This window comes from Phyllobates terribilis, unplaced genomic scaffold, assembly GCF_046119375.1.
Source record: "Phyllobates terribilis strain yellow unplaced genomic scaffold, ASM4611937v1 Scaffold_1__5_contigs__length_1240528914, whole genome shotgun sequence".
Taxonomy (NCBI): domain Eukaryota; kingdom Metazoa; phylum Chordata; class Amphibia; order Anura; family Dendrobatidae; genus Phyllobates; species Phyllobates terribilis.
The window spans coordinates 219,438,025-219,582,203 of record NW_027362761.1 but is presented as its reverse complement, the minus strand read 5'-3'; the positions used below and the strand labels follow the sequence as shown (position 1 = coordinate 219,582,203).

The 144,179-nt window shown below is 44.0% G+C and overlaps 6 pseudogenes; 4 read left to right on the top strand and 2 right to left on the bottom strand.

The window, feature by feature from the left end:
• Positions 1-60,351: 60,351 nt before the first annotated feature.
• On the bottom strand, positions 60,352-62,271 carry LOC141204307 (E3 ubiquitin-protein ligase TRIM36 pseudogene; annotated as a pseudogene).
• Positions 62,272-62,617: 346 nt separating this feature from the next.
• LOC141166427 (E3 ubiquitin-protein ligase TRIM36 pseudogene) lies at positions 62,618-64,630 on the top strand (annotated as a pseudogene).
• A 6,974-nt stretch (positions 64,631-71,604) lies between these two features.
• On the top strand, positions 71,605-73,255 carry LOC141166418 (E3 ubiquitin-protein ligase TRIM36 pseudogene; annotated as a pseudogene).
• Positions 73,256-84,526: 11,271 nt separating this feature from the next.
• On the top strand, positions 84,527-100,315 carry LOC141202786 (E3 ubiquitin-protein ligase TRIM36 pseudogene; annotated as a pseudogene).
• Positions 100,316-114,309: 13,994 nt separating this feature from the next.
• LOC141166403 (E3 ubiquitin-protein ligase TRIM36 pseudogene) lies at positions 114,310-116,322 on the bottom strand (annotated as a pseudogene).
• A 496-nt stretch (positions 116,323-116,818) lies between these two features.
• LOC141166411 (E3 ubiquitin-protein ligase TRIM36 pseudogene) lies at positions 116,819-118,848 on the top strand (annotated as a pseudogene).
• Positions 118,849-144,179: the final 25,331 nt, after the last annotated feature.

Sequence of the window (144,179 nt, the reverse complement as noted above, 5' to 3'; positions counted from 1 at the left end):
AAGGCCCTTGTTGCGGAACTGTTAAAAAAATTCCTATCTGAAAACACTGGCGGCATAGGTCATAGTTCGTTGGACAGCTAAGGACTAGAGGTGAGAGAGACACAACTCCAATCCAGCAGAGCCAGGTTAAAACTGTCAAAGTTCTGGGAGAATTTTTTCAGCCCCTCCCATTGCACAAGCCCTGAGGCGCGGGGTACTCTCACAAGGAGTGCAAAGTTTGGGAAGATGCTGAGGGAGTACCTTGCCGACCGTACCAACATCCTCAGTGATTCCTCTGTGCCTTATAATTATTGAGTATCCAAGGTGGTTACGTGGAATGAACTGGCTCTCTACACCTTGGAGGTCCTGGCCTGCCCTACTGCCAACGTTTTATCAAAGCGGGTTTTTAGTGGAGTTATAACTAATAAGCGCATCCGCCTGTCAACTGAAAATGCTGACAGGCTGACTCTTATAAAAATGAACAAGGGCTGGATTGGGCCAGACTTCTCAACACCATACCGTGGTACCATAGTATACTGGAAATATGCCAGGCTGGTAGGAGGCTCAAAGAGATATCAGCCACAATAATAACATTACCAAAAACCGTCAGGCAGCCGGACATCCCACAAAATTTTAGACCCATATCCTTATTACTGTAAATACCAACCTTAAGATCTATGCCAAATGCCTAGCAGCACGCCTAGCCCCTATTCTCCCATCATTAATATCATTAGATCAGACTGGCTTTATAAAAGGTAGATAAGTGGCGCATAACACAAGGAGGGTCATAGACTTGATTGATATCATAAACAATAGAAGGGCTCCGGCGGTCCTGGTGGCTTTGGATGCCGAGAAGGAGTTTGACCGGGTTAACTGGTCGTTCGCCTTCTCGGTGTTGGGTCGAATGGGGTTCGGGGGCTCAATACTAAATGCAATTAAAGCCCTTTACTCCACACCCTCAGCAAGAGTTTATGTTAATGGCATGTTATTGGAAGATTTTTTAATAACAAACTAAATAAGACAGGGATGCCCCCTCTCTCCCCTGGAGTTTGTGCTCACTATTGAACCTTTGGCACAGGCCATTAGGCAAAATGAAAGAATAAAGGAGATGGAGATTTCTGGAAGTTTACATTATATGCTGATGACGTGATTTTAACCTTAGCGGAGCCTGAGATTTCCCTTTGGGAAGCCGTAGAGACAATCAAACATTTCGCCGTTCAAACATCCCGGTTGAGGTTCTATTACATCTACAAAAATAATGTTCCTATTGATTGGCGTCAGGACCAAATTACATATTTAGGAACGTCAATAACTACAGTATATCTACATCAACCTTATATAAATCAAATTATTTTCCTTTATTACAGACTCTAGAATCTGGCCTAAATAAAATAAGCCAATATGAGGTTTCATGGGTGGGACGTGTTGCGGCCTTTCAGATGTTCTCACTACCCAAATTATTATACATGTTTCACACTGTTCCAATTTCCCTCCCAAAAACTTTTTTCCACCGTGTACGCAGAATCGTAAACACTTTTGTGTGGAGGAACAAAAGACCTTGCTTATCTAAGCACCTCATGAAAAAACCTAAGAAATTTCGGGGGCTCAACCTCCCTAATAGTGATAAGTGAGCAATAAAATGCTTGGGTACTCGTTACTCGGGTCGAGCAAATTGGAATACTCGGCTGCTTGACCCGAGCAAATAGTCCAATGTAAGTCTATGGGAAACTCAAGCATTTTTCAGGCTGCTTCCCCCAGCAGTCTGCAGAGGGTCTAAAAATTGCCCAAATCAATAGGAACAGTGCTCAAATGACATGGGAACAGCATGGGGAAGACCACTGGAAGCATTTCTGATTCCCATGTCACTGCTGTCAACAACGTTGTCAAAGGTATTATGCCACTTTTACGGACTCACAATAAAACATACAAAAACAAATCCAAAATGGATTTTCCTGAGAAATATGTTAAGGAACATCCTTTCCAGGGTAATGACTTGTGTATAAGGCAAAATAAATACCAATACCAAATATACTCCTCCACACCTTGGGCTATGTTCACACGTAGAGTTTTTGATGCATTGTTTTACTTTTGCATTGCTTTCAACCAAGATAAATGCATTCACTGGGAAATGTCATTTTAACATTTTACAACCTTATCTGGCCATGTGGTGTGTGACACATCATCTGACACATGCATACAGTGCTGAAAAGACATGGGAACAGCATGGAGATGACCCCTTGAAGCATCTCTGACTCCCAGGTCACTGCCTAAAAGTGTGCCCATCATAATTGATCCTTGGCGCATGCGAAGATACCTCCTGCCATGCACCTGTCATTGCAGACTTGCAACAATCACCGTCCACGTCCTTGTCTCAGTGCAGCGTTCAGTTGTCCCTACCCCATTCCTTGGAATGCAAGCGCAAATATGCATCCAGCCACACACCCACCCACAGGCTGAAATACTATAATGCTAAATTTTTGACAGCTGCTTACACTTGAAATGTGGCCTTTTAGGCTCGTGGAGGCCGAAGCTGTCCACAATCTTATGGCGGCGGCGACCGGGTATACATACTTGGTCCCCAGCCGCCACTATTTGTCCCGGTATCGTCTCCGCCTTCCACAAGCATGGGTCCCACAACATTACAAGTGTCCTCCCCAGTGAACTTACTGGGAAAGACCGCCTACCCACAAACATGTGGTCAGGTGAATGTGGCCAGGGATGGTACGGAGCCAGTCCACAGCTTTTTTTGCTGAGTTATATTTCACCACAGCCATATTCTTTATCTTGGTGAAAGGACTTGGGAAGCCATATCTACTCCATCTGTCATTTCTCCCAGGAAGTCCTCTAAAGCTGCTTGCACTTGTAATGTGACTTTTTAAGCTCATTGAGGCGGAAGCTTTTCACAACCTCATGCTGGCGACGGCCGGGTGTCAATACTCGGTCCCCAGCTGCCACTATTTGTCCCGGTATCGTCTCCGCCTTCCACAAGCACGCATCCCACAACATTACCCTACGCTAAAGATTTTATTTTGGTGTATCCATATAAATGACCCACCCTGTACATTCTATTCCCTCCAATGGCAGAGTAATTGCCTCACATATTCTTCTAGCCACAAAAATAGCAATGACAAGATATTGGAAATCCCCAGGTATTCCTGCCAATGAAGAGATAATACAATTGATAAATAAAACGTGTGCGTTTGAAAAAATGATAGCACACAAAAATAATAAGTTACAAGTTTTCAATGTTAATTGGAAGGTTTGGTTGAATCATCCAGAAAATATTGTTCTAATTCAATAGTAGTCATTAATGTATGTAATACTTGAAATTTGTTGAAACTAGCCCTGTATGTTATATCTTTTTTTGTTTTCTGTAGGTTTAATTCTTATGTAGACTTTAATGTTTAGACTGACAAAGGATTGTATACACTGTTTATTGTTATTTTCTTAAAACCAAACAAAAAGATATAGTTTAAAAAAGAGAAAATGATGGTCTCTTATGTAGCCTACACAATTATTGGGCTTCACAGTAGTACCAAGAAGGTAGTGACAGAGGCTTTCAGCCACACCCCAGATGCCATTGTAAGCCATTATTACTGACATCAGCATTTAAATGAATATATAGTATATATCACTGGTTAATACTATTACATGCAGATGCCTCTGTGCACATTTTCGATGTACAGTCATGGTCATGAGCACCAAAGGGGCTTCATATTTTCAATGATCGGAAAAGAGAGTGATAGAGTGCATTGACACCAAATAAAATGCACAAACACCATAGAAGTATTAATAACCATTTTATTTAATAGAATTTGAAAAACTTTTGAAAGTACTTTTGAAGTATTGCAATTTATATATGCAGCTCTAACTATTGAAATATTTAGTACCATGGCACATAGGAAAAAATATATAATTCTCTTTATAGGGGCTCGTTCAGACAAGTGTGTGCTGTGCTGTTCATGTTAAAATCATATAGCACACAGACCAATTTTATTTATTTTTTTACTCACTTATATAGCACCATTAATTCCACAGCTCTTTACATACATCAGCATCACTATCCCCAATGCAGCTCACATTCTAGATTTCCTATCAGTATGTCTTTGGAGTGTGGGAGTAAACCCATGGAAATATGGGGAGAACATACAAACTTCTTGCAAATGTTGTTCTTATTGGGATTTGAAACCAGGACCCCAGCGCTGCAAGACTTTAGTGCAAACCACTGAGCCACTGTGCTGTTCTTAGTAAATATGACTATCCACACAGTTTTTTTACACTGACTGAGTGCCCATGTGGAAGATATTACAGCATATTTAATGGTACATTGCTATTATAGTATCAACTTAGGAAACTGTATTTGGAACTGAAAAATTAGAAAAAGTAGATGCCATATGAGTGTCATACGGATGAAAAAAATACATACAGATGGCAAATGGATGGAATACAGATGACAATTCGGATGAACATCTTAATTTTATTTTTGTTGAAAATTGGACAATTTTTAGTGTTCAAATGAATCTGACATAAGCCACATGCAGAACATGGTTTTTTTTAATCACTACAAGGCCACGGCCCCACTATCAGTATTTGGTCAGTATTCGGTCAGTATTTTTTCTCAGGAGTGGGAGACAAAATCAGGAGTGGGTGATAAATACACAATTGGTGACTTGTTTCTATTATACCTTTTCTCTGATTGTTCCTCATCTGGTTTTGGCTCCCACTCCTGAGAAAAAATACTGACCGAATACTGACCAAACACTGATAGTGGGGCCTTGGCCTAAAAATAATTCAGGGATACATGTTCCATCAGTTTTAAATCTCTTAAAATTTATTATTACCTAATTAACAAACATTTGAAATTGTATACTGATTTGACCCGTTAATGCAATATCACATGCATGTACATGATTCCATCCCCCGATCATGTGTGGAAAGGGTTCAGGAGCTGAGATCTTTCCACTCACGTCTGATGCCAGTTATAGTAAATAGCCATCATCTACATCTAACAGATCCAGCCGGAGAGGAGCTTGAGATATGGCAATTAACCATTTAAACACCATTGTCATTCTCTGACAGCGACATTTAAATAGAATGTGTTCTGCTCAAGTTTACCTGCTTTCATATGCGCCCCATGACACAATTGCAGAAAGCTGATGGGCTACCATCCTCTCAAGCTCACCTATATGCTGAGGTTCAAAGGAGACCAAGAGTTACACTATATGAACTATGTACTGCAATACTGCATCATTGCAGTAAATAGTAACAGTGATCAGATGATCACAGGTCCAAATCCCCTTAGGGAACTAATGTAAAATAAAAGAAAAACAAATTTTTTAAAAATATAAAAAATGTAAAACAATATAGAAATTGACATTACCCCTCTTAACTTCCATTGAAAATAAAGAATAAACATATTTTGTATTACTGAGACATAAAAGTCTGATCTATCAAAATCTAAAATTAATTAACCTGATCAGAAAAAGAACACAAAAATCAAAATGCTGGAAATGTGTTTTTTTTTCACTATTGATCCTTAAAAGATGCAATAAAAACAGATCAAAACGTTGTATAGAGCCAAAAATAGCATCAATAAAACCGTAAGCTCGTAACAAAAAAAAACTAAGCCAAAAGCCCACTCAATTGATGTAAAAACAAAAAGGTTATGGGTTTCGGAATATGGCGACACAAATCTAAATGTTTTTTTTTACAAATTTCTGATTTTTTTTTTCCACTTAATGAAAAAAAATTGATACAAGTTTGCTATTATCATAATTTTATTGACCTGGGGAATCACGATTTAGAGTATTTTTTTTTTTCCACAGAATGTACGCTGTAGAAACAAAATCCCCAAAACCATGGCAGAATTACGTTTTTTCCCAATACCACCACGCTTGGAATTTTTTCCCCTTTTTCAGTACATTGAATAATAAAATGAATGCGTCGTTCAAACTACAACTCGTCCCACACAAAAAACAAGCCATCATACAATTATGAGGATAGAAAAATAAAAATGGTATTGTTATTCGAAGAAGAGTAGGGGAAAAAAACCTAAGATGAAAATTGGCTGTGGATTTAATTGGTTAATACAGGTAACTATTTAGGTATGATACGGGGGATGAGGAACATATCATGGGTAGAGGTAAGAATAGATTCAATGAAATTTCAACAAATTCTTGATCCAAACATAACACCATATCTAAAAAAGATGAAGTTGAAAAGAGGATGGCTTCTACAAATGGATAATGATCCTAAACATGTCAAACTCTAAAATACATTACAAGGCCACCAACTATCATGGGTCTCTAATAGTATGGGTCTTCTCATATGAGCCAATGGGATCACTGCAGTAAGTTTAGTTATACATCTGCTTAAGATGTTGCCTTAGTATGTGCTTTAGTTGTGACAGACAACTACATGTATGTCTTAAGTGGTAGTCTTAAGTAGATAAAATCTGCGTGACAGCGTGGAAAATCAGGGATGTTCGCAAGCGGAGACGTTTTTTTGGCGCGAACAAGTCAGAAGTCCGAACACGAACCCGAATTTGAAGTGCCGAACAAATTCTCTCAACACTAGTCTTAAGTTACAATGTAATAATAGATTACATATCACACCCCGTTCCACAAAAAGGTAAAATATAAGATGTATCACAGAGTGTATTTAATAGATATTTACCCCAAGAATCACAGCACTCATACTGTAGTATAAAATGATGGAAGTCTTATTATAGAAGCAAAGCTGCAATTTAAATGCCCAACATTTTTTCACTTTACGATTTCCCAGTCAAAACATAATTGGTTCCATAAGTCATGCTAAATAAACCAACTCTAGACACCAGAGTGTTTAACTAGAGTTTGTCAAAGATTGTGCATATATATTAAAATCTAGTTACTTTCCTCTGTCTCAGATTGTAAAACTATGGTCTATTTGCTGTTTCTTTCTAAAACCACCTATATAACAAGGATAGAGTAGTAAAACACAAAATCATGAAAATATATTAGCCTGTTTAAAAATATATTCAGTACTGACAGGATACTTGATTCATAATAGAGGTGACTAAAATATTACCCCATAATGTAGAAGGCTATTATCTCAACAGACTAAGGGTCCAGATGGAATTAGAAAACAAATCTAACTATCAAATATGGCCATCAGTGTAAAGGATTTATCATGTATAAGTGCTGCTATTTCATTTCTTTCTGCCTTAATCCTTCATTTTGATGACTTTTTCCCTATTTCCCTGTTGTTCTTGCCTTGAATAAAATTTATAGAAAACATAATCAGGCATGCAACAGCCAGTGCTGTGGAAATATTTTTTTCACATGTTTTTACTAGACTTTCTGTTGTGGATCATTATGGCGTGCAAAGCACTCAGTGTTTAAGTAGCTATAAATGACAAAATTCATTATCCAAACAATTTAAATGAAAATATAGCTTTGTTATTCAGGGTCAATATCAAATCACAGCGATGCTTTAAATTTAATGTTTTAACTTGAGTAGACAGAACACTTTTACATTCCCCTAGATTGAAGGAATAAAGCGAAATTCCCTTGGAGTATTGTATCTTTATTCAAGTTATTTGGTGAAACAAATAAGGTATTATAAACACCACTGATGAGAAAATAGAATGACCCTCTGGTCATAATAACTTACTTGACAATTTGCATTCAAATAGGTGTACTAATATTAGCATTTGGCTTTCTCGGTTTTACCGGTATTCGGTAAGCAAGGTGTATGGTGCATTTAAAAATGTAGCATTAGAAATAATAAAGGTGCAAACAACGAGAATAGATGCTCACTGGCAGCTCATTTCATTGAAAAGTGCTCCTTTGTCAAGGCTCACATTATAACAAAGATGGAAAATTCCATAGTTTATGCAAAGATTTACAATATGTCAAGGCCATTGAGGGTTATTTCTAATGCATGAAACTCCAATTCCAATATAATGCAGCAAAATAGAACAAGAAGATTGTTTTTGTATTCTTTGACAAGTAGTTGCTTTTATAACGCTTCTCTAAACTGTTAGCTTTCACAAGGTAGATCCATAAAGTGGCAATAGTCATGCATGTTTAAAAGCATCCAGGAATTCAGAATATATAAGATGTAATATCTTCATAGAAAAATAACTGAAAAAAACAGCGGACAAATATTAACACAACTGGTATACAGAACAAGATAATGATCCATGATGGTAACCATTTCAGAGGGAAAACCATATCCATTTCATGTGGTTAAGTGCACTAAATATTTTAACTTAGAAGGAATATCACAGCTACACTGTCTCTCCATATATATGTTTATTACTTGTAGAAAGACAATCTGGCTCCTTAGATGGCACTGCCAGACAGTTGATTTTGCTTAAAAACTTACTAAGCGCTACTTATTTCTGATGGGAAATGTAGCATTAGGCTACACAATTTAATTCACATTATATGTACTATATGTACATATGTAATACATGAATGGATTAGATCCAAATGAGAAGATGATCCCTTCTTTCGAAAAGGGGATCATTTTCTCTTTGACTTCTATTTAACCTCAAAAATAAATACAAATATATAGAAGTTTAAAAGAGCCATCGTGCCCCAATTCAAAAATAAAGAAATTTAAAACATAAAAAAGTAAACATAATGGTTTAAAGATTGGTCGTGTCATGTCCATAACACTGTGGCCTACAGAAATACAAAATTAATTAAACCATAAGCTAGACACCATAAAGTAAGAAAATCCAAATGACAACAGTGCCATTTTTCAGTTTCCACATTTCTGACAAAAAAAAAATGCAATAAGAAAATGAACAAATATGTATCCCAAAATTCTATTAATAAAAATCACAGGTCATCACTTTACAAACAGGCCTCACACCGGTCTATCGATGGAAGAATAGAAAAAGTCAAAAGTCTCAAAAAATGACGGCACAAAATGTATTTTTGCAAAGTTCTGATGTTTTGTAAACTACTAAAGCATAAAAAAACTTGAAAGTTTGGTATGCTGTAATAAAACTGACCTGAAAAATCACATGGCCTACTCATTTTTACCACACAATGAATGCCTTAAAAAAACAAAACGCAATAAAAATGGCAGAATTGTAGGGTTTTTTTTTACTATTCACCCCACTTGGAGTTTTTTCCTGTTCTTTGGTTCATTATATGGTAAAATGAATGGTGTCATTCAAAGCTACAACTTGCTATGTAAAAACAAAAATAATCAAAAAAGCATTAATAATGCACTGGAAAAAAGTACATGCATCTTACCAAGATTTGCAATGCAATAATTGGTCACAAAACTTTTAAAGGTAAAACAATTTTATTTTACACATTTCACCTGTAAAAAAAATACAATGATATAATTGCAAAACTGATGTAACAGCACAGTTGCATTGAATGAATAAACTTTTACCCAGTTAATAATTTAATTCAATCTAATACATCAGATATCCACAATTCTAAAAATTAGAAAAAGAGAACCAAACAAAAGAAATAGGTTAAAATTTCTCTACAATTTTCAAATGAAATAGTATAAGCATAGTATGGATTTAATAAGCATTAAATGATCTTTATGCACATCTTTTTTAGGGGTTATATTATCCTTATGACAAGTTCCCTTTAAAATTTTGGAATGGCCAAATCAAATTCTTGACTTCAATCTTAAAGAAATGTGGAAGGATATAAAGTGAGCAGTTCATGGGAGAAAACCTACCAACAAAACAAAGTAGAAGCTGTTTTATAGGGAAGAATGGGCTAAAACTCTTTCAAGCCAATGTGCAGAAACATTTAGATGTAGTTATTACTGCAAAAGGGATTAGCATCAGATACTGAGAGCACAGGTTCACATACAGTACTTTTGCTACTTACAGACGTGATATTGGATAATTTTCCTCATTTAAAAATTGATAGCGTCTAATATTTTTTTCTGGAACTATGAGGAAAATTGGGACTAGGAAGGCACCAAATATACTGGATTATTTAAATATACAGACAATGTTGTACAGAATTATACAAAATTAATTTTTATTGTTCCAAAAACATTAAACACCATGATAAAAAACATGATTAAAAACATACAAGACAAAGACACAACAAAGAATGAAGACAAAAAAATCAAAAAAATCCCCCCCAAGAGAAAGGGAGAATAAACAAATCTATCCTATATAATATATAATAAATTTTGTGCAGAGACAGTACAATTCAATAAATACAATGCACAATTTCAATATCCCTAAAATAAGAATAAGATGGTTTAGATGAGGTTATTGATAAAGAATCATGAAAGAATATATAGAGCTAGACTCAATCTTAATCCAATATCATATAAATATTATCATCATGTACTATGATAGTATAGAGATTGAGAAAAGTGTCAATAATAAAGCTGCACAAAGTAAAAGGAAGGATATAAATAACCTACGCGTTACGCCAAGTGATATGGCTTCATTAGGGGTAATATTTTTTTCTCATTTGTTTAAATTGGTTCACTTCATCTACTTTAGGATTTGGGTGAAAATCTGATGTAGTTTAAGGTCAAATTATGCAGCTATCTGGAAAATGCTGAACAGTTCATAAACTTTCAATCACCACCTTACACTGGGTACTGCCAGGGAATATAAGGACTGCAAGAGCTGTGGAAGAGGGGACCAAATCAATTCACAAGGATGTCCCTAAATTAAAGAAGCACTCTAATCAACATTTTTATCCTCTTACTATATTATAGTCATCATGTAATATAGCACTGTGTACTTACAATTGCTGATTTTGCCTTTATACCCAGTTAATTTTTCTCTTTTACATTAGGTCTATTGCTTCACGTGATTAAAAACTGACTAGCTGAATCCTTTGCAAACTCTATGTAGAAGCAGAAAGTAAATTTTACCTGTAAGACTCATCAGTCACTGCAAAAGTCTCTGGCAGGGAGGAGGAGCGAAGGAGCTGGGTCAGGCGTTGAAGAGAAGAATGATAAATGCAGGGACAAGAGACTTACTGTTTTTACATAGAGTAGAGAAAAGAGAAGAATTAACTGAGTAGAAAGGCAAAATGAGCAATTGTAAGTACACAATGCTATATAATATGAAATATAAAATAAACATTTCCCATTGAATCTTTCCTAAGGCTCTATGTTATGATCTTCCTTTCTTCCCCCTACACAATGTTCCAATGGACATAGTTGTACTCTAGCTTAATTATAACCAGAATGTTCCCCCATAGGACATCATAGTGCATCTTCATTAGTATACTATTAAAGAAGCCCTCCTCTTGAATCATTGAATCATTTCCTCCAGAAGGAAACATTACCATTCTTTATTATCCTCTTTAAAGCACAGTGTGCTTGCTGGAATAAGCTGCCGGAAGCTACAAGCAGACCTTCTGCAGAACATCTTGTAGCGTCTCAACTTGTTTTTAGTTGGCTAACAATAATGTTCCTACAATACAACATGAATAATTCCTCTGGCTAAAATAATACTGGAAAAATACACTTATTTTATTGAAGTAGATTAACTTCACATGCAAGCTATTTAACAACCTTTAATTCTATTTATACATTTTAAAAATTATTTCTGCATACATGCAATATTCATATACTGCAGAAACTTAAACTGTCATACTGTGTATGTGTCTGAGGATAATATGTTATAGTTTTTTACTTTTTTATTTTAAAGTGAATGTGTTTTTGCTAAGTAATTTGAAGAATGCATGAGATAGGTGTTAAAACCCTGAATTCACCAATGTGTCACTTATTAGTCTGTGCTGTTGTTTACTTACAATGACGGTTTTATCACTAGGAGTTATCACTGCTTGGACTACAGCAATTACAGCAGCATGTGAAACCTCGTCCGAACGCGCTCCCTCCTGTGATAAGCAGCTCACTATCAATAGACAATGTACACAGAAAGCTGTGGTGTAGGCGAAGTTAGCTTTCTGAGCTCTGCTACATGATACACCGGAGAGCTTTGATTGTGTCACAACTGCTGCAGCAAGTAAATTAAGTGATACGTCGTTGGAATCAGGGTCTCTTTTTCTATATTATGCTCCTCTCAGATGAGGTAGCAAAAACCTGGTGATAGATTTCCTTTAAATGTATTTTTTTTATTTTTGGGGGAGATGTTTTGCCAAATAATAATCTGTGTTTAAAAATAGCAAATCTTGCACCTATCACAATGTCTAGTTGGGCTATTTTAGACTGTGACTTCATACAATTTAAGGAGATGCATATGTATATTAGTAGCAATAGACTGACTCAGCAACTTTAATTTGTATTGAAGCATCCAATGAAAGAGTGCCATGGTCATTGTGAAGGAAGGGGGAGCACAGGGAACAGTGACATCAGTAATTGTGAATGATTTCTGTGTTATCAGTTGTATATAGATATGTTACCTCCAATTGTAATCTAACTTCTAAGTATAATGAGCCTGAGCATTAGAAGATGCCAGACGACTGGCCAGGTAGTGATGAAAAGCAGAGAGGCCGAAGAGGTGAACAGTGAGATTAGCCTAGTGATGTTTTTATAATTTTAACAACTTGATGGTATACAACTCTGCATGGAAGCAAAGTACAACTAATCCACATTTTGACAATTTAAGAGATTTGTAAAATTCGAGTAGAATTAAATTTGACTTCAATTCATTTGCTCATTTCTTATCATAGCGAATTATAAAAAAATTGTGGCTAGAATCATACAAAACGCTTGTAAGAAATGTCTACTGACTGTTTACAAATTGCAGAAGATTGCATCAGTCACAGAAGGCTGACATGACCACTAACAATTACGTGACATTCCCTATAATACCATCATAGCTTGTATCAACCCCTTTCTGACATGGGGAGTACTAATACGTATCTGTGCCCTGGGCCTATTGGACCAGATACGTATACGGACCAGAGACAATGTAGGAATGATCGCCTCCTGGTGTCAGCTGATTGTCACAGCTGACACCCATTGCTATGTGCTAGGAGCGGTCCAGATATGGTCACTAGTGTTGAGTGCAAGTGCTCGCTACTTGAGTTTGCATTGGGTGCTGGGTGGGTGCTGGGTTATGCATTGAGTATCGCGAGTGCTTGAGTGACATCCTCGAATCTCGGCCCCATATGATTCGCTGTCAAAAAAACCTCATGGGGATTGCCTGCCATGCACAAGCAATCCCCACATGATTTTTTAGGGTGTCTAACAACCGTGAAACATGCGGGGTGGGGACTCAAACATGTCACTCAGGCACTGACGATACGTGGTGCATGCCTGAGTACCCGATGTAAACTCAAGTAGCAAACACTTGCACTCAAGACTGATGACAATTTCTTCAATATGATGACCTAATGTTATCAATTTCTGTGTCGTACCTCTGGGTTCAAAATGTTCACTCTACCCCTTGATAAAATCCTAGAGGGGTCTAGTTTCCAAAATCGGGTAACTTGTGGGGAATTTCCACTCTTTAGGTGCATCAGGGGCTCTCCAAACGAGACATGGCGTCCGCACTCAATTCCATCCAATTTTGCGTTCAAAAAGTCACACAGTGCTCCTTCCTTTCTGAGCCCTGCCGTGCGCCCAAACAGTATATTTTCCCCACATATGGGGTATCAGCGTACTCACGAGAAATTGCACAAGTTTTTTGGATCCATTTTTTCCTCTTACCATTGTGAAAATAAAAAATGTGGGGCTAAAACATAATTTTTGTGGAAAAAGTTTGATTTTTTAATTTTCATGACTCCATGTTATAAACTTCTGTGAAGCACTTAGGGGTTCAAGGAGCTCACCACACATCTTGATAAGTTCCCTGAGGGGTCTAGTTTCCAAAATAGTGTCACTTGTTGGGGGTTTCCACTGTTTAGGCACATCAGGGGTTCTCCAAACGCAACATGGCGTCCGCTAATTATTCAAGCAAACGTTACAGTCAAAAAGCCAAATGGCGCTCCTACCTTTCCGAGCACTGCTGTGCACCCAAAAAATGGTTTGCCCCCACATATGAAGTATTGGCACGCTCAGGAGATATTGCACAACAAATTTTGTGGTTCATTTTTTCCTGTTACCCTTGCAAAATAAAAAAAATTTGGATATAAAGTAACATTTTTGTGAAAAAAGTTAAATGTTCATTCTTTCTTCCACATTCCAAAAATTCCTGTGAAGCACCTGAAGGGTTAGTAAACTTCTTGAATGTGGTTTTGAGCACCTTGAGGGGTGCAGTTTTTAGAATGGTGTCTCTTTTGGGTATTTTCTTTCATAAAGGTCCCTCAAAGTCACTTCAAATGTGACGTGGTCCCTAAAAAAATGATTTTGTAAATTTTGTTGGAAAAATTAGAAATCGATGGTCAACTTTTAACCCTTATAGCTTCCTAACAAAAAAAAAATGTTGATTCCAAAATTGTGCTGATGTAAGTAGACATGTGGTAAATGTTATTTATTCACTATTTTGTGTGACATATCTCTCTGATTTAAGGGCATGAAAATTCAAAGTTTGAAAATTGTGAAATTTTCACCAAATTTCCGATTTTTTCACAAATGAACGCAAGTCATATCAAAGACATTTTACCACTATCATGAAGTACAATATGTCATGAAAAAACAGTCTCAGAATCAGTGGGATTTGTTGAAGCATTTCAGAGTTATTATTTCATAAAGTGACAGTGGTCAGAATTGTAAAAATTGGCCTGGTCATTAACGTGCAAACCACCCTCGGGGGTAAAGGGGTTAAAGACTTGGCAGGGAATGAAGCAATCATGTTTGGATGTTACTATTTAGAATAGTGAGAGGATGTCAGAGCTCACAAATCAGCATTAGAGATAAGAAGAGAAAGACCAAAAGTGTTGGATAAATACTCCAGAACATATTGGTTTATACAACTACTGTACTGAAGATGAGTGTAGTAGTCTGCAATAAATACTTGTATTCAATTCATAAGGAGAGAAAGAGAGAGAGAGAGTGGTATAGCTGACATTTTTCCTTCTGCATTTGAATTACAATTACACTTGTTTTTTGTTTCATAATGCACTAGAAAGCAGCAGCAAGATAGCACAATATTTGTTAGGCCTCGACCCCACTTTCAGTATTTGGTCAGGATTAAGTCAGCATTTTTTCTCAGGAGTGGGAGCCAAAACCATGTGAAGAACAATCAGAGAAAAGGTATAATAGAAACAAGTGCACCAATTCTGCATTTATCACCCACTCCTGAGAAAAAATACTGACCAAATACTGACCATGGCCTTACAGAGAAACAAATCTGAAATTTGTGTTAGACAGAGTGCTGGCTAGTTACAAATGACTGCACTTTGTTTTTGTATTTCTTCTGCAATCCTTTTTGTAAAGAGTTTTTTTTTACAAAAGAACATGCCTCAAAATGCAGACATTTGACCACAAATATCTACCTAACAAATTGTGTGTCAAAAGCAAAACATTTTTACATTTTTCTAGTCAAATATAACACTTGTTCATTCAATCTGCTAAGAATTCTAATCACATAATTTTTGGGGAAAAGGTTAAATTGTGTTAAAAACAAAAGTTTTAAATATAAATGTTTAAAAAATGTAGACATTTAGCTGTACATGTCTGTTTTTGCACACCTATTCTATTAGTCCAATATCACAATCATACAGACTTCACCTACTGTATAATGCATCCTCCTGCCACATCTTGCTTTCTATACATATATCTTCGTACCTAGCATTTTTTATGTCATGCTTTTTGGCAAGGGTTGAATATTCATGGTTGGCAAACTAGTCCAAAGTTATTTATACTGCTTTACAAAATGTATGCTAAAAGAAAAAGTGACAATGTAACTTACAGGATAGCGTAAAAGTAAAAAACAAAAACATACCACTGCTAAGAATGCACTAGAAGCACTTCCACCACCACAGGCACCAGACAACCGGGCAGTACTGATAAGTACAAGTCACAATTAGCCTTTGGTAAGTGTATTAGTGGGAAGAAAGCAGAAGGTATTATGGAATAGATGTCACATCACTCATCTTAGTCACAGCAGGAAGCTTTTACATCTGACAGTGACACAGTCAGTTTGAATCAGTGCTCCGTAAAGATTGGTCTGTCTGATCACAAATGATAAACAGGGGTAGACCATGTCTGTACATAAACTGTCAAACGGATTTCAAAGGTTTCTGTGAATTTAACCTTAGTGTGTATCTAAGATAAGGAAATTAACAGCCTGCCCCATTGGTAATGGGGTGTGATAGTTATAATGGTAATCTCTGTGAAAACATAGGGGAATACTGTTTGCTAGTAATGCATATTGGCTGGCTTGCTGATTTATAAAATGGTTAAAACTTCAAAAATAAAATTTTTTCAAAGGAGTAACTGTTTTATTCTATGATCTGTTCACTGCTTGCAAAAAAAGTCTGCCTTCTTTAAGTTTTATATTGTTGACATCTTTGTCACAAATTTTTAACTTTTGATGGGTAATAAATAATAAACTGTGTGTCTTGAAAGTTTGGTAGTAAAGATATTTCTGGACTGTGAGAATCAATAGGATAGCAGGTAACAAGGACATGAAAATTATAGAACTGTGACAAAGGAGAAAAGAAATCAAGGCTACAATTTGTATCTATTGTTGCAGAATCCAATTATGACAGTGAAAAGAGAACAAATAAAGTGCAGTCTTGCTGTGATCTTAAAATTCTTATGTCAAGCAAATAGAGATTTATATCTGTAATATAAGTGAAGGAAATAATTTGTAAATTACACATAGCTCATGTTATTTTAGAAACTCTAGTTACCAAGTTTCCAAAGAGGTTAAACAATTGGACAGTTTTCACTTCTTCTTCTCCCTGTATGATATTGACTAGTGATGAGCGAGCACTAAAATGCTCGGGTGCTCGATGCTCGGGTCGAGCACATTGGAATACTCGAGTGCTTGACCCGAGCAACGAGCCCAATGTAAGTTTATGGGAAGCTCAAGCATTTTTCAGGCAGCTCCCCCCGGCGGACTGCAGAGGGCCTAAAAATTGCCCAAATCGATGGGAACAGTGTTCAAATGACATGGGGACAGCATGGGGAAGACCCCTGGAAACATTTCTGACTCTCAGGTCACTTCTGTCAACAACGTTGTCAGAGGTATTACGCCACTTTTACGAACTCACAATAAAACATAATAAAACAAAACCAAAATGGATTTTCCTGGGAAATATGTTAAGGAACATCCCTTCCAGGGTAATGACTTGTATATAAAGCAAAATAAATAACCAAAACCAAAAATGCTCCTCCACACCTTGGGCTATGTTCGCATGTAGCGTTTTTGATGCATTTTTTCACTTTTGCATTGCTTTCAACCGTGACAAATGCATTTACCAAGAAATGTCAATTTAACATTTTACAACCTTATCTGGCCATGTGGTGTGTGAGATACCATCAGACACATTGTGTTTCATTTATGAAGGAGGGACTCTGAAAGTCACAAAGCCTATTTTTATTGGCCCATCAGGCGGCCTTTACTATTCTTAAAGAGCCAGCAGTCGGCCATCACTATTCTTAGAGAGCCATCAGCCGGCTATGTTTTATGGTTCCTATTACTAAAGAGTGGGTCTCCTATACTGTTATTGCGTATGCAGTGAGTGGCAGGGCTGCCCAAAATTTGGACGCACCCCAATACCCTTTTGAAGAGACTTAGAGGAGGGCCTCCTGAAAACAATGTTCCCATTATTAGGAAATGGGTCTCCCATTGTGTTTGCCTATACAGTGAATGCAAGGGTTGCCAAAAATTTGGAGGCACTCCAATGCCCCTTGGAAGAGACGTAGAGGGCCTCATGAAAAAATGTTCCCATTATTAGGAAGTGGGTCTCCCATAGTGCTGACCTATGGAGTGAATGCAAGGCTTGCCAAAAATTTGGAGGCACTTCAATGCCCCTTGGAAGAGACATGGAGGTCAGAGGGCCTCCTCAAAACAATGTTCCCATTATTAGCAAGTGGGTCTCCCATTGTGTTTGCCTATGCAGTGAATGCAAGGGCTGCCAAAAATTGGGAGGCACTCCAATGCCCCTTGGAAGAGACATAAAGGAGCGCCTCATAAAAAAATGTTCCTATTAGAAAGGAGCGGACCTCCTATACTTGTAATGCCCATGCACTAAGTGTATGGACTGGAAAACATTTACCCCTGGGGGGTATACATGAAAATACTGTAAAAAATTTTTTTTTTACGGGCATCATAAACACCCTTTTAAAAAATTATGTGGGTGTTGTGACGCGACCCCTGGGACATCTTCCTTTTTGAGGGGAATACCCGGCACCGGATCAGATGGGGGGTTGTAGTCTCCGAGCGGCTGTGACCCGGTCCCGTGCCCAGGGCGTCAAGCTCAGTGTGATGTGGCAGTTCTACAGATGTTACTAAAGTTCTTTTGTGTCGACTACGCCACCCGTTGTGATGCGGTCACTGTGGCCGCCGCTGCAGCAGGGTCCGCTGAGGCTGATGGTGGGTGCGCAGCTTGGTGAGATAACCCCCAACGGGAGGGGTATAGCCTCAGAGGGGACAGGCGCAGAGGATGGGGGTTGTGGTGGTGTAGTGCAGACGGCAGTGAAGACAGAGTCGGGTTGTGCAGTTAAGGGTGTTTACTTACTGCAGATGTTGTACCGGTCACTCCAGCTGCTAGTGACCACCCGAGCCGTGCTGCGTCCACCAGGTCCTGGATCCAGCCAACCCCCAAACAAGTCCGGAGCGTGGCCCTGAGCTCTCCCTCTGTCCTTTCTTCAGCTGTCCCCACCAGTGATCCACCTAGGTCCAGCTCCCTCGGGCCTTCTGTTGGGACACCCTTGGCCCTGGGTTCCCTGACCCTTCATGTGGTGTGCCTTCGGGGTGAATGTGGTGGGTGACCGTGGCAGACACTGCCCACGGTCTCCGGTCTCTGGCTGGGGATTGTTTTTACCCCCACCAGTTTGGGTTCCGGTACCCTTTTGCTGACTCCTCACCCGGTGCTCTGATTTGGGTTCTTGGGTCCCTTCTCTTCTGTGCTCTGGGTCTTTCTCTTTTCTCCTCTCTCACTCTGGGTCTTGGTCTTTCTTCTCTCCTCTCCTAACTTGTTTTCTGCAGCTGATCCTCTCTGCATCTGACTCTCTGCGTCTGACCCTGATTCTAGTTGGTGCCCACCTTATATATCCCTCTATGTGTGAGCTCAGGTGACTAGCACCCAATGAGCTCCTAACTTTACCCAGGCTGCTCCCCCTATCTGCCCCTACACTACTTGGGATGTACCACCCCCCTCCCACTCCAGCCAGGAACAGACTCGGTCGTACCTGCACATTTCTAAGTGGGAGTACCGTCGGCCTGTTCCTCGGAAATGGGATGTGTGTAGTGCATGCAGCTTACCGAGCTCAGATCCACACTCCATCCTTACCCGGGAGTGGAATATCACACCTCTGGGTTGAGGTGCAATACCCCTGTAGCAGCCGAATCCTCAGGGTGCTACATTCCCCCCTGGTAAATCACAGCACGTCCTCGGGCTGTAAAGACAAAAACACCAAAACATACAAAATTTTTCATATAAACATAATAAAACATATAAAACATTATATATATAAAACTTTTCATGTAAACATTCTCGTCGTCTCTTGTTTCAGGTTCCTCCTCCGGACACTGTGCAACGTGTGTCCGGGAAAAGTGCGACAGTCTCTTAGAAAAACTGGTTTTCCTATAAAACCGGTAGGGGGCGCTTTAGGACGCGCAACTATATACAGGGGAAGTTGGCCGCTCTCAGTCCTCGGCCAGGTAGAGGGAAGGGAATGGCTGCTCACAGTCCTCAGCCTGTGGGATGAAGGGGTTAACGGGTAAACAGTTCACTCAGCTGGTCCCAACGGGGACTATATATAAGTATCAACAGTTTCTTTGGTACCCGGTCGGGTAACTATTTACATCACTGCTCTGCCGCACTCAACGGCGTCTTCCTCCTGCTCTTTGCTTGTAGCTGGTGGTAACTTCAGACCCGTCCGGCCATGTGAGCTGGCTGAACAAGTCCTCCCCCAGGTGTGGCACCCTTGGTTTTACGGGCGCGGGCGCGGTGGTGGTGGCGCCCGGGTTGCCCAGGCCTTGCGGCCAGGCCTGGGGCACCTGGAAGGTGAAGGGCACCGTTAATACGGCGGCGCCCTGGGCTACCTGGCCTTGCGACCAGGCCGGAGGCTCCGCAGAGGTTGGGGGCGCTGTTGGTGTTGCGACGCCCGGGAATTCTAGGCCCTGCGACCAGGCTGGTGGTACTTCCTGCTTGGTCACACTCGGGGTCGAGGCGTGTGACGTCACAGGGGTCGCGGCGGCGGCTTCCGGTTGGGGCCTAGTCTGCGTCGGTGACATGGCGTTTTCGGGCACAGCAGGGGGACTTTCGGGCTCTGCGACGGGGAGCTGGGGCAGGTAAGCGGTGTCACGGCTTGGGGTATAGGCGTCCCCTTTACCTGCCTCCATGCGTTCGGCTCCCTTCTCGGCGCCGTCTCCGGCCTTGGGTCCTCCCGCGCCATCCTCAGAGGCGGTCTCCTTCCTCATCTCGGCTGGCGTGCTCCGGGTCTTGGTTTCAGCTTGCGTCTTGGTTTCAGCTTGCTGGGCCATCTCCCGGCTCCATTCCGCCAATATCTCGCGCTGTACCCGGGCCATCCTCCGTGCGAGGCCCTCCAGGGCAGTCTGTGCACACTCCCGGTCTCGGGGGAGCTGCGCTAAGATCTCCGCTAGACCTAGCGGGGTTGTGGACTCTAGCAGGCTCCTGACCATCGGGTCGGTGCTGCTCTGCTCTTCTTCCGGCAGGCTCCTGGCCAGCGGGCCGGTGCTGCTCTGCCCTCCTTCCTCGGTCTCTAGCAGACTCCTGGCCAGCGGGCCGGTGCTGTTCTGCTTTCTCTCCATCTCCGGGTGAGTTCCTCCGCTACTCCTCGTTAGACCTCTTGCCTCCGGGTGCGCTCGCTCTAGACTGCTCCAAGCGACACCCATCTTTTCTCTTCTCTTTCGTCTCCTCCCACCTCGAGGGCGGTCCCGGGGCAACTCGGTGACTGTCAGCTCCAGGGGGAGTTCTTTCACGCTGACAGACACCTCCAGCATCACAGTCTCTGTTGGTGGGGGCGGTTTCCACTTTTGGCGCCATTTTCTGTCCTGGCCCACGATGGGAGGTGGCCTCTTGCCCTCCTTTGGCACGCCCATAATGGCGTCTGCTGCTCTTCCAAGGCGGGAAATCTGCGGTTTTGGCGGGAAGCGTCGCCCAGTGGCGGGAAACTCTGCAGATGGCGGGAACAAGTTGGAAATGGCGGACAATCGGCGGGAAACGACTGGTGATGGAGTCCGATGGCGTGGACCCTCCGGAACCGGCGGGAGACTTCTTTCTGAGGTAAACTTGCACTTTTCTTCAGGCACGCAGTACCCGGGTGTTGCGGGCACGTAATCCTGCCGACTGCGCCAAAGTTGACGCGCCCCCTGGGACATATTCCTTTTTGAGGGGAATACCCGGCACCGGATCAGATGGGGGGTTGTAGTCTCCGAGCGGCTGTGACCCGGTCCCGTGCCCAGGGCGTCAAGCTCAGTGTGATGTGGCAGTTCTACAGATGTTACTAAAGTTCTTTTGTGTCGACTACGCCACCCGTTGTGATGCGGTCACTGTGGCCGCCGCTGCAGCAGGGTCCGCTGAGGCTGATGGTGGGTGCGCAGCTTGGTGAGATAACCCCCAACGGGAGGGGTATAGCCTCAGAGGGGACAGGCGCAGAGGATGGGGGTTGTGGTGGTGTAGTGCAGACGGCAGTGAAGACAGAGTCGGGTTGTGCAGTTAAGGGTGTTTACTTACTGCAGATGTTGTACCGGTCACTCCAGCTGCTAGTGACCACCCGAGCCGTGCTGCGTCCACCAGGTCCTGGATCCAGCCAACCCCCAAACAAGTCCGGAGCGTGGCCCTGAGCTCTCCCTCTGTCCTTTCTTCAGCCGTCCCCACCAGTGATCCACCTAGGTCCAGCTCCCTCGGGCCTTCTGTTGGGACACCCTTGGCCCTGGGTTCCCTGACCCTTCATGTGGTGTGCCTTCGGGGTGAATGTGGTGGGTGACCGTGGCAGACACTGCCCACGGTCTCCGGTCTCTGGCTGGGGATTGTTTTTACCCCCACCAGTTTGGGTTCCGGTACCCTTTTGCTGACTCCTCACCCGGTGCTCTGATTTGGGTTCTTGGGTCCCTTCTCTTCTGTGCTCTGGGTCTTTCTCTTTTCTCCTCTCTCACTCTGGGTCTTGGTCTTTCTTCTCTCCTCTCCTAACTTGTTTTCTGCAGCTGATCCTCTCTGCATCTGACTCTCTGCGTCTGACCCTGATTCTAGTTGGTGCCCACCTTATATATCCCTCTATGTGTGAGCTCAGGTGACTAGCACCCAATGAGCTCCTAACTTTACCCAGGCTGCTCCCCCTATCTGCCCCTACACTACTTGGGATGTACCACCCCCCTCCCACTCCAGCCAGGAACAGACTCGGTCGTACCTGCACATTTCTAAGTGGGAGTACCGTCGGCCTGTTCCTCGGAAATGGGATGTGTGTAGTGCATGCAGCCTACCGAGCTCAGATCCACACTCCATCCTTACCCGGGAGTGGAATATCACACCTCTGGGTTGAGGTGCAATACCCCTGTAGCAGCCGAATCCTCAGGGTGCTACAGTTGCATCACGGACCATGGTCACCCTGGTGATATGGTGGTGGAGGGTGAGGAGAAGGGGGAGGACAAGAGCAAATAGCCAAAATCAGGAAGCATATACCCATGTCTGGGTGTGTAAAGATGCATGGGAATACACCTCCCAAGAAAAGACACTGGATTTAAGTTTATGTTACGCTGCTATTATTCGGTGGTGTTGAGAAGTCTGGCCCAATCCAGCCCTTGTTCATTTTTATAAGAGTCAGCCTGTCAGCATTTTCACTTGACATGCGGATGCGCTTATCAGTTATAACCTGACCAGGACGTTAGTACGGTCGGCAAGGTACTCCCTCAGCATCTTCCCAAACTTTGCACTCTTTGTGAGAGTACCCTGCACCTCAAGGCTTGTGCGATGGGAGGGGCTGAGAAAATTCTCCCAGAACTTTGACAGTGTTCCCCTGCCTCTGCTGGATTGAAGTTGTGTCTCTCTCGCCTGTATTCCTTGGTTGTCCAACGAAGTGTGACCTCTGCCGCCAGCATTTTCAGATGGGAATTTTTTTAATAGTTCCGCAACAAGGGCCTTCTGGTACAGCCCCATTTTTGTACACCTGTCCGCGTCAGGAATAAGAGATATAAAGTTCTCCTTGTAGCATGGGTCTAGAAGTGTCACCAACCAGTAATGACTGTCACCCAAAATATTGAGAACGTGAGGGTTACGGGAAAGGCAGCGTAACATAAACTCAGCCATGCGTGCCAGACTACTAACAGGCAAGACTTCCATGTCCTCACCAAGAGGATGACTGACCATGCTCTCCTCCTCCTCTCTGTCCTCTGGCCATCCACGCTGAACAGACGGTATGACAGCTGTGCTGGTAGTACCGTCTATAGCGCATGCATCTAGCTCCTGTTCTTCCTCCTCCTCCTCTTCCTCATTGTCACCCAATTCACGTTGGGATGAGATGAGGCTGGGCTGTGTGTAATCACCCTGTATGGTTCCTTGCTCCATCTCATCATGCTCCGCCTGCAATGCATACTCTTTGATTGTGAGCAGAGAGCGTTTCAAAAGACAGAGAAGTGGGATGGTGGAGCTAATTATGGCGCCATCGCCGCTCACCATCTTGGTGGAGTCTTCAAAGTTTTGGAGGATGGTACATATGTCTGACATCCATGTCCACTCCTGAGGTCTTATGTGTAAAGTCTGAACTAAATACCGACGGCCTTGTTGACACCGGTACTCAACAACTGCTCACAAATTCTTCCCAACATCTGCAGTGTAGAGTTCCAACACGTGGGGACATCACAAACCAGTCTGTGAGCCGGAAGCTGCAAACGCTGCTGAAGCACGGCAAGGGCAGCGGAATCTGTAGGTGACTTTCCAAAATGGGCACACAGGCAGCATACTTTAACAAGCAGATCCGGCAGCTCCGGATAGGATTTGAGAAACCGCTGAACCACGAGGTTAAGCACATGGGCCAGGCATGGTACTTGTGTTAGTTCGCCTAGCCTCAGAGCCGCCATCAGGTTTTGGCCATTGTCACACATGACCATGCCTGGCTGTAGGCTCAGCTGTGTGATCCAGAGATCTGTCTGCTCTTTCAGATCTGTCCAGACCTCTTCAGCAGTGTGCGGTTTGTCACCTAAGCATATCAGCTTCAGCACAGCCTGTTGCAGTTTGGCCGAGGCAGTCCTGCAGTGCTTCTAGCTTGTCACTGATGTGGTCATTTCGGAGATGGAGGCTGAAGGAGGAGGCTGAGGAGGCCGAGGAGGATGAGGTGCAGGAGCTGTAGACCTTGGGGGCAACCCTGATTGACCTAGGGCCTACAATCCTTGGCGTCGGGAGGATGTGTTCCGTCCCAATGTCCGACTGGGTCCCGGCTTCCACTATGTTAACCCAGAATGCGGTCAGCGAGATGTACCATCCCTACCAACAAGCACTTGTCCACGTGTCCGTGGTTAGGTGGACTTTCCCGGTGACTGCATTGTTGAGGGCACGGCTAATGTTTCGGGACACGTGCTTGTGTAATGCGGGGATGGCACACTGGGAGAAATAGTGGCGGCTGGGGACCGAGTACCGAGGGACGGCCGCCACCATCAAGTTGTGGAATGCTTCATGAGCCTACAAGGCAACATTTCGAGTGCAAACAGTGGTGAAATGTGAGAATTTAGTAGTGTGGCCTGGGGGGCGTTGGCTGTGTATTTGCGCTTGCCTTCCAAGGACTGGGGTATGGACAACTGAACGCTGCGCTGGAACAAGGACATAGACGTGCTTCCTGATGCTGCTACTTGAGAGTGTGCAATGACAGGTGCAGGGCAGGAGGCATCTTCGCATGCACCATGGACAGGGGATTGGCTGGCATGCACAACAGCAGAAGCAATGGTGCCACCCGCAGACACTGCTCCTGGACCCTGGGGTTCGGCCCACAAAGTCGGGTGCTTTGCTGCCATGTGCCTGATCATGCTGGTGGTGGTCACGCTGGTCGTTTTGCCACCCCTGCTGATGCTGGCCTGGCAGTTGGTGCAAATGGCCTTTTTGAGGTTATCGGCAGAGTCTTTAAGAAACAACCAGACTCGGGAAAACCTAACAGTTGTACTGGAAACTTCCTTCATGTTGGTGTTACCGGGAACGGTTGCCTGCCTTCTGTCTGCGGCCACCACACTGCTTCTTCCTGTCTGGTAGGGTGTAGTGTTGAGCCACCCCCGTAGTGTTCGGGTTCGGTTCGTCGAACGGTTCGTCGAACACCGTTAAAACCAATGGCAGGCAAACGAAAACACATAGAAACACATAGAAAACACATAGAAAACACCTTCAAAGGTGTCCAAAAGCTGACAAACTGCTCAGAAGACACAACTAACACATGGAAAAGTGACAAGTACATATAGTCATGTGAAAAGAAAAGAGGTGGAGGAGTAAAAGGAGGAGGAGACACAGGTATAGGCATGTCATGCCCTTCTAAAATCAAGAAAGGCTGGAGTAAAAATCTAAAATCAGCCTACCAACACAGACGTTATGACAAGAAAATTAAAAAAATATATATCTTTAGGTAGAATGGCGGTTTCATTCAGAACAATTTCCTTACAAGACGTAGTGGTATCCCCACTGGGATTCGTGCCAAAAACGGAACCCAATACATTCGCACTAATCCACCATTTGTCATATCCAAGGGGCAGGTCAGTAAACAACAACATCGACGCGGAACCAAGTACAGTAGTATATACTGTACCTCCTTTGACAAGGCAATCAGGCGGGTCAATAAGTTGGGAAGGGGCACCCTAATGGCCAAAACAGACATTGAGGGGGCGTTCCGGTTACTTACTACCTGTGCCTCCGAATAGTGTCCGCCTATTGGGCTGCTTCTGAGAAGGAGTATACTATATAGATCGCTGTTTGCACATGGGGTGCTCCATATCCTGCTCACTATTTGAGGCGTTTAGTTGCTTCCTCGAATGGGTCATCATGGACGTTTCTAAGGGGGCACATATTATCCATTACCTCAACGACTTCTTATGCCTGGGCCCAAATGATTCGCCATTGTGAATACACGTGGTAATCCACCTGTGAGGAGAGAGCTGGAGGGAGAGCGGACACCACAGAGCCGAGGGGTTAGATGGAGAACGGAAGAAGGAAAGAGGGCGAGGGAGGTAAGGGAGTACGGTGGAAGGCCGACCTGAGTAGTGTTGAGCCACCCCCGTAGTGTTCGAGTTCGGTTCGGTTCGTCGAACACCCGTGTGTTCGTCGAACTGTTCGTCGAACACCTTCGAACACCGTTAAAAACAATGGCAGGCAAACAAAAACACATAGAAACACATAGAAAACACCTTCAAAGGTGTCCAAAAGCTGACAAACTGCTCAGAAGACATAACTAACACATGGAAAAGTGACAAGTACATATAGTCATGTGAAAATAAAAGAGGTGGAGGAGTAAAAGGAGGGGGAGACACAGATATAGGCATGTCATGCCCTTCTAAAATCCAAAAAGTGAGAAGCCGACACGGCCAGTCCGCTCCTGCCCGTGCCACCTCCGTGTCGCCGGGTTTGTGCCAGAGGCGCGGTGAACCCTGACGGCCAGCCCCCCTCTCCCAATACTGGTGCCTGTCCGCTGGTGGGTCGAGCGAGCCCCCCTGTGGTGGAGGCAGCTCTAAGCTTTTTAATTTAAATTGTCTCTCTAATTTGAATGAATACACTTTAAATCCATTTACAAGGATCTATTGGAGGGCAAGTCTCATGCCAGCAGCCGCGTAATTCCAGCTCCAGTAGCGTCCACTAAAGCTGCTGCAGTTAAAAAGCTTTTATAAGGATCGAGCTCGGCTGTCCACCGCAAGGCATCCTAATGCCAGTCCCAGCCCCTATGCCTTGGGGTGCCTCCTGATGCTCTTCACTAAGTATCCCATGGTCCCGAATCATTTCCTTTGAAAAAATTAAGTGTCTAAACTACAGGTGGTGTAGCTTGCTTAACAGCCGGGATAATCCGCTGACTAGCAGACACTGCTACTAGGCACAAAGTATTTCCTGGGCTAGATGCAGTTAAAAATTTGTAATTAGATACTCTCGTTGGATGCTGAGAAAGCATTCCATAGAGTCTCCTGGCACGCCATATATGATTCTCTTAAAAAGCTTGGGGTAGGGGTCTAGGGGACCCTTTTATAGCCAAAATCACGGCCCTGTATCGCAATACGTCACCTAGGCTGAAGATAAATGGAACTGTAGCACCCTGAGGGCTCGGTTGCTACAGACGTATTGCACCTCACCCAGAGGTGTGATATCTCACTCTCAGGTAAGGATGGAGTGTGGATCAGGACCCGACACCTGCATGCATTACACCACATTGCCGTGGGGCAGGGCGACCAATATGCCCCTGAGATGGGCACGACAGTCCCTGTCCCTGGCTGGAGTGGGGGGAGGGAACACTGAGGAAGGGGAACCCTGTAGTGCAGGAGCAGGGAGGAAGCAGTTCCTGGGTGCATTGAGAAGGGAGTATAAAAGGTGGGCACTATCTTAGTTCAGTGCAGAGAAGTCTGAGCAGAAGTGGCAGGGAGCAGGGGCTCTGCATGAGCTCTGCTCCGGAGGCGGGCCTAGTAACAGAGGCCCAGGCCTGGAAGAGGGAGAAGGAAGGAAGAGGAGCGGAGAAGGCTCCAGGAACGAGGAATGAAGGGATCCCAGGGGTGCGGACGGGCGAGTCGCCACCGCACGCCCGAATCCACCTGCGTGGAGGGGTCAGGCCAAAGGGGGAGACCGGTCCCCGAACTAGTGGAGGCAGGAAACGACCCTCAGCTAGAAACCGGAGGCTCTGACATTTTATGTGGCGCAGCCCCTCGCTACACCCGCTAGGAAGGCACCACATAGGGTCAGGGAAACTGGCGCCAAGTTTACCAAGAGGAGGCCCGAGGCAGCCGGACAGAAGTGTTGGTAAGAAAGGCCAGACAAAGGACACACAAAGGGGGTCCTGTGAAGTGCTCCAAAGTTATCTGGGAGTTGTCTGAGCCCCTCACCTGGTGAGCACAGTACGACGTGGGCAGCCGTTACCTGCAGACGTGGTCTGGATAATAAGAACTGTGAGTAAAGGCCCTGGACTGCATCACTGACTCCGTGTCGTTACTGCTGCTGCCCTGCACCATCACCCCCATCCTCCGCATGCACTGCCCTGAGGCTATACTCCTCCCGTGGGGAGTTATGCTACGCTCTGCTGCACCCACAACACCAGCCTCAGTGGTCTGCCCTGGAGCGGCGGTTCACTCTGACCGCAATCCACGGGTGTCGTAGTCGGACATTTAAACATCAAAACCACATAAATAGTTCCGCCACTGGTTTGACCGCCCTGAGCCACGGAACCGGGTTGCCGCCACGGAGACTACAACCACCAGCATCCACCAAAAAGGGTCCGGCTCCGGGTGTCCCAAGGCCCAGGGGGCGCGTCAGAACATTTTCATCACCTTTCACAATCACCAATGGGACAAGGCAGGGATGTTCTCTGTCCCCTCTCTTATACATCCTAGTGACGGAGCACCTGCTCTCATCAATTCGCCATAACCCCAATATTAGGTGGATTGAGGTGGGAGGCACCGAGTACAAGTGCTCTCCATTTGCTGATGATGTCCTAGTATATATCACTCAATCACATATATCCATCCCTGCTGTTATGGCTGAAATAGATCACTTTGTTACATGGTCAAATTTTAAAATCAATGCAGCGAAGTCTGAGGCCCTCGATGTTTCCCTCCCCAAATCCATATAGGATTCCATCCAGTCCAACTTTCCCTTTGCCTGTCCCTCACAGGGTATCAAATACTTAGGAATTCCTATTCATAGAGACCTCTCCCATCTATGTTATCTTAATTTTGGGCCCTTTATTGAACAACTCCATACAGACCACGGTTGGCAAGTTAGAACTGTAAGATTCACTACGTGAACCGCTGGTGTTTTGTGGAAAAGCACATGTACACTGCGTTCCAAATTATTATGCAAAAAGTGTTTAGGAGTGATAAGGGAAGAATTTGTTTGTTTGTCAGTTAAACTCATTGATGGTGATGTGTGTCAGGGCTCTTTATATCACTGTAAGCAATTGCAGACACCTGTGCTAATTAGTTTGGCAGGTGTGTCCAATGAAAGGCAAGACTACTTAAGAAGGCTCTCTCACATTATTAAACAGCCTACATTTTCTGCCAAAATGGGAAAGAAAAAGGATGTGTCGGCTGCTGAGAAGCAACAAATTGTGGAGTGTTTAGGTCAAGGCATGACTACAATCAACATTGTGCGATGATCAGGATGAAGTGTCTTGGCAATCAAGAAGTATGTAGCTGATTCACAGTACACACGTGTGCGTGCTGATAAGTGCAAATTGAGGACTCTTTCCTACAGGCAATTACGTCAGGTTGAAAGAGCAGCGGCCAAAAAGCCTTGTCATAGCAGCAGACAAGTTTTTGAAGCTGCTTGTGCCTCCAACGTCCCCCGAACAACAAGATGCAGGGTCCTTCAGAGGTTTGCAGCTGTGCATACGCCATCCTGTCGACCTCCTCTATCCACTTCACACAAGCAGAAACGTCTCCAGTGGGCCAAACATTACATGAAGACTGATTTCAAAACAGTTTTGTTCACGGATGAGTGCCGTGCAGCGCTCGATGGTCCAGATGGATGGAGTGGAGGATGGCTGGTTGATGGACACCCCACGCAAACACGGCTACAGCGCCAACAAGGAGGAGGTGGAGTAATGTTTTGGGCTGGAATCATGGGGAGAGAGATTGTCGGCCCCTTTAGGATCCCTGAAGGCGCTAAAGATGAACTCCATAATGTATGTGGATTTTCTCAAACAGCACTTCCTGCCATGGTTCAAGAAGAAGAACCGTGTATTTCACAGCAAGATCATTTTTCTGCATGATAATGCACCATCTCATGCTGCACATAAAACATCTGCATCTCTGGCTGATATGGGCATAAAAGGGGACAAACTTATGGTGTGACCCCCATGCTCCCCTGACCTCTACCCCATTCAGAACCTTTGGAGCATCATTAAAAGGAGTGTCTATGATGGCGGGAGGCAGTTCACATCTAAGCAACAGCTCTGGGAGGGTATTCTGTCCTCATGCAAAACAATTGAAGCAGAAACCATCCAAAACCTGACAAATTCAATGGACGAGAGAGTTCAGAAGCTCCTTTCGAACAAGGGGTCCTATGTGAAAATGTAACATCACCTAGAATAAAGTTTTGAGTTGAAAACTGTTTGATTTCAGTTTCTAACAACCTGCTAATGCTTATAATTTGAAAAATGACCATTTTTTTGGTCTTTATTAAAATGAAAAGGTTGATCGAAAAGTTTGGGGGATCTAAGAGTGTGGCAACCCAGTAGTCATGATTACTTCGAATTCTGACAATATGAGGGTCATGCTGCAGGTAGTGCAGCAAGAAGGCACTTATGTGTCTTGCGCATCTCGGAGCCCCAAAATTATTTTCTGGGCTAGATGCAGCTAAAAATTATTTTAAATTTTAAATCTGGTGAAGCTTTAGTATAGATGGCCTAATAGGATCAGTGCTGCACACTGCTACAAAGCCAAATTATTTTCCAGTCAAGATACAGATAAACATGATTAGTAATTTGAAAGCTTAAAACGGTTGGTAGGGTGATTTTAACCAATCATCAAGCTTTTACTCTCCCCAGGATGACACAGGGGTAGAAAAGTCGTTTCGGATCCATGATTTGTTCATCTTTATGAACGTGAGTCTGTCTACATTATCAGTGGAGAGCCGCGTGCGCTTATCTGTCAGCACACCACCAGCAGCGCTGAACACACGTTCAGACAGAACGCTGGCTGCGGGGCATGACAAGATCTCCAAGGCGTAAGTGGCTAGCTCCGGCCATTTATCCAGATTGGAAGCCCAAAAAGAGCAGGGGTCCAGTGACACAGTCGTGGCTTCAATGTTTACTTGGAGATACTCCTGTACCATCGTCTCTAGGCGTTGACTATGTGTCAGACTTCTTGTCTCCTGTGGCCTTGCAAAGGATGGGCTAAAAAAGTGGTGAAATGATTCCGCAAAATTGATGTTACCAGCAGATACTGTGGTTCTGTTACGGTTTGAGTGCTGAACACTTGACGGTCCCACGGTTGGCAAGTTGGAACTGTGAGATTCACTACGTGCACCACTGGTATTTTGTGGAAAAGCACATGTAAGATTCTGCAACAGTCTCTGCTGATACTCCTGCATGCGTGCATCCCTTTCTATGGCAGGAATAATTTCTGCAAATTTACTTTTGTACCGGGGATCTAACAGTGTGGCAACCCAGGAGTCAGGATTATTTCTAATTCTCACAATTCGAGGGTCATGTTGCAGGTACTGCAGCAAGAAGGCACTCATGTGTGTTGCGCATCCAGGAGCACCAAGTCCCTGTTGTGTTGGTGGCGAGGTAACAATCATGCTTCCTTCCTCTGTCCTCTCCCCCCAACCTCGCACAACAGAAATGTGATCAAGGTCTCCCTCATCTGATGAGTCTTCCATCAGTTCGTCCTCCACTTCTTCCTGGGCTCCTGCACCTTCCTCACTAGTTTGGCTGCTACCATGCGCCCTGGTAAAACCATCTCCCCCACCCTCACATGCCTGCCGCCTTGGTGCTGCCGACCGTCTGGACCTTGCAGATGTTAGCCCTTCCGCATACAACTCCTCCTCCTCTACTTCCTCCACCTCCTCTTGTGCCACCACCTGACTCCGAATTCTGTTTAACATGTGCTCCAGCATGTAAATCACCGGAATAGTCATGCTGATAATGGCATCGTCAGCACTAAACATCTTCGTCGCCATTTCAAAACTGTGCAGAAGGGTGCATAGGTCCCTGATCTGAGACCACTCCTCCAGCGTGATTTGCCCCACCTCTGAATCTCGTTGGCCCAGGCTATACGTCAGAACGTATTGCACCAGGGCTTGTCGGTGCTGCCACAGTCGCTGCAACATGTGCAGAGTTGAATTCCACCGGGTAGGCACATCGCATTTTGCCGGTGAAGTGGCAGGCCCAACGACTTCTGTAGAGATGTAAGTCGCTGAGCTGCGGGATGCGAACGGCGGAAGTGAGCACACAGCGACCGTGCCCTCTGCAGAAGGCCATCTAGTCTGGGATAGTGGGCTAAAAATTGCTGGACAACCAGGTTCAACACGTGAGCCATACAAGGCACGTGTGTGACATTGCCCCGGCGAAGGGCCGCACCCAGGTTTGCAGCATTGTCGCACACGGCCTTCCCTGGTTTCAGGTCCAGTGGAGACAACCATTCATGAAATTGGTTCTCCAGAGCTGACCACAACTCCTCAGCTGTGTGACTCACATTTCCCAGACATTTCAATGTAAAAACCGCCTGATGACATTGAGCCCTACTGCCAGCATAGTAAGGAGGTGTGCAGGATCCCTTCTGCGCAGTTAGAAAGCTTGTGGCATGACCAGACAGGCTTTGGGTGCAGGTGGAAGACCGAGAGGAGGTTGAGGAGGCAGAAGCAGTGGAGGAACTTTGACATAAAGAGGATTGACGCACAACTCGTGGGGACGGCAAGACTTGGACAGCAGCCCCTTGTCCTGCTGTCACCATAGTTACCCAGTGCCCAGTCAGCGACATGTAACGCCCCTGTCCATGCCTACTCGTCCAAGTGTCTGTGGTGAAATGCACCCTGTCACACACAGAGTTTCTCAAAGAAGCGGTGATGTTGTGTGCGACATGCTGGTGGAGCACAGGCACACCTTTCTTTGAGAAGTAGTGCCGACTGGGCATCTGGTACTGGGGCACTGCGACGGACATAAGGTCTCGAAAATCCTCTGTGTCCACCAGGCGGAAAGGCAGCATTTCTGTAGCCAAGAGCTTGCAGATGGTGAAATTCAACCTCTTAGCTTTCTCATGGCTAGGAGGAAATGGTCTTTTACTTGTCCACATCTGAGGGACCGAGGGCTGGCTATTGTGCTTAGACGGGGTTGATAAGGGTGTCCCCGGCAAACTGCCGGTCTGTGAGGAAGATGCAGGCGGACATGTTAGGTTGCCTTGATCCAAAGGTGGTGCTATCGATGTCGGACAGCGCTCAACACCAGCTGGTGTTCCCACCTCCAAAGAAAATGATGACCTGCCAATCACGCTGGCTGTTGCGGGTAAAGAGGTGGCAGGTCTGCGCCCCAAAACAGGTGTGACTGCTGTCCCCCCAGTCACAGAGGATGAAGAGGCCGCGGATGCACAAGATATGGCAGACGGTGGTTGGCCCGGCCGGCTAGGCCGCATTGTAGCACACTGAGCTTCCCACTGCAACTTATGCTTCATGTCCATGTGCCGGTTCATGCATGAAGTACTCAAACTATGTATTTTTTGGCCTCTACTTAGCTTTTGCTGACAAATGTTACAGATAACACGAGTTGGGTCATCTTTATCGATCTGAAAAAATGCCCAGTCTATGCAAGGCTTAGCACCCATGCGACCTGAAGAGCCACCACGACTTGTGGTGAGAGGCAGAGTTGTGTTTGAGGATGCAGTTGTTGACGTGCTTCCAGTACTACGTCTCTGTCCAGGAAGGCGCAACCTGACCTCGTCGTCACTAGCATCTTCCTCCACCTCCTCTGCTGACCTCATCTCTTGGCTGACTGTGGGTTGACAGTAAGTGGGATCTCCAACCTCATCATCATCACCCTGTGTGTTATCACACCCGTCGTCCTCAGAGCCAACCTGTTCCTGCCCTGACAAAAAACTAAAGTTGTCGCTCCAATCAGGTATTTGAGTCTTATCATCGTCTTCCTCATTGTCTCCACCAACAGGAGTTACAGTTTGGGAATGAGTGTCTACATTATGGTCAGAACCTTCTGCGTCTGGTCCTGGATCCGACTCATAAAGATTCTGGGCATCAGTGCAGATCATTTCCTCGTCTGGATTCACAGAAGCGCTGGAGTCGACCTCTGATTCCCAGGCTATAGTATGAGTAAACAGCTCTGCAGACTCAACCATCTGTTCTACCTCATACTCAGACGGGCAGCTGGAGATTTGGGAGCTGTGAGGAAGCAAGTGCAATTTGGGTGACACCTTTGAGGACTGGAGTATTTGTGATGTTGAAGTTGATGTGGAGGAGAGCCCACTTAAAGGAGCACTTGATATCCGTTGAAGCACCTGCTGTTTTTGTGCCTCATCTGGAATTTGTAGCGACTGGCGTGGCCGTAAGAAAGGGATCTTATCACATTGTCCGCTAAAAGAAGTAGACATTTTAGTTTGGCTGGAAGATGGTCTTTCTTCTGCAGATGTTACTGTTGCTTTAACACCTACCCCACGGACACAACCTTTTTTCCCCTTCCCAACACGCCTATTCCCCTTTCCACCAGCAGCAGGCCTTTTTCCACTCATTTTGGTGGTTAACTAATTCACAACTCTGGAGTTGTTTGCACAAAAAAACAATGGATGGTAACCGAGCAGAGCTGAGTGGCCAAACTGTGGTATTAGGCCAAAACTATTGGCTGGGTTAGATGCAGAAAAAAATTATATTCAATTTGCAACCTGATGGAGGTCAGTATAGATGGACTAATACAACAAGTCCCACACACAACTAGAAGCCCAATATTTTTTCAGAGGTAGATGCAGAAAAAAATATATTCAGTTTGCAACCTGATGGAGGTCAGTATAGGTGGACTAATAGAACAAGTCCCACACACTGCTAGAAGGCCAAATATTTTTTCAGAGCTAGATGCAGAAAAAAATTATATTCAGTTTGCAACCTGATGGAGGTCAGTATAGATGGATTAATAGAACAAGACCCACACACAGCTAGAAGCCCAATATTTTTTCAGAGGTAGATGCAGAAAAAATATATTCAGTTTGCAACCTGATGGAGGTCAGTATAGATGGACTAATACAACAAGTCCCACACACAGCTAGAAGCCCAATATTTTTTCAGAGGTAGATGCAGAAAAAAATATATTCAGTTTGCAACCTGATGGAGGTCAGTATAGATGGACTAATAGAACAAGTCCCACACACTGCTAGAAGGCCAAATATTTTTTCAGAGCTAGATGCAGAAAAAAATTATATTCAGTTTGCAACCTGATGGAGGTCAGTATAGATGGATTAATAGAACAAGACCCACACACAGCTAGAAGCCCAATATTTTTTCAGAGCTAGATGCAGAAAAAAATTATATTCAGTTTGCAACCTGATGGAGGTCAGTATAGATGGATTAATAGAACAAGACCCACACACAGCTAGAAGCCCAATATTTTTTCAGAGCTAGATGCAGAAAAAAATTATATTCAGTTTGCAACCTGATGGAGGTCAGTATAGATGGATTAATAGAACAAGACCCACACACAGCTAGAAGCCCAATATTTTTTCAGAGGTAGATGCAGAAAAAAATATATTCAGTTTGCAACCTGATGGAGGTCAGTATAGATGGACTAATACAACAAGTCCCACACACAGCTAGAAGCCCAATATTTTTTCAGAGGTAGATGCAGAAAAAAATATATTCAGTTTGCAACCTGATGGAGGTCAGTATAGGTGGACTAATAGAACAAGTCCCACACACTGCTAGAAGGCCAAATATTTTTTCAGAGCTAGATGCAGAAAAAAATTATATTCAGTTTGCAACCTGATGGAGGTCAGTATAGATGGATTAATAGAACAAGACCCACACACAGCTAGAAGCCCAATATTTTTTCAGAGCTAGATGCAGAAAAAAATTATATTCAGTTTGCAACCTGATGGAGGTCAGTATAGATGGATTAATAGAACAAGACCCACACACAGCTAGAAGCCCAATATTTTTTCAGAGCTAGATGCAGAAAAAAATTATATTCAGTTTGCAACCTGATGGAGGTCAGTATAGATGGATTAATAGAACAAGACCCACACACAGCTAGAAGCCCAATATTTTTTCAGAGCTAGATGCAGAAAAAAATTATATTCAGTTTGCAACCTGATGGAGGTCAGTATAGATGGATTAATAGAACAAGACCCACACACAGCTAGAAGCCCAATATTTTTTCAGAGGTAGATGCAGAAAAAAATATATTCAGTTTGCAACCTGATGGAGGTCAGTATAGATGGACTAATACAACAAGTCCCACACACAGCTAGAAGCACAATATTTTTTCAGAGGTAGATGCAGAAAAAAATATATTCAGTTTGCAACCTGATGGAGGTCAGTATAGGTGGACTAATAGAACAAGTTCCACACACTGCTAGAAGGCCAAATATTTTTTCAGAGCTAGATGCAGAAAAAAATTCTATTCAGTTTGCAACCTGATGGAGGTCAGTATAGATCGATTAATAGAACAAGACCCACACACAGCTAGAAGCCCAATATTTTTTCAGAGCTAGATGCAGAAAAAAATTATATTCAGTTTGCAACCTGATGGAGGTCAGTATAGATGGATTAATAGAACAAGACCCACACACAGCTAGAAGCCCAATATTTTTTCAGAGCTAGATGCAGAAAAAAATTATATTCAGTTTGCAACCTGATGGAGGTCAGTATAGATGGATTAATAGAACAAGACCCACACACAGCTAGAAGCCCAATATTTTTTCAGAGCTAGATGCAGAAAAAAATTAGATTCAGTTTGCAACCTGATGGAGGTCAGTATAGATGGACTAATAGAATGATGCTATGCCCAAAAGATTTTACTTCACTAGGTGCAGTAAAAAAATTGGTATTCTATACACAGGTGGTATATCTTGCAACACAGATAGGTTACTCCACTGACTAACACACTCTGCAATAGGCCAAAAAGGATTAGCTTTGCTAGATTCAGCCAAATGCTGTGAAAAAAACTTGCACAGCACTGGCACAGACCTGCCTGGCAAAAACTGATAGGAACTGATGTAACCTAGTCCTGAAAAGGACTCCAATTACAATTAGTCTTTACTCCCACAACCTATCTATTTAAGAGCACAGACCTGCCTGATAAAAGTCGTAGGAAATGCTGTAACCTAGTCCTTAAAAGGACTGCAATCACAACTATTCCCTACTCCCAAGCTATCTGTATATTTGTGCGAAAATTGGCTTGAAATTAACAAGGTATAGCGCACACAGCAACAGCGGTGCCGTCTAACACGCAGCTTTAGCAGTGAGAAAATGGTGGCGACGGGGAAAATGGCTTGGTCTTATAGGGCAAGGACATGTGACATACACTGCCAATGACACATGCCCTTGCTTGTGTGAAAAAAAGCACTTCGCTTCGTGTGTGCGCTGCTGATAGGCTGACAGATTGCACCTCCCCACTGTAAATGCGGGAAAGAGAAAAAAAAATGGAGATCTTCATTGTTCCTGCAGAGATCCATCCCCTGCCCCTCCCCCCACCCCGCTGTACACTCAAACTGCGTATTAACATTAATTTTCATCATTACTGAGAAAAAATCCAGTTATGATTTTGGTGCACGAACAGTTATCGAACAACCTCGAACAGCCGAATTTTTCTCAAATTGTTCGTGTTCGCCGAACGGCTCGAACACCGCCCAAAACAGCTCGAATTTGAGATTGGCGAACAGTTCGAGTAGAACAACGCTCATCTCTAGACCTGAGCTCCCCCACGTTCCTGCTGGGCGGGGAACAGCCCTGGGAAGAAAAGCCGCTTGCGCATCCCTTTAAGGTTACGGGCGCGAGCGGGCAGAGGGACTACGCTGGAGTGCGAAGCCGACATGGCCAGGCCGTTCCTGCCCATGTGACCTCTGTGTCACCGGGTTTGTGCCAGAGCCGCAGTGGACCCTGATGGCCAGCCCCCCTCTCCCAATACTGGTGCCTGTCTGATGGTGGGTCGAGACCCCCCGCGGTGGAGGCAGGTCTAAGCTCTGTAATTTAAATTGGCTCTGTAATTTGAATGAGTACACTTTAAATCCTTTTACAAGGATCTATTAGAGGGCAAGTCTGCTGCCAGCAGCCACGGTAGCAGGAAGAGGCGGAGCCTGCCGTGTGCGTGTTGAGAGAGCTCCTGGGAAGGGAGTTTTTTTTTTCCATCTGGGACTTTTTGTCTGCCCCCTTCCCAGGAAAGCAGGCTTGCGTGGGGACTGGCCTCTGGGGCTGGGCCCCCGGCTCCCACCTCCCGGTCCATGCCGGCGGGGGGTGGGAGGAACACCACTTCGGCTAAGGCAGCAAGATCTGGCCAAGCACCTGGCGAGGGGTCTAGCATGAGGACCCGGCTGAGGAGGAACTCTGAGGCCATGACCGCGGCGGCTCCTTCCCCCAGAGGTAGGTCGAGTGCAAGCAGAGGTGCTGCGGAGGTGCCCCCTGATTGGGGCACCAAGGTGGCAAAGGAGGCTACCATTAGCTATATCACCCGTGTCCACGAGCACCTCTGTGAGTATGAGGAAGCCTCAAAAAAGCTAAAATCCCTCTGGGTGGAGTTGAGAGCAGCTCAGGGGAGGTCCGAGAGGGCCTCCAGCAGCAAGAAGCCTGAGCTGTCCGCCGCGGTCCGGAAGATCAAGAGGGCCATCCATGAATTGGAGGATCGGAGATGTACCATCTTGGCAGGCAGCTGACCCTTTAAGGAGAAGCTCAAGAATGAGGACCGGTTCAGAGCCATGACCGGTGGGGTTCTGGAGGGGTCTCAGAGCCCCAGTCAGGTGGTGGAGGACATGGAGGAAGAGGAGGTATGCACTGAGGAGGTCGCGCCCTACCCACTGTCTGGTGGCCTGGTAAGTGATCTCCAGGCGTCGCATAGCGGGATAGCCCCCCAGCAGATGGCTCTCCCGTCTGATTCCAGCCCTTCAGAGGGCAGCGGGAGCGAGGGGGAGGATGAGGAGGAGGGGAGTAGTAGTGAGGGGGGCTGCCTCATCATGAAGCAGATCCAGCAGGTCGAGTCCCCATTTCGTTTTGGTCAGCTAACATTCGGGGATGAGATCTGCGAGGATGAGGGGAAGAAGAGGAAGGCAAAGAAAAGGAAGAAGAAAACTCCGGTCGCACATAAGTTTGTGTATGTCTCCCTCCCTGGGGCCCCCCTGTCCCGTTGTGTGACACCCGCTACCCACCCCGGCACGGGCCCTGTTGTGGGTCCGCAGCAAGGAAGCAGGGAGAATTTAGGCCATGGCACGCAGAGCGCGGCCTCTGTTGGTAATAATGGAGGCAGTGGGGCGGATGTGTCTGACATGGAGCATGGCGCGGAGGGCGGCCCATCGGTGGTTAACATCAGTGGTTGTGCTCAGGCTGGACCCCCTGTGAAAGGGGGGTCTGGTCTGGCACCCGGTGCGCCTGCGGTGTGTGTGGGGTCGTGGGAGCATCTGCCGCTGCCCCTAGCACTGCTGGCGGCGCACCGACAGCCGGGGCCGCATCTTCGGCGGCGCGTGCTGGGGTGTCTGAGTCCCTCACACACGGATCCGCTAAAACTGGATCGCTTTTGGGGGCCCAGGTACCTGCTAAGCTCAAGGGCGCGGGGCCTGCGGCTCCGGCAGAGCCGGCTCATAAAAAGGTGGGGTCTGCTCCCCTGGCGGGGTAGGCGGCAAGGTCGAGGCCCCCTGCGCAGGGGCCCAGTAATGGGTCTGCGTGGGGGGCTCCGCCGCCAGTGGATGCCGAGGGGGAGTGGCCTAACCTAGGGCCGGCCGCCGGAGCCAGGCTCTTTGCAGTCAAAGGTGTGACGCTGGGGGGTGCTGAGCCCCTGGGAGCTGGTGCCGCAAGTCCAGCGGCCCCCGTGAGTAGACCCAGTTCCGGGTCAGCTTCGGGGGCTCCGGCGCGGCCGGCTTCAGGGGGCATGGCCTCCCTGGCATCTGCTGTACCAGTGGGTGTGGCCTCAGAGGACCTCTCTGCACCTTCGGGTGCAGGGGGCGTGACCTCGATGGCAAGCCCCGCCCCGCGGGTGTGGCTTTGCCTCAAAAGGGGCGGAGCTTATCACCAATGGCGTGGCCAGCTGGGAGCAGTGGTGCCACAGCTGCAGCGGAAAGCAGCCAAGAATGTGCCTGTCGGTCGGAGTCCCCTGCGTCTGGGGGTTTACCTGGGGCAGGGGCTCCGGCTGTGCAGGTGTCAGGAGAAGCAGGGCTGGTCGGAGTTACTCCTGTTTCACTTCCCATCTCACTTCCTGTGGGTGGAACAGGAGGCTCTGCCAGTGATGCAGGAACTGTGCTGCTAAAGCCTTGTAGCGTCGTTCTTAAAGGGCCAGTAGCACCTGGCAAGCAGAACCCCCCGGCAGGGAAGGTACCTCAAATTGGAGGTAAAGCCTCACAAAAACAGAAACATTGTGACAACAGTGTACATGGGAGTGGGAGTGGGGTGAATGTTGATGTGGATGGTGTGGGGATGGATGTGTCTGCGGCTGGGGATACGAGTGGTGGTATGTCTGTGGCAGGGGGAGAGAGTGGAGTGGCTGGTGGTAGTGGGGGGCTTGGGGAGGGGGCTGGTCCATCTGCCCCCCCCCGGCTGCGAGCCCCCGGTCTTTTGCGGGAGTGGTAGCCGGGGCCTCGGGGCTTTCTCGGGGGGCTTCCTCACCTCTGGACCTCAGGGACGGTGACTTGCGACGCCGTTTCTTGGAGGCCCTCAAAAAGGGAGAGCGGACGATCGAGGTAGAGGGAAGAGAGGTGGACCTGGCCTTTTGGCTGGATAGACATGGCCTGGCCGCCTTCCAAGATAAAAGGGAGGGGGAGACGGTATGGTCCCTCCCGACAGCCGGGCAGGGGGTGGCAGGAGGAATGTGGTCCATCTTCGGTGGAGGGGCAGTGAAGCGTGCCCTCCGAGAGCAAGGGTCGTGGAGCTCCTCCTGAAGATGGACTTCAGGGCGACCGACATCTTTGCCCTAATCCATCCTTTTGGTACCTCCATCTTCGACATCAGTTTTGTTCAGCCAGAGGGCCTAGAGCTTTTCTGGTCGAATTTTGAACTGGTGAAGGAGGAGCCCGGCTGGCGAGACTTTACCGTACAGACGGTGTCTCGCCAAAATGGTATTAAGAGAGTGACAGTTCTGACCAACAACGAGTCAGTCTCTGGAGAGGATATAATGACATGGCGGTCCCGTTATGGTGAGGTCACGGACGTCCCAGAAAAGAACAGGGACAAGTTTGGCATTTGGTCAGGGGGCTGGACCTTCATGGTGAAGTTGAAGGTCTCAGGCGGTACTGTCACCCACATCCCCTCCTCAGCATTCCTGGGGAGGGACAGGATTCTGGTCTTCTACCAGGGGCAACCGAAGGTCTGCCACAGGTGCGGTGATCCCCGCCACTTCAGCGCGGGCTGCAAGGTGCAGAAATGTGCCTTATGTGGCGGGGTAGGTCACCTTGCCGCGGCCTGTGGTGACATTAGGTGTCACCTGTGTGGTGATCTAGGTCACCCGTGTAGCCGCTGCCCCAGCTCCTTTTCTAATACCATCTCTGGTCAGGCAGGGGAGAGCTGTGGGGTGGTCCCTGGAAGTCCATCCTCTGCTGGAGCCGGAGGTGGGGGCAGGAGAGGAGCTGAGGGGCCAGTGAGGGATGGCGAGGCCGGTACATCCGCCCATCAATGGCAGCAGGTGAGGCACCGTGGGGGTAGAGGGCAGGATAAGCCTCAGGCAACTGGGGTGATGACTATCCCCTCCCTAGAAGTGGCATCCGGAGCTCCTGAGGCCCTGGGGGAAGAGGCGGTGAGCGAGGAGATAAGGAGGATGGAGAGGGAGGAGGTGGCTGCTCCCAGGGACTCCTCCCAGTACGAAAGTCTGGACGAGGAGGTGGTGGAGCAGCCTAAAAGATCAGGTGACAGTAAGACTGGTAAGAGTCGGAGGAGGAGGAGCAGGAAAGGGGCAAAAACATCTAAGGCCCCCCCAGGCCGCTAAGGTGCCGACGGAAGGGCTCACCGGCTCCCCTCTGATCCCCCTCTCCAACCGGTTCCAAACCCTTGACGACTCTGCTGGGTCGGAGGTAGAGGGTGAGGGACCGGCAGTAAAAGCTGGGGTGCCTTCAGGGAACGGCGGGGTCCTTCCCCCGGGGGACTCAGTTTCCCCTGGGGAGGGACTGCCCCGGGGTCCGGAGGTGAGGAACCCGTTACGGGGAAGGAGGTGTCCGGAGAGATGGATACCTCTGTATCACTTAAGAGGAGGGGAAACTCTGGCTCCTCCTCGGATGGTGAAGGGAAGAAATCTGGGGGTACGGTAAAGAAGAAGGCCATCTAACTCAATCACCCATGATGGCAGAACCTACCCCGTTGACTCTGGCATTGATTAATGTTGCCAGTATTAAGTCAGATGCGGCTAGATTCACGGCCTTTGTTTTTTTCACCCGAGTTGAGGCTGATATTTTATTTTTGCAGGAGACCAGACTAACGGACATGGGGGCCATTTACAAGGCACGGAGGGAGTGGAGGTGCGGGCCCTCATACTGGTCTCTTGCGGCCGAGCCGTATAGCGGGGAAGCGGTCCTTTTTAAGGCCGCTTCGGTGGAATGCAGACGGGTGATTGAGGTAGAAATGGGGAGGTGCTTGGTCCTTGACGTCTTCATGAGGGGACAAGAGCTCCGGCTCATTAATATCTATGGCCCACAGTCTAAGTGGGACCGTAAATGTCTCTTCCTGAAAATCAAGCCCTATCTTTTTACGAGCCGGCAGGTGGTCTTCGGTGGGGACTTTAACACTGTAATTAGGTCCCGTGATAGGGGAGGCACCGGTGACCAGCTGGCTTATGATAGTATAGCCCTGAATAGTATAATGAGTGAAGCTCGCCTGGTGGATGTCCACATCCGGCACACCTCAGGTCACGGGGGATTCACCTTTTATAGGGGTAGTAGTAGGTCCAGGATTGATAGTTTTTTTTTAAAGGAGGAGGCCGTCTCTACTGCAGTGTCCGCTGTTGAGGTGGAATTCTCCGACCACTGTTTAATTTTCTTTTCCTTGAATGTTACAGAGACCCCCTGGATGGGGAGAGGCCTATGGAAGCTGAATTCGTCCCTGTTGGAAGAAGCAGAGGTGAGACTATCCTTTGAGGAGTTTCTTCAGAGCCAGGTACCTCTCTTGGGTCTCTGTAGCAGTAAGTCTGAGTGGTGGGAGATCTTCAAAAGAAGGGTCGCAAGGTTCTTCCGTCAGCTCTCGAGCCTCAGAGGCCTGAACAGGTACCACCTGTATCAGGATCTGGGGAGGAAACTTGAGCAGCTCGTCTCGACTGGAGGGGACCGTGAGGAAATCTACAGGGTGAAGGCCTTGCTCAAGAGGTGTCAGCATGATAGGCACACGTCCTTGGTTTTTGAGAGGGATTTCGGGAAGTACCGCTCGCCCGACCCCTACAGGAACTGCAGGATGTCAGTGAATTGCAAAGTGGTAACGGGACTGATCGACAGTACGGGATCCCTGAACAGATCCAAATCAGGGATCCTGGAGGTGGTCAGATCCTGCTACTCACACCTCTTGGGGAGGAGGGATCCTGATCGGGATGAAATGTCGGCTTTCCTGGCTGAAGCCATCCCTGAGCCAGGGGATGACCCCTCTCTTCATGTTTTGACAGAGGTGATCAGGGAAGAGGAAGTGAGACAGGCCATTTATGGGCTCCGGCCCAAGAAATCGCCTGGTCCAGATGGCTTAATATCCGAGTTTTTCAGGACGTTTAGGGACTCTTTGGTGCCCCCCATGACTGAGGTCTTTAATGAATGTCTCTCCTCGGACATTCTGCCTGGTTCAATGAGGAAGTCTGCCCTGATTATTCTGTCAAAGGGTAAAGACTCGTCCCGTATTGAGAATTGGCGTCCCATAGCGCTTCTCAATACGGACCGAAAGGTTCTGGCAAAGGTGCTTTTTAATCGGTTGGTGAAGTTTGCGCCTCGGCTCCTTTCGGGGTCCAGCACTGCTCCGTTTCAGGCCGCAGTACTTTTAGTGCTGTGCTCGGTGTCCGAGAGGCAATGGAGCAGAGTAGGGCAGGTCACTGGAAGGGGTACTTGCTGTCTTTAGACCAGGCGAAGGCCTTTGACCGGGTTAACCATGAGTACCTCTGGTCCGTCCTTCTGAGGTACGGTCTGCTCGGGCGGTTTGTTGATTGGTTAAGAGTGTTATACAATGAGGCAGAGACTTTTCCGCTTGTGAATGGTTGGGTTGGACACCCTTTTGAGGTGAAGTCTGATGTCCGCCAGGGCTGTCCTCTGAGACCACTGTTATACGTGTTCGCGATTGACCCCTTTCTAAGGAGGGTGGAGCGCGGACCATTCGTGGGAGTCGGGATGGACCGGACGGAGTCAGAGGCCACCTTGAGGGTAGTGGCGTACGCCGATGATGTTTCCCCTTTTGTATCCTCGAGAGAGGAGGCGGATCGGGTCATATCTGAGGTTGAGCGCATCCGGGTCCATGATCAACCGGGATAAGTGTGAGAGTCTCTGGCTGGGAGGGGGAGATCCAAGTTTTGATCTCCCGGACACCCTTCCAGGGCCTCAGGCCAGAGCACAAATTCTAGGCATCAGTTGCGGCCCAGGGGATTATCCCCAGCAAACTTGGGAGGGCAGACTGAAGATTGCCGCCCAGAAGGTGGATCAGTGGAAGGGCTGGTCCTTGACCCTGAGGGAAAGGGTTAGCTTGGCAAAGGGGAATTTGCTCCCTTTACTAATATACCTGGGCAGCGTTTGCATCTTGCCAGAGCCTCTTTGGACATGGGTCTACAGCCTGTTCTTCCAGCTATTGTGGGGGAATAGGCTGAACCTAATCAAGAGGGAGGTCACGTACCGCACGAGGAGACTAGGAGGGTTGGGTATGGTCAACCCAGTGGTGTTTTTAGTAAACCCCTTTCTTAAGGCTAACATCGCCAACCTCTGGTTAGGGAGGGCTCCTCCGTGGGTATTCTCCTGTAGGGGGTGGTTTCGGCCTTTCTTCCAGGAATGGGAGACGGGAGGGCAGGTGAAGGACCTGCGAACGCCTCATGGGCATCTTACGGCTTACGCTACCCCAGTTCTGAAGGTGATCCGCCGGTGGGGTCTGGGAGTGTGGGAGATCAGGACCTTGTCGAGAAAATTACTTGACAATAGGGTTCTGTTGACCCACTTCCAGAAGCCTCTGGCGCTCAAGGATTGCCCAAGCTGGGATCTGGAGGTGGGGCTCGGGCTTTTGAACTCAAAACGGATCCCCGTGAGGTTTTGGGACTTGGCTCGGTGCTGCTTTCATGGGAGACTGTATGTGAGGGACAACCTGAAGCACAGGAACTCTGATGACCGGAATTGTCCCCACGAGGAGTGTGGCGGCATGCTTGAAAGCATGGAGCACTTCCGGCTTCAGTGTCCCTTTAATACAGAGGTCTACAGCAGGGTGGGTGCTTCCATTGGCTGGCCTCGGCTGGCAAGCCTTTCCTATGCGGAGTGGGCATATTGGGCATTCAGGTCCCTTGGTGGTCGAGATCGGGGTATGGTTTTCTTAGTTAGCTTAGTGACTAGGTTTTACACGTGGAACGCATGGTGTTTAGTGTCCACCCAGCAGAAAGCCCTCCCCAGGGAGGAGGTGATTAGGAACATCCTGGGTGACCTGGTGAAGGTGCGCTCGCTGGAGTACGAGAGGCTGGGTGCAGGGAGTGCCTCCCTTCTATGAAGGGGGTTCTCATTTATTGTGCCCTAGGGATAGTTAGGGTCCTGTGTGCTTGTTTATAGGGTGAGTTTAGTCCTTTTTATATTTATTTGTAGGGACAGATAGATGTGTAGGGACAGGGAGGGACAGATAGGGATAGTCTTTAGGGTCAGGCAGTTAGTATTAGGTTGGTAGTGAAGGCCAGTGAGGGACAGGTAGTGATAGGTAGAGAAAGATTGGTTGGGTGGTAGGGACAGATTTTTCTTTTCTTTGTTAGAGAGGGTCAGGGTGTTGTGAAGTAGGTCAGGGTGAGAGCCTCTGCAGTTTCCAGTTTCCCGGTGGTGGGCTGTTACCCTCACTTTGTAGCTTTTTGTTTTCGGTATTTGAACCCGTATATAGGGCTTGCAAGCACCAAACTTGGGTCTGATTCTGATTCATGATAATGTAATAGGTGTTGTTATAAGATGCTGTAAAGTTGTGTATATTATTTTGTATGTTATGGTTATCATGTATATTATTCTTGTATGTATGTGTATTATGAAGTGTGTGGAGGGTTTAGTTTAGGTTGGGTGGGGGGGCTTCAGGGAGGAGGGGTTTTGGGGCTCGGTGGAGGGGGGTGTGGTATCATGGACATCCTGAAGTGGATGAAAAGGCAAAAGGACCTGTTTTTTTTCCGGGCCACAAACTCTAGTGGGACCCTTGTGTGATGTGATAAGGCCACAAACTCTCGTGGGACCTTGGGTGTCGGGTGTGGGTATTTAGTTCAGGTTTTATTATATTTAAAAAAAAAAAGGAAAAAATGTGTAAAAAAAAAAATAAAAATGTTTTTTGTGTGCAGTGTTTTTTCGGCCAAGAGGCCTACTGTTCTCTTTTTTGGCAGTGGGCCAGGTTTTTTGTTCTCTTTTTTGGGGTTTGGCATGAGTGCATAAGAGTGAATGTGTGTATGTTAGGAAGGGGTAAAGGAAAAAAAAGGGAAAAAAAGGACAAAGAGGAGGGTCAAGGCCTTTCCTTGCTGAGGGGGGTTTTTTGGACATTTTTCGTGCTAAAAAATTGCTGGACTTTGTGTTTTGGGTTTTGTTGGGGTTCCCTTGGGGTTTTGTTTATTGGGGCTTATATTTGTATGTTGTTGTTTTTGTGGTGTTTTGTACTTTTATATAAAATAAGAGTTCCAGCTCCAGCAGCGTCCACTAAAGCTGCTGCAGCTAAAAAGCTTTTATAAGGATCGAGCTTGGTGGTCCTCTGCAAGGCATGCTACCGCCAGTCCCAGCCCCTTTGCCTTGGGGCGCCTCCCCGATTCTCTTGACTGAGTGTCCCGGGGGCCTGAAGCATTTCCTTTGAAAAAATTAAGTGTCCAAAGCACAGGTGGTGTAGCTTGCTTAATAGCTGGGCTACTCCGCTGACTAGCAGACATTGCTACTAGGCCCAAAGTATTGCCTGGGCTAGATGCAGTTAAAAATTAGAATTAGATACACAGGCGGTGTAGCTTCCTTCACAGGTGGGTTACTCCGCTGACTACGAGACACTGCTACTATGCCCAAAAGGATTTACTGGCAAATGCAGTTAAAAATTGTTATTAGATACACAGGTGGTGTTGCTTGCTTCAGTTGGGCTACTCCACTGACTACTGGACACTGCTACTAGGCCCAAAAGGATTTCCTGGGTTAGATGCAGTAAAAAATTAGAATTAGATACACAGGTGGTGTAGCTTCCTTCACAGGTGGGCAACTCTGCTGACTACCAGACCTTGCTACTAGGCCCAAAAAGATCTCCTGGGTTAGATGCAGTAAAAACTTAGAATTAGATACACAGGCGGTGTAGCTTCCTTCACAGTTGGGCTACTCCGCTGACTACGAGACACTGCTACTAGGCCCAAAAAGATTTCCTGGGTTAGATGCAGTAAAAAATTAGAATTAGATACACAGGCGGTTTAGCTTCCTTCACAGGTGGGCAACTCCGCTGACTATGAGATACTGCTACTACGCCCAAAAGGATTTACAGGGTTAAATGCAGTAAAAAATTGTTATTAGATACACAGGTGGTGTAGCTTGCTTCAGATGGGCTACTCCACTGACTACCAGACATTGCTACAGGCCCAAAAGGATTGGCTGGCTTAGATGCAGTAAAAAATTGGTATTAGATACACAGGTGGTGTAGCTTGCAACACAGATAGGCTACTCCAATGAGTAACAGACACTGCTACAGGCCCAAAAGGATTGGCTGAGCTACATTTTGCCAAATGCTGTGAAAAACACTTGCACAGCACTGGCACAGACCTGCCTGGCAAAAAGTGCTATGAACTGCTGTAACCTAGCCCTCAAAAGGGCTGCAATTAGAACTAGTCCCTACTCCCTAAACCTATCTCTCTATGTAACTGGAAATTCGCTCGCAATTCACACAGTTAAACTGTATAGCGCCCACAGCAGCAGCGGCTGGGTCTTATAGGGCAAGGACATGTGACATACACAGCCAATGACACATGCCCTTGCTTGTGTGAAAAAAAAGCACTTCGATGCAAGTGTGCGCTGCTGATAGGCTGACAGACTGCACTGCCCAACTGTAAATGCGGGAAAGAAAAAAAAATGGAGATCGGCAATATTTCTGCAGAGATCCATCCCCTGCCCCTTCCCCCGCCCACTCTACACTGAAACTGTGTATTAACATTGATTAACTGTAGTGATGAGCGAGCACTAAAATGCTCGGGTGCTCGAGGCTCGGGTCGAGCACATTGGAATACTCGGGTGCTCGACCCGAGCAACGAGCTCAATGTAAGTCTATGGGAAACTCAAGCATTTTTCTGGCGGTCCCCTCCGGCGGTCTGCAGAAGGTCAAAAATTGCCCAAATCGATGGGAACAGTGCTCAATTAAACGTTAGGCAGGCAGAATATATAGGCAGACAGGCAGGCAGGGTATATAGGAGGGTGCATGAAAAACATAGCAGGGCACTTGGAACACACTAGTGCCCTCCGATTTTCATGCATTCTTCTCTTTAAAAATGCTGGCCGGCAATTCAGCAGCGGCATACACCGGTACCCGACAATTTAGAACAGAAAGAATAAAGCATCACACATAGATTTTATAGATAAAAACATGTCAGTCACATACAGGGTGGTCCAAAAGTAGGTGGACAGAAAGTGTAATAAGGCTATGAAGGTTATGAAACAGTCACAGGAGATAAGTATCTCGAAATTCTAATGAATCAAGTTGTTCCCCAGTTACAGCAACAGCCTAATTCAAATGACCTGTATTTCCAACAAGATGGGGCCCGTCCACATTATTCAAGAGTAGTCCGCGAGTATCTTGATGAAACATTTCCTAATAAATGGATTGGCCGAAGAGGCCCACTTGATTGGCCGGCACGTTCACCAGACTTAACCCCAATGGATTTTTTCTTTTGGGGAGTACTCAAGGACAAAGTTTATAGTCGAAAACCAAAAAGTGTCAGTGATTTGAAAAATTACATAAGAGATGCATTTCAAGAAATTAATACCCAAAGAGACTTGTGTAAAAAAGTTTGTCGAAGCATAAGAGGCAAACTTCAAAGCTGTGCAAATTGCAATGGAAAGCAGTTTGAGCACCTGCGTTGATAAAATTTAAGGGCTTTTGCATTATTGTTCAGAATAAAATTTAATTGTCAATGTTATGCTTGTGTTAGTAAATATAATTTTATATATAAATCAAAATAAATGTTATTATTTTCTGTCCACCTACTTTTGGACCACCCTGTATATAATAAGTACAGTGACAGTGTTGGTTACTGTACTTGTCATTTAGTGTTAAAATAAAGGATTTATTTAAAAAAATAAGAGTGTTTTCTTTCACCCGTCTCTTTAAAAAAGCCAGCCGGCAATTCATCATCGGTACCCGACAATTTAGAACAGAAAGAATAGAGCATCACACATAGATTAGATAGATAGAAACATGTCAGTCACATATATAATAAGTACAGTTCCCCGAAATTTTAGTCTCTAGCGGAGGTTAAGCAGATGGTTGGGGCAGATGTTTGAAGCCTGGGAAGGGGGTAATACCCACGGAGCTTCCCAGGCTACTAATATCAGCTGAATACCTAGCCTTTACTAGCTATTAAAATGGGGGACCCCCCCAAAAAAAATTACGTGGGGTTCCCCCCTATTTTAATAGCTAGCAAAGGCTAGGCAGACAGCTGGGGGTTGATATTAATAGCCCAGGAAGGGTGCCATGAATATTGGCCCCCTCCCAGGGTAGAAACACCAGCCGTCAGCCGCCCCAGAAATGGCGCATCCATAGGATGTGCCAATTCTGGCACTTAGCCTCGCTCTTCCCACTGCCCTGTAGCGGTGGCAGTGGGGTAATAGGGTTGGGGTTGATGTCAGCTTATAATGCCAGCTGACATCAAGCCCAGGTTAGTAATGGAGAGGCGTCTATAAGACATCCCCATTACTAACCCCATAGTCAAAGTTAATAAAAACACAAACACCCAGAATAAAGTCCTTTAATTGAAATAAAGACAAAATCCTCTAATGTTCTAAATTAAACCCTACTTACCGTCACGCCCATTCGAGCTGAAGCCAACGATCTCCTGCAATAAAAATAAAATAATAAACCAACCTCATCCTTACCTTTCCATGGTTCCCAGGACAGCTTCAGCTGTGCTACATTGACATGACAGGCTGGAGCGCAGCAGAATGCTGCCATCCAGCTTGCCATGCCGCAGACACTGAGAAGCTCCTCAGTGAAGCTCCTCAGTGTCTGGCTGTGACGGCATCCAGATGAACTCAGCTCACCTCATGCACGTCAATGACAGTGTGGGAGAATTCTCATGCGCTCACCGCTTGAGCAGGAGAATTCTCCCACGCTGGGATTACATTGAGATGACAGGCTGGATCGCAGCAGAGCACTACCATCCAGCTTGTCATCCTTCAGAGACACTGCAGAGCGCTTGCTGATTTATCGACTATTACTGCCCCTTCCATGCTTGCGCTCTGCAGTGTCTCTGAAGGATGACAAGCTTGATGGTAGCGCTCTGCTGCGATCCAGCCTGTCATCTCAATGCCATCCCAGCGTGGGAGAATTTTCCTGCTCAAGTGGTGACGTCATTTGCCGGCACCGCATGCGCAGGAGAATTCTCCCACGCTGTCAGTGACGTGCATGAGGTGAGCTGAGTTCATTGGACATGAACTCGGCTCATCTGGATGCCGTCACAGCCAGACACTGAGGAGCTTCACTGAGGGGTTTCTCAGTGTCTGCGGCATGGGAAGCTGGATGGCAGCGTTGGGTCCCCATAATTCTAGTCTGTAGAGGAGGTTAAGCAGATAGCTGGGGCAGATGTTTTAAGCCTGGGAAGGGGGTAATGCCCACGGAGCTTCCCAGGCTATTAATATCCACCCCCAGCTGAATACCTAGCCTTTACTGGCTATTAAAATGGGGGACCCAAAAAAAAATAACAAGGGGTCCCCCTATTTTAATAGCTAGCAAAGGCTAGGCAGACAGCTGGGGGCTGATATTAATAGCCCAGGAAGGGTGCCATGAATATTGGCCCCCACCCAGGCTAGAAACACCAGCCCTCAGCCGCCCCGGAAATGACGCATCCACAGGATGTGCCAATTCTGGCACTTAGCCTCGCTTTTCCCACAGCCCTGTAGCAGTGGCAGTGGGGTAATAGGGCTGGGGTTGATGCCTGCTTATAATGCTAGCTGACATCAAGCCCGGGTTAGTAATGGGGAGGCATCTATAAGACGCCTCCATCACTAACCCCATAGTGAAAGTGAAAAAAAAAACACCAACACCCAGAATAAAATCTTTTAATTTAAATAAACACACAATACTTTAATATTCTAAAATAAACTCTACTTACCATATCGCCCAATCCAGCTGAAGCCAATGTCTACTGCAATAAAAGTAAAATAATTAACCAACCTCATCCTTACCTTTCCATGGTTCCCACGATGGCTCCAGCTCTGCTACATTGAGATGGCAGGCTGGATCGTAGCAGAACGCTGCTATCCAGCTTGTCATCCTTAAGAGACACTGCAGAGCACAGGAATGCCTGTGCTCCACAGTGTCTCGCTGAGACGGCATCCAGTTGAGCCGAGTTCATGTCCAATGTCAGTGACGTGCATGAGGTGAGTCGAGTTCATCTGGATGCCGTCACATCGAGACACTGTGGATGCCTGCGCTATGCAGTGTCTCTGAAGGTTGACAAGCTGGATAGCAGCGTTCTGCTATGATCCAGCCTGCCATCTACTCTGGTGGGCCCTGGCTTCTCCTTCAGGAGAGTTCATAGTGCTGAGGTGAGGCCATGATAATGATAGAGACCACCAACTGCTTAGTTTTCTGTTACTAGGAATGCAAGCGGAAGTATGCAGCCAGCCACCCACCCGCACACCCACAGGCCGCAATACTAAACTGCCAGATTTCTGGGCAGCTGCTTGCACTTGAAATGTGGCCTTTTAGGCTTGTGGAGGCGGAAGCTGTCCACAATCTTATGGCGGCGGTGACCGGGTATCCATACTCGGTTCCCAGCCGCCACTATTTTTCCCGGTATCGTCTCCACCTTCCACAAGCACGGGTCCCACAAGATTACCCATGCCCTTCCCAGTGCACTTCCTGGGAAGGACCACCTAACCACAAACACGTGGACAGGTGAATGAGGCCAGGGACAGTGCGGAGCCAGTCCACAGCTTTTTTTGTTGAGTTGTATTTCACCACAGCCATATTCTTTAGCTTGGTGAAAGGACTTGGGAAACCATATCTACCCAGCTGTCATTTCTCCCAGGAAGTCCTCTAAAGCTGCTTTCACTTTAAATGTGGCCTTTAAGGCTCGTGAAGGCTGAAGCTTTTCATAACCTAATGCCGGCGGCGGCCGGGTGTACATACTCGGTCCCCAGCCGCCACTATTTCTCTCGGTATTGTCTCCGCCTTCCACAAGCACGGGTCCCTCAACATTACCCGTGCCCTTCCCAGTGCACTTACTGGGAAAGACCGCCTAACCACAAACACGTGGATAGGTGAATGTGGCCAGGGATGGTACGGAGTCAGTCCACAGCTTTTTTTACGGAGTTGTATTTTGCTCGGTGAAAGGACTGTTATAGAGGGAAACCGTATCTACTCTGGGTGTCATTTCTCCAAGGAAGTCCTCTAATGCAGCTTGTTGCAGAAGCAATGGCAGACCGTCCAACATCAACTCACACTTGTCGGTGGTGTTTTGACACACAAACATCTTTCTTTGCGCATTTAATTTCATGACTACAGAGTTGGGCCATGGCCTGATCTGCAATGTGGTTTGAGATAAAACATGCATAAGCACGTCCGATCCACATTATAAAAGCAGCCGCAGAGTGTCCGGGAACCTTCTCCCACAATTTTCTTAGCCAGGACTGCTTCTGGGCAGGGTTCGTCGGTCCCACCAGAGAATCCTCTGGTGTGCCCTGGCTTCAACTTCAGGGGAGTTCATGATAGCGCTAACTTTGCAGCTGCTATGGGGCTCTTGAGCGGGGGAGAAAGGTTAGCCCTCAGTATCAAATCCTCTGGTGGGCACAATCTTTTTCAATCTGAAACAGCTTCTCAGTGGGAGTTGTATTTCACCACAGCCATATTCTTTAGCTCGGTGAAAGGACTGGCATAGAGGGAAACCGTATCTACTCCGGCTGTCATTTCTCCGTCACCAGGTTCCGCCCATTGTCACACACCTCACATGCCTGGCAGTATGTTCAGCGGTGAGAGCCACAGATCAGGCAGCTGTGTTACAGCTTTCAACAACTCTGCAGCGCTGGGCGGTTTGTCACCTAAGCATTAAGCATGTTATCTTCAGCACAGCCTGTTGCCACTTGGCCAAGGCAGTGCTGTCAACTTGTGACTGATGTGGTCATTTCGGAGATGGAGAAGGAGGTGCAGGAGCTGAACAATGTGATTAGATTGAAGTTAAATTGGTGACGCTGTTTTTTAAACTAAAGAAAGATCCTATTGTTTTGGGTTTTTTTACGTTATTTTTTAAGACAAATGCATTCTCCGGGAAATGTCATTTTAACATTTTACAACCTTATCTGGCAATGTGGTGTGTGACACATCATCAGACACATCCTGTTATATTTATGATGGAGGGACTCAGAAAGTCATAAAGCCTATTTTCATAGGGCCATCAGACGACCCTTACTGTTCTTAAAAGGCCAGCAGTCGGCCCTTGCTATTGTTAGAGAGACATCAGCCGGCTATGCTTTGTTGTTCCCATTATTAACAAGTGAGTCTCCTATACTGTTTTTGCGTATGCAGTGACTGCAAGGGCTGCCAAAAATTTAAACGCAACCCAATACCCCTTTGAAGAGACATAGAGGACGGTCTCAGTAAAAAAATGTTCCCATTATAAAGGAGCGGGTCTCCCATTCTGGTAATGCCCATGCTGTGACTGCAAGGGCTGCCAAAATTTGGGAAAAACCCCAGTAAGAATTTAAAGACACAAAGAGCAGGGCCACAGTAAAGACAACTTCCCTTTAGAAAGGAGAGGGTCAGCTATACAGTTATAGGGTATGCAGCGAGTCCAACGGCTGATCAAATTTAGGAAAAACCCCACTAAGAATTTAAAGACACATAGAGTAGGGCCACAGTAACAAGTACAACATTTTCTTATTAGAAAGGAGAGAGTCTGCTATACAGTTATAGGATATGCAGTGAGTCGAACGGCTGACCAATTTTAGGAAAAACCCCACTAAGAATTTAAAGACACATAGAGTAGGGCCACAGTAACAAGTACAACATGTTCTTATTAGAAAGGAGAGAGTCTGCTATACAGTTATAGGATATGCAGTGAGTCGAACGGCTAACCATATTTAGGAAAAACCACACTAAGAATTTAAAAACACATAGAGCAGGGCCACAGTAACGAGTACGACATGTTCCCATTAGAAAGCAGAGGGTCTGCTCTAGAGTTTTAGGGTATGCAGTGAGTCCAACGGCTGATGAAATTAAAAAAAAACACTAAGAATTTAAAGACACATAGAGCAGGTCAACAGTAACAAGTACGACATGTTCCCATTAGAAAGGGAAGGGTCTGCTTTACAGTTATAGGGTATGCAGTGAGTCCAACGGCTGACCAAATTTAGGAAAAAAAACACTAAGAATTTAACCGGTTCAGGACCGCCCACTGTATATAAACGTCGGCGCTGCCTGGGCTCTGTGAAGAAGACGTTTAAAAACGGTGGGTGGTCTCGCAGCCCTCAGGACCTCCAGGGTCCTGCAAGTGCGGCGGTTCCGGTGCAAAGCGAATGATGTTAACCATTTGCTATCTTCTATATGCCGCGATCTATAGTGATCGCGGCATATAGAAGATAGTGAGAGGAGAGGGGGTCGTCAACTTACCTGTCCGACGGCCCCCTGATATCTTCCAGGACCTGCCGTTGTTATGGCAGCTGGAGGTCACATGACTGCCTCCAGATCTGCCATATATGGTGTCCTGCTAGGCTCAGCCTGCAGCTGAGTCCAGCAGGAGACAGACAGTGTGAAACTGTCAGCATAGATCTTATCCAATGCAATACATATCTATTACATTGCATGAGATCAGTGATTAGAAAAATAAAAATTAATGTCCCATACAGGGACTAAGTAAAAATGTAAAAAAAAGTCAAAAAAATAACAAAATAAATAAAAATAAATAAATAAAATATTAAACCAATAAATCCGTATATTTATGCAAAAACAAAAAAAAGTACACATATTTGGTATCGCCGCGTCTGAAACAACCCGATCTATAAAACTGTCATGCTAATTAACTCCTTCTGTGCACACCGTAATAAAAATAAATAAAAAACAGAGCAAAAAACTATGCTTTTTCATCATATCGCCAAACAAAAAGTGGAAAAAAATGTGATCAAAAAGGAAAATGGAAATAAAAATGGGACCGCTGAAAACGTCATCTTGTTCCGCAAAAAAAAGCCGCCATACAGCTCCATCAGCCGAAAAATAAGAAAGTTATAGCGCTCAGAATAAAGCGATACAAAAAAAATATTTTTTCTATAAAATTGTTTTATTGTGTAAAAGCGCCAAAACATAAAAAAATATACAGCAAGTGTAGTATCGCTGTAAACGTACTGACCCGAAGAATAATGCTGCCTTATCACTTTTACCACACGCAGAACGGCATTAAAAAAAAAACTCAAAAAACAATTCCTGAATTGTTGGTTTTTGTTAATTTTACATCCCAAAAAACGGAATAGAAAGCGATCAAACAATGTCACGTACCCAAAAATGTTACTAATAAAAAGGTCAACTCGTCCCGCAAAAAACAAGCTGTCAAATAAGTCTGTCGGCCGAAATATGGAAAAATTATAGCTCTCAAAATATGGCGATGCAAAAACTAGATTTTGCAAAAAAAAGCGTCTTAGTGTGTGACAGCTGTCAGTCATAAAAACCCGATATAAATCTGGTATCTCTGTAATCGCACCTACCCGAAGAATAAAGTAATCTCATCACTTATACTACACGAGGAACGGTGTAAAAAATAAATAAAACCAATTCTTCACCAGCTACTGATTTGTTTATTATGTCACCCAAAGATCGCAGTAAGGCTCTGCTCACATTTATCCTGCGCTCTGCGCTGAGCACTTACACCAGAGTTTCCGTGTAAATCTCTGAAATACGTGATTCAGACGGAACCCATGACGGAAGATTCCCTGTAATGAGGCAGATATAGGCCACTGTGGATGCCGTCTGGCCTGTGATCCCACGGTGTCAGTTTTTTTAGGCGTGCATAAAAGTGCGGTTGGCCACAGTTTTGTGCACTTCTGAAAAAAAGGACACCATTAAACAGAGGCCAGACGGAGTCCAGAGTAACTCTGCTGCCTCATTACAGTGAATGGATCCCACAGGGGTTTCATCTGAATTACATCACTTGGAAATTTAGATGGAAACCCCGATGTAAGTGCTCAGCCTCGAGCGCCGGATAAATGTTACGTAAAATGTTCCCAATAAAAGCTTCAACTCAGTCCTCAAAAAAAGCTAGTCCCCACTCAGGTCCATCATCTGTTAAAAATATTCCAAGTTACTGGTAGCAGAAATGCTCTGGAAAAGTGAAATGGCCCTTGCCCCCCAAAAGAAATTCAGAAAATTTTGTGCTCCCAAATCCAAATGCCTATTCTACAATAATTTGTTCTCCAATTGTTAAATAGCGCTCCGTCCCTCCCAGATCTCGCCGTATGGCTAAGCAGTACGATACAGCCACATATGGGGTATTGCCACTTTTAGAAGAAATTGTGTGACACATTTCAGCACCAATTTTACCCATTGCACTGTGTGAAAATGTAAAATCTGATGTTAAAACATTTTTTTGTGGTAAAAATATAATTATGTTTTTTTCACTGCCCAATGGTATAAATTTAAAAATGTAAAAATACTCACTACTTCCCTAGATGAATTCCTTGAGAGGTGTAGTTTACAAAATGGGGTCACTTGTGGGGGTTTCTGCTGTTTCGGCATGTCAACTACTCTTCAAATGTGACATGGTGTCTGCAACCTATCTCAGCCAACATAGCGCTCCTTTCTCTTCTGAACCCTGCCGTACACCAAAGCAGTGGTTTTCCCCCACATATGGGGTATCGGCATACTCAGGAGAAATTGCACAACAAATTTCATGGTGCAATTTCTCCTGTTATCCTTATGATAATGCAAAATTAGGGAATGAAAAACATTTTTTGTGGGAAAAATGTGAAAATTTTATTTTTACGGCTCATTATAAACTTCTGTGAAGCACCTGGGGGTGTAATGTGCTCACCACACATCTACAGTCATGGCCAAAAGTATTGAGAATGAGACAAATAGTAATTTTTCCAAAGTTTACTGCTTCATTTTTTGTACTGGCAATTTGCATATACTCCTGAATGTCAAAGAGTGATCAGCTTAACAGCAATTACTGTACTTGCAAAGTCAATATTTGCCCAGAAAATGAACTTTAACCCCCAAAACACATTTCAACACCATTGCAGTCCTGCCTTAAAAGGAGCAGCTAACATCGTTTTAGTGATTGATCCATTAACACAGGTGTGGGTGTTGATGAGGACAGGGCTGGCGATCAATCAGTCATGATTAAGTAAGAATGACATCACTGGACACTTTAAAAGGAGGCTGGTTCTTGGTATCATTGTTTCTCTTCAGTTAACCATGGTTATCTCTAAAGAAACACGTGCAGCCATCATTGCATTGCACAAAAATGGCCTAACAGGGAAGAGTATCACAGCTACAAAGATTGCACCTCAGTCAACAATCTATCGCATCATCAAGAACTTTAAGGAGAGAGCTTCCATTGTTGTCAAAAAGGCTCCAGGGTGCCCGAGAAAGACTAGCAAGCGCCAGGACCGTATCTTAAAACTGTTTCAGCTGCGGGACCAATTTTAGGAACGACCCCACTAAGAATTGAAATACACATACAGCAGGGCCACAGTAACAAGTACGACATGTTCTTATTAGAAAGGAAAGAGTCTGCTATACCGTTATAGGGTATGCAGTGAGTCCAACGGCTGACCAATTTTAGGAAAAATCCCACTAAGAATTTAAAGACATATAGAGCAGGGCCATGGTAACGACAAATTCCCATTAGAAAGGAGTGGGTCTGCTATACAGTTAAAGGGTATGCAGTGAGTACAAAGGCTGACCAAATTTAGGAAAAACCCCACTAAGAATTTAACCCTAGAACGCATGACCATAAAAATCTACACTTTCACATACCTGGGGCCTTTTAGGCCCGTGTGCAAATAATAAATAAATGACCAACTGGAAATGACAAACAACTATATACCTGAGGAATACCTAGAGTTTCAAAATTCTAACTAAAGAAATCTTGCAGAAAATAGAAAACAATTAACAGGGCGGGCCTGCGAGGCCCCAGGTATGTGTTCTAGGGTTAAAGACACAAAGAGCAGGGCCATAGTAATGACAAATTCCCATTAGAAAGGAGAGAGTCTGCTATACAGTTATAGGGTATGCAGTGAGTCCAACGACTGACCAAATTTAGGAAAAACCCAACTAAGAATTGAAAGACACATACAGCAGGGCCACAGTAAGAAGTACGACATGTTCCCATTAGAAAGGAGAGAGCCAGCTATACAGTTATAGGGTATGTAGTGAGTCTAACGGCTGACGAAATTTAGGAAAAAAAACACTAAGAATTTAAAGACACAGAGCAGGGCAACAATAGCAACAAATTCCCATTAGAAAGGAGAGAGTCTGCTATACAGTTATAGGGTGTGCAGTGAGTCCAACGGCTGACCAAATTTAGGAAAAACCCTACTAAGAAGTTAAAGACACATAGAGCAGGGCCACAATAACAACAAATTCCCATTAGAAAGGAGAGAGTCTGCTATACAGTTACAGGGTATGCAGTGAGTCCAACGACTGACCAAATTTAGGAAAAACCCCACTAAGAATTGAAAGACACATAGAGTAGGGCCACAGTAAGAAGTACGACATGTTCCCATTAGAAAGGAGAGGGTCTGCTATACAGTTATAGGGTATGCAGGGAGTCCAACGGCTGACCAAATTTAGGAAAAACCCCACTAAGAAGTTAAAGACACATAGAGCAGGGCCACAGTAAAGACAAATTACAATTAGAAAGTAGAGGGTCTGCTATACAGTTATAGGGTATGCAGTGAATCCAATGGCTGACCAAATTAAGGAAAAAAAGCACTACGAATTTAAAGACACGTAGAGCAGGGCCACAGTAACAACATGCTCCCATTAGAAAGGAGATGGTCTGCTATAAAGCTATAGGGTATGCAGTGAGTCTAACGGCTGACCAAATTTAGGAAAAACCCCAAGCAGAATTTAAAGACACATAGAGCAGGGCCATAGTAACGACAAATTCCCATTAGAAAGGAGAGAGCCTGCTATACATTTATAGGGTATGCAGTGAGTCCAACGGCTGACCAAATTTAGGAAAAAAAGCACTACGAATTTAAAGACACGTAGAGCAGGGTCACAGTAACGACAATTTCCCTTTAGAAAGGAGAGGGTCTGCTATACAGTTATAGGGTATGCAATGAGTCCAACGGCTAACCAAATTTAGGAAAACCCCACTAAGAATTGAAAGACACATACAGCAGGGCCACAGTAACAAGTACAACATGTTCCCATTAGAAAGGAGAGGGTCTGCTATAGAGTTATAGGGTATGCAGTGCATCCAACGGCTGACCAAATTAAGGAAAAAAAAACACTAAGAATTTAAAGACACATAGAGCAGGGCCATAGTAATGACAAATTCCCATCAGAAAGGAGACAGTCTGCTATACAGTTATAGGGTATGCAGTGCGTCCAACGGCTGACCAAATTAAGGAAAAAAAACACTAAGAATTTACAGACACATAGAGCAGGGACACAGTAATGACAAATTCCCATTAGAAAGGAGAGGGTCGGCTATACAGTCATAGGGTATGCAGTGAGTCCAAAGGCTGACCAAATTTAGGAAAAAAAAAACACTAAGAATTTAAAGACACATAGAGCAGGGCCACAGTAACAACAAATTCCCACTAGAAGGGAGAGAGTCTGCTATACAGTTATAGGGTATGCAGTGAGTCCAACGGCTGACCAAATTTAGGAAAAACCCCACTAAGAATTGAAATACACATACATCAGGGCCACAGTAACAAGTACGACATGTTCATATTAGAAAGATATTCAGCTATACAGTTATAGGTACACCTAAAATAATCTAGAATTAAACGATTCTAGACAATAAAATCAGATTTTTCAATCATAAAAAAAAAAAAAAAAAGCCCTATTAAAAGGAGAGTCATTTTAAGGGACAGACGTTCAGACACATACATCGGATATGAAGGCTTATTTCTGTGGCCTTCAGCTAAAACAGACGGTGGAATAACATTTAAAATGACGAGAAGGAGGTGCAAAAGCGTGGAGGACAGCTTTACACATATATTTGAGAACTCTGCGCATAACGAGAGAACAACAATCGATTTCTTGGTTACATTTCTTTAGAATAATCCAAGTGTTTTTCAGTAATTACTTCCTCCAAAAGATTTGCTCCACCGCCCATCAAGGCAAACGCGGGATACATTGTTCCGATGCAGTGCACTGCTCTTTCATACAGACATTTCATGTTGGTAGCATTGTAGAACCCCACTTTTCCCTTTTCATAGTCCAGACAAACCCCTATTCGGACAGGCAGAGTTGAGAATGCGCTCCCCATAAGTGGTGGAAACATTAGACGCTTTGGGGATAAAGAGCTTTCTCATGCCTATTGTAGCCAAGGTAAAAGGCTGGGGCGAGTTAAAGGCAACATGTTCACTGCCACTGTCGTGATCACTATCCTGACCATATCTGGGACTACTAATGTCACAAGGGTTATGGAGCCATTCTTGCAGCTTGATATCCGACGCAACTCCAACTTTCACCATGTATGAGTAAGGCTCAACCGAGAAGGCCCAAAAATGCTTGCCCTTAGTGATGCCAGCATTGCCAATAATGCAGTCAAGGCACATGTAACACCCTACTTGAACACGTTCAGCTCCGAGTAGTAGGGGACGACCGGCGACACTTTCCACGTTGTTCCTTCTGTCGTTAAGCATCAGGTGCTCCTTGTTAAAGCCACATTTATAATCAAACAGAAAGCTGAACACTGGAGCAGGTGGTGTCTGGAGGACGACTTCTTTGCTGTGGTGCTGCACATGGAGCCCCTAAGGCCCTGCACCCGGAAGCAGTAGGAGCTGTTTAGGTCCAGAAAAGAGATGACTTTACTTGTACTTGTTGCTTCAATTTCATTCCATGAAGGATCTTGATTTTTATCAAGTTTGCTGTACTCCAGAATATAGCCATCTGTGAAGCCGGAGTCGTTACGCTGATTCCAGCAGATCTTTGCGTTGTTGTACACTCTGCTCTCATCCGTATTGATCTGCGGCACCTCTAGAGCTTTGGAGAAAGACAAGTCATTCAATAAACCTTCTTCCTTAGAAATATCAACCAAATAGTCTTCAAAGCTGGAACCTGCAGCTGGGCGGAAAGTTTTCAAAGATTCTGAAGCTTTCTGAATTCTGGTTTGGAGCGGCTTTGCAGTTTGAACAAAGCAGGAGTGATCAGTCTCCTTCAAGACTTCTTGTGCATATCCCACCAGCCCATTATTCTCCAGGAGGCCCTGATATTCCTCCAGCTGACTCTGTAGTTTCTCTAATCTAGAGGTCTGGAAACGCTTCATAGACTGCAGCACAAACGCTTTCCTATCTTCCAAAATATTAAATAGTTTCTCAAAGTTGTAGGTAGCCTCTTCTACGGCTTTATCTCCATTGCTCTCAGTTCTTCTGATTAAAATCTCCAGTTCTGTTATCTGGGTCGTCACTTGACTCTCTTCGCTGATAAGATAACTGATGCCCTTGCTAAGCTTCTCCTCCAGCGTTTTGTAGGCGTTGCTCATGGTGGTCACTCTGTGGTTTGCATGTGATCCTGAGAGTTTACAAAAATGACAAACCGGTCTTCTGCAGATGTCACAATACATGTCTACCTTCTCCGACTTGTGTTCAGGACACAAGAGCACTTTAGGTCTGAAGTTTGTTGTAGGTGCACCATATTCATGCTGGGCTTTGATGGTCCCCCAGGGATGGTTGATCTTGAAGCATTCATTGCAGAAGCTGGCGCTGCAATCCAAGCAGCTCTTTGTAGATTCTTGGACGCGGGGGCTTCCAGGTGTTGACGTTTCGGAGCTCACATCCGTGGAGTCCTCCAGAGACATGAAGAGCAGCTCCTTCACACACTTGTGACAGATGCTGTGCTGACATGGTAAAATCAGTGGCTGTGTGTACAACTCCTTACAGGCAGGGCATAAAAGCTCACGCTCGATATTTCTGATGGTAACTTTGCTGTTCCCAGCCTCCGGTACCTGCTCAATCTCCATCCTCGGAGCAGTCACCGCGCGTGGAGCCGCAGAGCGCAAGACGTGTCCTGGTTATCGCTCGTGTGCCGCGCTTTACATACTACAGCGGCCGCTGCTCGCTCACTGTTACGTCACAATCGGTGCATAGAACGCGGGGCTCTGGAATTTACTGACCGCCCCTTTCTGGATCTGCGGCTCGACGCGCGGTGACCGCTCCGAGGATGGAGACTGAGCAGGTGCCGGAGGCTGGGAACAGCCAATATACCATCAGAAATATTGAGCGTGAGCTTTTATGCCCTGCCTGTAAGGAGTTGTACACACAGCCACTGATTTTACCATGTCAGCACAGCATCTGTACCAAGTGTGTGAAGGAGCTGCTCTTCATGTCTCTGGAGGACTCTAGGGATGTGAGCTCCGAAACGTCAACACCTGGAAGCCCCAGCGTCCGCATGCAGTCACCCAGCATAGAGAGGATCGACAGACTCCTTAGATCAGGGTCGAAGCGCAATTCTTTAACCCCTAGAATTACTTCATTGTCGTGTCCTGGCTGCTTACGTGACGTGGACCTTGGAGAGCGGGGAATGAATGGCCTTTTTCGGAACTTTACGTTGGAGTCTATAGTAGAACCCTACAGACAGGCGACTCGCGCTGCTACCGCCATCATGTGTGACTTTTGCAAACCTCCATTCCAAGAATCTACAAAGAGCTGTTTGGATTGCCGCGCCAGCTTCTGCAATGAATGCTTCAAGATCAACCATCCCTGGGGGACCATCAAAGCCCAGCATGAATGTGGTGCACCTACAACAAACTTCAGACCTAAACTGCTCATGTGTCCTGATCATGAGTCGGAGAAGGTGGACATGTATTGTGAAATCTGCAGAAGACCGGTTTGTCATTTGTGTAAGCTCTCAGAATCACATGCAAACCACAGAGTGACCACGATGAGCAACGCCTACAAAACGCTGAAGGAGAAGCTTAGCAAGGGCATCAGATATCTTATCAGCAAAGAGAGTCAAGTGAAGACCCAGATAACAGAACTGGAGATTTTAATCAGAAGAACTGAGAGCAATGGAGATCAAGCCGTAGAAGAGGCTACCTACAACTTTGGGAAACTTTAATATTTTGGAAGATAGGAAAGCGTTTGTGCTGCAGTCTATAAAGCATTCCCAGACCTCTAGATTAGAGAAACTAGAGTCAGCTGGAGGAATATCAGGGCCTCCTGGAGAATAATGGGGTGGTGGGATATGCACAAGAAGTCTTGAAGGAGACTGATCACTCCTGCTTTGTTCAAACTGCAAAGAAGCTCCAAACCAGAATTCAGAAAGCTTCAGAATCTTTGAAAACTTTCCGCCCAGCTGCAGGTTCCAGCTTTGAACACTATTTGGTTGATATTTCTAAGGAAGAAGGTTTATTGAATGACTTGTCTTTCTCCAAAGCTCTAGAGGTGCTGCAGATCAATACGGATGAGAGCAGAGTGTACAACAACGCAAAGATCTGCTGGAATCAGCGTAACGACTCCAGCTTCACAGATGGCTATATTCTGGAGTACCGCAAACTTGATAAAAATCAAGATCTTTCATGGAATGAAATTGAAGCAACAAGTACATGTAAAGTCATCTCTGATCTGGACCTAAACAGCTCCTACTGCTTCCGGGTGCAGGGCCTTAGGGGCTCCATGTGCAGCACCCACAGCAAAGAAATCGTCCTCCAGACACCACTTGCTCCAGTGTTAAGCTTTCTGTTTGATGATAAATGTGGCTTTAACAAGGAGCACCTTATGCTTAACGACAGAAGGAACAACGTGGAAAGTTTCACCGGTCGTCCCCTACTACTCGGAGCTGAACGTGTTCAAGTAGGGTGTTACATGTGCCTTGACTACATTATTGGCGATGCTGGCATCACTAAGGGCAAGTATTTTTGGACCTTCTCAGTCGAGCCTTACTCATACATGGTGAAAGTTGGAGTTGCGTCGGATATCAAGCTGCAAGAATGGCTCCAAAACCCTTGTGACAATGGTAGTCCCAGATATGATCAGGATAGTGGTCACGACAGTGGCAGTGAAGATGTTGCCTTTGACTCGTCCCAGCCTTTCACCTTGGCTACAATAGGCATGAGAAAGCTCTTTATCCCCAAAGCGTCTAAAGTTTCCACCACTTATGGGGAGCGCATTCTCCCTCTACCTGTCCGAATAAGGGTTTGTCTGGACTATGAAAAGGGAAAAGTGGGGTTCTACAATGCCACCAACATGAAATGTCCGTATGAAAGAGCAGTGGACTGCATCGGAACAATGTTTCCCGCGTTTGCCTTGATGGGCGGTGGAGCAATTCGTTTGGAGGAAGTAATTACCGAAAAACACTTGGATTATTCTCAAGAAATGTAACCAAGAAATCGATTGTTGTTCTCTCGTTATGCACAGAGTTCTCAAAAACATGTGTAAAGCTGTCCTCCACGCTTTTGCACCTACTTCTCATCATTTTAAATGTCATTCCACCGTCTGTTTTAGGTGAAGGCCACAGGAATAAGCCTTCATATTCGATGTATGTGTCTATACAGTTATAGGGTATGCAGTGAGTCCAATGGCTGACCAATTTTAGGAATAACCCCACTAAGAATTTAACTTCTTTACGACATAGGGCGTATTAGAACATATCTGTGCCCTGGGACTTATGGACCAGATACGTATTAATATGCCCTCGCGATTTTGCCCGCACACAGGCTGTGCGGGCGCGATCGCCGCCGGGTGTCAGCTGATTGTCACAGCTGACACCCGGTACTATGTGCAGGGAGCGCAATGCTCCCGGCACATTAACCCCCGCAATGCTGCGATCGAAGTCGATTGCAGCATTGCAGTGGCTAAGGGGAGGTGATTGGTGTACTCACCTCCTCTTCCAGCCTCCAGCGCTGTCTGCCGCGGCTTCCTGGATGTTGCAATGAAGACCCGATGCCGTCATGACAACATCCGGGTCACCAGACAGCAGGAAGATTTTATGGACATGCGCAGTGAATTTCCAAACTATCTTCTCCCTGTCCAGCTCGGACAGCCTGCATGGCACAGGGATGGTGCTCCATTCCTGTGCCATGCAGGCGATCAGAGAAAAAAAAGTGAACGTCCCATAGTGGAACAAAGTAAAAAAGTAAAAAACACTGTCATAAAGTGAAAAAAAAAATAAACAAAAAAATAATCCACCAAAAATAAAAATATAATGTACCCATCAATAAATATTATTATGAAAAAAAAAAATAAAAGTACACATATTTGGTATCGCCGCGTCCGGAATGACCTGACCTATAAAATTGTCCCACTAGTTAACCCCTTCAGTGAACACGGTAAAAAAAATAAATAAAACACGAAGCAAAAAACAATGCTTTATCACCATACCACCAAACAAAAAATGGAATAACACGCGATCAAAAATACGAATATAAATAAAAACAGAACCGCTTAAAACATCATCTCGTCCCGCAAAAAACAAGCCGCCATACAGCTCCATCAGCCGAAAAATAAAAAAGTTACAGTTCTCAGAATAAAGCGATGCTAAGAAATAATTTTTTCTATAAAATTGCTTTTATTATGTAAAAGTGCAAAACATAGAAAAACGATATAAATGTGGTACCGCTGTAAACGTACTGACCCAAAGAATAAAGCTGCCTTATCAATTTTACCACATGCGGTACAGAATAAAAAAAAAAAAAACAATTCCTGAATTGTTGGTTTTTGTTTATTCTGCCTCCCAAAAATCTGAATAGAAAGCGATCAAAAAATGTCACGTGCCTGAAAATGGCACCAATAAAAATGTCAACTCATCCCGCAAAAAACAAGCCGTCATATGACTCTGTCTGCCAAAATCTGGAAAAATTATAGCTCTCAAAATATGGCGATGCAAAAACTAGATTTTACAAAAAATGCGTCTTTTAGTGTGTGACAGCTGTCTATTATAAAAACCCCATATGATTTTGGTATCGCTGTAGTCGCACCGACCCGAAGAATAAAGTCGTCTAATCATTTATACTGCACTAGGAACGGCGTAAAAAATAAACTCTCTGGTTAGGGTTGTGCTAGGGTTAGGGTTGGGGTTAGGGTTGTAATGGGGTTGGGATTTTTTTCAAAAGTTAGAAAAAAAAGATGACGATATGGCGACTAGTGTTGAGCGCAAGTGCTGACTACTTGAGTTTGCATCGGGTGCTCGGGTATGCACTGAGTATCGTGGGTATTTGAGTGACAGGCTCGAGTCTCTGCCCCAGTGATAGGAAACAAAGGGTGGTTATTAGTGGAAAACACTCAGACTGGGTCTCAGTTAACAGTGGGGTACCACAGGGGTCAGTATTGGGCCCCCTTCTTTTTAACATATTTATTAATGACCTTGTAGGGGGCATACAGAGTAATATTTTAATATTTGCAGATGACACTAAACTCTGCAGGGTAATCAATACAGAGGAGGACAATTTTATATTACAGGAGGATCTATGTAAACTAGAAGCTTGGGCTGATAAATGGCAAATGAGCTTTAATGGGGATAAATGTAAGGTAATGCACTTGGGCAGAGGAAATAAAATGTATAATTATATGCTTAATTGTAAAACACTGGGCAAAACTGTAACTGAAAAAGACCTGGGTGTATTGGTGGACGACAAGCTCACGTTTAGTGGCCAGTGTCAGGCTGCTGCTGGAAAGGCAAATAAAATAATGGGATGCATTAAAAGAGGCATAGATACTCATGAGGAGAACATAATTTTACCTCTATACAAGTCATTAGTGCGACCACACTTAGAATACTGTGTACAGTTCTGGTCTCCGGTGTATAAGAAAGACATAGCTGAACTAGAGCAGATGCAGAGAAGAGCGACCAAGGTTATTAGAGGACTGGGGGGTCTGCAATACCAAGACAGGTTATTACACTTGGGGTTATTTACTGTGGAAAAAAGAAGGCTTAGGGGTGATCTTATTACTATGTACAAGTATATGAGGGGACAGTACAAAGACCTTTCTACTGATCTTTTTACTCTGAGACGGGGACAAGGGGGCATCTTCTACGTCTGGAGGAAAGAAGGTTTAAATATAATCACAGACGGGGATTCTTTACTGTAAGAGCAGTGAGACTATGGAACTCTCTGCCGCATGATGTTGTAATGAGTGATTCACTGTTAAAATTTAAGAAGGGCATGGATGCCTTTCTTGAAAAGTATAATATTACAGGTTATAAATAGTAGATTCCTTGATAGGGCGTTGATCCAGGGAACTAGTCTGATTGTCGTATGGAGTCGGGAAAGAATTTTTTTCCCCAATGAGGAGCTTAGTGTTTGCCACATGGTTTTTTTTTGCCTTCCTCTGGATCAACAAGTTAGGCTATGGGTTGAACTAGATGGACTTAGTCTTCCTTCAACCTTAAAAACTATGTTATTATATGCTTCGCGGCCAAAAAAACTTGGCGGGGATTGCCTGCCATGCACGAGCGATCCCCGCAAGTTTTTTTTTGGGTGTCTAATAACCGTGAAACATGCGGGGCAGGGACTCGAGCATGTCACTCGAGCACACACAGTACATGGTGCATACCTGAGTACCCGATGCAAACTCAAGTAGCGAGCACTTGAGCTCAAGACTAATGACAACTTATTCAATATGATGACCTAATGTTATCAAATTCTGTGTCGTACCTCTGGGTTCAAAATGTTCACTATACATCTAGATAAAATCCTTGAGGGGTCTAGTTTCCAAAATGGGGTCACTTGTGGGGGGTTTCCACTTTTTAGGCACATCAGAGGCTCTCCAAACGCAACATGGCGTCCGCTAATTATGCAAGCAAATTTTACAATCAAAAAGTCAAATGGCGCTCCTTCCCTTCCAAGCCCTGTCGTGCGCCCAAACAGTGGTTTTTCCCCACATATGGGGTATCTGCATGCCCAGGGGAAATTGCACAACAAATTTTGGGGTCCATTTTTTCTTGCTACCCCTGCAAAAATAAAAAAAATTGGGTCTAACATAACATTTTTGTGAAAAAAATTAAATGTTCATTTTTTTCTTCCACATTCCAAAAATTCCTGTGAAGCACCTGAAGGGTTAATAAAGTTCTCTTGAATGTGGTGTTGAGCACCTTGAGGGGTGCAGTTTTTAGAATGGTGTCACTTTTGGGTATTTTCTGTCATAAAGACCTCTCAAAGTGACTTCAAATGTGATGTGGTCCCTAAAAAAATGGTTTTGTAAATTTTGTTGGAAAAATGAGAAATCGCTGGTAAACTTTTAATCCTTATAGCTCCCTAACAAAAAAAAATTTTAGTTCCAAAATTGTGCTGATGTAAAGTAAACACGTGGGAAATGTTATTTATTAAGTATTTTGTGTGACACATCTCTCTGATTTAAGGGCATAAAAGTTCAAATTTTGAAAATTGCAAAATTTTTGCCAAATTTCCGTTTTTTCACAAATAAACGCAAGTGATATCGAAGAAATTTTATGACAATCATGAAGTACAATATGTCACGAAAAAACAGTCTCAGAATCAGGGGGATCCGTTGAAGCGTTCCAGAGTAATTACCTCATAAAGTGACAGTGGTCAGAATTGTAAAAATTGGCCTGGTCATTAACGTGCAAACCACCCTCGGGGGTAAAGGGGTTAAAGACACATAGAGCAGGGCCACAGTAATGACAAATTCCCATTAGAAAGTAGAGAGTCTGCTATACAGTTATAGGGAATGCAGTTTGTCCAAAGGCTGAGCAAATTTAGGAAAAATCTCACTAAGAATTTAAAGACACATAGAGCAGGGCCACAGTAACAAGTATAACATGTTCATATTAGAAAGGAGATGTTCTGCTATACAGTTATAGGGTATGCAGTGAGTCCAACGGCTGACCAATATTTGGAATAACCCCACTAAGAATTTATGGACACATAGAACAGGGCCACAGTAATGACAAATTCCCTTTAAAAAGGAGAGAGTTTGCTATACAGGTAAAGGGTATGCAGTGAGTCCAATGGCTGACCAAATTTAGTAAAAACCCCACTAAGAATTTAAAGACATATAGAACAGGGCCACAGTATTGACACATTCCCATTAGAAAGGAAAGAGTCTGCTATACAGTTATAGGGTATGCAGTGAGTCCAAAGGCTGACCAAATTTAGTAAAAACCCCACTAAGAATATAAAGACACATAGTGCAGGGCCACAGTAACAACAAATTCCCATTAGAAAGGAGAGAGTCTGCTATACAGTTATAGGGTATGCAGTGAGTCCAACGGCTGACCAAATTTAGGAAAAACCCCATTAAGAATTGAAAGACACATACAGCAGGTCCACTGTAACAAGTTCGACATATTCCCATTAGAAAGGAGAGGGTCTGCTATATACTTATAGGGTATGCAGTGAGTCCAAAGGCTGACCAAATTTAGTAAAAACCCCACTAAGAATGTAAAGACACAGAGCACGGCCACAGTAACGACAAATTCCCATTAGAAAGGAGAGGGTCTGCTATATAGTTATAAGGTATGCAGTGAGTCCAACGGCTGACCAATTTTTGGAAAAACCCCACTATGAATTTAAAGACACGTAGTGTAGGGCCACAGTAATGACAAATTCCTATTAGAAAGGAGACATTCTGCTATACAGTTATAGGGTAGGGAGTGAGTCCAACGGCTGACGAAATTTAGGATAAAGAACACTAAGAATTTAAATACACATAGAGCAGGGCCACAGTAACGACAGATTCCCATTAGAAAGGAAAGAGTCTTCCATACAATTAAAGGGTATGCAGTGAGTCTAACGGCTGTCCGAATGTAGGAAAAACCCCTCTAAGAATTTAAAGATACATAGAGCAGGGCCACTGTAACGACAAATTCCCATTAGAAAGGAGAGAGTCTGCTATACAGTTATAGGGTATGCAGTGAGTCCAACGGCTATCCAAATTTAGGAAAGACCCCACCAAGAATTTAAAGACACATAGAGCAGGGCCACTGTAACGACAAATTCCCATTAGAAAGGAGAGAGTCTGCGAAACAGTTATAGGGTTTGCAGTGAGTCCAACGGCTGACCAAATTTAGGAAAGACCACACTAAGAAACTAGAGACACAAAGAGCAGAGCCACAGTAATGACACATTCCCAATAGAAAGGAGAGAGTCTGCTATACAGTTATGGGGTATGCAGTGAGCATAAAGGCTGACCAAATTTAAGAAAAACCCCACGACGAATTTAAAGACACATAGAGCAGGGCCAGAGTAACGACAAATTCACTTTAGAAAGGAGAGAGTCTGCTATACAATTATAGGGTATGCAGTGAGTCCAACGGCTAACCAAATTTAGGAAAAACCCCACTAAGAAGTTAAAAAAACATATAGCAGAGCCACAGTAGCGACAAAATCCCACTAGAAAGGAAAGGGTCTGCTTTACAGTTATAGGGTATGCAGTGAGTCCAACGGCTGACCAAATTTAGGAAAGACCCCACTAAGAATTTAAAGACACATAGAGCAGGGCCAGAGTAGCAAGTACAACAAATTCCCAATAGAAACAAGAGGGTCTGCTATATAGTTATAGGGTATGCAGTGAGTCCAACAGCTGACCAATTTTAGGAAAAACCCCACTAAGAAGTTAAAGACACATAGAGCAAGGCCACAGTAACAACAAATTCCCATTAGAAAGGAGAGAGTCTGCTATACAGTTATAGGGTATACAGTGAGTCCAACGGCTGACCAAATTTAGGAAAAACCCTACTAAGAACTTAAAGACACAAAGAGCAGGGCCACAATAACAAGTACGACATGTTCATATTAGAAAAGAGATGTTCTGCTATACAGTTATAGGTACACCTAAAATAATCTAGAATTTAACGATTCTAGACAATAAAATCTGATATTTCATTCTTAAAAATAAAAAATAAAAAAAGCCCTTTAAAAGGAGAGTCATTTTAAGGGACAGACGTTCAGACACATACATCGGATATGAAGGCTTATTTCTGTGGCCTTCAGCTAAAACAGACGGTGGAATGACATTTAAAATGACGAGAAGGAGGTGCAAAAGCATGGAGGACAGCTTTACACATGTATTTGAGAACTCTGCGCATAACGAGAGAACAACAATCGATTTCTTGGTTACATTTCTTGAGAATAATCCAAGTGTTTTTCAGTAATTACTTCCTCCAAACGAATTGCTCCACCGCCCATCAAGGCAAACGCGGGATACATTGTTCCGATGCAGTGCACTGCTCTTTCATACAGACATTTCATGTTGGTGGCATTGTAGAACCCCACTTTTCCCTTTTCATAGTTCAGACAAACCCCTATTCGGACAGGCAGAGGGAGAATGCGCTCCCCATAAGTGGTGGAAACATTAGACGCTTTTGGGATAAAGAGCTTTCTCATTGCCGCGCCAGCTTCTGCAATGAATGCTTCAAGATCAACCATCCCTGGGGGACCATCAAAGCCCAGCATGAATATGGTGCACCTACAACAAACTTCAGACCTAAAGTGCTCATGTGTCCTGATCACGAGTCGGAGAAGGTGGACATGTATTGTGAAATCTGCAGAAGACCGGTTTGTCATTTGTGTAAACTCTCAGGATCACATGCAAACCACAGAGTGACCACCATGAGCAACGCCTACAAAACGCTGGAGGAGAAGCTTAGCAAGGGCATCAGTTATCTTATCAGCAAAGAGAGTCAAGTGAAGACCCAGATAACAGAACTGGAGATTTTAATCAGAAGAACTGAGAGCAATGGAGATCAAGCCATAGAAGAGGCTACCTACAACTTTGAGAAACTATTTAATATTTTGGAAGATAGGAAAGCTTTTGTGCTGCAGTCTATAAAGCGTTCCCAGACCTCTAGATTAGAGAAACTACAGTCAGCTGGAGGAATATCAGGGCCTCCTGGAGAATAATGGGGTGGTGGGATATGCACAAGATGTCTTGAAGGAGACTGATCACTCCTGCTTTGTTCAAACTGCAAAGCCGCTCCAAACCAGAATTCAGAAAGCTTCAGAATCTTTGAAAACTTTCCGCCCAGCTGCAGGTTCCAGCTTTGAAGACTATTTGGTTGATATTTCTAAGGAAGAAGGTTTATTGAATGACTTGTCTTTCTCCAAAGCTCTAGAGGTGCCACAGATCAATACGGATGAGAGCAGAGTGTACAACAACGCAAAGATCTGCTGGAATCAGCGTAACGACTCCGGCTTCACAGATGGCTATATTCTAGAGTACCGCAAACTTGATAAAAATCAAGATCCTTCATTGAATGAAATTGAAGCAACAAGTACAAGTAAAGTCATCTCTGATCTGGACCTAAACAGCTCCTACTGCTTCCGGATGCAGGGCCTTAGGGGCTCCATGTGCAGCACCCACAGCAAAGTAGTCGTTCTCCAGACACCACCTGCTCCAGTGTTCAGCTTTCTGTTTGATGATAAATGTGGCTTTAACAAGGAGCACCTGATGCTTAACGACAGAAGGAACAACGTGGAAAGTTTCGCCGGTCGTCCCCTACTACTCGGAGCTGAACGTGTTCAAGTAGGGTGTTACATGTGCCTTTACTACATTATTGGCGATGCTGGCATCACTAAGGGCAAGCATTTTTGGGCCTTCTCAGTCGAGCCTTACTCATACATGGTGAAAGTTGGAGTTGCGTCGGATATCAAGCTGCAAGAATGGCTCCAAAACCCTTGTGACATTAGTAGTCCCAGATATGATCAGGATAGTGGTCACGACAGTGGCAGTGAAGATGTTGCCTTTGACTCATCCCAGCCTTTCACCTAGGCTACAATAGGCATGAGAAAGCTCTTTATCCCCAAAGCGTCTAATGTTTCCACCACTTATGGGGAGCGCATTCTCCCTCTGCCTGTCCGAATAGGGGTTTGTCTGGACTATGAAAAGGGAAAAGTGGGGTTCTACAATGCCACCAACATGAAATGTCTGTATGAAAGAGCAGCGGACTGCATCGGAAAAATGTATCCCGCGTTTGCCTTGATGGGCGGTGGAGTAATTCGTTTGGATGAAGTAATTAACGAAAAACACTTGGATTCTCAAGAAATGTAACCAAGAAATCGATTGTTGTTCTCTCGTTATGCGCAGAGTTCTCAAATACATGTGTAAAGCTGTCCTCCACGCTTTTGTACCTCCTTCTCATCATTTTAAATGTCATTCCACCGTCTGTTTTAGCTGAAGGCCACAGGAATAAGCCTTCATATCCGATGTATGTGTCAAATACAGTTATAGGGTATGCAGTGAGTCCAACGGCTGACCAATTTTAGGAATAACCCCACTAAGAATTTAACTTCTTTACGACATAGGGCGTATTAGTACGTATCTGTGCCCGGGGACTTATGGACAAGATACGTATTAATATGCCCTGGCGATTTTACCCGCACACAGGCTGTGCGGGCGCGATCCCCGCTGGGTGTCAGCTGATTGTCACAGCTGACACCCGGTACTATGTGCAGGGAGCGCACCGCTCCCGGCACATTAACCCCCGCAATGCTGCGATCGAAGGCTATCGCAGCATTGCAGTGGCTAAGGGGAGGTGATCGGTGTACTCACCTCCTCTTCCAGCCTCCAGCGCTGTCTGCCGCGGCTTCCTGGATGTTGCAATGACGACCCGATGTCGTCATGACAACATCCGGGTCACCAGACAGCAGGAAGATTTTTTGGACATGTGCAGTGCATTTCCAAACTATCTTCTCCCTGTCCAGCTCTGACAGCCTGCATGGCACAGGGATGGTGCTCCATTCCTGTGCCATGCAGGCGATCAGAGAAAAAAAAAGTGAAAGTCCCATAGTGGGACAAAGTAAAAAAGTAAAAAAACTGTCCTAAAGTGGAAAAAAAAAAAAAATTGTAAAAATATATAAAAAAAATAATAATAATCCACCAAAAATAAAAATATAATGTACCCATCAATAAATATTATTACGAAAAAAAAACAATAAAAGTATACATATTTTGTATCGCCGCGTCCGGAACGACCTGACCTATAAAATTGTCCCACTAGTTAACCCCTTCAGTGAACACGGTAAAAAAAAGAAATAAAACACGAAGCAAAAAACAATGCTTTATCACCATACCACCAAACAAAAAATGGAATAACACGTGATCAAAAATATGAACATAAATAAAAACAGTACCGCTGAAAACAACATCTCGGCCCTGCAAAAAACAAGCCGCCATACAGCTCCATCTGCCGAAAAATAAAAAAGTTACAGTTCTCAGAATAAAGCGATGCTAAAAAATAATTTTTTCTATAAAATTGCTTTTATTATGTAAAAGTGCAAAACATAGAAAACCGATATAAATGTGGTACCGCTGTAAATGTACTGACCCAAAGAATAAAGCTGCCTTATCAATTTTACCACACGCGGAACAGAACAGAAAAAAAAAAAAAAAAAACAATTCCTGAATTGTTGGTTTTTGTTTATTCTGCCTCCCAAAAATCTGAATAGAAAGCGATCAAAAAATGTCAAGTGCCTGAAAATTGCACCAATACAAACGTCAACTCATCCCGCAAAAAGCAAGCTGTCATATGACTCTGTCTGCCAAAATCTGGAAAAATTATAGATCTCAAAATATAGCAATGCAAAAACTAGATTTTACAAAAAATGCGTCTTTTAGTGTGTGACAGCTGTTTATCATAAAAACCCCATATGATTCTGGTATCGCTGTAGTCGCACCGACCCGAAGAATAAAGTCGTCTAATCATTTATACTGCACTAGGAACGGCGTAAAAAATAAACTCTCTGGTTAGGGTTGTGCTAGGGTTAGGGTTGGGCTAGGGTCAGGGCTGGGGTTGGGGTTAGGGTTGTGATGGGGTTGGCATTTTTTTCAAAAGTAAGAAAAAAAGATGACGATATAGTGACTAGTATTGAGCGCAAGTGCTTACTACTTGAGTTTGCATCGGGTGCTCGGGTATGCACTGAGTATCGTGGGTATTTGAGTGACATGCTCGAGTCTCCGCCCCATATGCTTCGCGGCCAAAAAAACTTTGCGGGGATTGCCTGCCATGCACGAGCGATCCCCGCATGTTTTTTTTTGGGTGTCTAATAACCGTGAAACATGCGGGGCAGGGACTCGAGCATGTCACTCGAGCACACGCAGAACATGGTGCATATCTGAGTACCCGATGCAAACTCAAGTAGCGAGCACTTGCGCTCTAGACTAATGACAACTTATTCAATATCATGACCTAATGTTTTCAATTTCTGTGTCGTACCTCTGGGTTCAAAATGTTCACTATACATCTTGATAAAATCCTTGAGGGGTCTAGTTTCTAAAATGGGGTCACTTGTGGGGGGTTTACACTGTTTAGGCACATCAGGGACTCTCCAAACGCGACATGGTGTCCGCTAACAAATTGAATGGAAAATCGGCTCAAATTGTTAGCGGACACCATGTTGCGTTTGGAGAGCCCCTGCGTGCCTAAACATTGGAGCTCCCCCACAAGTGACCCCATTTTGGAAACTAGACCCCCCCAAGGCACCTATCTAGATGCATAGTGAGCACTTGGAACCCCCAGGTGCTTCACAAAATCAATTTGTGAAGCACCTGGGGGATCCAATTGCTCACTATGCATCTAGATAGGTGCCTTGGGGGGTATAGTTTCCAAAATGGGGTCACTTGTGGGGGGTTTCCACTGTTTAGACACATCAGAGGCTCTCCAAATGCAACATGGCGTCCGCTAATTATTCAAGCAAATTTTACAATCAAAAAGTCAAATGGCGCTCCTTCCCTTCCGAGCCCTGCCGTGCGCCCAAACAGTGTTTTTTCCCCACATATGGGGTATCTGCGTGCCCAGGGGAAATTGCAGAACAAATTTTGGGGTCCATTTTTTCTTGTTACCCCTGATAAAATTTTAAAAAATTGGGTCTAACGTAACATTTTTGTGAAAAAAATTAAATGTTCATTTTTTTCTTCCACATTCCAAAAATTCCTGTGAAGCACCTGAAGGGTTAATAAAGTTCTTGAATGTGGTGTTGAGCACCTTGAGGGGTGCAGTTTTTAGAATGGTGTCACTTTTGGGTATTTTCTGTCATAAAGACCTCTCAAAGTGACTTCAAATGTGATGTGGTCCCTAAAAAAATGGTTTTGTAAATTTTGTTGGAAAAATGAGAAATCGCTGGTAAACTTTTAATCCTTATAGCTCCCTAACAAAAAAAAATTTTAGTTCCAAAATTGTGCTGATGTAAAGTAAACACGTGGGAAATGTTATTTATTAAGTATTTTGTGTGACACATCTCTCTGATTTAAGGGCATAAAAGTTAAAATTTTGAAAATTGCAAAATTTTTGCCAAATTTCCGTTTTTTCACAAAAACGCAAGTGATATCGAAGAAATTTTATGACAATCATGAATTACAATATGTCACGAAAAAACAATCTCAGAATCAGGGGGATCCGTTGAAGCATTCCAGAGTAATTACCTCATAAAGTGACAGTGGTCAGAATTGTAAAAATTGGCCTGGTCATTAACGTGCTAACCACCCTCGGGGGTAAAGGGGTTAAAGACACATAGAGCAGGGCCACAGTAATGAAAAATTCCCATTAGAAAGGAGAGAGCATGCTATACAGTTATAGGGTATGCAGTGAGTCCAACGGCTGACCAAATTTAGGAAAAACCCCACTAAGAAATTAAAGACACATAGAGCAGGGCCACAGTAACGACAAATTCCCATTAGAAAGGAGAGAGCATGCTATAGAGTTATAGGGCATGCAGTGAGTCCAACGGCTGATGAAATTTAGGAAAAACCCCACTAAAAGGTTAAATAAGTAGAGCAGGGCCACAGTAACAAATACGACTTGTTTTTATTAGAATGGAGAGTGTCTGCTATACAGTTATAGGGTATTCAGTGAGTTCAACGGCTGACCAATTTTAGGAAAAACCCCACTAAGAATTTAAAGACACATAGAACAGGGCCACAGTAATAACAAATTAACTTTAGAAAGGAGAGGGTCTGCTATAACGTTTTAGGGTATGCAGTGAGTCCAACGGCTAACCAAATTTAGGAAAAACCCCACTAAGAACTTAAGGACACATAGAGCAGGGCCACAGTAACGACAAATTCCCATTAGAAAGGAGGGAGTCTGCTATACAGTTATAGGGAATGCAGTTTGTCCAATGGATGAGCAAATTTAGGAAAAAACTCACTAAGAATTTATAGACACATAGAGCAGGGCCACAGTAACAAGTATAACATGTTCATATTAGAAAGGAGATGTTCTGCCATACAGTTATAGGGTATGCAGTGAGTCCAACGGCTGACCAATTTTAGGAATAACTCCACTAAGAATTTAAAGACAGGGCCACATTAACGACAAATTCCCTTTAGAAAGGAGAGAGTCTGCTATATAGTTATAGGGTATGCAGTGAGTCCAAAGGCTAACCAAATTTAGGATAAAACCCCACTAAGAAATTAAAAACACATAGAGCAGGGCCACAGTAACGACAAATTCCCATTAGAAAGGAGAGAGCCTGCTATACAGTTATAGGGTATACAGTGAGTCCAACGGCTGATCAATTTTTGGAAAAACCCCACTAAGAATTCATGGACACAGAGCAGGGCCTCAGTAGCGACAAATTCCCTTTAGAAAGGAGAGAGTCTGTTATACAGTTTTAGGGTATGCAGTGAGTCCAATGGCTGACCAAATTTAGGAAAAACCCCACTAAGTAGTTAAAGACACATAGAGCAGTGCCACAATAGCAAGTACGACAAATTCCCAATAGAATGGAGAGGGTCTGCTATACAGTTATAGGGTATGCAGTGAGTCCAACGGCTGTTCAATTTTAGGAAAAACCCTGCTAAGAATTCAAAGACACATAGAGCAGGGCCACAGTAACAAATGCGACATGTTCCCATAAGAAAGGAGAGGGTCTGCTGTACAGTTATAGGGTATGCAGTGAGTCCAATGGCTGACCAATTTTAGAAAAAACACCACTAAGAAATAAGACACACATAGAGCAGGGCCACAGTAACGACAGATTCCCATTAGAAAGGAGAGAGTCTGCCATACAATTAAAGGGTATGCAGTGACTCTAACGGCTGACCAAATTTAGGAAAGACCACACTAAGAAACTAGAGACACATAGAGCAGAGCCACAGTAACAAGTACGACATGTTGTTATTAGAAAGGATAGAGTCTGCTATACAGTTATAGTGTATGCTGTTAGTCCAACGGCTGACCAAATGTAGGAAAAACCCTACTAAGAATTTAAAGACACATAGAGCAGGGCCACAGTAACGACAAATTCCCATTAGAAAGGAAAGGGCCTGCTTTACATTTAAAGGGTATGGAGTGAGTCCAACGGCTGACCAATTTTTGGAAAAAACCCCACTAAGAATTTATGGACACATAGAGCAGGGCCACAGTAACAAGTACGACATGTTGTTATTAGAAAGGATCGAGTCTGCTATACAGTTATAGGGTATGCAGTGAGTCCAAAGGCTGACCAAATTTAGGAAAAACCCCACTAAGAATTTAAAGACACATAGAGCAGGGCCACAGTAATGACAAATTCCCATTAGAAAGGAGATATCCTGCTATACAGTTATAGGGTATGCAGTGAGTCCAACGGCTGACCAAATTTAGGAAAAACCCTACTAAGAAGTTAGACACATAGAGCCCGACCACAGTATCAACAAATTCCCATTACAAAAGAGAGGGTCTGCTATACAGTTATAGGTTATGCAGTGAGTCCAACGGCTGAACAATTTTTGGAAAAACCCCACTAAGAATTTATGGACACATAGAGCAGGGCCACTGTAATGACAAATTCCCATTAGAAAGTAGAGAGTCTGCTATAAAGTTATAGGGTATGTAGTGAGTCCAACTGCTGACGAAATTAAGAAAAAACCCCACTAAGAATTGAAAGAGACATAGAGCAGAGCCATAGGAACAAGTAAGACATGTTCCCATTAGAAAGAAGAGGGTCTGCTGTACAGTTATAGGAAAAAAACCTGAAGGTTTGAACTGGAACATAAATTGATGTGCATGCAAAATGTAAATGCATGTTCACACAAGGCCATTAAACAAAGAGAAACCAAAGACAAGAAAAATACCCATATGATTATAAGTAAATATATAAATCGCACAGTGCAAAAGTAATAATAAATAATAAAGGGTATTTAGTTAACATCATTTTGATCAAAATAATGTAAAAGCTGTCCCGCCACGTCACGGCATCCCTTGTGAGACAGTCCTAACTCTAATATTAAAAACCTTGCCATTTGTCAAGTGACATACATATGGACAAGGACAGAGAGACTGGATCCCTGGTGCAAGCATAAAACCGAGGCAGGATCAGCGTCCCAGCCCAGACAAGGGCACTGTGCGATTTATATATTTACTTTTAATCATTTGGGTATTTTTCTTGTCTTTGTTTTCTCTGTACAGTTATAGGGTATGCAGTGAGTCCAACGGCTGACCAATTTTAGGAAAGACCCCACTAAGAAATTAAAGACACCTAGTAACGACAAATTCCCATTAGATAGCAGGGCCAGAGTAACGACAAATTCCCATTAGAAAGGAGAGATTCTGCTATACAGTAATAGGGTATGCCGTGAGTTCAACAACTGACCAAATTTAGGAAAGACCCCACTAAGAATTTAAAGACACATAGAGCAGGGCCACAGTTACAAGTACGACATGTTCTTATTAGAAAGGAGAGAGTCTGCTATACAGTTATAGGGTATGCAGTGAGTCCAACGGCTGACCAATTTTAGGAAAAACCCCACTAATAATTTAAAGATACATAGAGCAGGGCCACAGTAATGACAAACTCCCCTTAGAAAAAAAGAGGGTCCGCTATATAGTTATAGGGTATGCAGTCAGAGCAACAGCTGATCAATTTTAGGAAAAAACCGCACTATGAATTTAAAGACACATAGAGCAAAGCCACAGTAATGACAAATTCCCTTTAGAAAGGAGAGAGTCTGCTATACAGTTATAGGGTATGCAGTGAGTCCAACGGCTGACCAATTTTAGGGAAAACCCTAATAAGAAATTAAAGACACATAGAGTAGGGCAACAATAGCAACAAATTCCCATTAGAAAGGAGAGAGTCTGCTATACAGTTATAGGGTACGCAGAGAGTCCAATGGCTGACCAAATTTAGGAAAAACCCCACTAATAATTTAAAGATACATAGAGCAGGGCCACAGTAATGACAAATTCCCCTTAGAAAGAAGAGGGTCCGCTATATAGTTATAGGGTATGCAGTCAGAGCAACAGCTGATCAATTTTAGGAAAAACCCCACTAAGTTTTTAATGACAAATAGAGCAGGGCCAAAGGAACGACAAATTCCCATTAGAAAGGAGAGACCCTGCTATACAGTTATAGGGTATGCAGTGAGTCCAACGGCTGACGAAATTTAGGAAAAAAAACACTAAGATTTTAAAGACTCATAGAGCAGGGCAACAGTAACGATAACTTCCCATTAGGAAGTATAGAGTCTGCTATACAGTTATAGGGTATGCAGTGAGTTCAATGGTTGGCCAAATTTAGGAAATCCCCACTTAAAAGTTAAAGACACATAGAGCAGGGCCACAGTAACAAGTACGTCCTGATCTTATTAGAAAAGAAAGAGTCAGCTATACATTTATAAGGTATGCTGTGAGTCCAACGGCTGTTCAGTTTTAGGAAAAACCCTACTAAGAATTTAAAGACACATAGAGCAGGGCCACAGTAACAAATGCGACATGTTCATATTAGAAACGAGATGTTCTGCTATACATTTATAGTGTATGCAGTGAGTCCAACGTCTGACCAATTTTAGGAAAAACCCCGCTAAGTATTTAAAGACAAAAATACCAGGGCCACAGTAACGACAACTTCCCATTAGAAAGGAGAGAGTCTGCTATACAGTTATAGGGTATGCAGTGAGTCCAACGGCTGACCAAATTTAGGAAAGACCCCACTAAGAATTTAAAGACACATAGAGCACGGCCACAGTAACAAGTACGAAATGTTCCCATTAGAAAGGGGAGGGTCAGCTATACAGTTATAGGGTATGCAGTGAGTCAAACGGCTGACCATATTTATAAAAAAAAAAACACTAAGAATTTAAAGACACATAAAGCAAGGCCACAGAAACAAGTAAGACGTGTTTCCATTAGAAAGGAGAGGTTCTGCTATAAAGTTATAGGGTATGCAGTGAGTCCAACGGCTGACCAATTTTATGAAAAACCCCACTAAGAATTTAAAGACACATAGAGCAGGGCCACAGTAACAAGAACGACATGTTCCCATTAGAAAGGAGAGTCTGCTACACAGTTATAGGGTATGCAGTGAGTCCAACGGCTGACCAAATTTAGGAAAAACCCCATTAAGAATTTAACCCCTTAACCCCCGAGGGTGGTTTGCACGTTTATGACCAGGCCAATTTTTACAATTCTGACCACTGTCACTTTATGAGGTAATTATTCTGGAACGCTTAAACGGATCCCCCTGATTCTGAGATTGTTTTTTTGTGACATATTGTACTTCATGATTGTGGTAAAATTTCTTCGATATCTCTTGCGTTTATTTGTGAAAAAAACGGAAATTTGGCGAAAATTTTGAAAATTTTGCAATTTTCAAAATTTGAATTTTTATGCCCTTAAATCAGAGAGATATGTCACACAAAAGAGTTAATAAATAACATTTCCCACATGTCTACTTTACATCAGCACAATTTTGGAACCAACATTTTTTTTGTTAGGGAGCTATAAGGGTTAAAAGTTGACCAGCAATTTCTCATTTTTCCAACAGAAAAATACCCAAAAGTGACACCATTCTAAAAACTGCACCCCTCAAGGTGCTCAAAACCACATTCAATAAGTTTATTAACCCTTCAGGTGCTTCACAGGAATTTTTGGAATGTGGAAGAAAAAAATGAACATTTAACGTTTTTCACAAAAATGTTACTTTAGACCCAATTTTTTTTATTTTCACAGGGGTAACAAGAAAAAATGGACCCCAAAATTTGTTGTGCAATTTTCCCTGGGCACGGAGATACCCCATATGTGGGGAAAAAACACTGTTTGGGCGCACGGAAGGGCTCGGAAGGGAAGGAATGCCATTTGACTTTTTGATTGTAAAATTTGCTTGAATAATTAGTGGACGCCATGTTGCGTTTGGGCACACAGGGGCTCTCCAAACATTGGAGCTCCCCCACAAGTGACCCCATTTTGGAAACTAGACCCCCCAAGGCACCTGTCTAGATGCATAGTGAGCAGTTGAAACCCCCGGGTGCTTCACAAATTGATTCGTAAAAATGAAAAAGTGGAAAAAAAATAGTTTTCCATTTTTACTAATCAATTTGTGAAGCACCTAAGGGATCCAAGTGCTCACTATGCATCTAGATAGGTGCCTTGGGGGGTCTAGTTTCCAAAATGGGGTCACTTGTGGGGGAGCTCCAATGTTTGGGCACACAGGGGCTCTCCAAACACAACATGGCGTCCGCTAACAATTTGAGCCGATTTTCCATTCAATTTGTTAGCGGACACCATGTCGCGTTTGGAGAGCCCCTGATGTGCCTAAACAGTGGAGCTCCCCCACAAGTGACCCCATTTTGGAAACTATACCCCTCAAGGATTTTATTAAGGTGCATAGTGAACATTTTGAACCCAGATGTACGACACAGAATTTGATAAAATTAGGTCATCATATTGAATAAGTTGTCATTAGTCTTGAGCGCAAGTGCACGCTACTTGAGTTTGCATCGGGTACTCAGGTATGCACCATGTACTGCGTGTGCTCGAGTGACATACTCGAGTCGCCGCCCGGATATTTCATGGTTATTAGACACCCAAAAAAAAACATGCGGGGATCGCTCGTGCATGGCAGGCAATCCCCGCAAAGTTTTTTGGGCCGTGAAGCATATGGGGCGGAGACTCGAGCATGTCACTCAAATACCCATGATACTCAATGCATGCCAGAACAACCGATGCAAACTCAAGTAGCGAGCACTTGCGCTCAACACTAGTCGCCATATCGTCATCTTTTTTTCTTACTTTTGAAAAAAATCCCAACCCCATCACAACCCTAACCCCAACCCTAACCACAACCCCAGCCCTAACCCTAACATAACCCTAACCATAGCACAACCCTAACCGTAGCACAACCCTAACCGTAGCACAACCGTAACCCTAGCACAACCCTAACCCTAGCACAACCCTAACCCTAGCACAACCCTAACCCTAGCACAACCCTAACCTGAGAGTTTATTTTTTACGCCGTTCCTCATGCGGTATAAGTGATTCTATGACCTTATTCTTTGGGTCGGTGCAATTACAGTGATACCAGAATCATATGGGGTTTTTATGACTGACAGCTGTCACACACTAAAAGTCGCATTTTTTGTAAAATCTAGTTTTTGCATCGCCATATTTTGAGAGCTATAATTTTTCCAGATTTTGGCAGACAGTCATATGACGGCTTGCGGGATGAGTTGACGTTGTTATTGGTGCCATTTTCAGGCACGTGACATTTTTTGATCGCTTTCTATTCCGATTTTTGGGAGGCAGAATAAACAAAAACAAACAATTCAGGAATTGTTTTTTTTGTTGTTTTTTTTATTCTGCTCCGCGTGTGGTAATATTGATAAGGCAGCTTTATTCTTCGGGTCAGTAAGTTTACAGTACCACATTTATATCGTATTTCTATGTTTTGCACTTTTACATAATAAAAGCAATTTTATAGAAAAAATTATTTTTTAGCATAACTTTATTCTGAGAGCTATAACTTTTTTATTTTTCGGCTGATGGAGCTGTATGGTGGCATGTTTTTTGCGGGACGAGATGACGTTTTCAGCGGTACCATTTTTATTTATATTTGTCTTTTTGATTGCGTGTTATTCCATTTTTTGTTTGGCGGTATTGGTGATAAAGCATTGTTTTTTGCTTCGTTTTTTATTTCTTTTTTTTACCGTGTTCACTGAAAGGGTTAACTAGTGGGATAGTTTTATAGGTCAGGTTGTTCCAGATGCGGCGATACCAAATATGTGTACTTGTATTGTTTTTTTTTTATAATAATATTTATTGATGGGTACATTATATTTTTATTTTTGGTGGATTATTATTATTATTTTTTTTTTATATTTTTAATATTTTTTTTTTTTTTTCACTTTCTGATAGTTTTTATACTTTATTACTTTGTCCCACTGTGGGACTTTTACTTTCTTTTCTCTGATCGCCTGCATGGCACAGGAATGCAGCACCATCCCTGTGCCATGCAGGCTGTCAGCGCTGGACAGGGAGAAGATTGTTTGGAGATGCACTGCGCATGTCCAAAAAAATCTTCCTGCTGTCTGGTGACCCGGATGTTGTCATGACGACATCGGGTCATCATGGCAACATCCTGGAAGACACGGCAGTCAGAGCTGGAAGCCGGAAGAGGAGGTGAGTATCTGCGATCACCTCCCCTTGCCACCGCAATGCTGCGATCGACTTCGATCGCAGCATCGCGGGGGTTAATGTGCTGGGAGCGGTGCAGGACCGCTCCCTGCGCATAGTACCGGGTGTCAGCTGTGACAATCAGCTGACACCCGGCGGCGATCGCGCCCGCACAACCTGTGTGCGCGCGCGATCGCCATGACGTACTAATACGGGTCTGGCTCTTAAGTCCCAGGGCACAGACGCATATTAGTACGTCAAATGCTGTTAAGGGGTTAAAGACACATAGAGCAGGGCCACAGTAGCAAGTACGACAAATTCCCATTAGAAACGAGAGGGTCTGCTATACAGTTATAGGGTATGCAGTGAGTCTAACGGCTGTTCAGTTTTAGGAAAAACCCTACTAAGAATTCAAAGACACATAGAGCAGGGCCACAGTAACAAATGCGACATGTTCATATTAGAAAGGGGATCTTCTGCTATACATTTATAGGGTATGCAGTGAGTCCAACGGCTGACCAATTTTAGGAAAAAGACCACTAAGAATTTAAAGAGAAATAGAGCAGGGCCACAGTAACAACAAATTCGCATTAGAAAGTAGAGAGCCTGCTACACAGTTATAGGGTATGCAGTGAGTCCAACGGCTGACCAATTTTAGAAAAAACCCCACTAAGTATTTAAAGACAAATAGAGCAGGGCCACAGTAATGACAAATTCCTATTAGAAAGGAGAGAGTCTGCTATACAGTTATAGGCTAAGTAGTGAGTCCAACGGCTGACCAAATTTAGGAAAAAAAACACTAAGAATTTAACCGGTTCAGGACCGCCCACTGTATATAAACGTCGGCGCTGCCTGGTGTCACGCTGTCTCGGCGTTCAGGAGGTCAGGAGCCTATGCTGACCCCACACTGAGGCCCTGCCTAATCCCTCTACCTGGAGGTACTGTTGATGGTACAGAGGTCCAGGCCGCCAGCGTAAACCTACCTCCTGAGAATCCCTGAACCTCAGTAATCTAGTCCTGAGAAGGACCCCGATCACAACAATTGGGGACAGGACCGTATATGCCAAACACAGTACAAGACGAACGAGACAGTACAAGGGGCAAACCAAAAACCACCTTGCATACAAAAAACTTACACCACTACAACGGAGGGAACACCAACGGGTAAGGGGATAAAGAATAAAGCGAGGAAGGGAAAAAACCACACCGAGTACACTTCGCTCCTAACTCCACAATACCACGTATCACACCGATAGTCTGCATGAAAAGCTTTCACCGACAACCACCCTATCAGAACGGCAGGTATTTGAAGGAGTCCCAATACTGCAGAATTAACTGCAGCTGGGCGAGGCTGGCCTCGTCTAGCACAGAGAGAGAGAATTAACTCCCTCCCTGCCGAAAAACACCAAGCACCAAAAACTCAGCTGCGAGAAGTCAGGCTGTGTAATCGCGACGATCTTCATGGCGACACACCCGTGACAGTACCCCCCCTTCTACGAGGGGCCTCCGGACCCTCAGGGCCAGGTTTATCCGGGTGAGTCGTGTGGAAGGCCCGAATTAATCGGTCTGCGTTAATATCCGACGCAGGAACCCACATCCTCTCCTCAGGACCATACCCCTTCCAATGAACCAGGTACTGAAGGGACCGGCGATTAAAACGTGAATCGATGACCTTCTATACCTGAAACTCCAAGTTACCATTGACCACCACAGGAGGAGGAGGTAAAGGTGACGATATCACTGGCGCCACATACCTTTTAAGCAAAGATCTGTGGAACACGTTGTGAATTTTAAAAGTAGAGGGGAGGTCAAGACGAAATGCCACCGGATTAATTATAGCACAGATCCTATACGGCCCGATGAACCTGGGACCCAGTTTCCAGGAGGGAACCTTAAGTTTTATATTCTTGGTAGACAACCATACCCGATCGTTCACACTTAGGAAGAGAGTGTCTGGTCCGGACCTATCAGCCATACGTTTGTATCGGTTCCCCATAGAACTTAGATTATACAGCAACCCTTTCCATATCGAAGCGAGTGATGACGAAAATCGTTCCTCCTCAGGAACCCCCGAAGAGCCCCCCCTACTGAAAGTACAAAACTGGGGGTGAAAACCATATGCCCCAAAAAACGGGGACTTACCAGTGGACTCACTCCGCCTATTATTAAGAGCAAACTCCGCCAGAGGTAAGAAAGAAGCCCAGTCCTCCTGTTTCTCTGACACAAAACACCGGAGATATGTCTCCAAACTCTGGTTCAGACATTCCGTCTGACCATTGGTCTGAGGATGAAAAGCCGAAGAAAACGATAAATGCATCCCCCGCCGTGTACAAAATGCCCTCCAGAATTTGGACACAAACTGAGACCCCCGATCAGACACCACATCAGAGGGTACACCGTGAAGCCTTACAATCTCCCCAATGAACACCTGTGCAAGAGTTTTAGCATTAGGAAGAGCAGGAAGAGCGATAAAATGTGCCATCTTGCTGAACCTGTCCACTACAACGAGTATGACCGTTTTACCCGAAGATGGCGGGAGATCTGTAATAAAGTCCATAGACAGATGAGTCCAAGGACGCTCCGGGATCTTCAAAGGTAAGAGAGCCCCAGACGGACGGGTACGTGGGGTCTTAGAGCGCGGACAAACCCCACAGGACGCAACAAAAGTTCCCACCTCCCTATGTAAATTAGGCCACCAAAACCGACGCGAAAGGAGATCCACAGTTGCTTTACTCCCTGGGTGTCCTGCCAAAGCGGAGTTATGGTGTGCCTCGATCACATTTTGTCGCAACTGATCTGGAACAAACAGTCTCCCAGGAGGTCCAACAGGGGCGTCCCCCAGAGCCTCCAATACTTCCTCCTCAAGCTCAGAGAATACTGCCGACACCACCACCCCCTCCTGAAGGATAAGAACTGGGTCATCCGTATTCCCGGCCCCAGGGAAACTACGAGATAAGGCATCCGCCTTTACATTTTTTGATCCAGGACGATATGTGACGACAAAATTAAACCTGGTAAAAAACAATGACCACCTAGCTTGTCTGGGATTCAGACGTTTTGCGGACTCCAGATATAGCAGGTTCTTGTGATCGGTGATGACGGTGACCGGATGGATAGCCCCCTCCAAAAATGGCGCCACTCCTCAAAAGCTAACTTAATGGCCAAGAGTTCCCTATTGCCGACATCGTAATTCCTCTCAGCGGACGACAATTTTTTAGAGAAAAAAGCGCACGGACGCCATTTACCAGGAGATGAACCTTGTGATAATACTGCCCCTACCCCTACCTCAGAAGCGTCTACCTCTACAATGAATGGCTGTGACGCATCAGGTTGAATGAGTATGGGTGCCGAGGAAAAACATTTTTTTAAGGAGGAGAAAGCTTGACAAGCCTTGTCAGACCACCTAGAAAAATCCGTCCCTTTTTTTGTCATGTCTGTGAGAGGTTTAACCATGGACGAGAAATTACGAATGAATTTCCGGTAATAATTAGCAAACCCCAGAAAACGTTGTAGTGCCTTAAGATTCTCTGGCAAATCCCACTCAAGAACTGCCCGCACTTTCCCAGGGTCCATACGAAAACCAGACGCTGACACCAGGAAGCCTAGAAACTGGAGTTCCTGAACGGCGAACACACACTTTTCCCACTTGGCGTACAGTTTATTATCCCGCAAGATCTGTAATACCTGCCTAACATGCTCCTGATGAGACACAAGATCAGGCGAGTAAATTAAGATGTCATCCAGATAAATAACAACAAACTGACCCACCAGGCAGCGAAAAATGTCATTAACAAAGTGTTGGAACACCGCCGGGGCATTAGTCAGACCAAATGGCATGACAAGGTTCTCATAATGTCCCTCCGGAGTGTTAAAAGCCGTCTTCCACTCATCCCCCTCCTTCATCCTAATCAGATTGTACGCCCCCCTGAGATCCAATTTAGAGAACCATTTGGCGCCCACGATCTGATTGAAGAGATCGGGGATAAGTGGGAGCGGATACTGATCTCGGACAGAAATCCGATTAAGTTCACGGAAATCCAGGCAAGGGCGTAGGCCACCATCTTTCTTCTTCACAAAGAAGAACCCCGCGGCCACCGGGGAAGATGAAGGTCTAATATGCCCCTTAGCCAGACTCTCTGAAATATAATCCTTCATGGCCTGCCTCTCCGGACCAGACAAATTATACAACCTAGATTTAGGTAACTTGACCCCAGGAAGCAGTTTTACCGAACAGTCATACACGCGATGAGGAGGTAGTTCCTGACACCCTCTTTCCGAGAACACATCCTCAAAGTCAGCCAGAAATGGGGGTAAGACCCTAGGAGCGACCGTACCGATGACTGTATTCATGCAGGTTTTTTTACAGAATTCACTCCATTGGCTTATCTCTCTAGATTGCCAATTAATAACCGGGTTATGCTTAGTTAACCATGGAAGGCCCAACACAATAGGAGTGGGAAGACCCTCCAACACGTAACAAGACAACAGTTCTTTATGTATCGCCCCCACCCGAAGATTTATGTTATGCACCGCTTGCGAAAAACTTCCCTGACCGAGAGGCCTGGCGTCGATCGAGAATATGGGGATGGGTTTAGCCAACACACTCAATCGCATACCTTGAACCCGAGCAAACCGAGCGTCCACCAGATTAGCCCCGGCCCCACTATCCAGAAGAACAGATAACCTCTCAGTTCTCGTACCCACCACCACCTCCGCCGGTACAAGAAACTGAGACGAACCTAGGGACGAAATACCTACTCCCAGATTGCTGTCCACCACACAACCTGGGATCAATAGTTTTCCGACGACTCTTTGCTCTGCGAAGGACGGGAAGGACACCCCCCAATAAAATGTCCCTTTCTCCCACAGAAGAAACACCTTCCTGTCTTGTGGCGCACCGCCGGTCTCCTCCCCCGAAAGGATGTCCCTCCTAACTGCATAGGCTCCTCTGGACTGACCAGGGGAACCTCCATATAAGGGACCCTTGTAGAAGGTGGAGTCATCACAGGGGGTGGAGTTATCCCGCACCTCTCCCGAAGCTGTCTGTCAATGCGAATAGCAAGGGCAATAGCGGCTTCCAGCGACGCGGGAGAGTCATACTGTGCCAACATATCCTTTAATTTGTCAGATAAACCTTGACAAAACTGGCTCCGAAGAGCCAGGTCATTCCACTGGGTGTCCGTGGCCCACCTACGGAACTCTGAACAGAATTCCTCCGCTGGACGATCTCCCTGCTGGATCCTACGTAACTTAGATTCAGCAAGGGAGATCCGATCCGGGTCATCATATACAAGACCCACAGCAGAGAAAAACCCATCCACTGTCCGGAGAGCCGGAGAGCCCGGGGAAAGAGAAAAGGCCCAAGATTGGGGGTCCCCTTGAAGGAGTGAGATGACTATTCCCACCCTTTGTTCTTCACTCCCCGATGACCGAGGCCGCAGCCGAAAGTACAACTTACATGCCTCAGCGGAAAACAAAAAACTTGTCCCGCCCCCCCGTGAACCTGTCAGGGAGAGCTACTTTGGGTTCTGATCCGGCTTGCTCCAGGGGATACAAAACCTTGGACTTAACGTCCGCCAGCTCCAAGGACAAACTCTGCAACTGCCGAGCTATATTGGCTACTGGATCCATGGAGGCTGGAGAGAATCTTTTAGTGGGTCGGTGAAAATGTCACGCTGTCTCGGCGTTCAGGAGGTCAGGAGCCTATGCTGACCCTACACTGAGGCCCTGCCTAATCCCTCTACCTGGAGGTACTGTTGATGGTACAGAGGTCCAGGCCGCCAGCGTAAACCTACCTCCTGAGAATCCCTGAACCTCAGTAATCTAGTCCTGAGAAGGACCCCGATCACAACAATTGGGGACAGGACCGTATATGCCAAACACAGTACAAGACGAACGAGACAGTACAAGGGGCAAACCAAAAACCACCTTGCATACAAAAAACTTACACCACTACAACGGAGGGAACACCAACGGGTAAGGGGATAAAGAATAAAGCGAGGAAGGGAAAAAAACACACCGAGTACACTTCGCTCCTAACTCCACAATACCACGTATCACTCCGATAGTCTGCATGAAAAGCTTTCACCGACAACCACCCTATCAGAACGGCAGGTATTTGAAGGAGTCCCAATATTGCAGAATTAACTGCAGCTGGGCGAGGCTGGCCTCGTCTAGCACAGAGAGAGAGAATTAACTCCCTCCCTGCCGAAAAACACCAAGCACCAAAAACTCAGCTGCGAGAAGTCAGGCTGTGTAATCGCGACGATTTTCGTGGCGACACACCCGTGACACCTGGGCTCTGTGAAGCCAACGTTTAAAAACGGTGGGTGGTCCCGCAGTCCTCAGGACCCCCAGGATCCTGCAAGCACTGCGGTTCCTGTGCAAAGCGAATGATGTTAACTATTTGCTATCTTCTATATGCCGCGATCTATAGTGATCGCGGCATATAGAAGATAGTGAGAGGAGAGGGGGTCGTCAACTTACCTGTCCGACGGCCCTGATATCTTCCAGGACCTGCCGTTGTTATGGCAGCTGGAGGTCACATGACCGCCTCCAGATCTGCCATATATGGTGTCCTGCTAGGCTCAGCCTGCAGCTGAGTCCAGCATGAAACAGACAGTGTGAAACGGTCAGCATAGATCTTATCCAATGCAATACATATCTATTGCATTGCATGAGATCAGTGAATAGAAAAATAAAAATTAATGTCCCATACAGGGAATAAGTAAAAATGTAAAAAAAAAGTCAAAAAAATGTTTTCAAACTGTTAAAAAAAATCACAAAATAAATAAAAATAAATAAAATATTAAACCAATAAATCCGTATATTTATGCAAAAACAAAAAAAGTACACATATTTGGTATCGCCGCGTCCGAAACAACCCGATCTATAAAACTGTCACACTAATTAACTCCTTCTGTGCAAACCGTAATAAAAATAAATAAAAAACGGAGCAAAAAACTATGCTTTTTCATCATATTGCCAAACAAAAAGTGGAAAGAAATGTGATCAAAAAGCAAAATGGAAATAAAAATGGTACCGCTGAAAACATCATCTTGTTCCGCAAAAAAAAAGCCGCCACACAGCTCCATCAGCCGATAAATAAAAAAGTTATAGCGCTCAGAATACAGCGATGCAAAAAAAATATTTTTTCTATAAAATTGTTTTATTGTGTAAAAGCGGCAAAACATAAAAAAATATACAGTAAGCGTAGTATCGCTGAAAACATACTGACTCGAAGAATAATGCTGCCTTATCACTTTTACCACACGCAGAACGACATAAAAAAAACCTCAAAAAACAATTCCTGAATTGTTGGTTTTTGTTAATTTTACCTCCCAAAAAACAGAATATAAAGCGATCAAAAAATGTCACGAACCCAAAAATGGTACGAATAAAAATGTCAACTCGTCCCGCAAAAAACAAGCCGTCAAATAACTCTGTCGGCCGAAATATGGAAAAATTATAGCTCTCAAAATATGGCGATGCAAAAACTAGATTTTGAAAAAAAAAAGCGTCTCTTAGTGTGTGACAGCTGTCAGTCATAAAAACCCGATATAAATCTGGTATCTCTGTAATCGCACCTACCCGAAGAATAAAGTAACCTCATCACTTATACCGCACGAGGAACGGCGTAAAAAATAAATAAAACCAATTCTTCACCTGCTACTGATTTGTTTATTATGTCTCCCAAAGATCGCAAGGCTCTGCTCACATTTATCCTGCGCTCTGCGCTGAGCACTTACACCAGAGTTTCCGTGTAAATCTCTGAAATACGTGATTCAGATGGAACCCATGACGGAAGATTCCCTGTAATGAGGCAGATAGAGGCCACTGTGGATGCCGTCTGGCCTGTGATCCCACGGAGTCAGTTTTTTTAGGCGTGCATAAAAGTGCGGTTGGCCACAGTTTTGTGCACTTCTGAAAAAAAGGACACCGCTAAACAGAGGCCAGATGGAGTCCAGAGTAACTCTGCTGCCTCATTACAGTGAATGGATCCCACAGGGGTTTCATCTGAATTACATCACTCGGAAATTTAGATGGAAACCCCGATGTAAGTGCTCAGCATAGAGCGCCGGATAAATGTTACGTAAAATGTTCCCAATAAAAGCTTCAACTCAGTCCTCAAAAAAAGCTAGTCCCCACTCAGGTCCATCATCTGTTAAAAATATTCCAAGTTACTGGTAGCAGAAATGCTCTGGAAAAGCGAAATGGCCCTTGCCCCCCAAAACAAATTCAGAAAATTTTGTGCTCCCAAATCCAAATGCCTATTCTACAATAATTTGCTCTCCAATTGTCAAATAGCGCTCCGTCCCTCCCAGATCTCGCCGTATGGCTAAGCGGTACGATACAGCCACATATGGGGTATTGCCATTTTTAGAAGAAATTGTGTGACACATTTCGGCACCATTTTTACCCATTGCCCTGTGTGAAAATGTAAAATCTGAGGGTAAAACATTTTTTTGAGGTAAAAATATAATTATGTTTTTTTCACTGCCCAATGGTAAAAATTAAAAAATTAAAAAATACTCACTACTTCCCTAGATGAATTCCTTGAGAGGTGTAGTTTACAAAATGGGGTGACTTGTGGGGGTTTCTACTGTTTCGGCATGTCAGCGACTCTTCAAATGTGACATGGTGTCTGCAACCTATCCCAGCCAACATAGCGCTCCTTTCTCTTCAGAACCCTGCCGTACACCAAAGCAGTGGTTTTCCCCCACATATGGGGTATCGGCGTACTCAGGAGAAATTGCACAACAAATTTCATGGTGCAATTTCTCCTGTGATCCTTATAATAATGCAAAATTAGGGAATGAAAAACATTTTTTGTGGGGAAAATTTGAAAATTTTATTTTTACGGCTCATTATAAACTTCTGTGAAGCACCTGGGGGTGCAAGGTGCTCACCACACATCTAGATATGTTACCTAAGGGGTCTAGTTTCCAAAATTGTGTCACTTGTGGGGGGATTCCACTATTTAGGCACATCAGGAGCTCTCCAAACGCAACATGGCGTCTGCTAATTATTCAAACAAATTTTACATTCAAAAAGTCAAATAGTAACATAGTAACATAGTTTTTAAGGTTGAAGGAAGACTAAGTCCATCTAGTTCAACCCATAGCCTAACATGTTGATCCAGAGGAAGGCAAAAAAAAAACAACATGTGGCAACACTAAGCTCCACATTGGGGAAAAAAATTCCTTCCCGACTCCATATGACAATCAGACTAGTTTCCTTGATCAACGCCCTATCAAGGAATCTAGTATATATAACCTGTAATATTATACTTTTCAAGAAAGGCATCCATGCCCTTCTTAAATTTTAACAGTGAATCACTTATTACAACATCATGCGGCAGAGAGTTCCATAATCTCACTGCTCTTACAGTAAAGAATCCCCGTCTGTGATTATGATTAAACCATCTTTCCTCCAGACAAAGAAGATGCCCCCTTGTCCCCGTCTCTGGCCTCAGAGTAAAAAGATCAGTAGACAGGTCTTTGTACTGTCCCCTCATATACTTGTACATAGTAATAAGATCACCCCTAAGCCTTTTTTTTTCCACAGTAAATAACCCCAAGTGTAATAACCTGTCTTGGTATTGCAGACCCCCCAGTCCTCTAATAACCTTGGTCGCTCTTCTCTGCACCCGCTCTAGTTCAGCTATGTATTTCCTATACACCGGAGACCAAAACTGTACACAGTATTCTAAGTGTGGTCGCACTAATGACTTGTATAGAGGTAAAATTATGTTCTCCTCATGAGCATCTATGCCTCTTTTAAGGCATCCCATTATTTTATTTGCCTTTGCAGCAGCTGCCTGACACTGGCCACTAAACGTGAGCTTGTCGTCCACCAATACACCCAGGTCTTTTTCAGTTACAGTTTTGCCCAGTGTTTTACAATTAAGCATATAATTATACATTTTATTTCCTCTGCCCAAGTGCATTACCTTACATTTACCCCCATTAAAGCTCATTTGCCATTTATCAGTCCAAGCTTCTAGTTTACATAGATCCTCCTGTAATATAAAATTGTCCTCCTCTGTATTGATTACCCTGCAGAGTTTACTGTCATCTGCAAATATTAAAATATTACTCAGTATGCCCCCTACAAGGTCATTAATAAATATGTTAAAAAGAAGGGGGCTGAATACTGACCCCTGTGGTACCCCACTGTTAACTGAGACCCAGTCTGAGTGCTTTCCATTAATAACCACCTTTTGTTTCCCATCACTGAGCCAATTCTTAACCCACATACATATATTTTCCCCTATCCCCATTATTCTCACTTTATGTATCAACCCTTTGTGTGGGACCGTATCAAAAGCTTTTGAAAAGTCCATATACAAAACATCCACTGCATTTCCTTGGTCCAGTCCAGAACTTGCCTCCTCATAAAAACTGATCAGATTAGTTTGACAGGAACGGTCCCTCGTAAACCCATGTTGATATTGGGTCATGAGGTTATTCTTCTTCAGATAGCATCTCTTAGGAAACCCCCCAGGATTTTACCCACAGTAGAGGTTAAGCTTACTGGTCTATAATTGCCAAGTTCAGTTTTTGTCCCCTTTTTGAATATTGGCACCACATTTTCTATACGCCAGTCGTGTGGTACAGACCCTGTTATTATTGAATCTTTAAAGATTAAAAATAATGGTCTATCTATGACGTTACTTAATTCCTGCAGTACTCGCAGGTGTATCCCATCGGTGCCCGGGGATTTGTCAACTTTAGTGATTTTTAGACGCCGCCGTACTTCCTGCTGGGCTAAGCAAGTGACATTTAATGGAGAATTTTTGGCGCTCCTTCCCTTCCGAACCCTGCAGTGTACCCAAATAGTGCTTTTCCACCACATATGGGGTATCGGCATACTCAGGAGAAATTGCACAGCAAATTTCATGGTGCAATTTATCCTATTACCCTTATGATAATGCAAAATTAAGGGATGAAAAACGTTTTTGTGGGAAAAATGTGAAAATTTAATTTTTACAGCTCAATATTATAAACTTCTGTGAAGCACCTTGGGGTTCAAGGTGCTCACCACACAGCTAGATAAGTTCCCTAAGGGGTCTAGTTTCCAAAATGGTGTCACTTGTGGGGGGTTTCACTGTTTAGGCACATCAGGAGCTCTCCAAACGCAACATGGCGTCTGCTAATTATTCAACCAAATTTTACATTCAAAAAGTCTAATGGCGCTCCTTCCCTTCCAAACCCTGCAGTGTGCCCAAACAGTGGTTTTCCCTCACATATGGGGTATCTGCGCGCTCATGATAAATTGCACTACAAATTGTGTATTCCATTTTTTCCTGTTACCCTTGTGAAAATAAAAAAATTGAGTCTAAAGTAACATTTTTGTGAAAAAAAGTTAAATGTTCATTGTTTTCTTCCACATTCCAAAAATTCCTGTGCAACACCTAAAGGGTTAATAAACTTCTTGAATGTGGTTTTGAGCACCTTGAGGGTGTTTTATAATGGTGTCACTTTTGGGTATTTTCTGTCATAAAGGCCCCTCAAAGTCACTTCAGATAAGATGTGGTCCCTAAAAAAATGTTTTTGTAAATTTTGTTGTAAAAATGAGAAATTGCTGGTCACCTTTTAACCCTTATAGCTTCCTAACAAAAAAAAAAAATTGGTTAAAAAATTGTGCTGATGTAAAGTAGACATGTGAGAAATGTTATTTATTAACTATTTTGGGTGACATATCTCTCTGATTTAAGGGCATGAAAATAAAATTTTTAAAATTGCAAAATTTTCCACATTTTCGCCAAATTTCCGATTTTTTCACAAATAAACAATCTCAGAATTAGGGGAATCCGTTGAAGCGTTCCAGAGTAATTACTTCAAAAAGTGACAATGGTCAGAATTTAAAAAATTGGCCCGGTCACGAAGGCAAAAACAGGCTCTGGCGCGAAGTGGTTAAAGACACGTAGAGCAGGGCCACAGGAATGACAAATTCCCTTTAGAAAGCAGAGAGTCTGCTATACAGTTATAGGGTATGCAGTGAGTCCAACGGCTGACTAAATTTAGGAAAAACCCCACTAAGAATATAAAGACACATAGAGCATGGCCATAGTAACGACAATTTCCCTTTAGAAAGGAGAGAGTCTGCTATAGAGTTATAGGGTATGCAGTGAGTACAAAGGCTGACCAAATTTAGGAAAAATTACACTAAGAATTTAAAGATACATAAAGCAAGGCCACAGAAAGAAGTAAGACATGTTTCCATTAGAAAGGAGAGGTTCTGCTATACAGCTTTAGGGTATGCAGAGAGTCCAACGGCTGACCAATTTTAGGAAAAACCCCACTAACAATTTAAAGACACATAGAACACGGCCACAGTAATGACAAATTCCCAATAGAAAGGAGAGAGTCTGCTATACAGTTACAGGGTATGCAGTGAGTCCAACGGTTGACCAAATTTAGGAAAACCCCACTAAGAATTGAAAGACACATACAGCAGTGCCACAGTAAGAAGTACGACATGTTCCCATTAGAAAGGAGCGGGTCTGCTATACAGTTATAGGGTATGCAGTGAGTCCAACGGCTGACCAAATTTAGGAAAAAACCCACTAAGAAGTTAAAGACACATAGAGCACGGCCACAGTAAATACAAATTACCATTAGAAAGGAGAGGGTCTGCTACACAATTAATGGGTATGCAGTGAGTCCAACGGCTGACCAGTTTTTGGAAAGACCCCACTAAGAATTTAAAGACACATAGAGCTGGGCCACAGTAATGACAAAATCCCTTTAGAAAGGAGAGAGTCTGCTATACAGTTATAGGGTATGCAGTGAGTCCAACAGCTGACCAATTTTAGGAAAAACCCCACTAAGAATTTAAAGACACCTAGAGCAGGGCCACAGTAATTCCCATTAGAAAGCAGAGAGCATGCTATACAGTTATAGGGTATGCAGTGATTCCAAAGGCTGACCAAATTTTGGAAAAACCCCACTAAGAATTTAAAGACACAAAGAGCAAGGCCACAGTAACAAGTACGACATGTTCCCATTAGAAAGGAGAGGGTCTACTATAGAGTTATAGGGTATGCATTGAGTCCAATGGCTGACCAAATTTAGGAAAAAGCCCACTAAGAAGTTAAAGACACATAGAGCAGGGCCACAATAGCAACAAATTCCCATTAGAAAGGAGAGAGTCTGCTATACAGTTATAGGGTATGCAGTGAGTCCAACGGCTGACCAAATTTAAGAAAAACCCCACTAAGAAGTTAAAGACACATAGAGCAGGGCCACAATAGCAACAAATTCCCATTAGAAAGGAGAGAGTCTGCTATACAGTTATAGGTTATGCAGTGAGTTCAACGGCTGACCAAATTTAGGAAAAACCGCACTAAGAAGTTAGACACATAGAGCACGACCACAGTAACAACAAATTCCCATTAGAAAGGAGAGAGTCAGCTATACAGTTATAGGGTATGCCGTGAGTTCAACAACTGACCAAATTTAGGAAAGACCCCACTAAGAATTTAAAGACATCTAGAGCAGGACCACAGTAATTCCCATTAGAAAGCAGAGAGCATGCTATACAGTTATAGGGTATGCAGTGATTCCAAAGGCTGACCAAATTTAGGAAAAACCCCACTAAGAATTTAAAAACACATAGAGCAAGGCCACAGAAACAATTAAGACATGTTCCCATTAGAAAGGAGAGGGTCTGCTATACAGTTATAGGGTATGCAATGAGTCCAAAGGCTGACCAAATTTAGGAAAAACCCCACTAAGAATTTAAAGACACATAGAGCAGGGCCACAGTAACAACAAATTCCCATTAGAAAGGAGATAGTCTGCTATACAGGTATAGGCTATGCAGTGAGTCCAACGGCTGACCAAATTTAGAAAAAAAACCACAAAGAAATTAAAGACACATAGAGCAGGGCCACAGTAACGAAAAATTCCAATTAGAAAGGAGATATCCTGCTGTACAGTTATAGGGTATGCAGTAAGTCCAACGGCTGACCAATTTTAGGAAAACCCCCACTAAGAAGTTAGACACAGAGCAAGACCACAGTATCAACAAATTCCCATTAGAAAAGAGAGGGTCTGCTATACAGTTATAGGGTATGCAGTGAGTCCAGCGGCTGACCAAATATATGAAAAACCCAACTAAGAAGTTAAAGACACATAGAACAAGGCCACAAAAACAAGTAAGACATGTACCCATTAGAAAGGAGAGGGTCTGCTATACAGATATAGGGTATGCAGTGAGTCCAACGGCTGACCAATTTTAGGAAAAACCCCACTAAGAAATTAAAGACACATAGAGCAGGGCCACAGTAACGACAAATTCCCATTAGAAAGGAGAGAGCCTGCTATACAGTTATAGGGTACGCAGTGAGTCTAACTGCTGACGAAATTTAGGAAAAAAAACACTAAGAATTTAAAGACACATAGAGGCAGTGCCACAATAGCAACAAATTCCCATTAGAAAGGAGAGAGTCTGCTATACAGTTATAGGGTATGCAGTGAGTCCAACGGCTGACCAAATTTAGGAAAAACCCCACTAAGAATTGAAAGACACATACAGCAGGCAGGGCCACAGTAACAAGTGCGACATGTTCCCATTAGAAAGGAAAGGGTCTACTATAGAGTTATAGGGTATGCAGTGAGTCCAATGGCTGACCAAATTTAGGAAAAACTGCAAAGCCGCTCCAAACCAGAATTAAGAAAGCTTCAGAATCTTTGAAAACTTTCCGCCCAGCTGCAGGTTCCAGCTTTGAAGACTATTTGGTTGATATTTCTAAGGAAGAAGGTTTATTGAATGACTTGTCTTTCTCCAAAGCTCTAGAGGTGCCGCAGATCAATACGGATGAGAGCAGAGTGTACAACAACGCAAAGATCTGCTGGAATCGGCGTAACGACTCCGGCTTCACAGATGGCTATATTCTGGAGTACCGCAAACTTGATAAAAATCAAGATCCTTCATGGAATGAAATTGAAGCAACAAGTACAAGTAAAGTCATCTCTGATCTGGACCTAAACAGCTCCTACTGCTTCCGGGTGCAGGGCCTTAGGGGCTCCATGTGCAGCACCCAGAGCAAAGAAGTCGTCCTCCAGACACCACCTGCTCCAGTGTTCAGCTTTCTGTTTGATGATAAATGTGGCTTTAACAAGGAGCACCTGATGCTTAACAACAGAAGGAACAACGTGGAAAGTTTCGCCGGTCGTCCCCTACTACTCGGAGCTGAACGTGTTCAAGTAGGGTGTTACATGTGCCTTGACTACATTATTGGCGATGCTGGCATCACTAAGGGCAAGCATTTTTGGGCCTTCTCAGTCGAGCCTTACTCATACATGGTGAAAGTTGGAGTTGCGTCGGATATCAAGCTGCAAGAATGGCTCCAAAACCCTTGTGACATTAGTAGTCCCAGATATGATCAGGATAGTGGTCACGACAGTGGCAGTGAAGATGTTGCCTTTGACTCGTCCCAGCCTTTCACCTTGGCTACAATAGGCATGAGAAAGCTCTTTATTCCCAAAGCGTCTAATGTTTCCACCACTTATGGGGAGCGCATTCTCCCTCTGCCTGTCCGAATAGGGGTTTGTCTGGACTATGAAAAGGGAAAAGTGGGGTTCTACAATGCCACCAACATGAAATGTCTGTATGAAAGAGCAGTGGACTGCATCGGAACAATGTTTCCCGCGTTTGCCTTGATGGGCGGTGGAGCAATTCGTTTGGAGGAAGTAATTACCGAAAAACACTTGGATTATTCTCAAGAAATGTAACCAAGAAATCGATTGTTGTTCTCTCGTTATGCACAGAGTTCTCAAATACATGTGTAAAGCTGTCCTCCATGCTTTTGCACCGCCTTCTCGTCATTTTAAAAGTCATTCCACCGTCTGTTTTAGCTGAAGGCCACAGGAATAAGCCTTCATATCCGATGTATGTGTCTATACAGTTATAGGGTATGCAGTGAGTCCAACTGCTGAACAATTTTAGGAATAACCCCACTAAGAATTTAACTTCTTTACGACATAGGGCGTATTAGTACGTATCTGTGCCCTGGTACTTATGGACCAGATACGTATTAATACGCCCTGGCGATTTCGCCCGCACACAGGCTGTGCGGGCGCGATCGCCGCCGGGTGTCAGCTGATTGTCACAGCTGACACCCGGTACTATGTGCAGGGAGCGCACCGCTCCCGGCACATTAACCCCCGCAATGCTGCGATCGAAGTCGATCGCAGCATTGCAGTGGCTAAGGGGAGGTGATCAGTGTACTCACCTCCTCTTCCAGCCTCCAGCGCTGTCTGCCGCGGCCTCCTGGATGTTGCAATGACGACCCGAAGTCGTCATGACAACATCCGGGTCACCAGACAGCAGGAAGATTTTTTGGACATGCGCAGTGCATTTCCAAACTATCTTCTCCCTGTCCAGCTCTGACAGCCTGCATGGCACAGGGATGGTGCTCCATTCCTGTGCCATGCAGGCGATCAGAGAAAAAAAAGTGAACGTCCCATAGTGGAACAAAGTAAAAAAGTTAAAAAACTGTCATAAAGTGAAAAAAAAAAAAAAAAAAAATTGTAAAAATAAAAAAAAATAAAATAAAAAAAAATAATCCACCAAAAATAAAAATATAATGTACCCATCAATAAATATTATTATGAAAAAAAAACAATAAAAGTACACATATTTGGTATCGCCACGTCCGGAATGACCTGACCTATAAAATTGTCCCACTAGTTAACCCCTTCAGTGAACACAGTAAAAAAAAAAAATAAAACACGAAGCAAAAAACAATGCTTTATCACCATACCACCAAACAAAAAATGGAATAACACGCGATCAAAAATACAAATATAAATAAAAACAGTACCGCTGAAAACATCATCTCGTCCCGCAAAAAACAATCCGCCACACAGCTCCATCAGCCGAAAAATAAAAAAGTTATAGCTCTCAGAATAAAGCGATGCTAAAAAATATTTTTTTCTATAAAATTGCTTTTATTATGTAAAAGTGCAAAACATAGAAAAACGATATAAATGTGGTACCGCTGTAAACGTACTGACCCAAAGAATAAAGCTGCCTTATCAATTTTACCACACGCGGAACAGAATAAAAAAAACAAAGAAAAAACAATTCCTGAATTGTTGGTTTTTGTTTATTCTGCCTCCCAAAAATCTGAATAGAAAGCGATCAAAAAATGTCACGTGCCTGAATATGGCACCAATGAAAACGACAAATCATCCCGCAAAAAACAAGCCATCACATGACTCTGTCTGCCAAAATCTGGAAAAATTATAGCTCTCAAAATATGGCGATGCAAAAACTAGATTTTACAAAAAATGCGTCTTTTAGTGTGTGACAGCTGTCTATCATAAAAACCCCATATGATTCTGGTATCGCTATAGTCGCACCGACCCGAAGAATAAAGTCGTCTAATCACTTATACAGCCCTTGGAACGGCGTAAAAAATAAACTCTCAGGTTAGGGTTGTGCTAGGGTTAGGGATGGGCTAGGGTTAGGGTTGGGCTAGGGTTAGGGTTGGGGTTAGGGTTGTGATGGGGTTGGGATTTTTTTCCAAAGTAAGAAAAAAAGATGACGATATGGCGACTAGTGTTGAGCGCAAGTGCTCACTACTTGAGTTTGCATCAGGTGCTCGGGTATGCACTGAGTATCGTGGGTATTTGAGTGACATGCTCGAGTCTCTGCCCCAGTGATAGGAAACAAAGGGTGGTTATTAATGGAAAACACTCAGACTGGGTCTCAGTTAACAGTGTGGTAACACAGGGGTCAGTATTGGGCCCCCTTCTTTTTAACATATTTATTAATGACCTTGTAGGGGGCATACAGAGTAATATTTCAATATTTGCAGATGACACTAAACTCTGCAGGGTAATCAATACAGAGGAGGACAATTTTATATTACAGGAGGATCTATGTAAACTAGAAGCTTGGGTTGATAAATGGCAAATGAGCTTTAATGGGGATAAATGTAAGGTAATGCACTTGGGCAGGGGAAATAAAATGTATAATTATATGCTTAATTGTAAAACACTGGGCAAAACTGTAACTGAAAAAGACCTGGGTGTATTGGTGGACAACAAGCTCACGTTTAGTGGCCAGTGTCAGGCTGCTGCTGCAAAGGCAAATAAAATAATGGGATGCATTAAAAGAGGCATAGATGCTCATGAGGAGAACATAATTTTACCTCTATACAAGTCATTAGTGCGACCACACTTCGAATACTGTGTACAGTTCTGGTCTCCGGTTTATAAGAAAGACATAGCTGAACTAGAACGGGTGCAGCGAAGAGCGACCAAGGTTATTAGAGGACTGGGGGGTCTGCAATACCAAGACAGGTTATTACACTTGGGGTTATTTACTGTGGAAAAAAGAAGGCTTAGGGGTGATCTTATTACTATGTACAAGTATATGAGGGGACAGTACAAAGACCTTTCTACTGATCTTTTTACTCTGAGACGGGGACAAGGGGGCATCTTCTACGTCTGGAGGAAAGAAGGTTTAAACATAATCACAGACGGGGATTCTTTACTGTAAGAGCAGTGAGACGATGAACTCTCTGCCGCATGATGTTGTAATGAGTGATTCACTGTTAAAATTTAAGAAGGGCATGGATGCCTATCTTAAAAAAGTACAATATTACAGGTTATAAATAGTAGATTCCTTGATAGGGCGTTGATCCAGGGAACTAGTCTGATTGTCGTATGGAGTCGGGAAAGAATTTTTTTTCCCCAATGTGGAGCTTAGTGTTTGCCACATGTTTTTTTTTTTTTCTTCCTCTGGATCAACAAGTTAGGCTATGGGTTGAACTAGATGGACTTAGTCTTCCTTCAACCTTAAAAACTATGTTACTATATGCTTCACGGCCAAAAAAACTTTGCGTGGATTGCCTGCCATGCACAAGCGATCCCCGCATCGTTTTTTTTGGGTGTCTAATAACCGTGAAACATGCGGGGCAGGGACTCGAGCATGTCACTCGAGCACACGCAGTACATGGTGCATACCTGAGTACCCGATGCAAACTCAAGTAGCGAGCACTTGCGCTCAAGATTAATGACAACTTATTCAATATGATGACCTAATGTTATCAAATTCTGTGTCGTACCTCTGGGTTCAAAATGTTCACTATACATCTTGATAAAATCCTTGAGGGGTCTAGTTTCCAAAATTGGGTCACTTGTGGGGGGTTTCCACTGTTTAGGCACATCAGGGACTCTCCAAACGCGACATGGTGTCCGCAAACAAATTGAATGGAAAATCGGCTCAAATTGTTAGCGGACACCATGTTGCGTTTGGAGAGCCCCTGTGTGCCTAAACATTGGAGCTCCCCCACAAGTGACCCCATTTTGGAAACTAGACCCCCCAAGGCACCTATCTAGATGCATAGTGAGCACTTGGAACCCCCGGGTGCTTCAAAAATTGATTGGTAAAAATGAAAAAAAAAATCCTTTTTCATTTTTACGAATCAATTTGTGAAGCACCTGGGGGTTCCAAGTGCTCACTATGCATCTAGATAGGTGCCTTGGGAGGTCTAGTTTACAAAATGGGGTCACTTGTGGGGGAGCTCCAATGCTTGGGGACACAGGGGCTCTCCAAACGCAACATGGTGTCGATAACAATTTGAGCCGATTTTCCGTTAAATTTGTTAGCGGACACCATGTTGCATTTAGAGAGTCCCTGTGTGCCCAAACATTGGAGCTCCCCCACAAGTGTCCCCATTTTGGAGGCTGCGGTACGTCGCGCAGAGAGGGACTGGAAGAGCGGGATACTTGTATAAAAGTTATCCACGTAGAGGTGATAACCTTTATCAAGCAGTGGGTGCACCAAGTCCCACACAATTTTCCCACTCACTCCCAGAACAGGGGGGCATTCAGGGGGTTCAATCAGGGAGTCCTTCCCTTCATAAACTCTAAACTTGTGAGTGTATCGTGAGGTACTCTCGCAAAGTTTATACAGCTTGATCCCATACCTTGCCCTCTTACTGGGCAGGTACTGCCGGAATCCAAGCCGCCCCTTAAAAGAAATTAAGGACTCATCCACGCAGATGTCCCTTTGGGGCACGTACACTTCACCAAACTTGTTGTTGAAGTGTTCGATGACTGGCCGAACTTTGAAAAGACGATCAAAGTTCGGGTCATCGCGTGCAGGACACCTTGCATTATCTTGGTAATGCAAGAACTTGTGGATGGCCTCAAAACGTGTCCGGGGCATGACCATTCGGAACACTGGAGTGTTATACAAAACGTCAACACTCCAGTATTGCCGAAGCTCGGGCTTCTTCAAGATCCCCATAAGAAGGACCAGGCCCCTAAACTTCATCATTTCTACTGCGTCTACAGGAGACCAGTTAGAAAATGATGAAGAGGGGTTTTGTTCAAAAAATTGATGAGCGTATAAATTAGTTTGGCCCACCATGAGGTTTATAAAATCCTCAGAGAAAAAGACTTTGAAAAAGTCTATTTCTGTGAGGCCGGTGGTGTCAAACTTGATTCCTGATTCCGCTACGAAATCAGGAATCAGCGGCTCATAATTTTCGGGGGGTGAAGTCCATATAGGCTCAGTAGTGGGGGGCGCTGGAACATCTCTCCTGCGACGACGGCGGGGCGGGCCAGCAGAACCTGAGGAAGAAGAGAAGGAGGAAGACGACGAGGAGTCGGAGAAACAAAGAAATGTGGGATCCTCACCCTCACTGTCAGTGTCAGTGTCGGAGGCAAGATTAGCGTAAGCCTCCTCCGCTGAATACTGAGTTTGGGATGAGCAGGACATTGTTTGTTATGTATGTGGTGCGTGTGTGTCAATACTTTGAGAGTGTGTGTGTGTCAGTACTTTATTTAGAGTGTGTGGAAAAAGGAAATACTGTATGTGGTGCAAACAGCGAGCACGAGTGTGGATTGGTGAACTATGCCACCGATCAACACTCGGCGGCTGCTGGATGTGCGCACAAATGTGTGGGGAGTGGGAAGAGGGGAGGATGAGGGGAGATCAGATTACTTACCAAAGTCCTCTCTGTTCTTCTATCAGGACCGGGAGCCCGGCGCTGGAGACCGGGAGCCCGGCGCTGGTGACCGGGAGCCCGGCGCTGGAGACCGGGAGCCCGGCGCTGGAGACCGGCGCTGGTGACCGGGAGCCCGGCGCTGGAGACCGGGAGCCCGGCGCTGGTGACCGAGAGCCCGGCGCTGGTGACCGAGAGCCCGGCGCTGGAGACCGGGAGCCCGGCGCTGGAGACCGGGAGCCCGGCGCTGGAGACCGGGAGCCCGGAGCAGGAAGACGGGAGCCCGGAGCAGGAAGACGGGAGCAGGAGACCGGTACTGGAGCTGGAGATCAGAAGCAAAAGAATTAACAGGGACACTGGGGTGAGGCGGATTGGGGTGGGAAGGGGGGTAAAAAGACAGGGGAGTGGGAAGAGGGGTAAAAAGACAGGGGAGTGGGAAGAGGGGGATTGGGGTGGATGAGGGGAGATCAGATATAGGACTTACCAAAGGGTCAGCAGGACTGGAACAGAAGACCCAGAGCAGGAGCCCGGGAGCCCGGAGCAGGAGACCAGGAACCCGGAGCAGGAGACCAGGAGCCCGGTGCAGGAGACCAGGAGCCCGGTGCAGGAGACCAGGAGCCCGAAGCTGGTGACCGGGAGCCCGGCACAGGAGCCCGGAACAGGAGACCAGGAGCCTGGTACAGGAGACCAGGAGCCCGGTGCAGGAGACCAGGAGCCCGGTGCAGGAGACCAGGAGCCCGAAGCTGGTGACCGGGAGCCCGGCGCAGGAGCCCGGAACAGGAGACCAGGAGCCCGGTGCAGGAGACCAGGAGCCCGGAGCAGGAGACCGGTACTGGAGCTGGAGATCAGAAGCAAAAGAATTAACAGGGACACTGGGGTGGGAAGGGGGGTTAAAAGACAGGGGAGTGGGAAGAGGGGGATTGGGGTGAATGAGGGGAGATCAGAGATGGACTTACCAAAGGGTCTGCAGGACTGGAACAGAAGACCCAGAGCAGGAGACCGGGAGCCCGGCGCTGGTGACCAGGAGCCCGTCGCTGGTGACCGGGAGTGGAGCTGGATACTCGGACCAGAGCTGGAGACCGCTGCAGGACACAGAAAAAAAGGTAAGGGGGGGGGTAAAAATAGGGGGGAGGGGGGATTGGGGTGGATGAGGGGAGAACAGACTTACCAAAGTCTTCTCTGCAGGATCAGCAGCAGGCTCTGGAGCAGGAACCACAGCAGGTCAGGAGCAGAAGATCCAGGACGCTGGAACAGAAGATCCAGGACGCTGGAACAGAAGATCCAGGACGCTGGAACAGAAGATCCAGGACGCTGGAACAGAAGATCCAGGACGCTGGAACAGAAGATCCAGGACGCTGGAACAGAAGATCCAGGAGCAGCGGCAGCAGCAGCGACTGGAACAGTGAGAAGATGGTCTTGTGGTGTCACAGAATATTCTGTGGCACTACAAGGCCCAGCACAGACACATCAGATGTGATCGCTCTGTAGAAATCCTCACCAAATGTGAGGGTCTGCAGGGCGGTCACAGGGTGATGATGGGGTGGTGACAGGTGGAGGTAATCTGATTGGAGCAATCATTGATGACATTGATTGCTCCAATCAGAGTACTTAAATACAGGTGACCAGGCGGTCACAGGGAGGTGTCACCTTTCTGTGACCCCCTGTGGTGCATGTTGTGCCCCAGCCATCTGATTGGTGACACTGATTGCACCAATCAGACATGGCTGGAGCAGAGCACGCACCACAGGGGGTCACAGAAAGGTGACACCTCCCTGTGACCGCCTGGTCACCTGTATTCAAGTACTCTGATTGGAGCGATCAATGTCATCATCGATCGCTCCAATCACAGCAGTCTGGGGGCTTGAATCACTTTACAGGGGGTCATGGGGCGGTGACAGGCAGGTCACAAGCCGGTCACCGCCCCATGACCGCCCTGTCACCGCGCGGTCGCGCTACGATCGGTGCGATCGATGTGATCGGCGATCGCACCGATCATAGCAGTCCGGGGCCAGGGCTGGGGTGTCCTAGCAACAGTCTAGGATCGGTGCTCATAGGAGCACCGATCCTAGGCTGCAGATCACTGTTTCCGGCAATCACATTGCCGGAAACAGTGAGAAATGCTGTGATTGGCTGTTCAGATTTGAACAGCCAATCACAGTGATCGCTGGTGCGGGGGGGCGGCGACAGCCCCCGGGATGATGACGCCATCTACCAGGAGGTAAGATGGCACCGTAACTTTAATGCTGTCACCGCGACTTAAGTCGCGGTGCCGCATTAAAGATATGACGTACTAATACGGGTCTGGGCATTAAGTCCCAGTGCACAGACGCGTATTAGTACGTCAGATGTCAGTAAGGGGTTAAAGACATATAGCACAGGGCCACAGTATTGACATATTCCCATTAGAAAGGAAAGAGTCTGCTATACAGTTATAGGGTATGCAGTGAGTCCAAAGGCTGACCAAATTTAGTAAAAACCCCACTAAGAATATAAAGACACATAGTGCAGGGCCACAGTAACAACAAATTCCCATTAGAAAGGAGAGAGTCTGCTATACAGTTATAGGGTATGCAGTGAGTCCAACGGCTGACCATATTTAGGAAATACCCCACTAAGAAATTAAAGACACATAGAGCAGTGTCACAGTATCAACTAATTCCCTTTAGAAAGGATAGAGTCTATTATACAGTTATAAGGTATGCAGTGAGTCCAACGGCTGACCAAATTTAGGAAAAACCCCACTAAGAAGGTAAACACACATAGAGCAGGGCCACAATAGCAACAAATTCCCATTAGAAAGGAGAGGGTCTGCTATACAGTTATAGGGTAGGGAGTGAGTCCAACCGCTGATGAAATTTAGGATAAAGAACACTAAGAATTTAAAGACACATAGAGCAGGGCCACAGTAATGACAGATTTCCATTAGAAAGGAAAGAGTCTGCCATACAATTAAAGGGTATGCAGTGAGTCCAACGGCTAACCAGTTTTATGGAAAACCCCACTAAGAATTTAAAGACACATGGAACACGGCCACAATAATGACACATTCCCTTTAAAAGGAGAGGGTCTGCTCTACAGTTATAGGGTATTCAGTGAGTCCAACGGCTGTTTAGTTTTAGGAAAAAACCTACTAAGGATTCAAAGACACATAGAGCAGGGCCACAGTAACAAATGTGACATGTTCATATTAGAAAGGAGATGTTCTGCTATACATTTATAGTGTATGCAGTGAGTCCAACGTGTGACAAATTTTAGGAAATCCCCTCTAAGTATTTAAAGACAAATATACTAGGGCCACAGTAACGACAAATTCCCATTAGAAAGGAGAGTGCTATACAGTTATAGGGTATGCAGTGAGTCCAACGGCTATCCAAATTTAGGAACGACCCCACTAAGAATTTAAAGACACATAGAGCAGGGCCACAGTAATGACACATTCCCAATAGAAAGGAGAGAGTCTGCTATACAGTTATAGGGTATGCAGTGAGTATAAAGGCTGAACAAATGTAGGAAAATCCCAACTAAGAATTAAAAGACATATATACCAGGGCCAAAGTAACTACAAGTTCCAATTAGAAAGGAGAGAATCTGCTATACAGTTATAGGGTATGCAGTGAATCCAGAGGCTGACCAAATTTAAGAAAAACCCCACTACGAATTTAAAGACACATAGAGCAGGGCCACAGTAACGACAAATTCCCAATAGAAAGGAGAGAGTCTGCTATACCGTTATAGGGTATGCAGTGAGTCCAACGGCTGACCAAATTTAGGAAAAACCCCACTAAGAAATTAAAGAAACATAGAGCAGGGACACAGTAAAGAAAAATTCCCATTAGAATGGAGAGAGCCTGCTATACAGTTATAGGGTATGCAGTGAGTCCAACGGCTGAGCAAATTTAGTAAAAAAAACACTAAGAATTTAAAGACATATAGAGCAGGGCCACACTAATGACAAATTCCCATTAGAAAGGAGAGGGTCTGCTATACAGGTATAGGGTATGCAGTGAGTCCAACGGCTGACCAATTTTAGGAAAAAAAACACAAATAATTTAATGAAACATAGAGCAGGGCCAAAGTAACAACAAATTCCCTTTAGAAAGGAGAGAGTCTGCTATTCAGTTATAGGGTATGCAGTGAGTCCAACGGCTGACCAAATTTAGGAAAAACCCCACTAAGAAATAAAAGACACATAGAGCAGTGCCACAGTATCGACAAATTCCCTTTAGAAAGGATAGAGTCTATTATACAGTTATAGAGTATGCAGTGAGTCCAACGGCTGACCAAATTTAGGAAAAACTCCACTAAGAAGTTAAAGACACCTAGAGCAGGGCCACAATAGCAACAACTTCCCATTAGAAAGGAGAGAGTCTGCTATACAGGTATAGCGTATGCAGTGAGTCCAATGGCTGACCAAATTTAGGAAAAACCCCACTAAGAAGTTAAAGACACATAGAGTACGGCCACTGTAATGACAAATTCCCATTAGAAAGGACAGAGTCTGCTATACAGTTATAGGGAATGCAGTGAGTCCAACGGCTGACCAAATTTAGTAAAGACCCCACTAGGAATTTAAAGACACATAGAGCAGGGCCACAGTAACAAGTACGACATGTTCTTATTAGAAAGGAGAGAGTCTGCTATACAGTTATAGGGTATGCAGTGAGTCCAATGGCTGACCAATTTTAGGAAAAAACTCACTAATAATTTAAAGATACATAGAGCAGGGCCACAGTAATGACAAATTCCCCTTAGAAAGAAGAGGGTCCGCTATATAGTTATAGGGTATGCAGTCAGAGCAACAGCTGATCAATTTTAGGAAAAATCCCATTATGAATTTAAAGACACATAGAGAAGGCCACAGTAATGACAAATTCTCATTAGAAAGGAGAGAGTCTGCTATACAGTTATAGGGTATGCAGTGAGTCCAACTGCTGACGAAATTAAGGAAAAACCCCACTAAGAATTGAAAGAGACATAGAGCAGGGCCACAGGAATAAGGAAGACATGTTCCCATTAGAAAGGAGAGGGTCTGCTTTACAGTTATAGGGAATGCATTAAGTCCAAAGGCTGACCAATTTTAGGAAACACCCCACTAAGAAATTAAAGACACATAGAGCAGGGCCACAGTAACAAAAAATTCCCATTAGAAAGGAGATATCCTGCTATACAGTTACAGGGTATGCAGAGAGTCCAACGGCTGACCAAATTTAGGAAAAACCCTACTAAGAAGTTAGATACATAGAGCACGATCACAGTATCAACAAATTCCCATTACAAAAGAGAGGGTCTGCTATACAGTTATAGGCTATGCAGTGAGTCCAACGGCTAACCAAGTTTAGGAAAGACCTCACTAATAATTTATGGACACATAGAGCAGGGCCACAGTAACAACAAATTCCCATTAGAAAGGAGAGAGTCTGCTATACAGGTAAAGGGTATGCAGTGAGTCCAATGGCTGACCAAATTTAGGAAAAACCCCACTAAGAATTGAAAGACACATACAGCAGGTCCACTGTAACAAGTACGACATATTCCCATTAGAAAGGAGAGGGTCTGCTATATAGTTATAGGGTATGCAGTGAGTCCAAAGGCTGACCAAATTTAGTAAAAACCCCACTAAAAATTTAAAGACACATAGAGCACGGCCACTGTAATGACAAATTCCCTTTAGAAAGCAAAGAGTCTGCTAGACAGTTATAGGGTATGCAGTGAGTCCAACGGCTGACCAATTTTTGGAAAAACCCCACTATGAATTTAAAGACACGTAGAGCAGGGCCACAGTAATGACAAATTCCTATTAGAAAGGAGAAATTCTGCTATACAGTTATAGGGTATGCAATGAGTCCAACTGCTATCCAAATTTAGGAAAGACCACACTAAGAAATTAGAGACACATAGAGCAGGGCCACAGTAACAAGTAAGACATGTTCTTATTAGAAAGGATAGAGTCTGCTATACAGTTATAGTGTATGCAGTGAGTACAAAGGCTGACCAAGTTTAGGAAAAACCCTACTAAGAATTTAAAGACACATAGAACAGGGCCACAGTAATGACACATTCCCATTAGAAAGGAAAGGGTCTGCTTTACAGTTAAAGGGTATAGAGTCAGTACAAAGGCTGACCAAATTTAGGAAAAACCCCACTAAGAATTTAAAGACACATATGGCAGGACCACAGTAACAACACGTTCCCGTTAGAAAGGAGAGAGTCTGCTATACAGTTATAGGGTACGCAGAGAGTCCAATGGCTGACCAAATTTAGGAAAAATCCCACTAAGAAATTAAAGAAACATAGAGCAGGGCCACAATAGCAACAAATTCCCATTACAAAGGAGAGAGTCTGCTATTCAGTTATAGGGTATGCAGTGAGTCCAAAGGCTGACCAATTTTTGGAAAAACCCCACTAAGAATTTATAGACATATAGAGCAGGGCCACAGTAACGACAAATTCCCATTAGAAAGGAGAGAGTCTGCTATACAGTTATAGGGTATGCAGTGAGTTCAAAGGCTGACCAAATATGGGAAAAACCCCACTAAGAAGTTAGACACATAGAGCACGACCACAGTATCAACAAATTCCCATTAGAAAAGAGAGGGTCTGCTATACAGTTATAGGGTATGCACTGAGCCCAACGGCTGACCAAATTTTGGAAAAACCCCACTAAGAATTTATGGACACATAGAGCAGGGCCACAGTAATGACAAATTCCCATTAGAAAGTAGAGAGTCTGCTATAAAGTTATAGAGTATGCAGTGAGTTCAACGGCTAACCAAGTTTAGGAAAGACCTCACTAATAATTTATGGACACATAGAGCAGGGCCACAGTAACAACAAATTCCCATTAGAAAGGAGAGAGTCTGCTATACAGTAATAGGGTATGCTGTGAGTTCAACAACTGACCAAATTTAGGAAAGACCGCACTAAGAATTTAAAGACACATAGAGCAGGGCCACAGTAACAAGTACGACATGTTCTTATTAGAAAGGAGAGAGTCTGCTATACAGTTATAGGGTATGCAGTGAGTCCAACTGCTGACGAAATTAAGGAAAAATCCCACTAAGAAATTAAAGACACCTAGTAACGACAAATTCCCATTAGACAGCAGGGCCAGAGTAACGACAAATTCCCTTTAGAAAGGAGATAGTCTGCTATACAGGTATAGGCTATGCAGTGAGTCCAACGGCTGAACAAATTTAGGAAAAACCCCACAAAGAAATTAAAGACACATAGAGCAGGGCCACAGTAACGAAAAATTCCCATTAGAAAGGAGATATCCTGCTATACTGTTATAGGGTATGCAGTGAATCCAACGGCTGACTAATTTTAGGAAAAACCCCACTAAGAAGTTAAAGACACATAGAGCACGACCACAGTATCAACAAATTCCCATTAGAAAAGAGAGGGTCTGCTATACAGTTATAGGGTATGCAGTGAGTCCAAAGGCTGACCAAATTTAGGAAAAACCCCACTAAGAAGTTAAAGACACATAGAGCAGGGCCAAAATAGCAACAAATTCCCATTAGAAAGGAGAGAGGCTGCTATACAGTTATAGGGTATGCAGTGAGTCCAAAGGCTCACCAAATTTAGGAAAAAACCCACTAAGAATTTAAAGACACATAGAGCAGGGCCACAGTAACGACAAATTCCCATTAGAAAGGAGAGAGTCTGCTATACCGGTATAGGCTATGCAGTGAGTCCAACGGCTGACCAAATTTAGAAAAAACCCCAGTAAGAATTTATGGACTCATAGAGCAGGGCCACAGTAACGAAAAATTCCCATTAGAAAGGAGATATCCTGCTGTACAGTTATAGGGTATGCAGTAATTCCAACGGCTGACCAATTTTAGGAAAAACCCCACTAAGAAGTTAGACACATAGAGCACGACCACAGTATCAACAAATTCCCATTAGAAAAGAGAGGGTCTGCTATACAGTTATAGGGTATGCAGTGAGTCCAACGGCTGACCAAATTTAGGAAAAACCCCACTAAGAATTGAAAGACACATACAGAAGGCAGGGCCACAGTAACAAGTGCGACATGTTCCCATTAGAAAGGAAAGGGTCTACTATAGAGTTATAGGGTATGCAGTGAGTTCAATGGCTGACCAAATTTAGGAAAAACCCCACTATGAATTTAAAGACACATAGAGCAGGGCCACAATAGCAACAAATTTCCATTAGAAAGGAGAGAGTCTGCTATACAATTATAGGGTATGCAGTGAGTCTAACGGCTGACCAAATTTAGGAAAAACCCCACTAAGTAGTTAAAGACACATAGAGCAGGGCCACAGTAACGAATACGACATGCTCCCATTAGAAAGGAGAGGGTCAGCTATACAGTTATAGGGTATGCAGTGAGTCCAACGGCTGACCAAATTTAGGAAAAACCCCCACTAAGAACTTAAAGACACATAGAGCAGGGCCACAGTAACAAGTACGACATGTTCATATTGGAAAGGAGATGTTCTGCTATACAGTTATAGGTACACCTAAAATAATCTAGAATTAAATGTTTCTAGACAATAAAATCTGATATTTCATTCTTAAAAAAAAAAAAGCCCTTTAAAAGGAGAGTAATTGTAAGGGACAGACGTTCAGACACATACATCGGATAAGAAAGCTTATTTCTGTGGCCTTCAGCTAAAACAGATGGTGGAATGACATTTAAAATGACGAGAAGGAGGTGCAAAAGCGTGGAGGACAGCTTTAGACATGTATTTGAGAACTCTGCACATAACGAGAGAACAATAATCGATTTCTTGGTTACATTTCTTGAGAATCCAAGTGTTTTTCAGTAATTACTTCCTCCAAACGAATTGCTCCACCGCCCATCAAGGCAAACGCGGGATACATTGTTCCGATGCAATCCACTGCTCTTTCATACAGACATTTCATGTTGGTGGCATTGTAGAACCCCACTTTTCCCTTTTCATAGTCCAGACAAACCCCTATTCGGACAGGCAGAGGGAGAATGCGCTCCCCATAAGTGGTGGAAACATTAGACGCTTTGGGGATAAAGAGCTTTCTCATGCCTATTGTAGCCAAGGTGAAAGGCTGGGGCGAGTTAAAGGCAACATCTTCACTGCCACTGTCGTGACCACTATCCTGATCATATCTGGGACTACTAATGTCACAAGGGTTATGGAGCCATTCTTGCAGCTTGATATCAGACGCAACTCCAACTTTCACCATGTATGAGTAAGGCTCGACCGAGAAGGCCCAAAAATGCTTGCCCTTAGTGATGCCAGCATCGCCAATAATGTAGTCAAGGCACATGTAACACCCTACTTGAACACGTTCAGCTCCGAGTAGTAGGGGACGACCGGCGACACTTTCCATGTTGTTCCTTCTGTCGTTAAGCATCAGGTGCTCCTTGTTAAAGCCACATTTATCATCAAACAGAAAGCTGAACACTGGAGCAGGTGGTGTCTGGAGGACGACTTCTTTGCTGTGGGTGCTGCACATGGAGCCCCTAAGGCCCTGCACCCGGAAGCAGTAGGAGCTGTTTAGGTCCAGATCAGAAATGACTTTACTTGTACTTGTTGCTTCAATTTCATTCCATGAAGGATCTTGATTTTTATCAAGTTTGCTGTACTCCAGAATATAGCCATCTGTGAAGCCGGAGTCGTTACGCTGATTCCAGCAGATCTTTGCGTTGTTGTACACTCTGCTCTCATCCGTATTGATCTGCGGCACCTCTAGAGCTTTGGAGAAAGACAAGTCATTCAATAAACCTTCTTCCTTAGAAATATCAACCAAATAGTCTTCAAAGCTGGAACCTGCAGCTGGGCGGAAAGTTTTCAAAGATTCTGAAGCTTTCTGAATTCTGGTTTGGAGCGGCTTTGCAGTTTGAACAAAGCAGGAGTGATCAGTCTCCTTCAAGACTTCTTGTGCATATCCCACCAGCCCATTATTCTCCAGGAGGCCCTGATATTCCTCCAGCTGACTCTGTAGTTTCTCTAATCTAGAGGTCTGGGAACGCTTTATAGACTGCAGCACAAATGCTTTCCTATCTTCCAAAATATTAAATAGTTTCTCAAAGTTGTAGGTAGCCTCTTCTATGGCTTGATCTACATTGCTCTCAGTTCTTCTGATTAAAATCTCCAGTTCTGTTATCTGGGTCTTCACTTGACTCTCTTTGCTGATAAGATAACTGATGCCCTTGCTAAGCTTCTCCTTCAGCGTTTTGTAGATGTTGCTCATGGTGGTCACTCTGTGGTTTGCATGTGATCCTGAGAGTTTACACAAATGACAAACCGGTCTTCTGCAGATTTCACAATACATGTCCACCTTCTCCGACTCGTGATCAGGACACATGAGCACTTTAGGTCTGAAGTTTGTTGTAGGTGCACCATATTCATGCTGGGCTTTGATGGTCCCCCAGGGATGGTTGATCTTGAAGCATTCATTGCAGAAGCTGGCGCTGCAATCCAAGCAGCTCTTTGTAGATTGTTGGAATGGAGGTTTGCAAAAGTCACACATGATGGCGGTAGCAGCGCGAGTCGCCTGTCTGTAGCGTTCTACTATAGACTCCAACGTAAAGTTCCGAAAAAGGCCATTAATTCCTCGCTCTCCAAGGTCCACGTCACGTAAGCAGCCGGGACACGACAATGAAGTAATTCTAGGGGTTAAAGAATTGCGCTTCGACAATGATCTAAGGAGTCTATTGATCCTCTCTATGCTGGGTGACTGCATGCGGACGCGGGGGCTTCCAGGTGTTGACGTTTCGGAGCTCACATCCCTAGAGTCCTCCAGAGACATGAAGAGCAGCTCCTTCACACACTTGTGACAGATGCTGTGCTGACATGGTAAAATCAGTGGCTGTGTGTACAACTCCTTACAGGCAGGGCATAAAAGCTCACGCTCGATATTTCTGATGGTAACTTTGCTGTTCCCAGCCTCCGGCACCTGCTCAGTCTCCATCCTCGGAGCGGTCACCGCACGACGAGCCGCAGAGCGCAAGACGTGTCCTGGTTATCGCTCGTGTGCCGCGCTTTACGTATTACAGCGGCCGCTGCTCGCTCACTGTTACGTCACAATCGGTGCATAGAACGCGGGGCTCTGGAAGTTCCTGACTGCGCCCCTTAATGTATCTGCGGCTTGACGTGCGGTGACCGCTCCGAGGATGGAGACTGAGCAGGTGCCGGAGGCTGGGAACAGCAAAGATACCATCAGAAATATCGAGCGTGAGCTTTTATGCCCTGCCTGTAAGGAGTTGTACACACAGCCACTGATTTTACCATGTCAGCACAGCATCTGTCACAAGTGTGTGAAGGAGCTGCTCTTCATGTCTCTGGAGGACTCTAGGGATGTGAGCTCCGAAACGTCAACACCTGGAAGCCCCCGCGTCCGCATGCAGTCACCCAGCATAGAGAGGATCAATTGTCGAAGCGCAATTCTTTAACCCCTAGAATTACTTCATTGTCGTGTCCCGGCTGCTTACGTGACGTGGACCTTGGAGAGCGAGGAATTAATGGCCTTTTTCGGAACTTTACGTTGGAGTCTATAGTAGAACGCTACAGACAGGCGACTCGCGCTGCTACCGCCATCATGTGTGACTTTTGCAAACCTCCATTCCAACAATCTACAAAGAGCTGCTTGGATTGCAGCGCCAGCTTCTGCAATGAATGCTTCAAGATCAACCATCCCTGGGGGACCATCAAAGCCCAGCATGAATATGGTGCACCTACAACAAACTTCAGACCTAAAGTGCTCTTGTGTCCTGAACACGAGTCGGAGAAGGTAGACATGTATTGTGACATCTGCAGAAGACCGGTTTGTCATTTGTGTAAACTCTCAGGATCACATGCAAACCACAGAGTGACCACCATGAGCAACGCCTACAAAACGCTGAAGGAGAAGCTTAGCAAGGGCATCAGTTATCTTATCAGCAAAGAGAGTCAAGTGAACACCCAGATAACAGAACTGGAGATTTTAATCAGAAGAACTGAGAGCAATGGAGATCAAGCCATAGAAGAGGCTACCTACAACTTTGAGAAACTATTTAATATTTTGGAAGATAGGAAAGCGTTTGTGCTGCAGTCTATAAAGCGTTCCCAGACCTCTAGATTAGAGAAACTACAGAGTCAGCTGGAGGAATATCAGGGCCTCCTGGAGAATAATGGGGTGGTGGGATATGCACAAGAAGTCTTGAAGGAGACTGATCACTCCTGCTTTGTTCAAACTGCAAAGCCGCTCCAAACCAGAATTCAGAAAGCTTCAGAATCTTTGAAAACTTTCCGCCCAGCTGCAGGTTCCAGCTTTGAAGACTATTTGGTTGATATTTCTAAGGAAGAAGCTTTATTGAATGACTTGTCTTTCTCCAAAGCTCTAGAGGTGCCGCAGATCAAAACGGATGAGAGCAGAGTGTACAACAACGCAAAGATCTGCTGGAATCAGCGTAACGACTCCGGCTTCACAGATGGCTATATTCTGGAGTATCGCAAACTTGATAAAAATCAAGATCCTTCATGGAATGAAATTGAAGCAACAAGTACAAGTAAAGTCATCTCTGATCTGGACCTAAACAGCTCCTACTGCTTCCGGGTGCAGGGCCTTAGGGGCTCCATGTGCAGCACCCACAGCAAAGAAGTCGTCCTCCAGACACCACCTGCTCCAGTGTTCAGCTTTCTGTTTGATGATAAATGTGGCTTTAACAAGGAGCACCTGATGCTTAACGACAGAAGGAACAACTTGGAAAGTGTCGCCGGTCGTCCCTTACTACTCGGAGCTGAACGTGTTCAAGTAGGGTGTTACATGTGCCTTGACTACATTATTGGCGATGCTGGCATCACTAAGGGCAAGCATTTTTGGGCCTTCTCAGTCGAGCCATACTCATACATGGTGAAAGTTGGAGTTGCGTCGGATATCAAGCTGCAAGAATGGCTCCAAAACCCTTGTGACATTAGTAGTCCCAGATATGATCAGGATAGTGGTCACGACAGTGGCAGTGAAGATGTTGCCTTTGACTCGTCCCAGCCTTTCACCTTGGCTACAATAGGCATGAGAAAGCTCATTATCCCCAAAGCGTCTAATGTTTCCACCACTTATGGGGAGCGCATTCTCCCTCTGCCTGTCCGAATAGGGGTTTGCCTGGACTATGAAAATCGAAAAGTGGGGTTCTACAATGCCACCAACATGAAATGTCTATATGAAAGAGCAGTGGATTGCATCGGAACAATGTATCCCGCGTTTGCCTTGATGGGCGGTGGAGCAATTCGTTTGGAGGAAGTAATTACCGAAAAACACTTGGATTATTCTCAAGAAATGTAACCAAGAAATCGATTGTTGTTCTCTCGTTATGCGCAGAGTTCTCAAATACATGTGTAAAGCTGTCCTCCACACTTTTGCACCTCTTTCTCATCATTTTAAATGTCATTCCACCGTCTGTTTTAGCTGAAGGCCACAGGAATAAGCCTTCATATCCGATGTATGTGTCTATACAGTTATAGGGTATGCAGTGAGTCCAACAGCTGACCAATTTTAGGAATAACCCCACTAAGAATTTAACTTCTTTACGACATAGGGCGTATTAGTACGTATCTGTGCCCTGGGACTTATGGACCAGATACGTATTAATACGCACTGGCGATTTCGCCCGCACACAGGCTGTGCGGGCGCGATCGCCGCCGGGTGTCAGCTGATTGTCACAGCTGACACCCGGTACTATGTGCAGGGTGTGCACCCCTCCCGGAACATTAACCCCCGCAATGCTGCGATCGAAGTCGATCGCAGCATTGCAGTGGCTAAGGGGAGGTGATCGGTGTACTCACCTCCTCTTCCAGCCTCCAGCGCTGTCTGCCGCGGCTTCCTGGATGTTGCCATGACGTCCCGATGTCGTCATGACAACATCCGGGTCACCAGACAGCAGGAAGATTTTTTGGACATGTGCAGTGCATTTCCAAACTATCTTCTCCCTGTCCAGCTCTGACAGCCTGCATGGCACAGGGATGGTGCTCCATTCCTGTGTCATGCAGGCGATCAGAGAAAAAAAAGTGAAAGTCCCATAGTGGCACAAAGTAAAAAAGTAAAAAAACTGTCATAAAGTGAAAAAAAAAAAAATTGTAAAAATATAAAAAAAAAAATAATCACCAAAAATAAAAATATAATGTACCCATCAATAATTATTATTATGAAAAAAAAACAATAAAAGTACACATATTTGGTATCGCCGCATCCGGAACGACCTGACCTATAAAATTGTCCCACTAGTAAACCCCTTCAGTGAACACGGAAAAAAAAATAAAAAAAACACGAAGCAAAAAACAATGCTTTATCACCATACCACCAAACAAAAAATGGAATAACACGCGATCAAAAATACGAATATAAATAAATACAGTACCGCTGAAAACGTCATCTCGTCCCGCAAAAAACAAGCCGCCATACAGCTCCATCAGCTGAAAAATAAAAAAGTTATAGCTCTCAGAATAAAGCGATGCTAAAAAATAATTTTTTCTGTAAAATTGCTTTTGTTATGTAAAAGTGCAAAACATAGAAAAACTATATAAATGTGGTACCGCTGTAAACGTACTGACCCAAAGAATAAAGCTACCTTATCAATTTTACCACATGCGGTACAGAATAAAATAAATAAATAAAAAAAACAATTCCTGAATTGTTGTTTTTTGTTTATTCTGCCTCGCAAAAATCTGAATAGAAAGCGATCAAAAAATGTCACGTGCCTGAAAATGGAACCAATAAAAACGTCAACTCATCCCGCAAAAAGCAAGCCGTCATATGACTCTGTCTGCCAAAATCTGGAAAAATTATAGCTCTCAAAATATGGCGATGCAAAAACTAGATTTTACAAAAAATACGTCTTTTAGTGTGTGACAGCTGTCTATCATAAAAACCCCATATGATTCTGGTATCGCTGTAGTCGCACCGACCCGAAGAATAAAATCGTCTAATCATTTATACTGCACTAGGAACGGCGTAAAAATTAAACTCTCAGGTTAGGGTTGTGCTAGGGTTAAGGTTGGGCTAGGGTTAGGGCTAGGGTTAGGGCTGGGGTTGGGGTTAGGGTTGTGATGGGGTTGGGATTTTTTTCAAAAGTAAGAAAAAAAGATGACGATATGGCGACTAGTGTTGAGCGCAAGTGCTCACTACTTGAGTTTGCATCGGGTGCTCGGGTATGCACTGAGTATCGTGGGTATTTGAGTGACATGCTCGAGTCTCCGCCCCATATGCTTCGCGGCCAAAAAAACTTTGCGGGGATTGCCTGCCATGCATGAGCGATCCCCGCATGTTTTTTTTTGGGTGTCTAATAACCCTGAAACATGCGGGGCAGGGACTCGAGCATGTCACTCGAGCACACGCAGTACATGGTGCATACCTGAGTACCCGATGCAAACTCAAGTAGTGAGCACTTGCGCTCAAGACTAATGACAACTTATTCAATATGATGACCTAATGTTATCAAATTTTGTGTCGTACCTCTGGGTTCAAAATGTTCACTATACATCTTGATAAAATCCTTGAGGGGTCTAGTTTCCAAAATGGGGTCACTTGTGGGGGGTTTCCACTGTTTAGGCACATCAGGGACTCTCCAAACGCGACATGGTGTCCGCTAACAAATTGAATGGAAAATCGGCTCAAATTGTTAGCAGACACCATGTTGCGTTTGGAGAGCCCCTGTGTGCCTAAACATTGGAGCTCCCCCACAAGTGACCCCATTTTGGAAATTAGACCCCCCAAAGCACCTATATAGATGCATAGTGAGCACTTGGAACCCCTAGGTGCTTCACAAATTGATTCGTAAAAAAGTATTTTTTTTCCACTTTTTCATTTTTACGAATCAATTTGTGAAGCACCTGGGGGTTCCAAGTGCTCACTATGCATCTAGATAGGTGCCTTGGGGGTCTAGTTTCCAAAATGGGGTCACTTGTGGGGGGTTTCCACTGTTGAGGCACATCAGAGGCTCTACAAACGCAACATGGCGTCCGCTAATTATTCAAGCAAATTTTACAATCAAAAAGTCAAATGGCGCTCCTTCCCTTCCGAGCCCTGCCGTGCACCCAAATAGTGGTTTTTCCCCACATATGGGGTATCTGCGTGCCCAGGGGAAATTGCACAACACATTTTGGGGTCCATTTTTTCTTGTTACCACTGCAAAAATAAAAAAAAAATTGGGTCTATTGTAACATTTTTGTGAAAAAAATTAAATGTTCATTTTTTTCTTCCACATTCCAAAAATTCCTGTGACGCACCTGAAGGGTTAATAAAGTTCTTAAATGTGGTGTTGAGCACCTTGAGGGGTGCAGTTTTTAGAATGGTGTCACTTTTGGGTATTTTCTGTCATAAAGACCTCTCAAAGTGACTTCAAATGTGATGTGGTCCCTAAAAAAATGGTTTTGTAAATTTTGTTGGAAAAATGAGAAATCGCTGGTAAACTTTTAATCCTTATAGCTCCCTAACAAAAAAAATTTCAGTTCCAAAATTGTGCTGATGTAAAGTAAACATGTGGGAAATGTTATTTATTAAGTATTTTGTGTGACACATCTCTCTAATTTAAGGGCATAAAAATTCAAATTTTGAAAATTGCAAAATTTTTGACAAATTTCCGTTTTTTTCACAAATAAACGCAAGTGATATAGAAGAAATTTTATGACAATCATGAAGTACAATGTGTCACGAAAAAACAATCTCAGAATCAGGGGGATCAGTTGAAGCATTCCCGAGTAATTACCTCATAAAGTGACAGTGGTCAGAATTGCAAAAATTGGCCTGGTCATTAACGTGCAAACCACCCTCGGGGGTAAAGGGGTTAAAGACACATAGAGCAGGGCCACAGTAATGACAAATTCCCATTAGAAAGTAGAGAGTCTGCTATACAGTTATAGGGAATGCAGTTTGTCCAAAGGCTGAGCAAATTTAGGAAAAACCTCACTAAGAATTTAAAGATACACAGAGCAGGGCTACAGTAACGAAAAATTCCCATTAGAAAGGAGAGAGTCTGCTATACAGTCATAGTGTATGCAGTGAGTCCAACGGCTGACCAAATTTAGGAAAAACCCCAATAAGAAATTAAAGACACATAGAGCAGGGCCAAAGTAACGACAAATTCCCATTAGAAAGGAGAGAGCATGCTATAGAGCTATAGGGTATGCAGTGAGTCCAACGACTGACCAAATTTAGGAAAAAAACCACTAAGAATTTAAAAACACATAGAGCAGGGCTACAGTAATGACAAATTCCCATTAGAAATGATAAAGTCTGCTATACAGTTATAGGGTATGCAGTGAGTCCAACAGCTGAACAAATTTAGGAAAAACCCCACTAAGAAGTTAAAGACACATAGAGCAGGGCCACAATAGCAACAAATTCCCATTAGAAAGGAGAGAGTCTGCTATACAGTTATAGGGTATGCAGTGAGTCCAACAGCTGAACAAATTTAGGAAAAAACCCACTAAGAAGTTAAAGACACATAGAGCAGGGCCACAATAGCAACAAATTCCCATTAGAAAGGAGAGAGTCTGCTATACAGTTATAGGGTACGCAGTGAGTCCAACGGCTAACCAAATTTAGGAAAAAACCCACTGTGAAGTTAAAGACACATAGAGCACAGCAACAGTAACGACATATTCCCATTAGAAAGGAGAGGGTCTGCTATACAGTTATAGGGTATGCAGTGAGTACAAAGGCTGACCAATTTTTGTAAAAACCCCTCTAAGAATTATGGACACATAGAGCAGGGCCACAGTAACGACAAATTCCCATTAGAAAGGAGAGAGTCTGCTATACAGTTATAGGGTATGCAGTGAGTCCAAAGGCTGACCAAATTCAGGAAAAACGCCACTAACAATTTAAAGACACATAGAGCAGGGCCACAGTAATGAAAAATTCCCATTAGAAAGGAGATATCCTGCTATACTGTTATAGGGTATGCAGTGAGTCCAATGGCTGACCAATTTTTGGAAAAACCCCACTAAGAATTTATGGACACATAGAGCAGGGCCACAGTAATGACAAATTCCCATTAGAAAGTAGAGAGTCTGCTATACAGTTATAGGGTATGCCTTGAGTCCAACTGCTGACGAAATTAAGGAAAAACCCCACTAAGAATTGAAAGAGACATAGAGCAGGGCCACAGGAACAAGTAAGACATGTTCCCATTTGAAAGGAGAGGGTCTGCTGTGCAGTTATAGGGTATGCAGTGAGTCCAAAGGCTGACCAGATTTAGGAAAAACCCCACTAAGAAATTAAAGACACATAGAGCAGGACCACAGTAGCGACAAATTCCAATTAGAAAGGAGAGAGTCTGCTATACAGTTATAGGGTATGCAGTGAGTCCAAAGGCTGACCAGATTTAGGAAAAACCCCACAAAGAAATTAAAGACACATAGAGCAGGGCCACAGTAACGAAAAATTCCCATTAGAAAGGAGATATCCTGCTATACTGTTATAGGGTATGCAGTGAATCCAACGGCTGACCAAATTTAGGAAAAACCCTTCTAAGAAGTTAAAGACACATAGAGCAGGGCCACAATAGCAACAAATTCCCATTAGAATGGAGAGAGTCTGCTATACAGTTATAGGGTATGCAGTGAGTCCAACGGCTGACCAATTTTAGGAAAAACCCCACTAAGAATTGAAAGACACATACTGCAGGTCCACTGTAACAAGTTCGACATATTCCCATTAGAAAGGAGAGGGTCTGCTATATAGTTATAGGGTATGCAGTGAGTCCAAAGGCTGACCAAATTTAGCAAAAACCCCACTAAGAATTTAAAGACACATAGAGCACTGCCACAGTAATGACAAATTCCCATTAGAAAGGAGAGGGTCTGCTATACAGTTATAGGGTATGCAGTGAGTCCAACAGCTGAACAAATTTAGGAAAAAACCCACTAAGAAGTTAAAGACACATAGAGTAGGGCCACAATAGCAACAAATTCCCATTAGAAAGGAGAGAGTCTGCTATACAGTTATAGGGTATGCAGTGAGTCCAAAGGCTGACCAATTTTAGGAAAAACCCCACTAAGAAGTTAGACACATAGAGCGCGACCACAGTATCAACAAATTCCCATTAGAACATAGTAACATAGTTTGTAAAGCCGAATAAAGACTTGCGTCCATCAAGTTCGACCTATTAGTTCTGTAATTGCTAAAGTTGATCCAGAGGAGGGCAAAAGCCCCAAATGATTTAGCCAATCTTCACCTGAGGAAAAATTCCCTCCCGACTCTGAAACCAGCAGTCAGAATAAATCATCCCTGTATCAACCTACTATTTTATTTTATTTTTAAGTATACACTGAAATCTGCCTGGTATCTAGAAATGCATCCAGTCCCCGCTTGAACTGGTTTAGTGAATCCGACATTACCGTCTCCTCACTCAGTGAATTCCATATTCTCACTGCTCTTACCGTAAAGAACCCCTTCCTATGCTGGTGCTTGAACCTTTTCTCTTCCAGTCTTAGTGAGTGCCCTCTTGTTACCGTAATATCCCTCCTTTTGAACAAATCCCTGGCAAGATCTCTATACTGTCCCCTAACATATTTGTACACATTTATTATGTCCCCCCTCAACCTTCTCTTTTCCAGGCTGAATAGTCCTAGTTTTGCCAACCTCTCTGGGTATTGCAGTCCTTCCATTCCCCTTATTAATTTTGTTGCCTTCCTTTGTACCTTTTCAAGCTCGTTTATATCCTTTCTATATATTGGGGCCCATAACTGAGCACAGTATTCCAAGTGTGGTCTGACCAGTGCTTTGTACAGTGGAAGAACAATGTTCTCATCCTTTGCAGCTATACCTCTTCTGATACATCCCATTACCCTGTTTGCCCTTACAGCAGCGGCCTGACTTTGGGCACTCCAATTTAGTTTGCTATCAATCAAGATGCCCAAGTCCTTCTCCATCTCTGAATTCCCCAATGATTTCCCATTCAGTGAGTACTGGTGACTTCCATTTTTCCTTCCCATATGTATGACCTTACATTTCTCCTCGTTAAACCTCATTTGCCATTTAATGCTCCACCTACCCAGCTTATCCAAATCCCTCTGTAGGTCTGCACTGTCCTCTTTTGTATTAATTGTTTTACATAACTTTGTGTCATCTGCAAATATTGATATTTTACTATTTATCCCGTTGACTATGTCGTTAATAAAGATATTGAATAACATTGGGCCTAGTACAGACCCCTGTGGTACCCCACTAGTGACGCTTACCCAATCTGAGTATATTCCATTTATAACCACCCTCTGCCTTCTATCCCTTAGCCAGTTTGCTACCCACTTGCAGACATTTTCCCCCAGCCCCATCATTCTCATTTTGTATACCAACCTATTATGTGGCACGCTATCGAACGCTTTTGAGAAGTCGAGATACACGACATCCACTGGTTCCCCCTGATCTACTCGAGAGCTAACCTCCTCGTAGAAGTCAATCAGGTTTGTTTGGCAGGAGCGATTCCTCATGAATCCATGTTGGTTCGGGATTAAAAGATTATTAGCATCAAGATGCTCCGTAATTGCCTCTTTAATGAAGCTTTCAAAAATTTTGCCCACAATGGACGTCAGACTCACCGACCGATAGTTTCCGGCGTCACTTTTTGCTCCCTTTTTGAATATTGGCACTACATTCGCCTGTCGCCAATCAAGTGGCACAGACCCAGTCTCAACAGAGTCCTTAAATATAAGATATAACGGTCTGTCTATCACATTACTTAGTTCCCTTAGTACCCGTGGGTGTATGCCATCAGGTCCTGGTAATTTGTTTATTTTAATGTTACTGAGGCGTTTCTGTACCTCAACTTGGGTTAGATTTGTCATACTTAGTGGAGGATTAAGCTTGTCACTTCTCATTTCTCCTCTTAGTTCTATTTCCTTTGTGAAAAGAGAGGTTCTGCTATACAGTTATAGGGTATGCAGTGAGTCCAACTGCTGAACAATTTTTGGAAAAACCCCACTAAGAATTTATGGACACATAGAGCAGGGCCACAGTAATGACAAATTCCCATTAGAAAAGAGAGGGTCTGCTATACAGTTATAGGGTATGCAGTGAGTCCAACGGCTAACCAAGTTTAGGAAAGACCTCACTAATAATTTATGGACACATAGAGCACGACCACAGTAACAACAGATTCCCATTAGAAAGTAGAGAGTCTGCTATACAGTTATAGGGTATGCAGTGAGTCCAACGGCCGACCAATTTTAGGAAAAACCCCACTAATAATTTAAAGATACATAGAGCAGGGCCACAGTAATGACAAATTCCCCTTAGAAAGAAGAGGGTCCGCTATATAGTTATAGGGTATGCAGTTAGAGCAACAGCTGATCAATTTTAGGAAAAACCCCACTATGAATTTAAAGACACATAGAGCAAGACCACAGTAATGACAAATTCCCATTAGAAAGGAGAGAGACTGCTATACAGTTATAGGGTATGCAGTGAGTCCAACGGCTGACGAAATTAAGGAAAAACCCCACTAAGAATTGAAAGAGACATAGAGCAGGGCCACAGGAACAAGTAAGACATGTTCCCATTAGAAAGGAGAGGGCCTGCTATACAGTTATAGGGTATGCAGTGAGTCCAACGGCTAACCAATTTTAGGAAAAACCCCTCTAAGAAATTAAAGACACATAGAGCAGGGCCACAGTAACGACAAATTCCCATTAGAAAGGAGAGGGTCTGCTATACAGTTATAGGGTATGCATTGAGTCCAACGGCTAACCAAATTTAGGAAAAAGAACACTAAGAAATTAAAGACACATAGAGTAGGGCCACAGTAACAACAAGTTCCCATTAGAAAGGAGAGAGTCTGCTATACAGATATAGGGTATGCAGTGAGTCCAACAGCTGAACAAATTTAGGAAAAACCCCACTAAGAATTTAAAGACACATAGAGCAGGGCCAAAATAGCAACAAATTACCATTAGAACGGAGAGAGTCTGCTATACAGTTATAGGGTACGCAGAGAGTCCAATGGCTAACCAAATTTAGGAAAAAACCCACTAAGAAGTTAAAGACAAATAGAGCAGGGCCACAATAGCAACATATTTCAATTAGAAAGGAGATAGTCTGCTATACAGTTATAGGGTACGCAGTGAGTCCAACGGCTGACCAGATTTAGGAAAAACCCACTATGAAGTTAAAGACACATAGAGCACAGCGACAGTAATGACAAATTCCCATTAGAAAGGAGAGAGTCTGCTATACAGTTATAGGGTATGCAGTGAGTCCAACGGCTGACCAATTTTTGGAAAAACCCCACTAAGAATTTAAAGACACATAGACTAGGGCCACAGTAATGACAAATTCCCATTAGAAAGGAGAAAGTCTGCTATACAGTTATAGGGTATGCAGTGAGTCCAAAGGCTGACCAAATTTAGGAAAAACCCCACTAAGAATTTAAAGACACAGAGTAGGGCCACGGTAATGACAAATTCCCATTAGAAAGAAGATAGTCTGCTATACAGGTATAGGCTATGCAGTTACATAGTTACATAGTTTATAAGGCCGAAAAAAGACAAGCGTCCATCGAGTTCAGCCTATTTCTTGTGCACTGCAGCTATTCCGCAGCGTTGATCCAGGGGAAGGCAAAAAAAAAACATGCGGTATAGGTCAATTTACATCATTGAGGAAAAATTCACTTCCCAACTCCAATCTGGCAGTCAGATTAAATCCCTGGATTAATTAACTATCACTAAGCATAAGATGTAATTTTATTGTTCTCAAGAAAGGCGTCCAGGCCTCTCTTGAACTCATTAAGTTAGTTGGACATCACCACTTCCTCTCCCAGAGAGTTCCAGAGTCTCACGGCTCTGACCGTAAAGAATCCCCTTCTATGCTGGTGCAGGAACCTCCTTTCCTCCAGACGCATAGTGTGCCCCCTCGTCTTTGTCACCATCCTTGGTATAAACAGGTCATGGGAGAGATCTCTGTACTGCCCCCTGATGTATTTATACATGTTTATGAGGTCTCCCCTAAGCCTTCTCTTTTCCAACGTAAATAGGCCTAATTTTGACAACCTCTCTGGGTATTCTAGTCCCTCCATTCCCTTTATTACCTTAGTCGCCCTCCTTTGTACCCTCTCTAGCTTCAATATGTCTTTCCTGAGCACCGGAGCCCAGAACTGTGCACAATATTCTAAGTGCGGCCTTACCAGCGCTTTATACAGAGGAAGAACAATGTTCTCATCATATGCCCCTATTCCTCTTCTGATGCATGCCATGACTCTATTTGCCTTCGCAGCTGCTGCAGTGAGTGCAATGGCTGACCAAATTTAGAAAAAAAACACAAAGAAATTAAAGACACATAGAGCAGGGCCACAGTAACGAAAAATTCCCATTAGAAAGGAGATATCCTGCTATACATTTATAGGGTATGCAGTGAGTCCAACGGCTGACCAATTTTAGTAAAAACCCCAATAAGAAGTTAGACACATAGAGCACGACCACAGTATCAACAAATTCCCATTAGAAAAGAGAGGGTCTGCTATACAGTTATAGGGTATGCAGAGAGTCCAATGCCTGACCAATGTTTGGAAAAACCCCACTAAGAATTTATGGACACATAGAGCAGGGCCACAGTAACAACAAATTCCCATTAGAAAGGAGAGAGTCTGCTATACAGTAATAGGGTATGCTGTGAGTTCAACAACTGAAATAGAAAAAAGAGAGGGGTCGCTCACTGGTCTATTCGGGTGCTCTGAAGAAAAAAAAAGAACATTGCAGCAGGTACGTGTTCACACTACTAGAAGTTTGACAGCCTTTTTTCTTACCATGTGTCCCTCCCATTCAGTCACTGGTGGTTTTAACTAGCTCTACCAGCCCATACATTGTAGGTTTAAAGCCCAAGCAGAGACATATTGTTCATACAGGCTTACAGCCCTAGAGTGGCATATCCAGTGGTAGCGTAGCGTAGTTTCCCATCATACGAAGGTGATCTTGTCGTGGTTGATGGGCACACATAAATTGGCCAAATTATGCGCAAAAAACCTTCATTTTTCAAAGTGACATTAGTCTAGATACAATATTTCTTATATATTCATGTATGGAGTGCCGAAGTTCTTTTTGCAATTGAGATTACTTTTTTCTTCAGAGCACCCGAATAGACCAGTGAGCGACCCCTCTCTTTTTTCTATTAATCATTTTTGGGATCCCACTCCTGGAACATTGCAGCAGGTACGTGTTCACACTACTAGAAGTTTAACAGCCTTTTTTCTGACCATGTGTCCCTCCCATTCAGCCACAGGTGGTTTTAACTAGCTCTACCAGCCCATACATTGTAGGTTTAAATCCCAAGCAGAGACATATTGTTCATACAGGCTTACAGCCCAAGAGTGGCATATCCAGTGGTAGCGTAGCTTAGTTTCCCATCATACGAAGGTGACCTTGTCGTGGTTGATGGGCACACATAAATTGGCCAAATTATGCGTAAAAAACCTTCATTTTTCAAAGTGACATTAGTCTAGATACAATATTTCTTATATATTCATGTATGGAGTGCCGAAGTTCTTTTTGCAAGTGAGTTCAACAACTGACCAAATTTAGGAAAGATCCCACTTAGAATTTAAAGACACATAGAGCAGGGCGACAGTAACAAGTACGACATGTTCTTATTAGAAAGGAGAGAGTCTGCTATGCAGTTATAGGGTATGCAGTGAGTCCAACGGCCGACCAATTTTAGGAAAAACCCCACTAATAATTTAAAGAAACATAGAGCAGGGCCACAGTAATGACAAATTACCCTTAGAAAGAAGAGGGTCCGCTATGCAGTTATATGGTATGCAGTGAGACCAACAGCTAACGAAATTTAGGAAAAAAATCACTAAGAATTTAAAGACACAGAGAACACGGCCACAGTACCGACAAATTCCCATTAGAAAGGAGAGAGTCTGCTATACAGTTATAGGGTATGCATTGAGTCCAACGGCTAACCAATTTTAGGGAAAACCCCAATAAGAATTTAAAGACACTCAGAACACGGCCACAGTAATGACAATTTGCCTTTATAAAGGAGAGGGTCTGCTATACAGTTATAGGGTATGCAGTGAGTCCAACGGCTGACCAATTTTATGAAAAACCCCACTATGAATTTAAAGACACATAGAGCAGGGCCACAGTAATGACAGATTCCCATTAGAAAGCAGAGGGTCTGCTATACAGTTATAGGGTATGCATTGAGTCCAACGGCTAACCAATTTTTAGGGAAAACCCCACTAATTATTTAAAGACACATAGAACACGGCCACAGTAATGACAAATTCCCTTTAGAAAGGATAGGGTCTGCTATACAGTTATAGTGTATGCAGTGAGTCCAACGGCTGACCAATTTTAGGAAAAACCCCACTATGAATTTAAAGACACGTAGAGCAGAGCCACAGTAACGACAATTTCTTATTAGAAAGGAGAGAGTCTGCTTTACAGTTAAAAGGTATGCAGTGAGTCCAACGGCTGACCAAATGTAGGAAAAACCCCACTAAGAAGTTAAAGACACATAGAACAGGGCCACAGTAGCAAGTACTACAATTCCCATTAGAAAGGAGAGGGTCTGCTATACAGTTATAGGGTATGCAGTGGGTCCAACAGCTGTTTAGTTTTAGGAAAAACCCTACTAAGGATTCAAGGACACATAGAGCAGGGCAACAGCAATGCGAAATGTTCATATTAGAAAGTAGATGTTCTGCTATACATTTATAGGGTATGCAGTGAGACCAACCTCTGACCAATTTTAGGAAAAACCCCACTTAGTATTTAAAGAAAAATAGAGCAGGGCCACAGCAATGACAAATTCCCATTAGAAAGGAGAGAGTCTGCTATTCAGAGGGTATGCAGTGAGTCCAACGGCTGACCAAATTTAGGAAAGACCCAACTATGAAATTAAAGACACATAGAGCAGGGCCACAGTACCAAGTATGACATGTTCTTATTAGAAAGGATAGAGTCTGCTATACAGTTATAGGGTATGCAGTGAGTCCAACGGCTGACCAAATTTAGGAAAAACACCACTAAGAATTTAGAGACACATAGAGCAGGGCCACAGTAATGACACATTCCCATTAGAAAGGAAAGGGTCTGCTATACAGTTAAAGGGTATGCAGTGAGTCCAAAGGCTGACCAATTTTTGGAAAAACCCCACTAAGAATTTATGGACACATAGAGCAGGGTCACAGTAACGACAAATTCCCATTAGAATGGAGAGGGTCTGCTATACAGTTATAGAGTATGCAGTGAGTCCAACGGCTGACCAAATTTAGGAAAAACCCCACAAAGAAATTAAAGACACATAGAGCAGGGCCACAGTAACAAGTACGACATGTTCTTATTAGAAAGGATAGAGTCTGATATACAGTTATGGGAAGAAGAATCTGACAGATAAGGGCAATATATATGAAATAATCACTTTGTGCTTATTGTATTTCATCATAAAAAATTGCCAAATTAGGACTAATATATGGAAGGATCATCATGCAAAATATGCAGAAGAAGAGGGGGAGGAGCCGAGGCTCTGAATAGAAGATCCATCACAAATATGAGGGCAAATAGTATAAATTTTATTGAACAAATACAATTAGGGGTGAAAAAACATACATGAAAGACATACAGTGTCTTAAAATGGCACGCACAGTGGAATAAAACACTCAATAAGGACCATAATTAACATAGTATATATAGTCACCTATTATAACATTAGTATGCAGGTGCATTGATTAAATATGTCGCTTATGGGAGCTTAATTCAATAGATCGACCATGAAAAACATGTCGAAAAGAGGCATATTGCCGCTAAATGGAGATTACCTTAAATGTCTGTCCACGTGCGCGCCAGCCCCGACAAGCGTTTCGGCGGTCAGCCTTTGTCAAGGGGTATAAGGAGAAGTGGAAGGAAGTGATATAAAAAGGATACGTCAACCAATAAGAAAATTAACTGCTGTGCGGCACCTCCCCGCTAATCAAATGAATGTATAGGGCGCATTGGATATATGGTAGCGCTGTGAAATACCCAGAGATGCAAAGCGCCAACAGGAAGTGATGAAACATATCACCATAGAAGCAGGATGTAAACCATAGTGTAAACCTAGAGATGCAAAGCGCGAACCGGAAGTGACGCACCCGTACCCACGGTAACCAGGACGCACACCAGCAGCGGCATCAGGGAAGATGCCACAAGCTGGAGGGCACACAGGGACCATGGGTCACGCGCGTGCATGTAAGCGATGCATCCAGGAGGGGTGGGAGGGAGGGAAATCGACCTTAATATGTATAGCAAGGAACACTTTAGAGACATGGAGAATGTACGGGGATAGACAATGTACTTGGGTGTAAACAGAGACCATAACATCTATGTGACTAATAGGGGGCAACAATAACCAGCATTATAAATAATTATAAGAGATGGTAGTGTATTGTAATATTAATCGGATAATAAGTATCAGTTAAATATTTGCCCCCTTATAGACACAAAATATACAGGCTCCCCAAGAAAAAACAATAGTGTACATAAAATTGTCACAACATACATATATGCCATGTCAATAGTTAATTGTAGACAATAATTGGAGAATATAGCTGATTGAAGATGTAGACATATTGCTTGTATGTATAGATAGATTCATTCTTGATTATAAAGGCGTCATAAAGGCACAAGGATGAAAGAGACCAAGGAAAATAATGAAAGACGTACCTAATAAAAAGTATATAATTAAAATCAAATAAAAACAGAGTGAGTCAACAGTATGCATGAGGATGGAAGGGGATAAGAGGGAAGGGGGGGGGAGGAGGGGAAAGGAAAGGAGGGAAAAGGAAAGGAGGGGGAAGGGGGGGGCGATCACAGAAATGGTGCGAAACTTAAATTTTCGTTGAGTCCATTTGGGTGGATGGTGTTGAGAGTCCAAATCCACCTGGCCTCCAGCTGGGCCAGGCGTCTAGAGGATTGACCCCCGCGTATCCCTATGTCAATGCAATCAATCCCTTTAACTCTTAGTAAGTTGCCATTGCACTGGTGATGTTATTTAAAATGGCGAGGGATAGTTTTTAGACAGGACAAGTCTGTCTGCTCCAATGCTGAGAAAATACCAAGTACATGTTCCCTGATTCTTATTTTAAATTGGCGTGTGGTCAAACCAACATATATAAGGCCACAGGGACATGTAGCGTGATATATTACATTCTTGGTAAGACAGTTAATGCGCTTCTTAATTTTATATATTTTCTGACCACTAGCGTCGCAGAAATCGTCAGCTTTCTCAACATTGGTGCAGGCTTTACATTGTCCACATGGTGTACAGCCATTTTTCATTATTGCAACATCCAAAAAAGTGCGAATAGGTTCGCCCACAGTTATGGGGTATGCAGTGAGTCCACTGGCTGACCAAATTTAGGTAAAACCCCACTAAGAATTTAAAGACACATAGAGCAGGGCCACAAAAATGACAAATTACCATTAGAAAGGAGAGAGCCTGCTATACAGTTAAAGGGTATGCAGTGAGTCCAATGGCTGACCAAATTTAGGAAAAATCCCACTAAGAATTGAAAGACACATAGAGCAGGGCCACAATAGCAAAAAAATCTCATTAGAAAGGAGAGAGTCTGCTATACAGTTATAGGGTATGCAGTGAGTCCAACGGCTGACCAAATTTAGGAAAAATCCCACTAAGAAGTTAAAGACACATAGAGCAGGGCCAAAGTAGCAACAGATTCCCATTAGAAAGGAAAGGGTCTGTTATACAGTTATAGGGTATGCAGTGAGTCCAACGGCTGACCAAACTTAGGAAAAACCCCACAAAGAATTTAAAGACACATAGAGCAGGGCCACAGTAATGACACATTCCCATTAGAAACGAGAGAGTCTGCTATACAGTTATAGGGTATGCAGTGAGTCCAACGGCTGACCAAATTTAGGAAAAATCCCACTGAGAAATTAAAAATACATAGAGCAGGGCCACATTAACGACAAATTCCCTTTAGAAAGGAGAGAGTCTGTTATACAGTTATAGGGTATGCAGTGAGTCCAATGGCTGATCAAATTTAGGAAAAACCCCACTAAGAAGTTACTGACACATAGAGCAGGGCCACAGTAACAAGTACGACATGTTCTTATTAGAAAGGATAGAGTCTGCTATACAGTTATGGGTTATGCAGTGAGTCCAACGGCTGACCAAATTTAGGAAAAACCCCACTAAGAATTTAAAAACACATAGAGGAGGGCCACAGTAATGACAAATTCCCTTTAGAAAAGAGAGAGCCTGCTATACAGTTATAGGGTATGCAGTGAGTCCAACGGCTGACCAAATTTAGGAAAAACCCCACTAAGAAGTTAAAGACACATAGAGCACGACCACAGTATCAACAAATTTCCATTAGAAAGGAGAGGGTCTGCTATACAGTTATAGGGTATGCAGTGAGTCCAATGGTAGACGAATTTTAGGAAAAATCCCACTAAGAATTTAAAGACACACAGTGCAGGGCCACAGTAATGACAAATTCCCATTTGAAAGGAGAGAGTCTGCTATACAGTTATAGGGTATGCAGTGAGTCCAACGGCTGACCAAATTTAATAAAAACCCCACTATGAATTTAAAGACACATAGAGGAAGGCCACAGTAACGACAAGATCACATTAGAAAGGAGAGAGTCTGCTATACAGTTATAGGGTATGCAGTGAGTCCAACGGCTAACCAATTTTAGGGAAAACCCCACTAAGAATTTAAAGACACATAGAACACGGCCACAGTAATGACAAATTCCCTTTAAAAAGGAGAGGGTCTGCTATACAGTTATAGGGTATGCAGTGAGTCCAACGGCCGTTCAGTTTTAGGAAAAACCCTACTAAGAATTCAAAGACACATAGAGCAGGGCCACAGTAACAAATGCGACATGTTCATATTAGAAACTAGATGTTCTGCTATACATTTATAGGGTATGCAGTGAGTACAACGGCTGACCAATTTTAGGAAAAACCCCACTAAGTATTTAAAGACACACAGTGCAGGGCCACAGTAATGACAAATTCTCATTAGAAAGGAGAGAGCCTGCTACACAGTTATAGGGTATGCAGTGAGTCCAGCGGCTGATCAAATTTAGTTAAAACCCCACTAAGAATTTAAAGACACATAGAGCAGGGCCACAGTAACAAGTACGACATGTTCTTATTAGAAAGTAGAGAGTCTGCTGTACAGTTATAGGGTATGCAGTGAGTCCCACGGCTAACCAATTTTAGGAAAAACCTCACTAAGAATTTAAAGACACAAAGAACAAGGCCACAGTAATGACAAATTACCTTTAGAAAGGAGAGGATCTGCTATACAGTTATAGGGTATGCAGTGACTGCAACGGTTGACCAATTATAGGAAGAAAAACCACTATGAATTTAAAGACACACAGAGCAGGGCCACAGTAGCAACAAAATTCCCATTAGAAAGGAGAGAGCCTGCTATACAGTTATAGGGTATACAGTGAGTCAAACGGCTGACCAAATTTAGGAAAAACCCCACTAAGAATTTAAAGACACATAAAGCAAGGCCACAGTAACAAGTACGACATGTTCCCCTTAGAAATGAGAGGGTCTGCTATATAGTTATAGGGTATTTGTGGCGCCCCTGAGGGTTCGACCGCCACAGGGATGCGGCACTTCTTTAATGGAGTGTAGTGTTCCTCCTCTGAGGTAAGAACAGTGTGATAGTCAGGACCCAACCTCCACATCCAACACCACACTTCTCCCACCAGAGGGGGCTATTATGCACCAGCTGCTGCCCCTACTGGAGTTGGGAGAGAGGGGAACCCTTTAGTGGGTGAGGGTGGAGGATTCACATTTTAGTGACACTTAATAATTCATATTTAATACACAGCCATCTTGGGCTCATTGTTCTTTGACTGTTCTTCTACTGTGATCTCCCACCCTGAACGTGGATCTTGTGTGGACCTGCAGTGGATGGAGACACAGCCCTCGTACCCTGGCCTTGGGTCGAGGGGCAGGTTTCAGATAATGTATGTCTCAACCCGGTCAAGGACCATGACCAAGAAGGCCCGGAGCTTAGGAGTGTAGCTCCACCGCAAAAGGATCCCAGGGAGGATGCAGACGGAGCAGTATACGCCACCTGTCCTCGCTATTCTGATCTATTCAGAGGGATTCCGGCTGCAAGAGGGGTACCGGCCCCCGACACCTGACCTTGCTACTGTACGTCCTGGTCAGGGAAGCCCGGTAGGCCTTGAGGATCCCACCGGGTAACGGAAATAGCGGAGTTGCCACCGTACCCTGTTTCTGAGAGAAGTTCAGTGGGAGACCCGGCCTATCTACACACACACACAGACAGGAAAGGACCTGGTCTGAAGTCTAGGAACATTCTGGTGCGGGGTCCTGATTAAACACTTGTATTACTCGGAGGTTGTTGGACTCTCGTTACTGGTGACTGCAGAACTCCGTGAGGAGCAGGGAGAAGCCTTGCAGCTGTACTCTTCAGCGTGAGTAAAAACCCTGGAAGTTAACCCCTATGGCCTCCGGACTCTTTATTCTGCACAACACCGCGCTACGCAGCACCAGCCTCCTACACTACAACCCTCTCCATCCTGGCCCTCTGCCCTGAGGCCCTGCTCCATCTGTGGGGAGTAGTAACAACGACGGCAGCGATAACACCATGCCTCAGCGGACTGCAGCAGCGCTGGTGGCCTTCACCAGGTGCCACAGGTGGCGTAGTCGAGATCAGCCACTCAACCCGGATAAGCCCGTACCATCCTTGTTTTAGTGTGACGGCCCTGGGCACGGAGCGGGTCCTTGCACCCCATCGACAACATAGGACCCGGCTCCGAGTCCCCCATCTCCCAGGGTAGGGCTTACACCACAGTGGGTCACACATATGCAGTGAGTCCAACGGCTGACCAAATTTAGGAAAAACCCCACTAAGAAGTTAAAGACACATAGAGCAGGGCCACAGTAACAAGTACGACATGTTCTTATTAGATAGGAGAAAGTCTGATATACAGTAATAGGGCATGCACTGAGTCCAACGGCTAACAAATTTTAGGAAAAACCCCACTAATAATTTAAAGACACATAGTGCAGGGCCACAGTAACGACAAATTCCCATTAGAAAAGAAAGAGTCTGCTATACAGCTAAAGGGTATGCAGTGAGTCCAGCGGCTGACCAAATTTAAAAAAAAACCCACTAAGAAATGAAATACTCATAGAGCAGGGCCACAGTAACTACAAATTCCCATTAGAAAGGAGAGAGTCTGCTATATAGTTATAGGGTATGCAGTGAGCCCAACGGCTAACTAAATTTAGGAAAAAAAACACAAAGAATTTAAAGACGCATAGAGCTGGGCCACAGTACCGACAAATTCCCATTAGAAAGGAGAGGGTCTGCTATACAGTTACAGGGTATGCATTGAGTCCAACGGCTAACCAATTTTAGGGAAAACCCCACTAAGAATTTAAAGACGCATAGAACACGGCCACAGTAACAAGTACGACATGTTCCCTTTAGAAAGGGGGGGGTCTGCCATACAGTTATAGAGTATGCAGTGAGTCCAACGGCTGACCAAATTTAGGAAAAACCCCACTAAAAAGTTAAAGACTCATAGAGCAGGGCCACAGTAGCAAGTACGACATGTTCTTATTAGAAAGGAGAGAGTCTGCTATACAGTTATAGGGTATGCAGTGAGTCCAACGGCTGACCAATTATAGGAAAAAAAACCACTATGAATTTAAAGACACATAGAGCAGGGCCACAGTAACAATAAATTCCCATTAGAAAGGAGAGAGTCTGCTATACAGTTATAGGGTATACAGTGAGTCAAACGGCTGACCAAATTTACGAAAAACTCCACTAAGAATTTAAATACTCATAGAGCAGGGCCACAGTAACAAGTACGATATACTTCCATTAGAAAGGAGAGGGTCTGCTATACATTTATAGGGTATGCAGTGAGTCCAACGGTTGACCAATTTTAGGAAAAACCCCACTAAGAATTTTAAGACACATAGAGCAGGGCCACAATAAGGACAAATTCCCATTAGAAAGGAGAGAGTCTGCTATACAGTTAAAGGGTATGCAGTGAGTCCAACGGCTGACCAAATTTAGGAAAAACCCCACTAAGAATTGAAAGACACATAGAGCACGACCACAGTATCGACAAATTTCCATTAGAAAGGAGAGGGTCAGCTATACAGTTATAGGGTATGCAGTGAGTCCAACGGTAGACGAATTTTAGGAAAAATCCCACTAAGAATTTAAAGACACATAGTGCAGGGTCACAGTAATGACAAATTCCCATTAGAAAGGAGAGAGTCTGCTATACAGTTATAGGGTATGCAGTGAGTCCAACGGCTGACCAAATTTAGGAAAAACCCCCTAAGAATTGAAAGACACATAGAGCACGACCACAGTATCGACAAATTTCCATTAGAAAGGAGAGGGTCAGCTATACAGTTATAGGGTATGCAGTGAGTCCAACGGTAGACGAATTTTAGGAAAAATCCCACTAAGAATTTAAAGACACATAGAGCAGGGCCACAGTAATGACAAATTCCCATTAGAAAGGAGAGAGTCTGCTATACAGTTATAGGGTATGCAGTGAGTCCAACGGCTGACCAAATTTAGGAAAAACCCCATTATGAATTTAAAGACACATAGAGGAAGGCCACAGTAACGACAAGATCACATTAGAAAGGAGAGATCCTGCTATACTGTTATAGGGGATGGAGTGAGTCCAACGGCTAACCAATTTTAGGGAAAACCCCACTAAGAATTTAAAGACACATAGAACACGGCCACAGTAATGACAAATTCCCTTTTTAAAGGAGAGGGTCTGCTATACAGTTATAGGGTGTGCAGTGAGTCCAACGTCCGTTCAGTTTTAGGAAAAACCCTACTAAGAATTCAAAGACACATAGAGCAAGGCCACAGTAACAAATGCGACATGTTCATATTAGAAAGTAGATGTTCTGCTATACATTTATAGGGTATGCAGTGAGTCCAACGGCTAACCAATTTTAGGAAAAACCCCACTAAGAATTTAAAGACACATAGAGCAGGGCCACAGTACTGACAAATTCCCATTAGAAAGGAGAGGGTCGGCTATACAATTATAGGGTATGCAGTGAGTGCAACGGCTAACCAATTTTAGGGAAAACCCCACTAAGAATTTAAAGACAAATAGAACACGGCCACAGTAATGACAAATTCCCTTTTTAAAGGAGAGGGTCTACTATACAGTTATAGGGTATGCAGTGAGTCCAACGGCTGACCAATTTTAGAAAAAACCCCACTAAGTATTTAAAGACAAATAGAGCAGGGCCACAGCAATGACAAATACCCATTAGAAAGGAGAGAGCCTGCTACAAAGTTATAGGGTATGCATTGAGTCCAACAGCTGACTAAATTTCGGAAAAAAAACACTAAGAATTTAAAGACACATAGAGCAGGGCAACAGTAATGACAAATTCCCATTAAAAAGGAGAGAGTCTGCGATACAGTTATAGGGTATGCAGTGAGTCCAACTGCTAACCAATTTTAGGAAAAACCTCACTAAGTATTTAAAGACACAAAGAACAGGGCCACAGTAATGAAAAATTACCTTTACAAAGGAGAGGATCTGCTATTTAGTTATAGGGTATGCAGTGAGTCCAACGGCTGCCAATTATAAGAAAAACCCCACTATGAATTTATAGACACATAGAGCAGGGCCACAGTAACAACAAATTCCCATTAGAAAGGAGAGAGCCTGCTATTCAGTTATAGGGTTTACTGTGAGTCAATTGGCTGAAGAAATTTAGGAAAAACCCCACTAAGAACTTAAATACTCATAGAGCAGGGCCAAAGTAACAAGCACGATATGCTCCCATTAGAAAGAAGAGGGTCTGCTATATAGTTATAGCGTATGTAGTGAGTCCAATGGATGACCAAATTAAGGAAAAACCCCACTAAGAAGTTAAAGACACATAGAGCAGGGCCAAAGTAACGACAAGTTCCCATTAGAAAGGAGAGGGTCTGCTATACAGTTATAGGGTATGCAGTGAGTCCAACGGCTGACCAAATTAAGGAAAAACCCCACTAAGAAGTTAAAGACACATAGAGCAGGGCCAAAGTAATGACAAATTCCCATAAGAAAGGAGAGAGCCTGCTACACAGTTATAGGGTATCAAAAAAGAAGCAAGACAAAAATATATCTCATACCCTACCATAATTATATATAAATGTAAAGCAAAGTTGCATAATAAATATAGGGTACTTAGTGAACTATTTTTGATCAAAAAAAGTATACAAGCCGTCCCACCAGCGGCAAGGTGACCCTAAATTGGGACGGTACCTATACTGCCTATATTAAAAACCTTACTGTATATCAAAGTTGAAGTAATGCATATAAAGGGGTAGACAAATAGGACCGGGTCCCAACTCCAGACCACCTAGGCCCGTGGTAAGCTACATATATACCAATCAGCTCAACAAACGGCATGCCACACCCTTAAATTGCACAGAATGCAAACAAGTCAAAAAACCAGACAATGTGAACTGAGGTCTAAGATGGCAGACATACAAGAAACAGAGGCATGTTCACACTAGCAAAAAAGAAGCAAGACAAAAATATATCTCATACCCTACCATAATTATATATAAATGTAAAGCAAAGTTGCATAATAAATATAGGGTACTTAGTGAACTATTTTTGATCAAAAAAAGTATACAAGCCGTCCCACCAGCGGCAAGGTGACCCTAAATTGGGACGGTACCTATACTGCCTATATTAAAAACCTTACTGTATATCAAAGTTGAAGTAATGCATATAAAGGGGTAGACAAATAGGACCGGGTCCCAACTCCAGACCACCTAGGCCCGTGGTAAGCTACATATATACCAATCAGCTCAACAAAGGGCATGCCACACCCTTAAATTGCACAGAATGCAAACAAGTCAAAAAACCAGACAATGTGAACTGAGGTCTAAGATGGCAGACATACAAGAAACAGAGGCATGTTCACACTAGCAAAAAAGAAGCAAGACAAAAATATATCTCATACCCTACCATAATTATATATAAATGTAAAGCAAAGTTGCATAATAAATATAGGGTACTTAGTGAACTTTTTTTGATCAAAAAAAGTATACAAGCCGTCCCACCAGCGGCAAGGTGACCCTAAATTGGGACGGTACCTATACTGCCTATATTAAAAACCTTACTGTATATCAAAGTTGAAGTAATGCATATAAAGGGGTAGACAAATAGGACCGGGTCCCAACTCCAGACCACCTAGGCCCGTGGTAAGCTACATATATACCAATCAGCTCAACAAAGGGCATGCCACACCCTTAAATTGCACAGAATGCAAACAAGTCAAAAAACCAGACAATGTGAACTGAGGTCTAAGATGGCAGACATACAAGAAACAGAGGCATGTTCACACTAGCAAAAAAGAAGCAAGACAAAGTTGGGACCCGGAGTTGGGACCCGGTCCTATTTGTCTACCCCTTTATATGCATTACTTCAACTTTGATATACAGTAAGGTTTTTAATATAGGCAGTATAGGTACCGTCCCAATTTAGGGTCACCTTGCCGCTGGTGGGACGGCTTGTATACTTTTTTTGATCAAAAATAGTTCACTAAGTACCCTATATTTATTATGCAACTTTGCTTTACATTTATATATAATTATGGTAGGGTATGAGATATATTTTTGTCTTGCTTCTTTTTTGCTAGTGTGAACATGCCTCTGTTTCTTGTATGTCTGCCATCTTAGACCTCAGTTCACATTGTCTGGTTTTTTGACTTGTTTGCATTCTGTGCAATTTAAGGGTGTGGCATGCCCTTTGTTGATCTGATTGGTATATATGTAGCTTACCACGGGCCTAGGTGGTCTGGAGTTGGGACCCGGTCCTATTTGTCTACCCCTTTATATGCATTACTTCAACTTTGATATACAGTAAGGTTTTTAATATAGGCAGTATAGGTACCGTCCCAATTTAGGGTCACCTTGCCGCTGGTGGGACGGCTTGTATACTTTTTTTGATCAAAAATAGTTCACTAAGTACCCTATATTTATTATGCAACTTTGCTTTACATTTATATATAATTATGGTAGGGTATGAGATATATTTTTGTCTTGCTTCTTTTTTGCTAGTGTGAACATGCCTCTGTTTCTTGTATGTCTGCCATCTTAGACCTCAGTTCACATTGTCTGGTTTTTTGACTTGTTTGCATTCTGTGCAATTTAAGGGTGTGGCATGCCCTTTGTTGAGCTGATTGGTATATATGTAGCTTACCACGGGCCTAGGTGGTCTGGAATATATATCTCATACCCTACCATAATTATATATAAATGTAAAGCAAAGTTGCATAATAAATATAGGGTACTTAGTGAACTATTTTTGATCAAAAAAAGTATACAAGCCGTCCCACCAGCGGCAAGGTGACCCTAAATTGGGACGGTACCTATACTGCCTATATTAAAAACCTTACTGTATATCAAAGTTGAAGTAATGCATATAAAGGGGTAGACAAATAGGACCGGGTCCCAACTCCAGACCACCTAGGCCCGTGGTAAGCTACATATATACCAATCAGCTCAACAAAGGGCATGCCACACCCTTAAATTGCACAGAATGCAAACAAGTCAAAAAACCAGACAATGTGAACTGAGGTCTAAGATGGCAGACATACAAGAAACAGAGGCATGTTCACACTAGCAAAAAAGAAGCAAGACAAAGTTGGGACCCGGAGTTGGGACCCGGTCCTATTTGTCTACCCCTTTATATGCATTACTTCAACTTTGATATACAGTAAGGTTTTTAATATAGGCAGTATAGGTACCGTCCCAATTTAGGGTCACCTTGCCGCTGGTGGGACGGCTTGTATACTTTTTTTGATCAAAAATAGTTCACTAAGTACCCTATATTTATTATGCAACTTTGCTTTACATTTATATATAATTATGGTAGGGTATGAGATATATTTTTGTCTTGCTTCTTTTTTGCTAGTGTGAACATGCCTCTGTTTCTTGTATGTCTGCCATCTTAGACCTCAGTTCACATTGTCTGGTTTTTTGACTTGTTTGCATTCTGTGCAATTTAAGGGTGTGGCATGCCCTTTGTTGAGCTGATTGGTATATATGTAGCTTACCACGGGCCTAGGTGGTCTGGAGTTGGGACCCGGTCCTATTTGTCTACCCCTTTATATGCATTACTTCAACTTTGATATACAGTAAGGTTTTTAATATAGGCAGTATAGGTACCGTCCCAATTTAGGGTCACCTTGCCGCTGGTGGGACGGCTTGTATACTTTTTTTGATCAAAAATAGTTCACTAAGTACCCTATATTTATTATGCAACTTTGCTTTACATTTATATATAATTATGGTAGGGTATGAGATATATTTTTGTCTTGCTTCTTTTTTGCTAGTGTGAACATGCCTCTGTTTCTTGTATGTCTGCCATCTTAGACCTCAGTTCACATTGTCTGGTTTTTTGACTTGTTTGCATTCTGTGCAATTTAAGGGTGTGGCATGCCCTTTGTTGAGCTGATTGGTATATATGTAGCTTACCACGGGCCTAGGTGGTCTGGAGTTGGGACCCGGTCCTATTTGTCTACCCCTTTATATGCATTACTTCAACTTTGATATACAGTAAGGTTTTTAATATAGGCAGTATAGGTACCGTCCCAATTTAGGGTCACCTTGCCGCTGGTGGGACGGCTTGTATA